The sequence below is a fragment of the Podarcis cretensis genome (genome assembly GCF_951804945.1).
Source record: "Podarcis cretensis genome assembly, chromosome: 14".
In the NCBI taxonomy this organism is placed as follows: Eukaryota; Metazoa; Chordata; class Lepidosauria; order Squamata; family Lacertidae; genus Podarcis; species Podarcis cretensis.
Window position 1 is genome coordinate 37,441,577 of NC_137183.1, and position 137,208 is coordinate 37,578,784.

The 137,208-nt window shown below is 45.0% G+C and overlaps 3 protein-coding genes across 14 annotated transcripts; 2 read left to right on the plus strand and 1 right to left on the minus strand.

The window, feature by feature from the left end:
• The first annotated feature begins 15,826 nt into the window (after positions 1–15,826).
• Positions 15,827–74,172, plus strand: CLUAP1 (clusterin associated protein 1). 3 transcript variants are annotated; one of them, XM_079952413.1, is made up of 13 exons: positions 15,827–16,010; positions 19,811–19,922; positions 21,008–21,092; positions 25,624–25,803; positions 29,483–29,578; positions 41,090–41,173; positions 44,764–44,897; positions 47,260–47,401; positions 58,583–58,655; positions 64,626–64,733; positions 68,939–68,994; positions 71,959–72,009; positions 72,914–74,172. In XM_079952413.1, exons 1-13 carry the CDS (start codon positions 15,989–15,991, stop codon positions 73,064–73,066), a joined length of 1,296 nt encoding a protein of 431 aa, XP_079808539.1. In that variant the 5' UTR covers positions 15,827–15,988; the 3' UTR covers positions 73,067–74,172. The 3 variants fall into 3 exon arrangements, with proteins under 3 accessions (XP_079808539.1, XP_079808541.1, XP_079808540.1); XM_079952414.1 differs by lacking the exon at positions 15,827–16,010 and adding an exon at positions 16,130–16,148; XM_079952415.1 differs by lacking the exon at positions 71,959–72,009 and having other exon boundaries at positions 15,833–16,010.
• On the minus strand, positions 73,838–106,108 carry NLRC3 (NLR family CARD domain containing 3). 4 transcript variants are annotated; one of them, XM_079952357.1, is made up of 21 exons: positions 105,913–106,108; positions 102,953–103,005; positions 102,348–102,565; positions 98,942–99,003; positions 98,152–98,296; positions 95,831–97,571; positions 94,488–94,574; positions 92,450–92,533; positions 91,181–91,264; positions 90,483–90,566; positions 88,228–88,311; positions 86,442–86,525; positions 85,352–85,435; positions 84,579–84,662; positions 83,303–83,386; positions 82,847–82,930; positions 81,144–81,227; positions 79,054–79,137; positions 77,310–77,393; positions 76,004–76,087; positions 73,838–74,587 (listed from the first exon to the last, which is right to left on the minus strand). In XM_079952357.1, the coding sequence occupies exons 5-21, from the start codon at positions 98,156–98,158 to the stop codon at positions 74,497–74,499; spliced, it is 3,018 nt and encodes a 1,005-aa protein (XP_079808483.1). In that variant the 5' UTR covers positions 98,159–98,296; positions 98,942–99,003; positions 102,348–102,565; positions 102,953–103,005; positions 105,913–106,108; the 3' UTR covers positions 73,838–74,496. The 4 variants fall into 4 exon arrangements, with proteins under 4 accessions (XP_079808483.1, XP_079808484.1, XP_079808485.1 ...); XM_079952358.1 differs by lacking the exons at positions 102,348–102,565; positions 102,953–103,005; positions 105,913–106,108 and adding an exon at positions 101,725–101,809; XM_079952359.1 differs by lacking the exons at positions 98,942–99,003; positions 102,348–102,565; positions 102,953–103,005; positions 105,913–106,108 and adding an exon at positions 102,632–102,900.
• A 1,107-nt stretch (positions 106,109–107,215) lies between these two features.
• Positions 107,216–120,384, plus strand: DECR2 (2,4-dienoyl-CoA reductase 2). 7 transcript variants are annotated; one of them, XR_013832883.1, is made up of 11 exons: positions 107,279–107,304; positions 110,581–110,694; positions 112,111–112,179; positions 112,868–112,919; positions 114,152–114,287; positions 115,220–115,344; positions 115,595–115,688; positions 116,991–117,095; positions 118,864–119,081; positions 119,631–119,680; positions 119,779–120,384. XR_013832883.1 is itself a non-coding variant. In XM_079952442.1 (11 exons), the coding sequence occupies exons 1-10, from the start codon at positions 107,294–107,296 to the stop codon at positions 119,663–119,665; spliced, it is 930 nt and encodes a 309-aa protein (XP_079808568.1). In that variant the 5' UTR covers positions 107,279–107,293; the 3' UTR covers positions 119,666–119,680; positions 119,779–120,384. The 7 variants fall into 7 exon arrangements, 6 of the variants coding, with proteins under 6 accessions (XP_079808570.1, XP_079808568.1, XP_079808569.1 ...); XM_079952442.1 differs by having other exon boundaries at positions 118,864–119,052; XM_079952444.1 differs by lacking the exon at positions 119,631–119,680 and having other exon boundaries at positions 107,216–107,358; positions 118,864–119,052.
• The last annotated feature ends 16,824 nt before the right edge of the window (positions 120,385–137,208 follow it).

Below are 137,208 nucleotides of genomic sequence, written 5' to 3' on the forward strand. Positions count from 1 at the left end.
GTGCTCCAGGTATACCTTTCTGATAATGTGATCAGAGAACAGTTCTGTGGGGGTGGGGGTGGGTTTAAGCGTAATGCTATTAAGAAGAGACATGGGTTGCACGAGGATGTGATGAAGGGTGATAAGAATCATGTTGTTTGGTCTACAGGACCAGAGAGAGCTTATACGGGTTTTCTGTACTGAAAAATAAAAGTTCAGAAAATGGTATCAGTTTGTGAATTTCATGTCCTGCATCCCAGTGCGTACAAAACAAGACAGCTTCCTTGCAGGGCTCGCACGTACCTTTTTTGAATGACTTGATTGTGAACATCGTCAACTCTTGGTCACTGGTGGCAGCTGAATGTCTGAACTGAGAGCCAGAGAGGTGGTGTGGTGAAGCACAATGGAGGCTGCTTCACTAGGATGAGTGAGGAAATGCCCCATCGACCTCCGTCTGCCCAGAACCAGACACCTCCCTGCCTGCCCTCATCCTTACAAGCAGTCCAGGAATGGCCCTGGCTGTCACCTTCCTCAGCCTTGGCTGCCCTTGTAGAACTCAGAAGGTACCTTTCATCATATGTGGTGGAAGTGTAAGGTGATAAAAGCTTTCTGGGATATGATATATAACGAAATGAAAAAAAAAATGTTTAAAATAACCAGAAGCCTTTTTTTAAAAAAAACCAGAAGCCTTTTTATTAGGAATTACAGGTACCGACATTCCAAAGTACCAGAAAAGACTCTTTATGTACAGAACAACAGCCACCTGGATGCTATTAGCCCAGAGATGGAAAGAAGACAAGGTTCCTACCAGAGAGGAATGGCAAACCAAGCTGATGGACTGTGCCAAAATGGCGAAGCTGACTGGAAGACTCAGGAACCAAGAGGACCAAAGCTTTACCAAAGAATGGGGGGGGGGAGAATTATAGGTTATCTAAGAGACCACTGTAAGCAGATGGAAACATTGGCAGGATTTTGATTTCACTTGTAGAGTAACAATTACCATGGACAATATGGATTGATACAAAATTGAGAGTTTGGAAGAAGATTTTAAATGCTTAAAAGTTTTAAATGCTTAAAATGGAACTCCGTGGACAGGGTGGGGGGAGTCCTGAGATTTGAAGAAATCTCTGTATATGGATATATATTAGAGTTTTTATAACTTTATACAGTGGTACCTCGGGTTAAGTACTTAATTCATTCTGGAGGTCCGTTCTTAACCTGAAACTGTTCTTAACCTGAAGCACCACTTTAGCTAATGGGGCCTCCTGCTGCTGCCATGCAGCCGGAGCACAATTTCTGTTCTCATCCTGAAGCAAAGTTCTTAACCTGAAGCGCTATTTCTGGGTTAGCGGAGTCTGTAACATGAAGCGACTGTAACCTGAAGCGTATGTAACCCGAGGTACCACTGTATTGGTAAAATCAAATAAAAATGATTTTTAAAAAGAGAACTCAGTGGGGTAGGGGGTGGGGACAGAACTAGACTGAGTTGGCTCCACCTGTCATTGGCTCTGGCTGTGCCTGTCATTGGATTAAGCTCCGCCTACCTTTGGCTTTCCTGTCTTCCGCCAGTTCCAATGGGCATCAGCCACCAGTGGTTGCATTGCATGTTCTCCTTCACCCATTGCTTGATTCCTGCGAGGTTTCACATGGTGTTGCTGCATGGGGCATCACATCGCAAATGGCCCTGTTGCCCCAAGTTAGCCATGTTTTGCCTTGTTGTGCTTACTTGGGAAAGTGTGTGCCGCACATGCAGAAGGCTTGATCCCTGGCACCTCTCTGGTTAGAAACTCTCCAACTAGGAATGAACTTTTGCCCGTCAAGTTGGAGAACTACTGTGAGCTGGAGCAGAAGGTCCTGGAGTCACTCCTCAGCATCTCCAGCTAACAAGGGTCTCCCAGAAAGAGCTGCAGAATACATGATCTGGTGTCCTTGGAAAGTTGCTTTCAGCTAGACTAGAAAGTACTCTAATGGGAAATGAGCCTTTGATCGGCTTCACACTGTTAAATTCTCCCCACTTCTCCAAACATTGAGATGTTCCAGGGGTCGATTTCCTTTGGAAGGAGGTCACTGGAGGCTTACAGGCATTTTGTAAAACTTGCATTACATATATACGGTCTGAGAAGAGGTGATAAAGAGCAAACAGCAGAAAATTCCCCACCAGACAGCTAAAGTCCACTGCTCCATCACCAAGCTACTAGGGAGACAGACAGCCGACCCTGAGACGCCCACCCCTTTTGTTTCCATTGCAGCCTCTCCTTATGACATCTGGAATACAGTGGTACCTTGGTACTTGAACGGCTTGGCTCCTGAATAAATCAACTCCCTAACGCCACAAACCCAGAAGTAAGTGTTCTGGTTTGCAAACCATTTTCGGAAGCCGAACGTCCAAAGCAGCTTCTACTTGAGTGCAGGAAGCTCTTGCAGCCAATCGGAAGCTGCACCTTGGTTTTCGAACGGTTTCAGGAGCTGAACAGACTGCTGGAACAGATTAAGTTCGAGAACCAAGGTACCACCGTACAGCATCCTTATCTGGGAGGGGTCAGGGTTTATATTTTGCCCTCTTTTGGTTATTTCTTAGCTATTCAGAAAAAATGGTCTAACAATTATTTCCCATTGCCAGGCTATTAACGTTACTTTGTCAAGTCTGGGTATTGCCTCATGATAATCCACCTTGAAATCTCATAGGAAACCCATACCAATGTTTAAGCAGACCTTGTTCTCATGATTATTTGCAACATTTATTTCCTACCTTTCTTCCAAGGAGTCCCCAGGGAACTCAGGGCATCCAACATGGCTGCCCCCCCACCCTCCATTTTATCTTCACAATAACCCTGTGAGGTTGTTTCAGTTGCGAGTATGTGACTAATAATAATAATAATAATAATAATAATAATAATAATAAAATTTATTTATATCCTGTCCTCCCCAGCCAAAGCCGGGCTCAGGGCGGCTAACAACAATAAAACAGTACAACAGTACAACACAACAAGTTCAAGGATACCTAATGAGCTTTGTGGCTGACTGAGTATTTGAACCTGGGTCTCCCTGGCCATAGTCCAGCCCTCTGACCATTACACCTCACTGCCTCACTCCTGAATCTTGGGTCGATGAAGAAGACGTCCTTTGAAAGTGTCCTTCTACATTAAAGGTAAAGGTAAAGGTACCCCTGCCCGTACGGGCCAGTCTTGACAGACTCTGGGGTTGTGCGCCCATCTCACTTAAGAGGCCAGGGGCCAGCGCTGTCCGGAGACACTTCCGGGTCACGTGGCCAGCGTGACATCGCTGCTCTGGCGAGCCAGAGCCGCACACGGAAACGCCGTTTACCTTCCCGCTGGTAAGCGGTCCCTATTTATCTACTTGCACCCGGAGGTGCTTTCGAACTGCTAGGTTGGCAGGCGCTGGGACCGAGCAGCGGGAGCGCACCCCGCCGCAGGGATTCGAACCGCCGACCTTTCGATCGGCAAGTCCTAGGCGCTGAGGCTTTAACCCACAGCGCCACCTGCGTCCCTTCCTTCTACATTAGCTGGTCCTTTAAAGGGTTTTTCTTCCCTTGTTCAAATTTCCATCTGCTTTGCATCGCCCTTCAGGGCTCAAAACTTCTCCCCAACTTCTCCCCAACATCTCCCCTTTATCTCATACCATTTTCATGTACAAGATTAGCACCCCCCCTCCGAGAATAATCAAATGTGTAACTGAACTCGGAGCTTTAAAAGTTTATCAGAACCTTGATCATGATGTGTAAGTTAATGCTCTAATGCATGTGATAATGCTGCATTCTTCAAGTGCATTGAGCAGAAAATGACATCTCCAAGGATGTGATCCCAAGCTCTTCTGGATGCTTTGAACATTTTCTTTCCGCTACTTGCAAAGTTTCCTTCAGGTGTTCTGATTGAAGCTGGGCTCCCAGCCCTCCCTGCTCTCATTTATTCAGAACACCTTTCACAAGATGCCAAAATGAATGCTGGTGGCGGGTGGCGCAGGGAAATCAGGTGGTGGAAGCAAATCAGGAGAAAATCAAAGCTGAAACATTTCAAAGATCCAAAAAGTTCACATGGAGAATTGCCAAAATAACTAACATAGAACCCTGTGAATTCTGGAGCAACACGTAAAACTATTTAGGCAAATGGACAACGGAGAACTGTGGCTGGATTGCGTTACATTTTGGTAAGTAGCAGCTGGGGGTGCTATCTAGAATGGGACGCTGCTGCTTTAGGAGGGGAGCTTAACTCTTTCCATCCTGCGCTGCTTTCCTGATCACGGTCTTCCTCCATCACTCAAAGATTGAAGTTAACCCTTGTAGAGGAGGCTGAGGCAGAGGCCAAAAACAATGGTCAGAGAAAGGATTCAGCAGCCCCTTTGTGCCCATAGCATTGCTATTTGAAGTCACCTATCCCTCGCTTTTTACACATTTGATGGCAGCCGAGAATTTGGGAGGGGGAGCAGGGATGTGGTTCAGCTCACATTTACAGGTGAACCTACCAAATTCCACTTTCTGAAACAATATGTGAACCCAAACACAACCATCCTCTGAATTCTGCATTTCTCTGAATTTTGCAATGCAGTTCTTCAGTAATGTAATGTGTACAAAAATGCATATACAGTGGTACCTCAGGTTACATATGCTTCAGGTTACAGACCCCGCTAACCCAGAAATAGTGCTTCAGGTTAAGAACTTTGCTTCAGGATGAGAACAGCAATCATGCTCTGGCGGTGCGGTGGCAGCAGGAGGCCCCATTAGCTAAAGTGGTGCTTCAGGTTAAGAACGGACCTCTGGAACGAATTAAGTACTTAACCCAAGGTACCACTGTACTAGGATAATGTGTGCATAAAATGCATATATTAGTGAAAATAACATACAAGAATGCATTAAATTTGGGGGAAGTACTTGCATATATTAGGAGAAATGTACGCTAAAATGCTGATGAATTTTCATGAGGACTGGTTTTTGGTTTTTAAATTGCACATTGCTATGGAAGTGTGGAGAACTAAACTTTAGATTGGAAAAGTAAGAAACTGAAATGGACAAATTTTTCCATCCCTCGTGGCAACCCACATTTCAAGATCCTGGCCTGGCAACTTGATGTATTGTTCATCTCAAAAGTTAGCCAGGCAGTTGGGAAACTCAATTGTTCTTGTTCCTGTGGATAGGCTGACAAGACCATTGAGTGCAGAAAAGTTGACACTGCAATCCATGTAGCCACAGGCGCTTCTGAAAGAAAAGTGGGAAAAGCCCAGAAATGTCTGAGAAGCTCAGCAGACACAGAAGGGGAAAAAATCCTATATATTGGGTTCACTTAAGCTCTCCTGCATAATGCAAAGTGTGTGTGTGCGTGCGTGCGTGCGTGTGTGTGTGTGTGTGTGTGTGTAAGTACTGAAACCCTATAAAAGTAGATACAGGGCCATTTTGGATGAAAATGCTGCATTAGGAAGTAGGGGCAAAAAAGTGAGATCTGGTCCCTAGTCCCCTCTGTGTAGGTATCATTGTACTTGCCATGTCACCTTAATAAGACTGAATAAGGTTAGGAGTCTACAGAGTAGGGAACAGAAATGTAGATTCGCATTATGAAAAAATGGGAAATAAACTGAGCCATTTCAGAATTAAGGAATTCATTTGTTAGGGACAACCTGGAAACATGCATTGGGCATAATAAAAACAGTAGCTTGGTTTACCCATGTTGAACCATGATTTAAACAAACCTTAGTTAAGAAAACACGGTATAGCTTTATGGGGGAAACCAAACTGGCACCTTAACTATGATTTGCTAGTGAAAATCAAAGCCATGGCTTATTGTTGGCTTACCGATCTTTAACTATAATACCCCTTACATGTGAACCCAGACATTTTGGAATCTTGCCTGGTCAGAGTCAGTAATGCTTCTGAACAACAGGTGCTGGAAGCTATAGAAGGGTGGAACTACGTGGGGGGAAATAAGTCTCCATTGATTCTAGAATAAAATGCTATAGCTGAGCTGAGCTGATGCATCCCGTGCTCCTGTAGTTTTCATGGCCAATTTGAGTGAGCATAACAGCTCCAATACTTTGGCCACCTCATGAGAAGAGAAGACTCCCTGGAAAATACCCTGATGTTGGGAAAGATTGAGGGCACAAGGAGAAGGGGACGACAGAGGACAAAATGGTTGGATAGTGTTCTCGAAGCTACCAGCATGAGTTTGACCAAACTGCGGGAGGCAGTGGAAGACAGGAGGGCCTGGCTTGCTCTGGTCCACAGGGTCACAAAGAGTCGGATATGACTAAACAACTGAACAACAACAACAACAATAGGCTCTTATTCAGCAACCTAAATACCATGATCTTCAGAATGCAGCTAACATGGGGATGAGTAATTGTACGCGAGCTTCCCTGTATGCAGATAATTCCAAGGCCAGGTTGTTTGGATTGTAATTTCCCTAAATGAAGACAAAAGGTTAGGGCTTCCATTATATGCAAAGCTATTCATCAATGTTTCATGTTCAGTAAGTTATCCTAAACAGAGGAGGCCCTCATTCAACAAGCTTCAATCCACAGAAAAAGCAGCCCTCCCTACGCCTCTTTTACAGCTCAAGTGGAAATTTTCAGCTGAGGATAAACTCTTCAAAAAAGATGACTCCGTGGAGATTCAAATGCTCTTGAAAATCTTATTCCATTCTAACACCAAGAAGTCTTAACAATGAGCTATAGGCTAGGAACGTATGGGGGATGTGGGACAAGAAGGTAACTTTTGCTGCTCTTGGGAGTCAGAGCAATGTGATAGACTTCCATAATGAACTGAAGTTTCTCCAGCTTCTGAACTCTGAGCAAGGAAGAGGGCAGAGCCCCTCACAACTGGCTTGAACAGGGAAGAACAACACAACTGTTGTTTCCACCGTTGCAGGGAAATTAACAAAACAGGGTTCACTGGCGTGAAAATGAATCACAGAGTTGAAAAGTCCTTATAGGTATGGATGTTAAAAAAAAAAAACCACCCCCATTTCCCATTCCACCCTGTCACATGCAGCCGTGTTTTGATTCCACTGCAGTTTGTCTTCTGTCAGTGTGGCGTAGTGGTTAGAGTGTCAGACTAGGACCTGAGAGAGACCAGAGTTCAAATCCCTACTTGGCCATGAAGCTCACTAGGTGACCTTGGGCTGGTGGTCACTTACTCTCAGCCTACCTCACAGGGTGGTTGTGCAGGTAAAATGAAGGGAACTACATATGCCACTTTGAGCTCCACAGAGGAAAAAGGTAGGATACAAATGCAATGAATGAGTGTTGTTTGCTGTAGTGAACTTACGTACCTTACATAATTTATGTAATTAATTACATAACTTACATTGCCATTATGTTATTCTGCTGCATTCATTTCACTACAAAGAAAACTGTGCAAATGGGGCTGTTGACTTAATCAGTTATGTATCATACAGGTCGGAGCGAAACAATTTAATACAGGTCGGAGCGAAACAATTTAAATTGAAAGCTTTTGCAGATGATTTGATTTTAACATTACAGGAGCCAGAATCTAGTACGAAGAGAGTGTTAGAATTAATTTATGAATTTGATCGGGTAGCGGGGTTCAAACTGAACAAGCAAAAAACCAAGGTTTTGGAGAAAAATCTGACACCTTTGGAAATAGATGGGTTTCAGAAAGAGACAGAGTTAAATGTTGTTAAAAAGGTAAAATACCTAGGGGTAAACTTGTCTGCCAAAAATTTGAATCTATTTAAAGATAATTATGAAAAATGCTGGTCAGAAATTAAGAAAGATTTAGAGATCTGGTCAAGATTGAAACTTTCCTTGTTGGGTCGAATTGCAGCTATAAAGATGAATGTATTGCCGAAGATGTTATTTATGTTTCAGACCCTACAGATCGTGGACAGAGTGGAGTGTTTTGGGAAGTGGCAGAAAGATATTTCTAGGTTTGTCTGGCAGGGCAAAAAGCCCCGAATAAAATTTAAAATATTAACGGATGCAAAAGAGAGAGGGGGGTTTGCCCTGCCAGATTTAAGGTTATATTATGAAGCTGCGGCTTTCTGCTGGATGAAAGATTGGTTACTCCTTGAGAACACTGACGTCCCAGATCTGGAAGGGTATAATAATGTTTTTGGATGGCATGCATATTTGTGGTACGATAAGGTAAAGGTTCATAAAATGTTTAAAAACCATATTGTCAGGAAAGCTATATTTATGGTCTGGACAAAATACAAAGACTTATTGGAAGGTAAGACCCCGAGGTGGTTATCACCAGCGGAGGCCAAGGTTCGAAAAAAACCCAATATGGAGGCCGGATGGCCGAAATACTGGGAAATAATAGAAAAAATTGGAGATAATTGGAGGCTGCAGAGCTTTGAAAAATTAAAGAATAGGGTGCAAGACTGGTTTCATTATGCTCAAATTCAAGAGGTTTTTAAGTCAGACAAAAAAATAGGATTCCAGGTGGAAAAATCGAAATTAGAGACAGAACTGTTAGAACCTAAGACCAAGGCGCTTTCGAGAATGTATAACTTGCTGCTTAAATGGAACACCCAGGATGAGATAGTCAAATCAGCCATGATAAAATGGGCTCAGGATATTGGGTACAACATTATGTTAGAAGACTGGGAAAGGTTATGGACCACTGGAATGAAATTCACGGCATGTAATGCCCTGAAGGAAAATATTATGAAAATGATATATAGGTGGTACATGACCCCAGTCAAACTTGCAAAAATATATCATCGGTCTGATAATAAATGTTGGAAATGTAAGGAGGCTGAAGGGACATTCTTTCATCTTTGGTGGACTTGTCCAAAAGTGAAGGCCTTCTGGGAAATGATCTATAATGAGTTAAAAAAGGTGTTTAGATACACCTTCCCTAAGAAACCAGAGGCCTTCCTCCTGGGCATTGTGGACCAAAAGGTGTTAAAGAAGGATAGAACTTTTTTTATGTATGCAACTACAGCAGCAAGAATACTCATTGCAAAATATTGGAAGATACAAGACCTTCCCATGCTGGAAGAGTGGCAGACGCAGTTGATGGACTATATGGAACTGGCTGAAATAACTGGCAGAATCCGAGATCTGGGAGAAGAGACAATGGAAGAGGACTGGAAGAAATTTAAGGACTATTTACAAAAACATTATAAGTTGTATGAATGTTAAGAATCTGCATGACTTGGAAATTTTAGCTCCTGCAATTAGATTAGGAAAATAGAAAGTTAAGTTATAAGTAAGAAAAAGTTGAAATTTAAAGTTATTTTATGTATTATCTTAAGGTATAAATATTTGACAAAAGGTACTTTAAATTTAGAAGTAAAACACTCTGAAAGATATAAATAAGATACGAAACAAGGTAATAATTTGCTGATATGTTTATTGTAAAGAACGCAGGGTGAGGGAGATGTGGGGAAGTCCAGTTAGTAACCTAAAAATGTATTTTGAAAGTTGGATTGTTTTTCTTTCTTTTTTCTGGCTTGTCCTTCTTTTTCTTTTCTGTAAACTGAAAATGTAATAAAAATTTTAATTAAAAAAAAATATGTATCATTTGTGGACTGAAAGCAACAACAACAACAGTAAATATGGATTGAATTCTCTGGATTGATTTCCACTCCAGACATAAACACTGGCAATTTCTGCTGCTGTTTCTGTTGGTGGGCTGGATCCTGGGTTCACCCAATCCTGATAGGCCACTTTGACAAGTGGGTTAAACACCCTCCCTTCCCACCGTTGCTTCCCTGCTGAAAAATGCCACCTTCCCATGTTGATATTATTTGGCAACCACAGGCTTCGGAACTTGTGTTTGCTGACGAAACATGTGCTTTTCACCCTTGGACCAGTATCCTGTTTCCAATCATGGCCAGTCAGATGCTTCTGGGAAACCCACAAGCCTTCCACTGTTGTCTGCCTAGTATTTGATATTCAGAGATGACTGTCTGTGGGCAGGGAGATTCTGTGTTCTCTAGGCTTAGCTGCTTCCACATAAAGCTCTGCAAATTCCCGGCTAGTCTATATGCTAATAGCAAACTCGTTCTATGAGCGTGGTACCTTATTTAGCAATGCACACATGCATAAGAGGGAGATATTAGCAAGGTTGAGAGGAACCACGAGGTTTATAAAGTGCAAAAGATCATTGTTGCGGGTGAATGAAGGGGAGGGGATACTCTGGAAACACTGCAATGGGAATGGAGCGTGCTGAAAGAATGTTGAAGGGGGGCAACCAAGGAGGGAGGTAGAACGGAATGGAGTAACCTGGAGGAGGTCGTGGCTGGCTGGTTGGCTAGAATCCAAAACAGGAGCACTCCACACTTCTTGTCTTTCTTCTTGTACAACAAACCCGCTTCCCCAAAATATCTGACCATTTTGTGATAAGGAAAGTGGACAGGGGAAATGCACTGGAAAGTATGACATAGCACTCGCTTTGATGCTGCATCATCTACTCTCCCTGCAAACAGATCAGGATGAATGCTCATTAAGTGGCCAACATCATCCAACATCCCCTAAAATACATTGGGATGGTGGGTCGTCTGGAAGCGTCCTATGGTAGAATTAAACATATAATGAAAGGGAACACTTGACCTATGCAACACATTCCTTGCACCACCCAGGCTGCATATACACCATATATTTAAAAGACATTCAAAGCACACTCAAAATGCTTTTAGAAATTGGGTGTTCAGGGCACATCGATGGACCAGGGCTGCATACAAGCCATACATTTGAAGAACATTTGAAGTTTATTCCACCACCACATTTCAAGAATACTGGGAACTGCAGTTTGTTAAGGCTGTTGGGAACTGTAGCTCTGAGTTCCCTGGACTACAGTTCCCTAGATTCGGGGAGGAGGGAGGGCTTTAAATGTGCACACAGCCCTAGTAGTCCCTTGGTCTGCCTGGAACTGGAACATTTATTTCTTAAAAGCACTTTGAGAGGGAACTTCAGCCACAAAAGTCTCCCAGAGAGGCTCACAACAATCAATAATAAACTCCTTGCCCTCAGGCTTCCAATCTAAAAGTCACAACACAAAAATGACTGGGAGGGGGCTGGAGGGAAGAAAAGCAAACTCAAGCACTTGCTCCTGCTATAAAGTTATTGTAATGTTGTTTCACACAGGGAAAGTAGAAGAAAGATCCCTGCTGCTGCTCGTTCTTTGGGCAAGAGCTGTAAGTCACAGTTAGTCTCCTCACACTCTTTGCCATGATGCTTTCCCTTAGAATCACAGAATTACGGTAGTAAAGTTGGAAGGGATCCCAAAGGCCATCCAATCCAACCCCCTGTAATGCAGGAATGATGATGATGATGATGACCAGATGCAGGAGTGGGAACCATTTGTCAGTCCGAGGGCCGTGTTCCATTTATAGCAGCTTTCTGGGGACCACATGCCAATGGTGGGTGGAGCTAGGGGCAAAAGTGGGTGGAGAAAAAGGTGTGTATTTTACATTTGTACAGTAAAGGTAAAAGGTAAAGGACGCCTGGATGGTTAAGTCCAGTCAAAGGCGACTATGGGGTTGTGGCTCTCATCTCGCTTTTCAGGTTGAGGGAGCCGGCATTTGTCCACAGACAGCTTTATGGGTCACGTGGCCAGCATGACTAAACCACTTTTGGCGCATGAAGGACCATGACGGAAGCCAGAGCACAGGAAAACGCCGTTTACCTTTCTGCCACAGCGGTACCTATTTATCTACTTGCACTGGTGTGCTTTCAAACTGCTAGGTTGGCAGGAGCTGGGACAGAGCAGCGGGAGCTCACCCTGTCACATGGATTTGAACCGCTGATCTTCCGATCAGCAAGCCCAAGAGGCTCAGTGGTTTAGACCACAGTGCCACCCACATCCCTATTTGTACGGTAGGCTGGCTTCTACACACCCACCCCCCCACCCCCCCCACACACAAACACACACCTGTGTTCTCCATCCAGACAAGGAAGAGGCATCACCAGAGTTTAAAGCTATACTTCAGCCTTGCAAAACCCCTCAATTAGGCTGCAAAGCAGGGTTGGTGAGGGGGTGTGGCTTGGTAGGTTGTGTGATCTGGGGAGGGTCCCAAGGGCCAGACAGGGAGCCCTGGAGGGCCACGAGACTACCCATTTGTGACCAAATATAAAGGAAGGAAGGACTCTCATGCATCTAACTGTTGTGTAGAATTTTAGCTGATTTTCTTTGCACCTTGTATGTAAAGCTGCATTTGCTGAAATTCTTTCACCTACATATTTATTAATTTTAAGAGTACACTACCTTCACATCAGATCACCCCACCTAACAAATCTCTCTGCCAAGCAAAAAAATTCAGGGAAAGAGATTCCAGGGAAGGAGATTTATTTGTTGTTTTCCAGGGGCACAAGACCCCATCCAGGCAGCTCCTAGAAGTCCTCCCCTCCTCCCTCCAAGGAACCATGCACATAAATTGCCTATACTGTTCCTCCGGCCTCAGTTCCTTTGGGGTCCATCTGGCAATCTAAATAAGGTCAAGAAATGGTGAAAGGTTGCATATTGCCCCCATTTCCCAGTTGTTCATTTGTGCCCTCCAGGCTCTTCACTTTATATAGACAGGACTTGGCACAAATTGGCAGAAAGCCAGGATGGGGAGAGGGTTCCCCTCTGGGCTCTATCCACACCACTGCCCAGAGAGGAGGAGGAGGAGAGACAAGTGAAGGCCGCAAAGCAAGTGGACAGACAGAAGGAACTGTGGGGCAGGTGCCGGATGATGCAAACCTCTGATGACCAAAATGGCCCCTCAGTTCGACTCATAACCGAAAAACCAGCCGCTGATTGTCCCTCTAATGCCAGAATTTTGCAAGGCTTCCATGATGGAATTGCAGACAGGTTTAAGGTTGACAGCCAAAGCGCTCTGGAGGGAGACTTGGCAAGCCAGTGCCTTCATTAGTATAGTTAGAGCTGCTGCTGACATGAGGAGGGAAATGTTTCATTTATGAGCAGAGGCTGTGGCGGCGCCTCACAACGAGCTCTTCTCTCCTTTAGTATCAAGACGTAAATGCTGGGCAGGTGTTGATCGTTATTTTGGTCCTGGCGGGGTGGGTGCATGGGTTTGAGGCCAGGATGAAAAAGGATCCCATCACTTCTTTCTTCTGCAAAGACGGTTTTGGGGGAAAACGGAAATTGGACAATTGCATAATGTTAGTATAATTAAATAAATTAGTATAATTATATTAATTATAATAATAGCCCTCCCGCTTTCTCTGAGTAGTGATTTGTCCCTGAAGTGCCACATTTACCCAGGTTTGTCTTCCATGGGAAGAATGGTCACCGGAGGTCTATTGGTGTTTTATAACATTTGCATTCATTTCCATTCACAGCCCCCTCACAGATTATGTCAAACTGTGTCTCCTCACAGGCCAATATTCAGTGTTAAGCACCCAGGCTAAGAGGTGGACCTAATAGCAAAAAAATAATAATAAGATAAATCTGAGGGGTTACGGAAGCTTTTGTACTCATACCTACTGTGATCCCATCCCATCCCATCTCATAAGTCATGTGGTGGTGGTGGTGGGGTTCTGTAGTATTTTTATTCTGAAATTGCATTTTCCACATTTGTGAAATTGCTTGCTGGGTGTTTTCTGCTCCTGTTGCTGTTTAACACAATATATAGCCTTAAGAAAAGTCATACAAAGCTTGCTGGCTTTTAACATCTCAATTAAGATATCACCTTATGTAATGGTTCTAGGGGGTTGCTCGTGCGTAAGTCGTCGCCACACCTGGCTGAGTCACCTGCGTGAACCCTTCTGTCCGGACAGCCACCCATCCGTGGCTGTCTCAATCGCTGGCAGAATCCGTCAGTGGGCGTTTCTTGAACTTCTTCCAGCAAAGAAGTTCTTTGACGCCCAGTCGCCTCCTACTCTCCCTGCGCGGAAGTCTTCTGCACAGGGAGGGTGTGGGCAGCGGAGGACCCGTGCTCTCCCCGCTGGTCTCCGGTGAGGAGTCCAGGAGCCTTGTCTCCGATTCCCCCATCTGCCCCCCTTCTCCACTGGTGCTACGCTGATTTCCTTCCCCACCAGATGGGCTGCTTCTCTCCCTACTGGGACCCTCTCCGGCATCCCTCTGGAGCCTTCCCTCCGCCTCTGGCTCCGATGGCAGTTCCCTGACACCTTATCAATGTTTTTATTTCTTTTTATTCTAGTATACCAACATGACCACCCAGCATTTTATAAATAATTCAGTAAGTAAAAGTTCAGTGTGGAAGCCCAAGATAATAACTAGTTAGGCAACCCTCCTTTAAAATAAGTAGGTAGACTCCCTTGCTGCCACCCCGCCGACTTCCATCCTTTAAAATATCCCGACTGAGAATATGTGGAGCAATTGTGTACATAACAGCTTTCCAAACTTTTTATGTTGGTGACACACTTCTTAGACATGCTTCATTTCATGACATGGTAATTCAGTTTTACTAGCCAACCAGAGGTTAAACTAACCCCTTTCCAGCCCCAGGAGGAGTGCGGGGAGCGTTCACACGACACACATACACACTGCAGCCAACACACTAATGTGTCGTGGCACACAGTTTGGAAAGCTCTGGTGTACATGCTTCATTAGACAGCCAAAGTTCACTGCTCTCACATCAGATCTCCAAGGGCCTTGCCAACCCACCCATGAGGCAAACTGAGGTAGCTGCCTTGGGTGGCAGAATCCCAAGAGGTGGTTCCATTGCAGGCCCCCTGCCTGCTCCTGCTTGCTGAACTGCAGCTTCCATCATCCCTGACCGTTGGCCATGCTTGCTGAGGCTGATGGGAGTTGTAGGTCAGCAACATCTGCTAGGCCAAAGGTTCCCCACACCTGAGCTAGAACAAGTAGCATATTTTCCCACAGACCCTCTTTGAGTTCAACAAGTAGACTATGTTACCAAAGTCTAAAGAAAAAAGGTAGAAGATAGAGAGAGAAACTAGGAACAGATACTAGGAGACTAGGATAGATAGATAGATAGATAGATAGATAGAGAAACTAGGAAATAAATCATTGAAGAAATTCAGAAAGTATCCTGTCATCTTTCAGATTAACAGCTTCCCTCCATCACTCCAACAAAAGAATCTCAGAAGAGGTTAGTCAAAGGCATCTGTTATGAAACTGTGATGATGTGAGCTGTCACTTTCATTAGATTACTGAAAGATAAGGAGGAACGGTGTGCAGAAAAGCAGGGGACTAGAAACATAATTTCCGGTGCTTAAGTACATAAATGCTTCTGATGCTGAAACTATACAGTAGTGCAAACACACACTTGTTCCTTTGCAAAGATGACCATTAAGGCTACTCTGGCACAAAACGAATGTGATTCATTCTATGTTGCATGTAGGTGTCAATGTGTCAGCAGCTGGGGCTCAGAATAAGGCTCCCATGCATTTAAAGTGGTATCATACCACTTTATAGCTTCATAGCCGCTGTCAAACAATGCTGGGAATTGTAGTTTGTAGCCATGTGAGGGAACCCGTAACAATTCCCAGAGTTCTGTAGGAAGAGGGATTGACTGGTAAAGTTTTTATATATTTTTTTTTGAAAGGCAGCCTAGAAATATTGCACATAAAGTAAATATTGCAAATCTGGTAGAGATTAAAAATAAATAAATAAATGCAGATAAAACGTACGCCATGGCCATAGCCAGGATTTTGTTACGGGGGCAGGCCTTTTGTTAGTGAGGGCAGAACCTCAGTTTGCTATGCATATTTATTGATTTAGGGTTGGGCAGCTTCCCCCCCCCCCCGCCTACAGCCATGACGTATGCAAATAAAAAACTCTGTATGGCTGTCTCCGACGTCCAGCTAAGCCACGCCCCTCATGTCACAGGGCCTCAGAAGCAGCTGGGATTCCAGGCTAGCCCCGCCCATTCCCGCGTCTGAGCCTCGCGTTCGATTTACATATCGCTCGTTTCTTTCAAAGGCGTTTCTTCGTCTTCCTGCGCGATTTGAGCTCGGCGGCGCGCCGTAGCCTTGTTGTCATAGCGACCAAAGCGCCGCGGCCTGGTCTCGAAAAGCTGCGCGGGGGAGCCTCGGCGAGTGTAGCGTTGGCCGAGTGAGTCAAAACAGCAGAGGATATTTCGCAGAGTTTCCTGGAGCCACCATGTCTTTTCGCGACCTCCGGAGTGAGTCGAGTGGCCTTTATTTCGTTTAGAGCCTCCCCGTCCTCTGTCTTCCCGATGTGCCTGAAGGAACGGCTGCCCACGAAGATGCAGTGTCCAACATCCGATCTGTTCCCGGGCATCGCTGATCGTACCACCAATGTGGGGGTTAATTATTAATCATTGTTATGATTCCACCTTTCCTAAGGAGCTGAGGGGCAGCGTACATGCCCCCATCCCGCGCTCTCGTTTTATCACTGCAACAACCCTGTGAGCAAGGCTTAGTTAGCTTTATAGCTAAAGGGGGGGATTTGAATCTGGGTTTCCTGACCGCAGTCCAGTACCCGCTTGCTCACGTTGGCTCCCAAAGTTGATCAGGCCTCAGGCACCGAACCTGTTGTTGACCATGTCTGTAATCCTCTTAGGTAAAGGTAAAGGTACCCCTGACCGTTAGGTCCAGTCTCGGACGACTCGGGTTGCAGCGCTCATTTCGGTTTACTGGCCGAGGGAGCCGGCTTTTGTCCGCCCTAGGCTCTGTGGTTTAGACCACAGTGCCACCCGCGTCCCTTGTAATCCTCTTAAATCTGCATAATTTTACACGTGATCCACCCCACTCCGAATTCAAAGCTTATGTTCGTGTCTATAGACTGCATGCTAAAAATCACATCTTCGCAGAAATGTGGTTCTTATGGGGTTTTATGTTACATGGGATGCTAACATACCCCAGGTATTGTGGTAGTTCAGGAGGATCTATATTAAATCCTATTGGGTCACACTTTTACCAGATCCTTCAAACCTTGCCTTTGCTATGAAGCCTATTGCTTAACCCAGTGGTTTTCAACCAGTGTGCTGTGGCACTCTGGGTGCCTTGAAGGATGGTCAGGGGTGCTGCCTCTGATGCCTTCTCACGTTTCTGCCACCCAAAGGCTTGCACAGCTGTTTGTTGCAGCAGCCCTGGCTGCAGGTTCTGCAGGTGAATGGTGCCTCTGGGGCTGGCCGGGGGGTGCTGGCTGTCAGGAACTGAGGCAGCCTCAGAGTCAGCAATCCAGTCTGGACAGAAAAGTGGGAGGCCAGGCAAGCACTGTGCTGGCTTTTCTTGTGCTTGCTGTACAATCCCTGCCTGGGAGCTGAGTGCCCGGCACCAGAAGGGAGCCTTTCTGCCATGCAGGCCTGGCGGTGTCCTCTGCTGCCACTGCTGCCTCCCAAAGTAAGTGCTGGCCTCACATTTACCGGACTCCATTGGGGGCATCATCTTCCAAGGCTCCTGTGGGGCAGTGTGAGGAGGCACCTCTCTTTGGGGGAGGGTGGTAGCTTAGAAACCAGGGGCGGTGGCAGCGGCTGCCCTGAGGACTCCCAAGATGAGGGGAAAGGAGAGGAGGCTGAGGGAACACTCCACAAGGGATGGTGTTTGAAAAAGAGTGAGAGGCTGCCAGCTCTGCAAGCAAGGGGTGACATAACTGGGCTCCTGAGCCCCACAGGGGTGCCACAGAAAGAATGTAGTTGGTCAAAGGAGCCATGGATTCAAAAAGGTTGGAATCCTCTGGTTTAATCCACCAATACTCATCCTCAGATCTGTGCAAGCCTTAAAACATGTAATTGCATTTTCTACCCTTCTTTTCAAAACCTGGCCACAACTTACATTTAGGGTAAATGTAAAAGTTTAAATTGCAAAAGCTTTGTGTACAGATCTCACATTGGCACAATAACCTCTGCAAAATGCCATGTATATTGAGGGTGATGTGTAAATAATTGTTATTAATATATTAATAATGTGCATGGAATTTCCTATGTAATAAGAAGATGGTGTCCTTTCCCCAAGGAACTTGCAAATTTAAGCGCAACAGTTGCAAAATATGGAGGGAAGGAAGATTGACTGGAGCAGGGAAGTACAGTAAACAGGAGAAGCATATGGGTTTACTTATATCTTGCCCTTCCTCCTTGAAAGGTGGCTGCTTGCAACATAAAATCCAATAAGACCATAATCAAAAACAATAGCTAAAATTATAGTTTTAAAATCTGCAGTATTTTGGTCTTGGTTTCAGGTGCAGAGATCAAAGGCAGGGAATAATAACCTGTGGCTATTCAGTTGTTCTTGGACCCCAGCCTCCATCACTCCCATCTGGCATGGCTGATGGTCAGTGATGGTGGCAGGTTTTAGTTTAGCAAGATATGGAGGACCCATAGGTCTCACACTTCTGATTTGAGGCTGCAAGGAAAGACTGCAGGTAAAAGGTAGGTTCTGAGGAGAGATTTTTAAGAAGAGAGGGAGGTGATATTTTGAAGATGGCAAGTGTGCAGGAAGGTATTGTTTGAGTTATATGGGGAAAAGTGGGGCCTGTGAAACCCACAAACCTCAACTCTGGATTACCTCCAATGTCATGTCCTTTCCCCTTAGTCTTCTAAAACAGTAGGTTACTGATAACCAGTGTGGTGCTTTGAAGATGTTTTGAACTACAACTCATCGACCAGCATTGTCAGTGGTGAGGGATTAAGGGAGCTGTAGTCCAGCACTTCTGAAATGCTCAGCATTGGCTATCCCTGCATTTGATGAACAAGCTGGCACACAAAAATTACAGGGGCTGGTCCCTTTGGTAGTTTGAGCTCTGAAGAGAGGCAGTCCCAGGCACCATCATCATAGGTACACATAATTATTTATGGCTCATGTATTAAAAAGCAGATCAGAAATTGTGCTGTAGTTCTCTTTGGTAGTTTTTTAAAAAAAATTAATATCTATGCACAACTGAAAGGGACGCGGGTGGCGCTGTGGGTTAAACCACAGAGCCTAGGACTTGCCGATCAGAAGGTCGGTGGTTTGAATCCCCGTGATGGGGTGAGCTCCTGCTGCTCGGTCCCTGCTTCTGCCAACCTTGCAGTTCGAAAGCACATCAAAGTGCAAGTAGATACCGGTAAATAGGTACTGCTCCGGCAGGAAGGTAAACGGCGTTTCTGTGTGCTGCTCTGGTTCACCAGAAGCGGCTTAGTCATGCTGGCCACATGACCCGGAAGCTGTACGCCAGCTCCCTCGGCCAATAAAGTGAGATGAGCGCCGCAACCCCAGAGTCGGCCACGACTGGACCTAATGGTCAGGGGTCCCTTTACCTTTTATGCACAACTGAATTCAGTTTGTTCTTCTCAGACTTGTGACTGACTTGTTAACATCAGTTAGTTACTAATTTCCTGTCAAATTTCCCCAGTTGCCAAACAATAAACACTGTCCTTCTAGTTAATGAACTATGGAAAGCAACAGGATGACAGCCAATTCGTTTTAATTTGCTGGCACTTCCTGCTCTGAAATGTGGTGCACAGATTCAGCAGCACCCTTGAAAACTCCTGTCCTTTGCCATTATGCATGTCCAGTGCCCATAAACTCAACTGGAATTAACCCTGTTTCTGAAATTGCTGCCCTGGCTTTGCCCACACTGGTAGTTCTCATAGGAAAGCCATGAGAGAAGGTCAAGGAAGGGCTGACCATTGCAGGGTACAACTATTTGAGAATAATAGTTCGCACTAGAAGAGCTTTAGTGCAGACTTCACAGACACTGGATCAACATTTAAATGCAGCACAGAAGCCATTTTCTTTATCACAGTCTGCTGTTTTTCTCTTCTTAGAAAGAAAGTTTTGTTGTTGCTGCTACCCACCATAGGCCTAGTATTAGGTCATTATCCATTAGTTGATGAGTAGTGAGTTAGGGAATATATGTATGATCTACAAGATACCTTTCCCATGTATAATTGGAAAAGCTGTTTTGCCCTTGAGATCGAGATGTAAGGACAGAAGATCATGATGCTGTATACATTAAAAAATTGCATATTTGTTTCTTAAGATTTTACTGAGATGATGAGGGCTCTAGGCTATCCTCGGCTCATCTCGATGGAGAACTTTCGCACTCCAAACTTCATGCTGGTTTCAGAGATACTCATTTGGCTGGTGAAAAGGTTGGTACTTTATCCTCATTTGAAAGCAAATATCAGATAAAATGTGATAATTACCAGAGGAATACTTGGATCTTTGGAAAAGAACAGGCTTATAGATGAACTTTAGATCCTGTTTTTTTCTACAAGATCTCAAGCCCACAAAAAATAGCATCGGTTCTGCTTCTAGAACATCTTTGAAGCTTTCTTTCATACTTGAGCAACTTAAACCCTTGGCTCTTCCTCAGTTCAAAGTCATACATGTTCCTGAGATTAAAATAGCCTCACACTGTTTTCCCAAATCAAACACAATGTAAGTTTATTGTTCTAGCCAAAGGCCATGACAAACGTGCAGCAACTGTACCAATAGAACAATACAGATCATACATCCACTCTAGTGACACACTGCAGGTGAGCTACAGGTATAGGGTGCTATACAAATTTAATAAATAATAATAATAATAATAGTAATACATCCATAATATGAGCCAAGATATAAGAGAGAGGTTACCAGAGACACTAGCAAACTCATATGCAGCTTGATTTCAAATTAAGCCTCCATATCACCACAACAATTTATAACAATTTCATCTAAATCCCTTTTCCTGATTTTTCCTTTTGCGGCTAGTACATAGAAGACCACTTCTATGTTATTGTGGTCACTCAAAAGAAACATGACCATTTCTGCTAGGGTGTACATGCTTGCTTTTGTGAATGAAGGTTTCAGAATGTCTTCCACCTGAGGTTGACCACAAATACAAAGTTCGTCTTCATGTGGGACCTTATTGTAGTGCTCCTCCAAGACTGCAAAAAACTGGCTCTACAAATCCCTTCTTGCTGCTGGTTTTCTAGGGTCAAGCTAGGACTGTCTTGTTTCAGAGGGCATTTGTACTTCCCAGTGAGTGGTTGCACTGTCCTGGGATCTGTTTCTTGCTTCTTGATGTATTGGGGCTCTTACTCTTGCCTTTTGTTGACTGCCTGTGTTGATTTTTATGTATTCAGTATGTGTTTTTCTTTTTAAAAGTTCTTTGTCAGTTTTAAACATTTGGGTAAAATAATATGTTCTAGCAGCATACCTTTTAAACTGTTAGAGCTGTTTCATTTTGCAGGTATGAGCCTCAGACTGATATTCCTTCAGATGTTGATACGGAGCAGGATCGGGTCTTTTTCATTAAAGCTGTTGCTCAATTTATGGTGAGTCTATTTATTTTATGCTTTACCATGAAGTGAGGGAGAGAGACCAGCAGGTCTCCTCTTGCCTTGCCGAGTCTTGCTAGCAATTTATTGATTGACACATCCTTTCCATTGTGACTTTAATTCCAAATGAAAACAATGTAAAATAAGGTTCCTATAGGTTTAAAATAACTGCCCAGGAATACACTAAGGAGAATTGCTCTTGTGTTGCAAGTGGAGGCTAAATATAGATCCTTAGACTGAAAATATTAAAGACTTTCTTGACAGCGGATGATTCGGTCTTTATAAATATCCTTCTATTGGTGTAATGTGATGACTCACTCTTAACATAGAACTATGGCTTTGGCTCTGTAAAATGGGGAAGATACTGCTGAAGAAGACGTAGCCAAACCAGCAACCGGTATGTTCCCATACAGATAAGGTTGACTTCATTTTTTTCAGTGCCAGTAAATTTGAGGACTGTTTTTGGATCGTTGTCTGGTTGATAAGGTTGGACTTGTGGTACACATCAGCGCCATTGGCATTGGGAAAATGTAGCTGTGGTCCTGGAAGAAGAAAAAATAAATTACTAGGTACAATGTTGAAAAGCAGGGCAACTATTTCTTCAGCAGCATCCAAATTGCCTGCCAAAAAAGCAGTCACACCATAGTCATGTTTTGGTCCATCATCTTGATTCAGAATGGTGGCCAATGGCACATTGTCAACAAAAACTGCTGCCACCCCCTTCTTTCAACCCCCCTTATGTCTCCTTCCCAACTTTATACTGTATACAATATTAAAGTCTCACATTGACTATAAATGATCTGAAAAAAGGACTTTATGATCTGAAAACAGAGACGATGTATGTACTTTTGTAACCTAAGAAAATCTTCAATAAATACACCCCCCAAATAAAACTACTGCCCCACTCCACAAACCCTCGTGCCAAGTTTGAAATCAGCCAAAAATGAGGTGAAGGCACACTAAAGTAATATTTCAGACTGCCATCTTAATTCACAATGGTGTTTGGCATCCCAGTGTTGACAAAAACTCCTACCCCCACCTTGGGAACCCTCATGCTGAGCTTGGTGATGATATTTCAAGAGACATCAGAATGCACAGAGAACCATATTCTAAAATATAAGGTAGTTGTGATGGTGATAACTCAAGTAGACTGTGAAGAGCTCCTAAAGGATTTCTCCAACTAGGTGAATAGGCAGCAAAATGACAAATGTGATACAGTATAATTAAGTGTAAAGTTATGCACAAACCACCATAACTTCACATATATGGTGACATATTCAGCCATCCTCTGAACTGATGATGACTAACCAGGAAAGAGATCTTGGGGCTCAACAATATTGTCAACTCTGTGAGTATCAACTGTGAAAAAGGCATATTCCATACTGGGGATTACTAGTAAAGGGACTGAAAATTTAAAAATCCCAGTATTGTACTCAACCCAGTTCCAGTCATTTCATCTCAAAAAAGGAAACTGTAGAGATACAGAGGTACAGAAAATGGCAGCAAAATGATCAGGTTAATGGAGCATTTTTCCTGCAAGGAAAGGTATGAGGCATTTGGAGCTTTTTATGTTAGAAAAAGATGACTAAGGGCCACATGATAAAAAGTTGTCAAATTTTCCACTTTCTCCATATCGTGCATAGATAGAAATTTCTCTGTCTTTTGTAACACTAGAACTGGGTCATCCAATGAAATTGGTTACCGTAGGGTCAGGACAGATCACAAAAAGTACATCCATACATCTAGCATAATTAAATTAATGGAATGATCTGCTGCAAGATGGGGTGATGGCCTCTGGCTGAGGTAACATTAAGAGAAGGATGTTCCTGTCACTGGCCATTAGCTAAATGAAACATTCCAATTAAGAGGCAGTTGATGGGCAGCAGGACCAGCAGAGCTCTGTTGCCTTAGATGTCCTGTTTGTGCACTTCTTGAACATTTCTCCCCGGCTACTTTCTTGGGCTCCATGATCACTGCAGATGGTAACAGCAGTCACGAAATTAAAAGACGTCTGCTTCCTGGGAGAAAAGCAATGAGAAACCTAGACAGCATCTTAAAAAGCAGAAACATCACCAAGCAAGGTCAAGGCACTGATTTACTACTATTGAAAATAAATTTCCTTGGAAGTGAGTCTTACACACTGCTTCTGCTGTCCATATTGGATAGTTTTATTTTCCTCTTGTTCTGTGGAGCACATCCAGTAGAAATTAAAACGAACAAGAGTGAGTACCGGAATAAGATGAAGGTTCTGAAATGATGCTGGTGTAATTGAGTCAATCTTAAAGCGATAGACTAGGAAGAACTGTTGACCTTTGCAAATGTTTTGCTGGTAGCAGATGTGAATATCGCTCAAGTGTTTGATTTCTAAACTTATAGGACTGGCACTGTTATTGTTATTTTGAGAAATACAGAAAGTACATTATTTTTCTCATTACTAACTTTGGTCTCTGTTTCCATAACAATTATTGATTTTTCCTCTTCCTTTTTTAAATGGATCTGTAGCACTTCGGTTTTTAACAATATCTTCAGAATGCTTTCTATCAGCCTCTCAGTGAAACTGACCTTGTAGGTGCTACCAATATAGAAATTACAATTTCTTTCAAAACTTTGCACTCAATGCTGTCATCAAGCAACTCTTCACAATCTTCTGGCTGAAAGAAATAGAAGGAAAAATACTTTGCTTGTTGTTGTTTTTAAACAATTGCCCATGATAGTTTTTCTTGCCAATGCGTGCTGACCACTTCTTCCTTTTCTGGGCTGCTCAAAAATTGCTTAGGTCTTTTCAGTGTCTATAAAGAATTGCCATTTTTAGTCTAGCAATTACATTTTCTCTATTCTTGCTGAGGTTGTTTCATGTAATCCTCACATCAGGCAATCACTTGATCTTTCCTCTTCTTCGGTTTCAGCATTTCTAAAGTAGCCATTCCTTGTTGTACACCTGCTGTGCACTTTCCCTGCTTTTTCTCCCTAGTGATTTGTCCAAAGCAAATTGTGTTGTCTGCAGGCACTGATGTTTGGGGTGTGAAAATATTTCCATCTTGCTTAGCAGGGGAATATGTCACCTTTCTGCCAAGAGCCTCTCAAGGCAAACCTTTCTTCCACCACCCTGGCCCACACCATCCCCATCTATGATTTTAGTTCCTTGAGTATCCACACATGTCATGGAGTGAACTATGAGTAGCTAAAAGACAAAATCACAGGAACCCAAGTAACAAAACAGAAGTGATTATTGAAACATAAACATGTCAGCATATGCAAATATATGTGTACACAATACAAAATGCAAGTCACCCAAGCTGTGACCACTGCATAAACAGCAACAAAGTTGTGGAAATAAAATAGATGAAGATAGACAAGATCTCAGGATTGTATCTCACTTCATACTTGTTCAGAAACAAATTGGAGAATTATCCATATATGGCAGCCCCAATACCCCCCCCCCCCATTTTCTTCCTTTCATTAATATGTTATTCCTGTAAACTGTGATTCTGCCACACACACACAGGCATTTGAGTAACAACCCTCTTGGTTAGAGGGTTGTTACTCCAAGAAGTGTGATCCAAAAGCGAAGAGTTTTCAGTTCTTTGGCAAGGGGTAAATATATTGAAATGCAAACCTGCTACTTTATTATTACTTGTTTTTCCAATACCTTCAGTCTTTCGCTACTTATAAATATTTTCCATTTTGAAACCCCTCTGGCTTTGTTTCCATGCTCTGAACTGCTACATACAGTTCCCTGCCAGCACCTTCCATTCTCCTGGTGATCCCCACTGTGGAACTCCCTCCCCTCCTCAACACCCTTCCTTTTAATTTCCAGATGGTAAATGTTTATGTGTGTTCACGGAGAAGTGTTGGATTGATTTCATGGCACATACCAGGGAGAGAAATCAAAACAGAGTAATTTAATAGATAAATGTTGAATTGCCTGTCCACAAGAATCATTGAAAGGGAAGAATTCATTAAGGTAAATGATCTCATTATGGCATTTCACAGTGGGGTTGGGAAGCCACTGATCTCTGTGTGGAAGGTGGGCAGCACTTAAGTGCCAATTAAGCAAAGGTCTGATCAGCTGCAGTTCCACCCCTGGCGAAGTAGATTAACAAAGTTTGCTGTGCTGAGTTTTCTCTTTGGGCTAATTAAGGAACCACTTGATGCCAAGGGCGTTTGCTGTATAAGGGTCATTTTTATCCTGACAGCATCAGGGAACGGCTTGAGCTGTCTTTTTGCAATCTGAATTACTGTGTTACAACTATTGCATGGGCAAAAGCGTCTTTTAAAAATGGAAACACTCGCTAAGATATAGAAGTTGTGTCCTTGGAGAAGGTGTTTGAGATCTGCCTCTTCAGAGTCTGGCGATCCCAGAGCATGGCCAAAAACATGATGAAGCAGCTTTATGAAAGCAGATCCAGATCTGGATGGGAGACTGCTTGGGAACGCTATGTATATCGTCTTAAGTTCAGTCATGGAAGAAAGGAGGGACAGAAAATACAGTAAAACAAATCGGCATTTATTTTTGGTTTTCTAATAGGCGACAAAAGCTCACATCAAGCTCAACACCAAGAAGCTCTACCAAGCAGATGGCTATGCAGTGAAGGAACTCTTAAAGATCACTTCTGTTCTTTACAATGCTATGAAGACCAAAGGAATGGAAGCCACTGCTGTGGGTGAAGAAGACACGAGCAAATTCAAATTTGACCTTGGCTCAAAAGTAAGGAACTTTGTGCTTCTTTCTCTTTCATTTTCTTTTCAAGATTTATTACATTTGCGCCCTGTTCTTCTTTTCAGGAACACTAGAGTATTATTTTAGCCTCACAACTTCTCTGTCAACCAGATTAAGTTGAGACAAAGGGCCACCTAGCCAATTCACACTAGCTGTAGAAGCCCTGTGTTGTTGTTTTGAAGTAATGTGTACAATCTAGAGATGTGTTAACCACACATTCAACCCTAGTTGATTAAAACAGTTGGCGTGGGGAATTCTGGGGACGGGTCCCTGATTTGATGCAAAGTTTGATTTGATCAGCAGTGGTTTGGAGCTAGTCCTTATGGAGGTGGTCTGCTTGTCTCTGGCCCGTACCACTGATGGGGGATCATATAATCGGGTGTTCCTCCGTACAGCATATAATATATTCCTATATATAATAAACTAGCCTTCTTCCTGACATGCTATTTTTCCATATGCAATGATTTCTTTATTTTTTAATAATGGTATGGAGGAGCAGTCATTCCTTTGAAGTTCCCCTTACAGTCTGAAGTGGTATAGTCCAGATAAAGCTTTAGGCCTGGGATGTGTTATTGAAGACAATTGCAGTATTTCTCACACTATTCACTATTTTTAAAAGTTTTTTCCTGTATTTGAGACTGGGAGCCAGTACTCATAAGAGAATCACAGATGAATATCCTTTGAGTATTGGCTCCAAGACCAATTCAGCAGTGGTTCTGGTGTTACGGAACTTTCTCTCCAGTGAGACCCACTGAGGTTTACAAGTGTATCTCAAACACCTACCATATTTTTCGCCCTATAGGACGCACTTTCCCCCCTCCAAAAATGAAGGGGAAATGTGTGTGCGTCCTATGGGGCGAATGAGGCTTTCGCTGAAGCCTGGAGAGCGAGAGGGTTCGGTGCGCACGGACCCCTCTTGCTTTCCAGGCTACAGAAAGCTATCCGCAAGCCTTGGGAGCCCGGTGGGAGTTCCCGCCGGGCTCCCAAGGCTTGCGGACAGCAACCTGCAGCCCGAAACCCGGGGAGCGCAGCGGGGCGCACCCAGGCTTCGGGCAGCTCTCCGCAAGCCTTGGGAGCCTGGCGCGACTTCCCGCCGGGCTCCCAAGGCTTGCGGACAGAAAGCTCCGCAAGCTCCGGGAGCGATGGCAAGGTTGCGCAACCTCGCCTTCGCTCCCGGACCCGTTCTGGGGACTGGGGTTGGGGGAAGCTTGGGCTTCTCCCGCCCCCAGCCCCGCAAGCTCCGGGAGCGATGGCGAGGTTGAACGCAATCTCGCCATCGCTCCCGGACCCGTTCTGGGGGCTGGGGTTAAGGGAAGCTCGGGCTTCCCCCACCCCCAGCCCCGCAAGCTCCGGGAGCGATGGTGAGGTTGCGCAACCTCGCCTTCACTCCCAGATCCCCAGTCCCGAGGCTAAAAATGAAGCCAGGACAGCTAGCGGGATCCATCCCACTTGCTGTCATGGCTTCTTTGCTCTTTGCGGCTCGGGGGGGGGAGATTTTTTTTCCCTTTATTTCCCCCCCCCCCCAAAAAAAGTGCACCCTATGGGCCAGTGCGCCCTATAGGGCGAAAAATACGGTACATTTCACGGTGTTGGTTGCAAATTCCTTTCTGCTAGGTTTTTTGTTGAGGTTACTGTACTATATATATATTTATTTATATTTTCCTTTTTATTAATTTTGTTACTATTGTATGTGTTAACTATGGCTTCTTTCATCACTGCCATCCTTTTCAGAAAAGATTTGGCAAAAACGCAAAGTATACATATAAATAATAAGCTGACTGCTTTGTTCCCTACATTCTTAGCATCTATCATCCATGGGCTTATCTGGAGGATGTGACCTGAGGATTACAGCCCAAATTTACTGTGAGATTGCCTCAATTTCCAGCTCATTAGTCTTCCATCTCCCAGGTTTTCAGAAAAAGTATCACTATCACCAAGAATATGTTCACATTCTGGCTTCCAGCTGTTTTTATACTTTTCTGCCCTCCCATTACTTAGTGTGTCTGGCCTTTCTTCCTAGCCTGTCAATGAGTCTGCACATTGCAGACAAAAAAATGTTTTGTAAGAGTATTAGTAATCATGAATCTGTAAATGGGTCAAGCCAACTCTGATGGAGCGGGGAGGTTGCCCACCCCCACTGTCTCTTCTCTTGCTTCGCCTTCTTCCACAGCTGTCGTTTCTCTCAGATGAATAAAAATCCAATGAAGCTGGATGCCAGAAGATTCAGGACAGATAAAAAGAAGTAACTTCTTCACACAGCACATAGTTGAACTATGGAATTTGCTCCCACAAGTGGTAGTGATAGCCACCTGTTTTGATTGCTTTAAGAGAGGACTAGACAGATTCATGTAGGATAAGGTTGTCAGTAGCTACTAGCCAGGATGACTATGTTCTACCTCCACTGAAAGAAGGAGTATGATTTTGAATACCAGTTGCTGGAAACTGCAGGAGGGGAGAATGCTGTTGTGCTCAGGACCTGCTTGCATCCTTCCCAGAAAAGGCATCTCGTCAACCACTGTGTGAACAGGATGCTGGACAAGGTGGGCCACCATCCTGATGCTTTGGCTGTGCTGATCTTCATCCAAGGTGACAGACCTTGTGTGTTTTGTTGCCCCACAGCAGGAAGGCTAATTTCCTTTGATGTGAAAGCCTTGTGGATCTCCACCACCTCAGGCTGGCTCTCTACTCCTATAAAGGGCCAGGAGCCCCAAGGCAACAAAGAGACTAGAGTAGGTTGTGTGTACACCCCATCATGGCATATCTAGTCTTTGTACGATAATTGGTAGTTGCCATTGGAGACCAGAAGAACTGCAGGTTTTAAGGCTGTGCCAATCCGCTTAACTCATTTATCTCTCTCATCCTCTCCCAACTTTTGTGCGAAAATATACTAACTATAAGCGTCTTGAGAAAATGACTCTTTTGAATGGAAGCTGCAGCTCATTAATTTAAGATGACCTCCTCCTACTCAGGAAATGTTCTTTTTTGGCAATGTAAAAAATTCATTTATGGGTATGATTTCATTTACTTGCTTAAAAGTATCTTTGGGCTGGAATACACATTTCATATTGTTCACACTTATTTAAAAGTGTGCTTAAACTAACTGTTTTTTTTAAAGGAAAATTATCCATGGGAGGTCCTAATCCAAAATGTGCTCCCGATGCAGATTTCAGTTCCACATCAGTTTGTAGCTGAACATCACCCCCACCCCAGTTGCTACTTGTTCACAGAGATGTTGTTCATGGCAAACAGCAGAGAGAAAATTGGAGGATTGTTGATGGGGAACAGTCAGATCTCCAATCTGGATTGGGGTCTCACATGGCTGCTCTTTTTTTCAGAATAAAAGTGGATGACGACGACAACAACAACAACAAAATAATAATAATAATAATAATAATAATAATAATAATAATAATAATAATAATTATTGTATACCACCCTATACCCTCAGGTCTAAATAGCATGATATGCAGCTTGTCCCTTTAAAGCATTATTTGTTTCCACCATAATTGGTGTAGATATGATCTCTTCTTTTTATGTGTTTTAAGACATACCCTTCCAGTTGCAGAACTGACCAGATATGGTGGTTTCACTAGAAATATCCTTATCTTCCCCCCACCCCTTGAATGTTCATGAAGGTAAAGCTCTTCTTTTTCTGATGTTTATCTAGATCAGCGATTTGAAGACGGCCAGGCAGCTTGCTTCAGAAATCACTTCCAAAGGAGCATCTCTCTTTGATTTACTGGGCAAAGAAGTAGAGCTGAGGGTGAGTTGGTAAAAAGAACTTGCAGGCTCTGGAAAAAAACAATAGAATTCTTCAGCTAAAATACTTGAAGTAATCCATCTTTGTGCTGTAACATTTCTAGAATCCTGAAACCTAAAATTGGGTGATTTCAAATCAGCCAGTTGTGAATTTCAGCTCTCCTTTAGTTGTCAGTTCCTGGTCATGATAAGAGTTCTCCTCTGCTTAGTTTCTCACTCAGTTTTCTATCCCCTCTCAGATTTCTTCCTGTTCTCCTCCCTGCTTTCCATCTCAGGAATTGCTTCTTCCAGTCCTTTTCATCCACCTTCACTATTTTCCTTTGGCCAATTGTCTTCTCTTTCTCTAGACCTGTCTGATCCACGCATAAAGACAGGTGCCATTGAAGGAAATTTAAGGTTCTGTGTAGTGTTAGTCCTACTTAGCATAGGCCCATTGAAATTCATGAGTAACTTAGAGCTGTTAATTTCAGTGGGTCTACTCTGAGTAAAAGTTAATTTGATGCAACTCTTAGAGAAGATGGAGCAGACGGAGGAATTTAGTCTTTGGCATCTAGAGGCTTGTCTGCCTGGCTAGACCCGCTGGAATATTAGGATAGCGTAGCCAGCAACTGCACACATAGGGAATACTCTCCTGTTTTCTGTGTCAGAGTGTTCTCTGTGAGTAGCAGTTTCCTCGTTGTGTGCACAGAATATTCTTTGACATATGGCAAGGCACAAGGCAGCCCTGGGATGTGCAAGGCTCTATGTGTAGAGCTTTGGGATTGCGGCAATTTAATTATTTTTAACACTTGAGATAGTTTAGAAGGCAGTAGGCTGGTGTCTTTGTGACAGGTGCCAGCTATAATAATAATAATAATAATAATAATAATAATAATAATAATAATAATAATAATTCATTACAGTATTTATACCCTGCCCATCTGGCTGGGTTTCCCCAGCCACTCTGGGTGGCTCCCAGCAGAATATATAAAAAAGTGACAAAACGTCAAACATTAAAAACTTCCCTAAACAGGGCTGCCGTCAGATGTCTTCTAAAAGTCAGATAGTTGTTTATTTCCTTGACATTTGATGGGAGGGCGTTCCACAGGGTGGGCGCCACTACCGAGAAGGCCCTCTGCCTGATTCCCTGTAGCTTCACTTTTCGCAGTGAGCTTAATGATGGGGGTGGAGATGCTCCTTCAGGTATACTGGGCTGAGGCCATTTAGGGCATTAAAAGCACCAACACTTTGAATTGTGCTCGTTTCCCAATCCAGCCTTGTAAAGGCTTCTGTTTTGCAGTATTCTGATCAAATAATTTTGATCTTTCAGGCAAGGGGGGGGGGGAATTTTCGGCCAAGCAGGGCAGATCTTTATCTCCACCCACCTGCCAATCATCTGGCATTATAATGACGTGCAAGCAGTTCCGTCCTGCTTGCTGCGGGGTTCAGGTACACCAGCGAGGTCATTGCTCATACACCCAAACTAAGCAGGATTGAACAGCTGTTGCATGGTTCAATCCTAGTTTCCATCCGTGGGATTCAGCTGTGTCTTTACTTGCCCTGCACCTGAAGTCATGTATGAGGTGTGAGGCAGGTGGGCATAGTTTGGTGAAAACATCGTTGTGGGCCACACAGGGAGGCCTGGTGGTCCAAATTCAGCCTGCAGGCTGGGGGTTCCCCATCCCTGTTTTTTAGAGATTTAGCAGGCTTGGTCAGCGCTGTATTGAGCAGTCCCTCAAAGGCAGTGCTCTAATGCATACATAATGTTAAGCCAAAAATAGTTATCAGATTTAACTTGCCATATCCTGTCTCAGGAGAAATGACTCTGCCTCATTAGAGTTGGCATGACATTGTTAGTGTAAGGTACAAAGTCTTTGCAAAAGACCAGTTGTGTGAAAAACCTTCAAGAAAGTAACAAGCAGCGCTTCCGGTATCTTTCCTAATGATATGTGTCTGGTTTTTTTGTTCTGAGCAATTAATTAAAACTGTGAAATGCAATTCCAGCCCAAAGCTGGATAGTTAAGCTGAACTCTCTCTGCTCTCTCTGGGATCTGGGCCCATGGCATGTTCTGAAATACATTAGCTTTAGTCTGTCATTGCAACAGTGTATTGATATCCATTCTTGCTGCTGGGAAGCTGAACTTTATGGTAATTACAGTGGTACCTCGGGTTACATACGCTTCAGGTTACATACGCTTCAGGTTACAGTGGCGCAGTGGCGGCATGGCAGCAGCAGGAGGCCCCCATTAGCTAAAGTGGTGCTTCAGGTTAAGAACAGTTTCAGGTTAAGAACGGACCTCCGGAACGAATTAAGTACGTAACCAGAGGTACCACTGTATACTGGTAAAATTCAAGCCATTAATTATGGGTGAACTTAATATTTACAAATCCTCCCTTAATATAAATATAAAGGGCTTCTGCAGTGCACCCTCCCTCCCCAGAATCTTTGTCTTTCCTTTATTTCCTTTATCTGATTTTAATCCTGCCCTTCCTCCTCTAGGGAATCAAGGTTACATGTAGTTTGCCTGTGCTTTGTTTATATGCCACTCACACCATAGTGTAAAGAAATGTTGCGGGGTCTACTTTTATATGTTTGCTAAATCTTAATAGCTAGGTTTTATGGGCAATAAATTACATTTATATATTTGAAATATTTCATCAAAACAGATGCCAGATCAGTATACAACAATAAAGATTGAGGTGGGAAAATTTGTGTTTTATCTATGGATGTTTTTGTATATATGTGCTGTTTTTAAAACTGATGCCAGGAAACCCTGTAACCAATAATTAGAAATTGCTGATAGTAAATACTTTATCACAGTTGCTTCCTTCCCTTCCTCAAAGGACTGTTTATGTGGCATTTCCTTATTTTGTTAGCATGGCAGCCCTGTGAAGCAGATGAGTATGTGTCAGGCCTGAGGTCACCCCAAAAAATTAATGGTAGAATAGGGTTTTGTATCCAGATTTCCCCATTCAGATACAAACCTCTTGCCAACAACATCTGCATAGATTACCCTTTTTTGAGCTGTCAAAGTGTGTTTCATATGTTGCCTCAGTAACTCTTACAACCAACCCTGTAAGGTAGGTCTGTACCATTAACTCCTTATTACTGATAGGAATTTTGGCAGGCAAGGGTGGGGAACATATATTGAAAGTTCTCATATAACATATTTGTATACTTTTGCTAAAGAAAGATAGGCGTAAGTATTGCTCTCTCTTAAAAACTCAACTTGGTAGCTCTCTGACCTTATTATAACAAAAGGCACTTGGGTTTGTCATTATGAGATGCTTCTTTGAGTTTTAAATCTGTCTGTCTCTTTTCCATTATTTTCCCATTGTACAGGTTGAAGGTGTTCTTTTTCTTCTTAAGGATTATAGATTGCATACTTTAGACTTGCTATATTAGTTGAGAGCTGAAATGAAATTTATTTTCCCATCATTGCAAGGCGGGTGTAAATGAGCCCTTTCAGTTAGGGGTCGAAATAGCTGTTATACAGAAAAAGCACTTCTTACCGTTTGAGCAATTTTGAAGTGGTGGAAAGATGCCAATTATAGACCACTGGAAGAGCATCTTATAATACCCAACCTAGTAGGTGGGAGACAAGCTCCAGTGCTTACCTTCATTTGTGGGTGCTGTCAATGCATTGAAGTTCCTATGGTGTGCATTGGATCTGTCAGAGGATGGTTCGAGGGAAAGGATCCAGGTCATTTAGAATAAGTACATTGCAACATTTTCCCCCATGTTAAAAGTGCTGAGATTTCATGAACACTGTTGATTTGCACGAAGTTTTAAAAACCCAGTACTTTCCTACTTCACTAAGAAGAGCCTTCTGGATCAGGCCAAAGTTCCATCTAGTCCAGCATCCTTTTCTTACAATGGCCAACCAAATACCTATGGGAAGCCAGCAGGCAGGACCAAAGTGCAACAGTGCTTTTCTCACTTGTGATTCCCAGAAACAGGCATTCAAAGGTATGTTGCCACCAGCAGAGAACAAAGTACATAGCCATTGGTAGTCTAATCATCATCTAATCCTTTTTAAAGCCATCCAAGTTGCTACCTATCTCTAAATTTTGGGGGAGCAAATTCCATAGTTTTAACAGTGCACTTTTGCCTGCCCTGAATTTTTCAACATTCAGCTTCACTGGATGGCTTCCATCTAGTATTATGAAAGAAGTAGAAAAACTTCCCACCCACTTTTTCTACAGTATGCATAATCTTATACGCCTCTATCATGTCCCTTACTCATCTTTTGTTCTAAATTAAAGAGCTCCAAATGTTGTAACATTTCCTCATAGGGAAGTTGTACAAACTCCTTGATCATTTTTGTTGCCCTGTTTTGAACGGCTTCCATCTCTGTGATATTCTTTTTGAAGTGAGGTGCTCAGACCTGTAAACCTGTAGGATTTATTCTAAACTAATTGATGGAAGTGTTGAGCAAAGACTCAGGTCCTTTGGGGGCTGGTGTCCTATAGCTCCCCCCTCCCTGCTTTGGAAGTGTGTGTTTAAATGTCTCCAGCTCAGCTGGTTGTCTTTCACAGCTCTTCTTGGCGCTCTCCCATCTGTCAAGTCATAGATGGGTAAGCAGGAGCCTGTCAAGAAATGGCCTTGCTTAGACATGGCAAGATCTTACTCTCAGCAGGCATAAAAAGAAAATTCCTAAAACATCTTCTATAGTGGAATGACCTTTTAAAAAAACATGAAAAACATGCTTGACTGCATCTTTTTTGAACATCTTAATTAATGAGACTGAATTTTACAATATATCAGAAAAGGTATTGGGAAAGCTCCTTTTGTTCCTGAAACAAATGTGTGAAATTAAGTGCATGGACCACTTCACACATTGCATTCATTGGAGTATCCTTACAAGATCTTACGTACATACATGTAAAGTGGGAATGTGGTCCCATCTTGGATGTTGTACAGTGTTAGGATGGAGCTATAGACAGCTGTTAAGAGGGGAGCCAGGAAGAGTTGCTCCAAGATAGCCTGACACCAAGCCAGGAAAATTTGGCTTATCCCCATGCCTGAGAATACCTCACTTCCATGAAGATTCTCCAAGTTGCATTTCTGTAATATGGGATAAGCACACACATTTTGGTATGTTATTTTCGCTAACATATACATTTTATAGCACATACACAGACACCCCCAGTATATGCATTTTACTTGACTAGAAAGCTGCATTGGAATATATAGAGAAGTGCAATTTTTGAATCAAAACTGTTTTGGTTCTCATATTGTTTTGGAAAGTGCAAATTAGATTTTGCCTTTAGATGCAAACTGAAATGAATTTCTTCCTCATCCCCACTCATCACTGAGTGACCATAAAATGGAAGCAAATATATCTGCATCTCTAGCAATTTATCAAGGAGCAGAGAAACTGGATGTCTTATGCAACATCCTATTGTATTCTCGATTTGAGCTTTCTCCCCACCTTTTTTTGGTTATAGAAAAGATGTGAAATGACCCCCGTGCTTCACTTACAAAGGACGTCTGTAGTTATTCATTCTCTTGCTGTATGTCCATTCTTTCTGCAAAAGCACAGATGCTCCCAAACTGAGCTGCTCATTGCTGCTGTTTCTTTATTTTTGTCCAAAATGAAATCCGCAAGAAGCTCTTGGGTGTGTTTTCCAAATCGGAAAGCCCCAAATTAGTTAAGGAGGACAACAGTGAACTACTTTGGTGTTAGTGCTTTATGCAAGATGCGGCCTTTGCTTCTGCAGGGTGTCAGGGGGTGGATGGAGTTCATGGCATGTTTCTGTCAGGGTTCTCTCAGGTCTTTTTTTTAATCATGATGTTTTTACTTTTGAAAGGGGTGGTTTTCACATTACTTTTATGGGCGGCAAAAATGAACGGGGGGGGGGGGAGCTATAGTCCCTCCAAGGAGGGGAAGATGATGGAAAACCCTCTTCCTTTCTGATTTGAAGACAAGGGTTAGGGGTGTTTTGTTTCTTTAGTATGCAGTGGACAAAAATTGTGGAGTTGAAAAACATGGTTTGCAGCTGGAAAGCTAACAACATGCATTCTAAACAGTGGGGTGAAATTAGACACGTTAAGTGTATGTGTTTATTAAGCGCATAAATGACAGGCAATGTCAGGGATAGCATGTACACCAGGGGTCAGCAATTTTTTTTAGCAGTGGGCCAGTCCACTGTCCCTCAGACCTTGTGGCAGGCCAGAGAAGGGGCACTGGGGGTGGGGGGAGCTGGAAGAAGAGGCAAGTCCTCTGCAGCCCCCAGCCCTAGCCGCTGCGCTTACCTTCCCAGGAGCTGCCACAGCACCACCACTACCACTGCTGCTGCTTCTCATGGGTACGCAGAGCGAGCTCATCTGCTCCACTCTCTGGCCCACAGGAGCACCAGGGCGGCAAGGGGAGGAAGAGGCCAAGTGGCGACGGAAGAAGAGGCCGAACGTTGGCGGCTTTGCCGGTGACGGGAAGAAGAGGCCGAGCACTCAAACGCCGCACCTGGTTTACCTCATCGCAGCACGGGGATGTCTCTGCCAATCAAACGCCGCTGAGGTAAACCACGTGCGGCGTTTGAGTGGCAGAACCGCCAACTGCTCAGCCTCTTCCTCCCGTCGCCATCGCCGGGAGTCTCTGCTTCACGGTGCGGGCCAGATTTAGGACCCAGGTGGGCCTGATCCGGCCCAGGGGACGTAGTTTGCCAACTCCTGATGTACACAAATTATACAAGGGTAGAATGATTTCAGTTTGCACACTTAAGACAGACTGCCCCAACCATACTAAAACACCATACTTCTTTTAAGACCAGGACCTCATCTTCCTAATCTCTAGGCAGGTAATGCTTCATCACATCCTTGTAAATACAGCAATCCTGCAACTTACGTGCTTTATGTTGCAGGCTTACTATACTCTTAAAGTGCTCCTTTTTCTTTCTCCTCCTCCCCCCCCTTCCTCTTCTTCTTCTTCTTGGCACCTGATAGTTTCTGAACTGAGAGAGTTCCAGAAATGAATCATTATTTATATAGTAGATAATAGCTGCTTGCTCCTATGCAGAAACCACCACTGACACAGGGTGAAAAGCAAGGAGAAAGCATGCTTGAGGCTGCCATTTCTAATCACAGGACCTAAAGCTATGTTCCCTCCACTGTTCTCCTCGGCCAAGATGTAAAAAGAGATAAATTGGCTTAATTTTTGAATCTTTTCCCTTCAACTTTTGGGGGACTTCTTCGCTGTTGTATCCTTCCTTTGCTTGCAGTGTGATCCAACACTGGCAGTATTAATAACACCTGCTAATAGCATCTCTGTGGGATTGTGTACATGTTAATTGTTTTAAAATGATTTTCCTCCTTTGCTCGTCAGAGTGTTAATTTTACACTCTGCTCCCCTGATTTCTAATTAGCAGTTGTTTCACAACATCATGGTCCTCGTAAACAGTAAGCAACAATTTTTGCAAGTGCTTCCTTTCTGTTAATCAATTTAATATTCATAAGATATATCTTTCAATTATAATATTCATAATTGTTCCCATCTCATAGCTGTTCTCCAGTTGTCATTCTCCCTTGTGTCTGATCTTGCAAGTCAGACCATATGTTCTTAAACTTCCCACACCAACTTTCTTCTTTATGATGTTAAACTACAAAAAGAAAGCTATGGTGTACTGTAAGACAAATCCAATGCACATTTTTGCACAAGTAAATTTTCATTCAGCAGAGGTTATTCCCAGGTAGGGACAACAGCTTTACAGCCCGTTCTTTTGCAGGCTTTCTCAAAAGTAAATCCTATCCCTTCGGTGCCACTTACTTTAAAGTTTGTATATATAGCATTGCAGCCTTAGATTCCGACAGCACAATTCGAAAGATGAATAATAGAATTGTAGAGTAGGAAGGGGTTCCAAGGGCCCTGCAATCCAACCCCCCGAAAGGAAGGAATCTCCACTCAAGCATCCCTGGCAGATGGCCACCCAACTTAGCTTAATTCTCACTTTGTTCATTAGAGTTTACTTCCTAGTAAGTGTGTTTTGAAACTGCAGCTTTAGGATTACATAACCTCAAACTGTGTTTAGCAGAGAAAACGGAATGTGATTAGTAGCTTGCCTTTAGCCTGGCCTTTTCTCTAGCTGACTGATGGTGCCATGATGTCTTTACTTCAGTTGTTCCTTCCAATAATTAGTAATGGTATTGCTAGTATCCACAACTGCTGCATGAAAGGAGGCTGAGTTTTAAACATGTTTTCTTAAATGTTATTCACTTATGTCTTAAACTCATCAAGTTTTGATTTACGATCATATTTCTAGGGTAACTTCATTGTACTGTCGTTTCTGTAATCTCCACAGAGGGTTCCGTCAAGACTTAATCACTACTATTTCCCTTGATCGGACTGCCTGTGTGCATTTCATGCTGAGAAAGATGTTCTCATTGTCCTGTGCTCCCTTGGTAATGCTCAAGGGATATAGAACATTCCATATTTTAAAAGGGCATTCTGTCCACTTGTGGGCTGCTTAGCCCAATCAAAATGCAGAGACTGTAATCTCAGGCTAGTTATACTGGAATAGCATGTCCTGGCTGTAGCAATGAAGTATTCCATCTCTTGCTGTCTTGGACTAAATGTGTCCATTCACATGCTATTTTATTTTTCTCTGTGAAACTGTGAACACTTGCAAGGGAAAACAGTTTTGTTTACGCTGTCACTTCCCAGTCACCTCCAAGGTGGCTTGCAACTAGGAATAAGGTTCAATTCAATTCAATTTTCATCTAAAGGTGAATGTATTTAAATGTACACTTCCCAAAACAATACAAGAACTGAAACGTAGTCATTCTTTGCACTTCTCCAAATATTGCAATGCAGTTCTCCAGCCAAGTAATGTGTACAAAAATACATATACTCGGAGTAAAGTGTGCATGTGTCTATGTATATATTTGTGAAAATAACATACAAAAGTGCACTACATTAGGGGAAATTGCTTTAGAAAAACATGTATATTGGGGGAAATGCATACAAAAAGGTGTCTATTGAGAGAAATTCACACAAAAATTCTGATGAACACAACACATACGCAGGAAGCTGCCTTATCCCAAACCAAATCACTGTTTCACTTTGTGCGGTATTGTCCACATTGACTGGCCATGATTCTTCCCAGCCTTATGCAGAGGTACCAGTTAATGGAACCTGGGACTTTTTGCATGGAAAGCCTGTGTTCTGCCGCTGAGCTGTGGACACATCCAAAAAAACACTATGGTTCCTTGATAGTCATTCAAGGAACATAGGAAATAATATTGTCAGACACATTGGCACATTTAGCTCACTACTACCCAAACAGACTTTCAGTTGGTTTCCAAAGTTTCAGACATCAGATGGAATTGCTCAGTTGGTAGAGCATGAGACTCTTAATCTCAGAGTTGTGGGTTCGAACCCCACATTTGGCAAAAGATTCCTGCATTACAGGAGGTTGGACTAGATGACCCTTCCAACTCTACAATTGATTCCTCCCATGCCCTATCTGGAAATGATAGGGATTGAACCTGGGACCTTTTGTATGCAAAACATGTGATCTTATCCCTGAGCTTAAGCCACCCTACCACAGTGGCTATCTGTTGTTTTGTGCATCTGGGAAAAACTTTTAAAATTGCACTCCATGTTGTGTATTAAAAGTGCAATATGCATTATTTAATAATAGTTTCTGTGGCTGCTTGAAATGCCAGTTTGTCTGTAACTTGCCACCTCTTCGCATTGTAATATGAACTGCACTTATAAATACTTTTGTGTTGTTTCAAGGAGTTTTGCAAGGCAACCTGATGTAGGAAAAGTCCTGCTGTTTGTAAATGCAGAGCTGGTATCTGCTTCTTCCTTCTCCCTGCTAGCCACAAAATAGATTTCTCCCCCTGCGTTCAGAACATTTCCTTCCTGTGTGCTGGTGGTGCTTTCTAAGAATCCTTGGGTATTTTACGTGAAATGATTGAGTACATTAGAGCAGAATCCTGGCGGCGGGGGTGGGGGGGAGTCCTGCATTTCCTGTCATTGCAGTCTACATTTCTTCCTTGGCCAAATCACTTGCTGAAATTGAATGAGGCACTGAGGCTTTTGGATGCCATATGTGCAACCAGGTTTGATTGCTTGCGATGAGTAGTCGTTGCTTTGACAAATAGCAAAGAAAAGTTGGCTTTGAAGTTTAGACTTGCCGGAGTTGGAGGAGAGCTGCTACTCAGGACACAAGTACATTCAAGATCTAGCAGCTAGAGGTTGCAACTTTAATAGCTTAAAGATGTGCCTGATTTAATTGGAATTTTTGAATATATTTAATTTTTAAAATACAAATACTTATAAAAGCTGCAAATTCTCCCTTCTCATACACAGAAGGAGATGAGAGACTGTGATTGGCCTGAGGTCACCTAGTGAGCTTCATAGTTGGTCTTCTATGTCCTCACCTGACACTCCAACCACTGTACCACCAGCAGCTCTCTTCTAAGATGCTGCTTGCTCAGGCCAGGGTGGCATCTTCTGAAAAAAAAGTACACATTAGGCTTCAGTAGTCTTGCTTTTACACCTATCCAAATTTAGTTGAAGGATTAGTCAGCTAGAACTTCATCAATTCAATTATTTAATCAGATTGTAGCCATATTAAAGAATATATAAGGAAAGCCCTGCTGGACCAGAATAAAGGTCCATCTAGTCTAGCATCCCCTTTTCCACAGTGACTAATCAAAAGCCTCTAGGAACTCTCAAGCAGGGAATGAAGGCAACATTCCTTCCCTTCTATTGCCTCTTATCTGTTGGTATTCAAAGGTGAATTGCCCCTGGATTGTGAAGTTCTGTTTTAGCTATCCTGGCCAAAATAGACCTCTCTCCTCCATGACGCTTCAGGTTGCGTTTTTTCGGTTTACGGACGCGCCGAAACCTGGAAGTACCGGAACGGGTTCCTTCCGGGTTTCGGTGGTCATGCATGTGCAGAAGCGCTAATTCGCACTTTGTGCATGCACAGAAGCGCCAAATTGCAACCCGTGCGTGCGCAAACATGCCGCTGCAGGTTGCAAACGTTGCAGGTTGCAAACGTGCTTCCCACACAGATCACGTTCACAACCCAAGCGTCCACTGTACCAAGAACAAACTTAGTTGGTCTCTAAGGTGCTACTGTACAATTTATTATTATTATTATTTTATATTTCGATTGTGTCAGACCAACATGGCTACCTACCTGAATCTATTAAAAAGGAATTAATAATAAGAAGACTACTGATCTAAGGGCTGTTGTCTGGGGCAGGAAGGGAGCTAAGAGGAGCTCTCAGCATCCAGTCAACATTTTGTCATAAATCCCCTTAATTTTAATGAAACTTGCTGCTTAGTTGGCAGCTTTAATGGCTGCCAAGCCAGAAAACATTTTAACACTGGACCTTTGTTAACCTTCTTAATAGGCTCCAGTTCTGTGAAGGCCTTTAAGCTGTTGGTGCATAAATATTAGACTACACTCCATTTGTTATGCAAATCACTTTGCCAAAGCAGTTCAGCTGCCTGCCATTCAATGAATATTAATGAGAGGCTCAAACTTGGAACTATTTCTTGTGGGTTTTGTCTTTCAGGAAATAAGAACAGAAGCAATTGCCAGACCTCTGGAGATAAATGAGACTGAAAAGGTGATGAGAGTTGCCATCAAAGACATTTTGGTAAGGATGGTGGTCTTTTTAAAAAAATGTTTTATTCTGTGGCTTTATTATGAATCGGTTATCTTGTTCAATACTATCTTACTCTGTTTTCAAGTTCTTTTTTTTTATTCCTGAAACTTCTTTAGATTCTGTGTTCCACAGATCAGAACCTATGGCAGATGTGTGTCTTGGAGGGTGTTTTGGAGCAGGGAAGGAGTGCATCAGCCTTTCCATACCTGCTTCTTCCAGTTCATCCTTCCTTCCCACAGTTTCCCCTTCAAAATGTTTTTAAATCTGCTAGAGTCTGTTACATGCATTTGTATGTAATGTGTGGTTAGGTAAAGGTAAAGGGACCCCTGACCATTAGGTCCAGTCATGGACGACTCTGGGATTGCAGCGCTCATCTCGCTTTATTGGCCGAGGGAGCCGGCATACAGCATCTGGATCATGTGGCCAGCATGAATAAGCCGCTTCTGGCGAACCAGAGCAGCACACGGAAACACCGTTTACCTTCCCACCGGAGTGGTACCTATTTATCTACTTGCACTTTGACTGCTAGGTTGGCAGGAGCAGGGACTGAGCAACGGGAGCTTACCCCGTTGCGGGGATTCGAACCGCCGACCTTCTGATTGGCAAGCCATAGACTCTGTGGTTTAACCCACAGCGCCACCCACATCCCACGTGTGGTTAGCCCCCAGTAATCTTTGCAACATCCCTCTGAAAATAGGCTAGCATATATTTTACAAGTGTTGACCTTTGGCTGAATGACAATAGCTTGCCTAAAGCCACCTAGTGGACTATACATGTATAACTAGGAATAGAGGCCCTGTTTCATGACTATAACTTGAAATATATTGTAATTAAAATTTGATATGTACATCAGAAGAGCTCTGCTGGATCAGGCCAGTGACCCACCTAGTGTAGCATCCAGTTCTCACAGTGGTCCACTAGGTGCCTGTGGGAAACCTGCAAACTGGACCTGAGCAGACCAGCACTGCTCTCTCTCTCTCTCTGTTCTTCCACCCCACACCCACCCCACCATAAAGCACAGTTTCAAGAAACCACTCTGGCCCCATTTTTCAGAGTTCCCTGGGAAGAGGGATGATTGGCTGTTAAACCACTCTGGTTTAATTATAGCTCTGTGCAGACAATGGGGTCTCCAAACAACTCTCAGCACTCTTCACAACTACAGTCCTCAGGATTCTTTAGGGGACGTCGTAACTGCTTGAAGTGGTATGATACTGCTTCAAATGCGTAGTGCAGATGGGGCCCTGCTTTCATAGCTGCCTGAACTAGTGAGTCCAATCAATAGTAGCCATCTGCTAGAGCAATCCCAATTGGTGCTTAAATGTCAAAATAGTCCTTCTTTGCCAATTAATAATTCTGAAAGAGCAAGGTTTTCAAGGTCATCAGTACTTTGATTCTGTGCAGCACATTTTTGTATTTCCTTTCTCCCCTTCCCTCCCTGTTTTCTTGATTTCCTTTCATCCTTTTCATTACATTTGGGTTTGTGTGGGAGAGAAATGGCTATAAGTGAGGCTTTTTAACAAGGCCCAAGCGGTCTGCATGTTCCCTTACATGCAGCACTTCTGAATGAAGAGTTATCCCAAGCAGCTATAAACATTGGCAGAGGATTAAAACCTGCAAACAGTTGTTCCTTCGCTTTTGTATTTGCAGACAGCACTCCCCTGATCTTTCCTATTTTGCTTCTGAGGTATCCACCAGGGAGCTCTTGCTTCTTTGTATGTTTGGCAGAAAGCACATTATTAATCTGATAACAGGGTTGCACTTGGACAATGATGTCAATTTAATGTAAAAGTAATTATAAAATTTCCTTAAGCATTTTTGTTGATAGTACTGGGGTACAACTATGCAGCGGTGAGATCAGGTTCCCTACAGCTCGTTGGTTAAACAAAAATAAAGCTGAATGGTTAGTACCGCTGTGTTTTAGCAGCTGCATCAGTATAAAGTAGCTGGTGCATTGTTAAAAGGGGAGTTTTTCCCATGTTGGGATCATTTAGGACCCAAGTATCTTGGATTTGTACCATCAACAATTTGCCTTGCTCACTTTAATGGGGGTCTAATTGATCCCAGCGGCCTCCACCTCAGATTAAAAATGCACGCAGAGAATCAGGAGTTTGAGACAGAACCATCAAGCCTGTTTACGGTACATAAAGCATGAATTAGATAACAGAAAGAACTTGGGTCTGGGTATTCTCTTTGATTATAAAAGTCCTGGCTGCACAGCAGGTTTCCGAATCATGGTGTTACTAGTTGTCCAGCTTTTAGGGATGGAGCAGGGGTGAGGAACCTCCCAGATGTTGCTGGCCTCCAGTTCCCACTATCCCCAGCCTGCATAGCAAGTGTGCAGGAATGATGGGGTTGTCGTCCAAAAACATCAGGAGGGCGACAAGTCCCCCATCCCTGGTGCAAAGACTCCAAACCAGGTGTCAGCCTGCACTTGGAAACAGGCATCAAGAGAATCACAAGCAGACAAGGACCCAGTACAAAACAGGTGCATGATTGGATAGCCAGATGATTCTGGGAAGCTCACAAGGAAGGGATGAAGGTTACAACCCTCCCTATTAATTGCCTCCAGCATTTGGTATTCAAAGGTATACTGCCTCTGAACATATGAAGGTTCTGTTTTGCTAATATGCTTAGAACCAAAGAGCTGTGGAATGTTTATTTGTGTGCAGTTCTAAGCAAGCAGAAGTGGACCCTGCCTTCCTTCTAAATGGGACTGGTCCTGCTGTGAAATATTCCACATCCAAGTCTGGCATGGTCCTTTGAATCATCCTGGCAATCACTTCTAGATCCTTAAGGCATTTGTGCGCTAGCCCAAACTTTTCTCAGAATTACTCATCCTTATCCTACTAAGTTCTTTTCCTGTTTGTGAGTTGTAACGTGCTCTCTCTCTCTCTCTCACACACACACACACACACACGCACACAACCCAGAAACAAAAACCCTCCAGCATGACTTGGAAAGTCAGAAGAGCAGATGCATAAAATTTCCCCTCCTCATGACAAGAAAAATGAGAACAAATGCAGAATAAACTATGCAAACTGTTCCTGTTCTCATTGTTTATATGCCCTTATATTGGTGCAGAACGTGTGCTGCTTTGGTGTATAATTTTTATTTACAATTGTTTTACATTTTAATCCCACCTATCCTTCAAGCATCTGCTTTGCATGCAGAAGATCCCAAGTACGACTGGGAAGGTCTCCTGCCTCAAAACCCAGAGAGCCACTGCCAATCAGTGTAGACATTATTGGGCCAGAATGACCAATGGTCTGACTCAGTATAAGGTAGCTTCCTAGGTGATATGCATGTTTTTCCACCCCCACCCCTACCTCACTTCTGTATTTCATGTTCACAACAATTCTGTGAGGTAGGTGAAGAGAGGGAGAGTAGCTGTGACTTACCCAGTGAGCTTATTGGCTGAGTGGAGATTTGAACATGGATCTCCCTGGTCCTAGTCCAGTGGTTCTTTAGCACAGACAGCCAGACAGCATCAGAAAATGTGACCAGAACAGAGCTAGGAACTAAAAATGTCATCTGGTGATTCTGCCAGCAACTGTCACTCATCTTTGCAGTATCTCTTTTAGGAGCAGGTCCAGAAAACCAAAGACATGCTGAGCAACGTGGCATCAGATGAAACCAGTTTGGAGGCCAAGATTGAAAAGAGGAAATTGGAGCTGGAAAGAAACCGCAAGCGGTTACAGACCCTTCAGAGTGTTCGGTAACTACTGGCGTACTGTTTGTCCCATGAGAAATGAACATGCAGAGTGCATGCTTAATGCCTAGTGCAGTGGAGAGTGAAGAGCCTCCAATGAGCCTAAGAAACTCTCTTGTCCAAGAAGTGCTATAAGTATTGAGGCCCCAAACACACAAGCAGAGGCTCTTACTTGTAAGTAAGAAACAGATATTTACTCAGGCAAGCAGTGGAACAGGGTCAGCAGCAGACACAGGGTGCAAGAGGCACGATTCAGGAGCAGCGCAGGAAGTTCAAAAGTGACAAAGATGTCTCGACAAGTTTCCATGTCCTTCCCACAAAGTTTTTAAAGAAGAGGCATGGTGCACTCACTCTCAATATTCTTTTGCCTTGTGGGAATGTTGGCACTGCAAACACACATTCCGTCAGAGTAGATGGGTTCTGCTACCATGTGGTTCTAGGTAACAAGACTGCACCCTGCTGTTCAGGCTCTTGTTCAGTCACTGCTGCCTCCTCTTTCGCTTCCTTCCTTTGGCTGAACAGATCTTTTTCCATCTTCCACTGAGGCTCTCTGTTCTAAGGGAAGGTCAGTGGGGAAAGCCAGCATCCCTGCTCTCGCATCCAAAGTGGCTGATGTTTGGGAAGAAAGAGGAGATCTACTCCAGCCCAGTTTTCCCCCATTCAGTCCTCTCCTCTGTTTCCTCCTCCTTCTCCTGTATTAGAGCCTGCCAATCCAAGGTCATTCCCGACAGCACTCTCTGCAGTAGAATTACTTGCTACCTGCTAATGTACACTCTCTAATTGCAATTATGTAATTACCCATTTTTCCAGTCATTTGACCTTTTGAAAACTGCTCAACATTTTCCTACTCTGAGCATCACTTGATAATTGTGTTTTAAAAAACGATTTGTTTTAAAAATGCACAAAAACAAAGTTGTTAAAATGAGATTGAATCTGTGACATTTGACTCTTTGTTTTTAAAAGAAACGGGTTCATATTGGAGAGGTCAGTCTGTAGTGACCATATAGCTGATTTTAGTTTTTTAAAAATTGTGATCCTGCATGGCATATCCCAGATGCATATATAAGAGTGAAAAATCATAAAGAATGGGGGAAAGGTGTTTGTTTTTGCTTGGTGCCTTTTTCTGGGACTTTGAGTATTTGTGTGCTTTTGTGTTTTTGACTGTGACTTCATCAAATGCAGCTGCAGACTCATGGGCTAGATATTTAAATCATAAAATGAAAGCTGGTTTCTAATGTGTTATAGTCAAGGATCTGTGGGACTTTATGCAGGCCAATAAGCCTTTCCTATGAGGCTTCTTTGAACTATGGATCATTAAAAGACAAGTGAGCCAGTTTCTCCTTTGAAAGTTTTATGCATGTTAGGATACCTTGAAGATTGCCTCCTCTCATACCATCCTGCCTATTCCTAAGAACAGAAGGAGAGAACCTTCTCCTTGGCCCACTTAGGATGGAATCACAGTTGGGTGAGACAAGAGAGCAGGCCTATTTAGTGGTTGTACTCAGATTCTCTCACTGTCTGCCCTCTCGTGCTTTGACCAGATTTATTAGCTTTACCATACATGCAACATCCCAGAGGTTAGCTAGCCAAGAATCTACAGAAGGAAGGATGATACTGTTCCAATTCTGCCAGATTATCATTCTGGCTGCAGTTAACAAATAAGCTGTCATTTCTAAATCATCTTCTGGTATACTGCCCTTTAGATAAGGAAATAATGTTACCTTTGGATCTCTTGGGACATCATAACCTAGAAGTTTTTATTTCTGATAATACTAGATTCCAAAATATCTGGATTTTTGTATATTACCACATAATGTGGAATATATTTGCCTCAAGTGTTTTACACATCCAACAATCACCTGTAGTCTCTGGGTTTATTTTGTTCAGTCTCACTGGAGCCAAAAATCAATGAATTTATAATATATTTTTAAAAAATTAAGTGAAGCAAGAATTTTTTTTTCCAAATCCATACTCATTTATCTTCTAGAATTATTATCAGCATGCTTTGTTGCCACTTAACTAGATATTTATGCCCAGATGGTTCAAAAGCAATCAAATCTTACTTAGGACTCCCTTGACATAGTTTTCAGATGTAATTACGATCTTAAATTTTGTTGGCTCTCTTAATGAACCATGAATCCATAATAATGGATTAACTGTATTTTTTCTTGGAAGATATTGGAAAAAGAGTAGTTTAGCATATTCTAGAATTGGTTTAACCTGATAGAATGTTTTAAATGTTCCCAGAAAATATTTGGGAGCTGGATGGGAGGTAAGGTAGTACTTGAAATCCCTCAGTTCATCACACAGCTAAAAAAACAAAACTCACAGATTCTCCCATGTTCCTTTTTTCTTGTGTCCCCATCAGCCCAGCTTTTATGGATGAATATGAGAAGATTGAGGAGGAACTGCAGAAACAATATAGCTGTTACCTGGAAAAATTCCGTAACCTTACATATCTGGAACAGCAACTGGATGACCAGCACCGAATGGAGCAGGAGAGATTTGAGGTGAGGGTTCTCAAATATTACATGAACTCCTTTAGTCTTTATTTCTACCCCACATGCTTCTGTATGCATTTCTGCAGTTTTGTCTGTATTTATCCTCAAGTGTGCACCAACCCAGGTTCCAATACAGGCTTGCTTTCTTGTTTTCTGTCACTATTTTGGGGGCTTGACCCATTTGCTTATGGTAGAATCTGACTGCTGTTACCCATCTGCCCGGGGTTGCTCTTTATGAAAGGAGGTATATAAAGACCAAGAAAAATAAAACATAATTATAAATAAATAAATTTAAAACTCTGGGTGAAGATGGATGTAATTTTAAAAAGTTAAGTGCGTTGTTCAGTCATGCGCTGAGCACAGTTTCCTCCTGCCTATGTAATTTGCATGAAAGGTATACATGACAGTGCCTTGAATACTGGTTGAGTCATCTTGCCCAGTATGGTCTGCCACATGTGTTTTGATTGACTTGTCTGTCATTTATTTATTTATTTTATTTTAATAATAACTTCAAACATTGGTTTTAAATTTTCAGAAATGCTCGGGGGACACAAATGTGTGTGTGTGGTTATAATGGGTTAATGACTTTGTATGCATGAGCCAATAGGCACTGTTCACAGGTAGCTCTTCCCCATTCAGGGTCTGCAACATTGAAAACCTGCCCATTGACAGGTGTTGTTGTTTTTAAGTACAGTGGTGCCTCGCAAGACGAAAAGAATCTGTTCCGCGAGTCTCTTCGTCTTGCATTTTTTTTTTCGTCTTGCGAAGCAAGCCCATTAGCGTCTTAGTGGATTAGCGCTATTAGCGGCTTAGGGGCTTGGCGGATCAGCTGATAAGCGGCTTAGCGGCTTAGCGGATCAGCTGTTAAGCGGCTTAGCGGATCAGCTGATAAGCGGCTTAGCGGATCAGCTGATAAGCGGCTTAGCGGCTTAGAAAAAGGGGGGGAAGGGGAAAAAAACCGCAGGAACTCGCAAGACATTTTCGTCTTGCGAAGCAAGCCCATAGGAAATTCGTTTTGCGAAGCACCTCCAAAACAGAAAACCCTTTCATCTAGCGGGTTTTCCGTCTTGCGAGGCATTCGTCTTGCGGGGCACCACTGTAGTGTGTCATAACAAAAGAAGAACCATGGACTTCAAAAATCCTCGCCTGTCTCACCCCGCTTTCTGAACCACTGCAGATTTATGATTTAGTGCTGTACACAATGGGAGATCAAGGCACAGTTCTAAAAGGGCTGTTTCTTTCTTCCTTTCCTCTTCTTCCTGACTGTCCTTTCATCACGTTTGCCAGGACAATTTGGTGTCAGATTAGCCCTGCCCCTTTGGAATATATGCCGCTTGCTGGGAGTCAAAGAAAAATAGGACTTGAAATCATAAATAATTGAATTCCAATTTTTGCAACACACACTCACCTAAACAATCAGATGGCTCATTGATCTTTGTATACTGATTTGCCTTTGTTCCAGTTAATATGTCTTTTGCAATTATTGTGCAGAGGAAATGGTATGCTTTGTGCCCCCTTTTTCAGAATTTCACTCAACAGCATGCTAAGACAATGGCAATGACTATGTGGTTAGGTTAATCTGCTTCCCTGGGTTCCTTGGGTATTGAGGAATGAGCTGGTGGACAAATGAATATTTATCAAGTGAAACTGTGTTCCAGCCTAAAGAGCATCATTGAGTAATTGGCCTGTAATCTCTGGAACACTTGGCAGATGCAGTGGCTTGTGTTCTCTGCTGTTGTTTCACAACTAATGACATTGGGTAGGTTGCGTTTTATAATTGGAAAAGTGATTTAAAGACTGAAGAAAGGTTTTCACATTTTAATTAGTGCAGCACTGTGGATGCCATGTGGCAGTCTCTTAAAACTCCCCCCTCTTCGCCACATCCCCAAAAGACGGAAGGCCTACAAGTCTATGTAATATAGCAGATCTTTGTCCTCAAGATTCCTGCTGTTATACAAGCACTAGCATAGTCCTTGGAGGGAAATATGCATGTCTAACCACGTTGTTGTTGTTAAGAAAAACAAGAATAAAAACAACCTAAAATACAACAAAGGACGCGGCTGGCGCTGTGGTCTAAACCACTGAGCCTTGTGGGTTTGCTGATCAGAAGGTTGGCAGTTCGAAACTCCGCAACAGGGTGAGCTCCCGTTGCTCAGTCCCAGCTCCTGCCAACCTATCAGTTCAAAAGCACAAAAAGTGCAAGTAGAGAAATGCATACCGCTCCTGCGGGAAGGTAAACAGTGTTTTCATGCATCTCTCTGGTTTTGGTGTTCCGTTGCACCAGAAGCAGCTTATTCATGCTGGCCACATGACCCGGAAAACTGTCTGCGGACAAACGCCGGCTCCCTCAGCCTGTAAAGCGAGATGAGTGCCACAACCCCAGAGTCGTCTGCGACTGGACTTAACTTTCAGGGATCCTTTACCTTTTTACCTTTAAAATACAACAATATGCATAAAAGTGCAAATCCAACTCAGTGCCACTCCACTAAAAATATGCAGAGAATTAAACTCCAAAGGCCTGGCTGAATAAAAGCAGATAGTGAAGGAGCCCGGCGTGCCTCCCTGGGGAGAGCATTTCACAACTGGGGAGCCACTACTCGTGACGTCCCATTCTCTTTTCGCTACCTTCCTCACACACAGAGAGAAGGGCATCAGATGAAGAACACAGGGTAGTGCTGTGCTACCGTATCCCTTGAGTGGAAGTGGCAGCCTAGCTTGCCCAGTAGTAGTAAGCCTATCTCTAATAGCTATCTTGGGCCATGGAGCCAAAACAGAGGCAATGAAAATGAGGGTAGTATCTGCATGCTTGGGTGAAGCAAGAAGTAGGTAGAAGTACAAAAAGAAAATATCTCATGAAAACTCAGAAAAGCAGTCTAAGGGAGACTGAGGATGCCCAGTAGCTTCAGGATGTTGAACATCAACTGTAAAAGAAAATCAGAATAATAATGAATGCCTTGCTTTGGACGGAGTAAGTGACTGGAAACCTGATTAGGAGCACTCCCTCTAGGAGAGGGAATACACTGCAACACCCCCCCCCCCAGATCCCACTTGGTTCTCTGAATCTCCATTTCTGGTGGTGAGGTGGGGGCAGGACACAGGGTTTGCAAGGAGGAGGCTCTGTGGGTTTCGCATAAGCATTTGGCTGGACACTTTTGGAAACAGGCTGCTGGGCCAGGAGACCTTTTGCTCTGGTCCAGCAGGACTCTTCTTATGCTCCTGGGGACAACAGAGGCCCAGAAATGCCAGTCATTTCCCGCATTTCCCTGAAGGCCCCTGACCATCTGCGATGCACGCCGAGCACTGCCATTCTCCTTCAAGGAGGCAGCAGGAGCTGTAATTTAAATTTCCATGAAGCACAATCAATCCTGAAATGATTAACTCTCCTTTGTGACGCTTCTATTGAGGAGAATTCATTACAATTAAATTCTTGTGTACAAATTGTTCCTGCAGAAGCTTGGCTTGGGAAAGCTTGCGTGTGCTGCCTATTGGTATCTGAGTTACCATTCATTATGCAATCGTGACATATCTTAACTGCTGAGAAGAGTTTAAATCCCAGTTCATCATTATGGTCTGCTAGTGAAGCATTCTGATATCAAAGCACCAGCTGGCCTGCGGTCAAGTTAACCGAGACAGAGGAGGGGAAACAAAAACTTGTTAAGCCATGCTACACTCGCAATTATTTTTATTGTGCTTGATTTTTGAGTGCTTTTATAAAGGTGGCCTCTTTCAGTCCTTGTTAAGGCTAACTGATGCTGTAGGTGTGAGCAGCCACCAGCACTGTCCCCTTAACACCATATGAAGAGCTTCATTAACTACGGACCCTGAAATTTGGGGTCCCCTCCAAACCCCTGCTTTCAGTATAAATTACAGACGTACTTCAGAAGTCAAACAGAATCCATTCGACTTCTGAAAAGTTTGTAAACCAAGGTGCAGCTTCCGATTGCGCAGGTGCGCCTTAAACAATAGCAGAATATATCAGAATATACAAGAGTAAATTGTGATATTCCTTGCTGGTAAAATATTTTTTATAAGGCTATGAGAGGCCCCAGCTGCTCTAGTAATTTCTTCATCTGACATAATTTGATAAACTATGTACACTGATCATGGCGTTCACACCATGGACTCATCCACATATTTACATAAAGACCATGCATGGAAACCAACACACCAAATAAACTAATACAACAGAACTGTAATATGCCAGGAGAGTAGCAAATGAGCTTTTATTGAATCATTACAATTTGTACTTTCCCTAGGTCCAGAGAGAGAAGTAAGCAAATAAATATGAGAGCAGTTGAGGCAATTTCTATTACAATATAGGCACAGTTGAGTTAATTGGAGATGTCCCAGATTGGTGGCTTTGTTTTTTGGTCATTGAAAACGGGGGACTCATTGTTTGAAGAGTGCTCTGTTAATACACCATGGTCTCTTGAGGGGCCTTTCTTTTCTTTTGCCCTATGCTGTCACTTTGTTTCTTCCTTCCTTAATCTCCCTCCCAGCCATAATTTTGAATTTCAGTCTCTTTGCTGTTGATTGTGCATTGTGCTCAAGTCTGAAGATTTTGAGCTCCTGTTAGTAGGAAATTGGCATTTCCCCCTGGACATTGTGCTTATCTGCAAGCTGTTAGGACAAGATACCAGGCAGGATTAATGTCTCCTGCTCTGGAACTGCTGACATAAAGAAGGGACTGTTGAAACTTGAAGTTCCTGTTGATAGCATCATAAGGATGCTGCACGGTCAAGGACTCTTCTTGCGCCATTGTGCCCAGGACCTTAGGGAATGAAAGGCTGCAAGAAACACATAGGTTTAGAGCTGAGATGGGGAACCTGTGGTCCTCCAGAAGTTGCTGTAATAAAACTCCAGCATCCCTTCTGGGATAACATGCTGGCTGGGGTTGGCAGGCATTGGAGTCCAACAATACTTGGAAGGTCACAGAGCTTCTGGCTCACCTGTCTTTCTGAATATAGCCTTGTGAAGATACCCAAGGCACACATCTTTGTTGCTGGGATTCAAGAAGCCTTTGCCCATCCCTTCTTTTCGGTTACTGTGCTCCACCTAGCTCAGGATCTCAGCATTGATAACAGTTTTCATCACAATATTTTAACTGAAGTGTGTACCCCCTCCTTAGAATGAGCAGACATTGTGACTTACGTAACATGAAAGGGTGGGAGGTCCAGTGTACAACATTATTAAGAATGAGGAATATAGACACAGTTTAGACGAAAAACGCAATGCTTTATTTAAGAGCATAAGAAGAACCCCTGCTGGATCAGACCAAAAGGACCACCTAGGTCAGCATCCTATTCTCAAAGTGGCCAGCCAGGTGCCCAAGGGAAGCTTGGAAACAGGGCAGTTGGTATCAGATGCTCACTGGGTCAGCATTTTCATAATGAAACTGAAAATTCAGTGCAAAGCTGGAGAAGTGGGATTTGCTTCCCATCTTTCCCTCTTATCTACTGCCTCACAGGAACTACAATGAGAGATACGGTGAGATTTGTCATCACTGGGGTGGCAACGTTCTGGGACCAAAGTCAGTGGCTCACATTGCAAAACTTGAAAAAGCAAATTCTAAGGAACTGGCCACTAAGCTTAGATAGATGTATCAGATTTGCCTCAAATTCTTCTTTGCTTAAAAATAAAATACTGGAGGGTGGGGGTGGAGAAAGGCTTTTAAAATGTTGCTGTCAGGTTCTGAACCAATTCTCTTAAGGTAACACCTAGTCTTCATATTTATTTAAAACATTTTTATTTTGCTCCTGAGCTGAGAAATGCTCCCAAAGAACTAACTGAGTCCTTCAGACATACAATCTAAGAAAAAATATGATGCAATAGGAGCAGACATTAGGGAGGGAAAAGGAGAAAAGGAAACATAGACACAAACATTTAATCTTGTAATGATCACTGAAATGAAACGATTTCAAGGAGATGAGGAGGCAAATGTTGCTGTTCTTTCAGCAGAGGGCAAGAAAATGCCCCACAGTCCCGTCTCTCTCCCTCTGCTATGGTCTGATGGGATGGCTGTAATGACATATTGCAATAACCAACAGCAATATTACCAGAGCACGAATAATTGCGGGAAGGTTTTTCTCTCTGGTGGATTTGGCCTGATGCCTGAGGCAGATGATGCAAATAGGTTCCAAATGTTGGAAAATATAAGAATTAAATGAGAACTTGCTGCTTTTTTTAATGTGCTCTCAAATCTGCTGCCTGAGGTGGGCTGCTTTACCTTGGCGAATGGTGAAGAGAGCTTGAAAATGGTTGCGCACCTGTGTTGGAAATTTCTCCAGTATGTTACAGAAGTTTCACTTTTTTCTGCCAGCTGCTTGTCAAAATTCATTTAGTTATATCTTTAAAAAAGTTGACAGGGTTGTTGACTACCAGATGAAGCAATCAGTCATGATGCTCATTAATTCCTTCAAGAACACATGGGGTGGGGGAGAAAAAGTTTGACTACAGGCTAGGAAATATCATTTTAAAATTAAGGACTGATTTGTAATGATTTTTTTATAGCGTATGTCATGATCAGTCAGGGGACAGGATGCTGTGCAAGTGTTGAGCCAGTTGTCTTTCTAAAAGGCCCTTTGCTGGGCAGAGATTGTAGTTTGGTGACAGAACAACTGCTTTGCACAGAGGAGGAGGACCCAGGGTCAGTTTCTGGCTTCTCCAACTAAAACAGCGTTGCCCAACCTGGTGCCCTCCATATATTTTGGACTGCAACTCCCCATAAGTCATACATTTCCCTGTATCAGGAAAATTTTAATGTCTAACGTTTTGCAATTTGTATGTGCTGTAAGTCGCACAGAGTGGTGGTGGAAACCCAGTCAGATGGCTAGGGTATAAATAATAAAATTATTATTATTATTTTATTATTATTGCTAGCAAAAAAGGTCCAGGGACGTTTTCTTGGCAACTTAAAGTCATGTGTCATGTATGATTTGAGAAAACCCAGCTCCTCAGAAGCTACCTTTTACTAAGCCAAACTGTTGGTACATATAGCCAAGTATCGGGGGGGGGGGGGATCACATAGCTTCCCTGATGCCTTCTGAAAGGGTAGCTTTCTCTGAGTTGTGAATATTGAGTTTGAAGTATTATTATTTATTTATTACATTTGTATACTGTCCTTTATTCAAAGATTCCAGAGTGGTTCACAACAGAAAAATAAAAAATAAAGCATACCAAATGCATAGTAAAAAACAACAACAAACCCTTCCACAAAGCCTGGAGGGAGGCTAGGAAAGGATATGTAGAAAACAGTCTACTGAGAAGAGATAAGATTTACATTTCTTGCTCCAAGAAATTTACATTTCTTTTTTACTGCAGATTTATTAAAGAAAGCAAAAGCGCAATTGTCATCTCACATTCACAATAAAATAAACATCAATACGTCCATCTTAAGATACACATACAGATTCATGAATGCCCTCCAAATGTCAAAACAGATATCCAAAGGAAGTTGGTGTTTCAAGAAAGTGCATTCAACTGCAGCAAGGGCATTAAGGACTTTAAACTGTTGCATAATAGATGGTGAATATTTATCCTTCCACGCTCAAGGTATATGTCTCTTAGCAACTGCAAGGGCTCATAAATTCCATTTTTGTTGTCCAGTTGTTAGTCCTTATTTTGCAGGAATATAACTTAAAGTACACAAACATCTGCAGATATTTTGCCAGTACAAAATTTATACAGACAGCAACTTCAGACCAAACAGGGCATTTCAGGGGAAGCCCACATCATATGCCTCAATGAGACATTTCTAGCATTACACCTCCAAAATGCATCTGGCTTAGACAACCCCTTCATACAGAGCTGCTGTGGAGTCCAGTATACCCAAAATAGGTTTTTTTTGCTGAATCAGTCAAAAGAAACATGCCATATAGATTCTACAGCAGTTTTTACGTCCAAGAATAGAGAAGACTCAGGGAAGGGTAGAAAACTGGCATCCAAAGTCCTGCCGACAAGATAGAATTTGGAATAAAGGCAGTAAATGGTTTACATTCTAATTGTATTTTAATTCTGCCTATAGAAGTCAGATTGCTTTGTGGTAAGCAGAATGCTTTCAATGTGGACCTGAGCAGGTTGTGGATGTCCAAGGCAGCAGAGGCTTCACTGGGAATATCATTGGTTAAACAATGCTGTGCCTTTCAGAGCTTGTTTAGCAATAGATCATCAGCCTCCTGCTAACTGATGGCATGTTTTTCACAGCAACCTTCCATAGCAGCTGCTATTAGACTCTTTGGAAATAGCTTTGCAGACGCTCAGTTCCGTTCTGCTTCTAAGATCAATACCCTCCTTTTATAGCTTTTTGCAAAATGATTGATTGCCTCTGGGTCCTGTACTCTCCCCACTCTGCCCCCAGGAGTGACATTTGGAAAACTATTAATTAGTATCTGTGACAATGGGAAATAAATGCATGCATTTACTATTGTGGCAGACAGGGCTCCCAAATGCTATGTCTAACACTTTCTCGCTGGAGACTCTCTCTGTCATGCTATCGGGCAATCTGTTGTGCCTATTGGAGCAGGAGTGAGATACAAGGAAATCATTTTAAGATTTGCAATCAGTTCAGTTCAGTTCAGAGCAACTGTAGCTAGTGGGCTAGTGTAACTAGATGGATTTCTTTTGGTGGCTTTAAAAGAGGATTAGACAAATTCACAGAGGCTGCTAACCATGATAGCTATGCTCTACCTCCACCGCCACCGCAGGTGGCGCTGTGGGTAAAAGCCTCAGTGCCTAGGGCTTGCCGATCGAAAGGTCGGCGGTTCGAATCCCTGCGGCGGGGTGCGCTCCCGTCGTTCGGTCCCAGCGCCTGCCAACCTAGCAGTTCGAAAGCACCTCCGGGTGCAAGTAGATAAATAGGGACTGCTTACAAGCGGGAAGGTAAACGGCGTTTCCGTGTGCGGCTCTGGCTCTGGCTCTGGCTTTGGCTCTGGCCAGAGCAGCGATGTCACGCTGGCCACGTGACCCGGAAGTGTCTCCGGACAGCGCTGGCCCCCGGCCTCTTGAGTGAGATGGGCGCACAACCCCAGAGTCTGTCAAGACTGACCCGTACGGGCAGGGGTACCTTTACCTTTACCTTTACCTCCACCTTCAGAGGCATTATGCATCTGGAAACCAGTTGCTGGGACTCACAAGTGGGGAGAGTGTTGTTTGGGTCCTGTTTGTGGGCTTCCTGTAGGAGGGGGGCATCTGGTTGGCTACTGTGAAAAACAGGAGGCTGGAATCGATGTGCTGCTGGCTTGATCCAGCAAGCCCTTCTTATGTTGTCATTCCAGGATTGCTTGCAGAGGCAATACCCATTAGATGCAAATTATAGAATTGCAGAGTTGGAAGGGACTTCAAGGGTCATCTAGTCCCACCCCCTGATAATGCAGAACAGTCCTCTTCCCTTTCCTCTCTCCCTCTGTGGCAGGGGTCAGCCATTGGTAGCTGTCCAAGGTGAGATGAGCCAAGGGATGCCAAGAAATGTCCCAAAGCCAAGAAGATGGTGTGGCTTAGGCAAGGTCCTGGCCCCAAAGGGTACCTTCTGTCCAAGCTGGCCCAGTGGACAGGAAGGGTAGGCATATGAAGAGGCCTGCAGGATCAGGACAAAGACCCCTTTGGTATATAGTGTTCTGTTCCCACAGTGGCCAACTAGATGCCCATAGGAAGTCTTTGTGTCCTCCTTTCCTATGTTGACTTTCCTTTTTATTTTTCGTTTGTTGCTTTAATTGTATCATACAATTCTAAAAGGAAACTTCTTTTTTTAAAAAACAAACTATTTATGAAAACAAACATAATAAATTATGAAATCCCTCCAATCTGTTTTGATGAGTGGTGGTTTATAAATCATCTAACAAATAAATTGAGCCCTGGTGGGATCCTACGCAAACTGGCAGGAGAAGGGTCTCGTCCTCTTGGGTCTCTGCCTCCTTCCTGTTTGTCACCCAGTGAGAGAGAAGAGGTGGCGGGCACAAAGGAAGCAGGAGGGTGGCAGATCTTGCACTCCTGTTCTCATTTGTTAATGGCACATCTCCCCCACCCACCACACTCCCTCTGTATGTCGATGAGCTACCCTCAAGGTCCTGAACGGTGTTTGTGGGCTAGAGCTCACATAAGTTTGCTTCTCTTAACCATAGTTGGAATCAAGGAGTAAGCAATGTAAGAAAATGTGTTATGGTAAGAAACATGAGCCTATGTGCATCGCTCTGGAGCATGTATTCTACCTTAGGCAGAGAAAGCAGGAAAGTTCATAGAACTGGCTGCTTTGCCATATTGTTGTCAGCATAATAGTGATGAAATTGCTTTAGGTTTTGGACCTTTGAAGGATATTTCCCTTCCTAGATTAATTGCATAAACCCATGTGCAGGTGTTTTGAGTGTACAAGAAGTCACAGAAGCACTTGGAATACATTTTCAAGTGTTGTGCATGGCTTTAGGATATAGCTCTTTGTTTCATTCTGCCGTACAAAGAAGCGTAAAACCAACACAACTGGCAGTGCATATCTGAATTTTTACTTGCTGGCTTAAAAAAAGCAGACTAGTAAATAAAAATGGAGGCTAGAAGCACTTTCTCCTCTGCCCTTGTCATGCTCTTCTCCCCCACTCCCTTTATGGGTGACAGCACTAAAAAGGGGTCCTTACCCTTCCCGTTAACATTTACCATTGTGCTTTGCTGTGCCACAAGGCAGCACCTCTGAGCTGGCTCCATCTGCAAATGAAGTTGGAAGACATGACTGGAACGAGCTCAGGTGGTCCTTCTTCTAAGCAGGCTAGGGATAAGGAGCAAAGTTAGCCCAGTTAGCTTTCATACTGGTTGCAGGGAAAGTGGCTTTACTTCCCTCATGGCTAGCACACACAAAAATTGTATAGATTCTCATAGACAGTTGATTAACATTTGTAGATGTTCTTTTATTGAACCAACAAGTTACCTAAAAAGCGTTTTAGTCTACTGAACCTCATGGAATAATCTTCTGGCACGAATCAAACAGGAGTGTGCCCAGATTCAAAGGTTTGCAGCACTTTTGAACAGCTAGAGTTGATCTAATTTAGAGAGAAACTTCTAGTCACTTTTTTTTAAGTCCCATTCTATGGAACTAAGCTGACTGCAAAGCCTTTGATATTAACCCAAGCGACAGCTTATGTCTTGTTACCCTCCTGAGCGGAAGCATGGTGCAGCTGCCTTTCTGATTTTGATGTTTTCCCTTCCCTGCAGGAAGCAGAGAACACTTTGCGTTTGATGCAGAACAAGCTGAAGGAGGAAGAGAAGCGCTTGCTGAAGAGTGGAAGTGAGCTCAGTTTGTTAACTTTTTCGGGTGTCTGCAGACCCAGGGTCCCATGCAGTTTGACCCTTTCCATTTGCATGTTACCATGGTCATTTGAGGTGGAAACTAAACACCAGGCAGACAGAGAGGCATATGGAGCTACAGCAGTTTTCTCTTTCTGCTTGATTGTCCTATCACTCTATTTACTATTTTCAAGGCAGAATGGGAAGTCAAGGCTGTATGTTGTCTGTTGCCCCCCACCCACCCCATTTCAATGATGGGAGCTTTGGGTAGATCATGGCTGCTTACTGTCTAAATATCTATCTCTGAGCCCCAAATCAGCTGCATTATGGATAGCATGGTGGGTAAGCTCTATTATTGTTAGGAATAGAAGTGAGTCACTTTCACTTTAACAATGTAGTATCAAACCCATTAGCTGCAGGGGGGTTGGACTAGAGGACCCTCATGGTCCCTTCCAACTCTACAACTCTATGAAGCAGTTTTGCCATGCTGTGTGCTAATAATAGAGGATTTGTTGTATTATTTATTGACCACATTTATATTCCACTCCCCCCCCCGCCCATTTGCTCAAGACACTTTACTGTGCAAAATCATGGCCACCAATCCATTAGCTACAAAAAGGAAAGGGTGATAATAGAAGGGGGTAAAGAATAAATTCAGATACCAGTTCATCTGTAATAAGGTTGCATAATGATTTGGGTGGAATGTGCCTGGCGCATATCATCTTGGAGGAACCAAACAGTAGTTGGTCCCATAGAAGGGGGCCTTACACTCTCACATTCTTTTCTCTGATGTGGCCGGTGCATTGCCTGTTAGTGGAGTGGAAGAGCCAAATGGTAACTGGTCTGATGGAAGGGGCCTCACCGCCTTACCTCTCCAGCTCATGCAACTATGGGGAATGAATAGACACCAATGGAGTGAAAGAAATTGATGGATGGCCTATCCAACAAAAAACAGGTTTTGGTTTTTTTATTATCCACCTGACTATTAATTCAAAGCTGTAAATTGCAACTCACCTGGGCACCTGTACTAGCTAAGAAAACCTACAACCAGGCAAGGAGCAACAACATATTCCTCCTTTAGGGTATAAATGGCTAATATAAGTTACAGGCATGCAAGAGGCAAGCAGAAAACTTTCTATGAGCTAGTAACTTTTGCAGATGAATATGCAAAACTGGATTAATTCACCGATTTGCAGATTACATTGAACTAAAAACGGGTGTTATAGTATTGGGTCCTGTTTAAGCCATATGAAAATAAGTAACTCTATTTAATTAGCCAAAGATGCTGCTCTTCATCTGATAAGCAATTCCAGTCAATGTTTCCTCTCTTTTTACTCTAGGTCAAATCTCTCCAGTGGGAGGGAGTATTTAGGCCTGCTTTTAACACCAAGGGAACTATAATTAATAAGGTTGCCCACATGCTAACTTTTGACAGAAAATTTGGATCAGTGACAGATTGGAAGGAGCAATTTTATCCTGATGTTATTTCAATTTTGGCTTATTCTTAACTAAGACGTCAGCAGAGACCCTTAGGTGAATCATCCCAGTTATTTTAATATTGCTTTGTATGTCTTGAACATTTATTGGGAGGCATGTGAGGGAGAAACCCAGAAGGTTTTCTCTTGTGGATCAGTTAAGGGAATTTTTGCTTTTGACTGAGACTGGCTGAGGCTTTTCAAGTCGCATTTGATAGTTCCGGCTTGTTAATACTTTTATCTCAACCTTCCTTGTCTTTGTCCTTTTGTATGTGGCAGCAGGCTTTAAGTAGCAGAGCACTGTTGGTTCTGCTGAGGACTAGTGTTCTGGCTTGCTGGGTCTTTGTAGATCAGGCATGAGGAAACTTTGGTGCTCCAGAAGTTTTGATGAACTACAACTCCCATAATCCCTTCTCATTGGCCATGCTTGTTGGGGCTGATGGGAGTTATAGTGAGCAGCATCTGGAGGCCCAAAGTTTCCCCATGCCTGTTGTAGATCCTGAATTTTTTTTCATCTTGCAGCTGTCTTCTAGAAGGAGACTTGAAAGGGCCTTTCCCCAGCTGATTTTTACCCTGGAACTTGATTCTGCATTGAGCAGGAGGTTGAACCAGATGATCTCCAAGGCCCCTTCCAACTGTACAATTAGATGGTTCTCTGAAAGATTGGCTATGAGCAAAGCTGAGCATAATCAGACTTGAACATGAAGCCAAAGGACTTTAAAAAATGAATTTAGAGGAGTCTGAAGGAGAATAAATACACTTGCTCAGATACGTAATTCTTAGAACGTTCAGAGCAGTTCATGGACATTCTCTCAGTGATCACCATGTGCAGATGGCGTACTGAGGCTTTGAGATTTGCCTAAGGCCATCTCAGTGAGTGTATAGGTAAGATGAGATTTGAACCAGGATCCTCATCCCAGAGGCTTGTCTGCTGAAGTACACAGGACTGGACTTTCAATGACAGAGCTTTCCTCTGGAGCATAATTCCTTCTCAATCATAAAACTGCCTCTGTTTTACAAACTCAGTTGTTTGTTGTTACAGTATTGGCAAAATTCTGTTTGGGGAAGCAGTGGATGAGCTCCTGGGGCTTAGCTGCTCAAATGGAGTATATCACATATTTGCTTTTGTTTACAAAGATTTGAAGCAACTGGGGCAAACAAGAGCAGCTTTGATCCGTGGGGAAATCTGAGTTCCCAAAGTGAACATGAAGCACATATTGTTCTTGGCTTGAACAAAGCTTTATTGAGAAAGTGACACATCTCTTGGTGGGTTCTGCCTGCAGCTAAGGTGGAAACAAAGTATGATCAGTGAAAGATTTATTAAAAACCTTTGGGGTTTGGTGTGGGTCTTTCTTTCCTTCTTCAATTTTGGTTTACATCTGAAATTAGTGGCATACAAAGACACAATTTGTACTACCTTCTCATCTGATTCCATCTACATGTTAGGATCTTTTAGGGAAGTCATTTGTATTTTTAGTTAATAGCTGCTTTGTGGAACCACAGCATGGGTCCCTTTAAAGTGGTGGGGAGAGGCAATTTCAAATGGTTCTTTGCTTTTTTTTAAAAAAAGTGGATGGGTGGCAGCAGTGGCGTGAGAGAGTCCTCCATCTCCCAGCCACCATCCCTGCCCCCTTATAGGAGAAGGCAGCTGGTGAGTTGAGTTAAATCCTGCTGCCTAGGCTGCACAAACCTGTTCCCTGCTGGGAATGGGGTGGTGCAGCCAATCATGGGCGTAGCCAGGATTTTTGTTGGCGGGGGCAGAACCTCAGTTAGCTATGTATTTTTATTGATTTTTATTGAGGGGAGGGCAGCTGCCCCTTCCTGCCCCCCCATTGGCTACGCCCATGCAGGATTAAGCTCTAACCTCCCAGCCATCAGCTGACATCACCTGTGACCTCAGCGGATGAGAGGGTGGGTGTGGTTTGGGGGAAAATGGCCCGGTGGCCAATTGGATCCCCTGGTGGGCCAGGATTTGCCTGTGGGTTGGACGTCCCCCACTCCCTGCCTGGAGGAAAGAAGGTGGCAGCGGCAGCAGTATATCAGGCAGGCAACCATCACCCCAGCGCCACTGAGAGGAAGCCTTCCCCCTTAGAACTGCAACCTCTCTGTTCCCACTTTGCATTATTGTAGGAAGGACAGATGAGATGCCACGGCTGATGGTGTGCAACACAGTTTCCTCCACCCCATTAACGTTCAGTTCTAAACTGATGAAATAGTCTGTCCTCTCTGCAGGGGACTTGGGTGAGGGTGCTGAGAATCTTCTGTTAGAAGTTCCTGAACTACATTCCCCAAGATTCTCTGGGGGAAAGCCATAACCATTGAACCAGGACTAATAGAAGTTTGGAATGTAGAGAAGAACATTTTGTAATTAATCCGCAGCCCGTTTTGTCCCTGTTGTTGTTGTTGTTGCTGTTGCTGTTGTTGTTACAATAATTATTACTACGTCAGTTTGTTAATTTCACTTGGGTGAGAGATCCTTAATTTTCTACAAATCTTCTTGAATTGAGAACATATTGATCTTTCTTTCCCCTAAGTGAGGCACCTCCCTACTTCCTGGTGGTTTTGGATGACGCTGATTCTCTTTAGAAAAGATCACAGTAAAAAGAAAAGAGAGAGAAACTTCCAAAACCTTGTTTGTGATGAATGTGTAGGCAACAATCAAATTTCAAAGTGTTCTCCACTCCTACATTTGTAACTTCTGAAACGCTCTGACTAGCCACTATCTTCCCCATGCAAGCCTATAGGTATTTGTGTTTCTATGTGTTCTGATAGGTGTCTGATTTCTCTGGACCTTTTAACTGTGTTTGAGAAGGGCATGGAAATCAATTGCGTCATTTATCTGCAGGAGATGAGATGGAAGGCAGCTCGGGGAGCTGTTTCTGGCATATTTCAAAGTCCGGCTAGCTCCATTGAACTGAGCTGCAGGTTCCAGTGTTATGAACAGGGGTAAATAGTTATCTGTGAGCGGGCTCACACAGCTTGACAGCAAATGCACCCTATATTTATCACCGCTCATCTTGTGTTCTGTTGGGAATAGCTGGCCGGCATGATAAGAAGGAATGAGCAATGTTATCAAATTTCCAAGCTGATTCTCTTAAGTGTGATCATTGCAGAGACCACATGAAAAATCTAATGGCTGTGACCACGTAGCTACTCCTGACCTTCACACACTGTAGAATTAGATCTCTGAGAGTAAAAGATCTGAAATCAATAAATGGAGGGTCTCCTTTAGTGGACAGTCTTCTTTTGTTCCATTCATATCAATATGTGAGTTTTCTGGACAGAAGCAGTGCCTTCTTCTTGCACTGCAATCCTGCACATTGTTCAGACTGCTTAAATGGCAGTAGGATTTAAACACCTACAGTGTGAGGGAGATGACAACCAAGAGCCTATCCCCCTATCCTCTCCACCCCTATCAAATGATGCTAGTAGTAGTCCCAGAAGGGAATAATTTTGACAGAAGCAGCAGCACTGAGGGGAAGCTTGAAGCACCTCTTTTCTGCCATCTCAATTAAAAGGTCATTCCTCACCTCGACTGGGTTTTTATTGTTATTATTATTTAAAGTTGTGTGCTCTTGACTGTGGATTCCCCAGTGCCATGCCTGAAGCAAAGTTATTTCCTGAGTCTTAACCGGAGCGTCTCCACCCCCATCGTTCTACCCGGACACTGAGGTCCAGCACCGAGGGCCTTCTGGCGGTTCCCTCACTGCGAGAAGTGAGGTTACAGGGAACCAGGCAGAGGGCCTTCTCGGTAGTGGCGCCCTCCCTGTGGAACGCCCTCCCAGCAGATGTCAAAGAGAACAACAACTACCAGACTTTTAGAAGACATCTGAAGGCAGCCCTGTTTAGGGATGCTTTTAATGTTTGATGTATCATAGACGCAGGTGGCGCTGTGGGTTAAAGCCTCAGCGCCTAGGACTTGCCGATCGAAAGGTCGGCGGTTCGAATCCCTGCGGCGGGGTGCGCTCCCGCTGCTCGGTCCCAGCGCCTGCCAACCTAGCAGTTCGAAAGCACCTCCGGGTGCAAGTAGATAAATAGGGACCGCTTACCAGCGGGAAGGTAAACGGCATTTCCGTGTGCGGCTCTGGCTCGCCAGAGCAGCGATGTCACGCTGGCCACGTGACCCGGAAGTGTCTCCGGACAGCGCTGGCCCCTGGCCTCTTAAGTGAGATGGGCGCACAACCCCAGAGTCTGTCAAGACTGGCCCGTACGGGCAGGGGTACCTTTACCTTTACCTATCATAGTATTTTAATATTCTTTTGGAAGCCGCCCAGAGTGGCTGGGGAGGCCCAGCCAGATGGGCGGGGTATAAATAATAAATTATTATTATTGTTGTTGTTGTTGTTGTTATTTGCACACAGAGCAATTGCTCTGTTGCTGAGCTGTGGTCTGCCTGTCAGCCCACAATCATTCCTTCAAGCTGAAGCAAAGAACAGAAAGAGATGGAGCTGATGTCCTAATAACTGTCTTTGGTGGGCATTCTTGTTTTTATTTAGACAATGATGACTCGGACATAGAGATCCATGAGGATGAGGGATCTGACAGTGACATGGAAGACAGGCAGCTAATGAAGCAGCATACGGCCATGGAGATGCTGATGCAAGGTAACTGTGCCTATACACCTGGTGGGCGCTCCATTGCAGATGAAAGGGACCCAAGGGGCTGAGTGGTTTGTCCTGCAGGGCGGTGGGAAACAGCAAGTGCCTAGAAACTTGATGGTGCCGCCTACAATTTTGAAATACTCGCTCAGCTCTGGGAAGGGCTGGCCAACAAAATGAGGTTGGGAGTCTAAAATATATTCTTTCTCAAGCCGCTTTCTGGAGTTGCATTTCTGGCCGAGCTGCACATTTATAGGAACAATTATGTGTTTACTGAATATGATACTGCCTCAGGCATTTAGAAGTTGGGAGCTATGAGGTGATTTCTTTTATGGCTGACGGGCAAGCTGCATACTTTCTATCTCGCAGTTCCTCTCCTGAAGAACTTCTCTCCATGTTTGTTCACTTTCAGAATTGGAAAAGCATCTCCCTATTGCAGGGGGCTAAGCTGTGGGTGGGCAGGAGAGATCCATGCATCCGGTTTGTTTTCCGAATCAAATCCTCCTCCCCCTGCCACATTTTCCACATAATTGGGGCCTTTTTATGTTTGAATACACAGAATTGTCCTGTCACTTCTAGCATGGCCCTTACAGTCAGTGGAGCTCTGGACTCATTTGAAAAATGGTTTCGCTCACAGGTGGGGAACATTGGTCCCTTCTGAAGTACGTAGCTGAACTGCTGCTGAACTACAACTCCCATCAATTCCAGCAAACATGGCCAATAGCCATAGATGATTCAGGAATGTCTGGAGGGCCAAGGATTCCCCACCTCTGCTATAACTGAACCCTGTGCATGTGGCTCCATCCCCAGAACGGCTCCTCTAGTTCAACCAAGAGCAAGAGATGCAGTTGCTCTCCCACTCCTTCCCCAGATTCTCATATTAGGATACCACAAGGATGGCAGCACTTTGTGGAGCCTCTCTGGAGCCTCGCCAACAATGTTAAGCTGGAAGCGTTAATGCACCAAATGACTTCAGGAGCTCCTTGCATCTGTCTCCGAATGTCAGCTGTCTCCTGCTTTGGTCAAGCACTCTCGGCTCCTCCTTACAAAAGAGCTGTGACCTTTAATGGAACACAGAAAGCAGTCATTAGAGCAAAGCTGACATATTAGTGCCTTTATTTAAGTTTGTGTCATCCCATCAAAGGCAGGGGTAAGTGAAAAGGTGTTCCCTATAGATGGCGTGTGGATTGTCCTACAGCTTTTGGAAGGACAGGAGCACCATCAAGAAGGGGCCCGTTCTGACAGGCAGCGAACTTTTACCTCTCTTGGCCTCTCAGGCAGAAAACAGATCCACATATTTAGGACTCTCTAGCACTTCATTTATTATTTCTCTAAATCCAACATAGCCTTTCAAAGCATCTTCTTTCTAACACAGTCAGAAAGGTGTGACCTGAGGCATTGTTGCTTGCTGGGTCCATGTTCACTTTCTCGTCTCCCTCTTGTCATTTCTGGTCAAAGAGACTACAACAAACAGGACTTCCGGGTTGGCGCCTCCAGTAATGGCGGAATTCCTCTGATTGGGAGGAATTTGCTTCATGGAAATCCGGGTCTGGCCGCCACGGCGAAGGCAGAGACCCACCAAAAATCACAGGCGGGTGAAGCCTGTGAACGTGGGATTCGGCTGGCACCTTTTGCGCCTCCCCTACTTGCGGGGAAACCCGGTTTCGGGGATCCAGAGCGACGTGGGGTGAGCGGCGCGGTGCTTCGAATTGATTTCCATGGAGCGAAGCCGCGTAGCTGTTGCCGGAGAGCGCTGACTTTTTCCTGTGGACAATTTGATCTTAAAGCAACTACCCGTGAGTAGAGTGAAGAATTGGATTTTTAAACGTCTTAATTTGGCACCGAAACGGGGAGGTTCAAAACAGGAAGTCCGCCTTCCCCTTTTGTAAATAGACTGAAGCAAAGAGGCTGCAAGCTAAAGTCTTGGAAAGCCTACTGTGAAGGACTAAATTTCCATCAGTAAAAAATATTAAATCCCCCTTGGAAGCAGGAGATGAGGGGGGAAGTTTTGGATTGTATATGCTTGCAGGAGAGAGTGAAGGAAGTTAAAATACCACCGCTCCGAACCTGGAAACAGGCTGCTAGTAAGACTGACGTCTTTCGGAATGCTCATTGACCGTGACTAGAACGTTCACTGACAGTTAGTTAAATAAGAGAAATACATTGTTTCCAATGTCTCCGTCTGCGTTTAAAAAGGAGTAAAAGTAACTGAAAATTGAAACTAACTTTATTGTTTGAACTATGTCTAAAAGGACTAATACAAATAGAAACTGTTTCCCTCTAGAGGAAGCTTTTGAAACTGTTACAAGAGCTGATCTGGGGGAATTTCCAGCTGCAAGATAAAAAGCTGTGAGACTCTGGGACTGACCTTGAATCGGTTAAGAATGTCGATAGAAGAGGCCTTAGCGGTCACATTAAGTAAGATAAGTAACTCACTGGAACAGCTTAACAAGAAGGTGGATGTGGTAACTACCAAAATTGATAATTTGGGACAAAAAGTGAACATCAATACAGAAACTATTCAGAAATTGATACAGGAATCTACTTTGACATGGCAAACTGTGGAGAAGGCTAGGGAGAAAGTTGTTGCCGTTGAACCTAAAGTAACACAGTTGGAGAGAGAGAGAGTCCCAGCCTTACAGATGCAATTTGATGACCATAAGTTGATGCCTTCTACGACTGAATTTAAAGAAAATCAGATTTTGAGGATTAGAGCCCTACTTGAACTGGAGAAGGAGAGTTTGATGGATTTCATCACACAGGAATTTGCTGATTTTTGGGACCTGGACTTGGGTCAAGAAGAGATTAACATTGTGAGGGCCTTCAGACTTGGAAGAGGAGGGAAAAAAGAGAAGAAAAAAATAAGAGACTGTTGGAACTACCAGAAGAACCTAGAAGAACAACAGTTAATAGTGGAAATTTTGAAAGACGTCCCGAAATATCTTTTGGATTTTGGGTTTAACTACGGAGATTTGGCTGCCCTGTTGAGAAGGAACAAAATCATCTCTAGGTGGGAGTTTCCCCGAGATCTACTCTTCAGCCTCAAAGGAAGGAAAATAAAAATAAGATCAGTAGAAGACAAAGTGCATGTATAAATACGAAGAAGACTTGCAGAAGGGACTTGGAAAAGAGTTAAGAGCATCAGACAGAAGATTACCAGGTTGATGAACTATATGGAATTGGCGGAAATGACTGGCAGAATCCGAGACCAGGGAGAAGAGACGGTGGAAGAAGATTGGAAAAAGTTTAAAGACTATTTATAGAAATATTGTAAAATTGACGAATGTTGGAAAAATGTTGGAATGAAGTTATATGGCTTTAGTAGAAATGTTATAAGGAATTAAGTACAGTGGTGCCCCGCAAGACGAACGCCTCGCAAGACGGAAAACCAGCTAGACGAAAGGGTTTTCCGTTTTGGAGGCGCTTCGCAAAACGAATTTCCTATGGGCTTGCTTCGCAAGACGAAAATGTCTTGCGAGTTCCTGCGGGGTTTTTTCCCTCCCCCCCCCTTTTCCTAAGCCCTAAGCCGCTTATCAGCTGATCCGCTAAAAGCCGCTAAACCGCTAATAGCGCTAATCCGCTAAGCTGTCAATGGGCTTGCTTCGCAAGACGAAAAAAACGCTATACGAAGAGCCTCACGGAACGGATTAATTTCGTCTTGCGAGGCACCACTGTATAAATAGATTATTAGAGTATTAGGGAAAATAAGGTTAGAATATGTTAAGATAAATATAGGACAGAAAACAGAGAAAGATGGAAAGGAATTGCTGAAACAATTAGCAGAAGTGGAATACAAAAAGGGAGGTGCGAGGAGGTCATTGAAACAAGTAAATGAAAGATATGACATTGAAATTGTATGATGTGTGTTAAATTGTTTTTGCTTTGTTTTGTTTAGCTTATTGTGTTAGTGTTGTGTAATGTTTTTATATTGTATTGTATTGTCTTTTTTGTCTTTTGTCTTTTTTCTTTCCTTTTTTGTAGTGTTTAAAAGTAATAAATATTATTTAAAAAAAAAGAGAGACTACAACAAACAAACACAGAAACAAACCCTACAACCACCCACCCCAAATCTGAGAACAGGGATACTGGCAGAATGAGTCTGAGAGTCAAGTGCCTCTTATACCACCTTTGGCTCCCTAGAAAGAAAGATACCCAGCATTGTTGTGTGTTCAGCCACATTCTCATTGATTCCGTCTTCTTCTCTGCTCCAGGGAGACCAAACAAACGGATTGTAGGAACGATGCAAGGTGGAGACACAGAGGACGATGTAAGTAGTCGCTAAAGATGCTATTGGCAAAAAGGTGCTTTTTCCATGGCATACCTTCTCATTCCGCAACAGGTAGCCTGTCTCTTCACTTTCCCCTGCCTTATTTCACTTTCTGCTTTTGTCTCCCTCGCTTTCCTCAAAAGCTCCTGCATCTTCCCCATCTCATCTATTCTCTTCGCTATAGGTCTCTTTCTCTCCTTCCTAGTGCAGCCACTTCTTTGCCTTTTCCTGCTGTTCTTGCGATTAAGTTAGGTAAGCAGAGCAGCAGACTGGCAAGCGATGCTTCTCAGAGGTCTGTCTGTCTCTCCCCCTCCATCCCTCCCCCCCTCCCCCCCTCCCCCCTCCCCTCTCTCTCTGGGGACAGAGACTCCTTTTGTGATCACGCCATCACTATCATTTCTTTTGCCTTCAAAATTTATCATACGGCGCCTGGTAATTTTACTGTTACTAAAAGCATTAAGCACTTTACAATAGATAAAGACAGATCTTGATTGACGGGGGTGCTAATTGGTCTTTGCGGAACCTGTGCTGCTACTACCCCAGTGGGACAGATGAAAGTGACGAGGAGCATGTGGCCGCCGGCAGCTCTGTTTTTTCTGTCTGTCCTCCTAGTAACATTTTGCTAAAGAAAATTACATCCAAGAAAAGACATGACCGCACCATGCTCAATGCTTTTCTGCTCCCCCCACCTCACATGCCATGTCATTGGTGCAACTTGCAGAGGACAAGGAAGGCCTAGCTGTCTTGCTGATAGGTTCCAGGTCATTCATGCCTAAGCATTACTGTGGTGATATCAGGGCCCACCATTAAGCCCCATCAGGATGGCAGGCACAAGAAACAGGGCCTTTTCGGTGGTGGCTCTATCCCTGCTGAATTGCTCACCCTCTTTGCACAGGATCTCCCTTTAGTTATTTTCAAATGTGCTTTAAACTGCTTTCAAAAGAATTTGGTTGTTTGTCTATATCATGTAAACTGCTGTTCCTTTTATAACTTAAAATTAATTGTTTTGTTTTTATTTTAGTTATGAACTGCCTTATGAGAGTCTTTGGCCTGGGGTGGGGGCTAAAAATTAAATAATTTGTAGCTTAGGCCTGAGTCCCATTGAAATAAGTAAATATCGATTTAACTCTCTTTTATGTCCCACTGCTTTCAGTGGGATTTGGCCACCCTAAGATCTGCAAGATTTCACTCTGTGTATTTAATATCAGGGTGTTTCTTCCCAGCAGAATGTTTTTGAGTACTTTCTGACTAAGAAAACCTTTTGTCTCTAAAGCAATTTGCCACTAAAGCTTGGGCTTCTCTTAAGTCTGTCATTTTTATTCCTGTAGGAGCCAAGCTCCTGGGCTCTTCCCCTTGGGACAGACTACCCTCCCTGGCTAGAAACTGCTGCTTGCGTTTTAAATATGCATTGTTCAGGTCAGCCTGAAGTCATTGCACGGATGCAGGAAATACTAAAGCCTTTGCACTTCCTGTGTGAAAACCAGGTTTACTGAATTGGAGCTGCCACACAACGGCCTCCTTTGAATGGCTCAGGGTGGCGGCTGCTCACTTGAAGTAGACAAAGAGGCTGTGTTTGTTTGGATAGCTGTTTTAAATTGTGGTGTTAGGTTTAAAGTGTTGTTGCAACTTGGTTTGTTCTTCTGTTGTTGTTGTTGTTGTTGTTTATAATTATGACTGCATCAGGGTGGCAGCGAAGGCAGATATGAAATTGGTCTTGCATTTGCCAAGGCCAGCAGTGGACAGTGGCATAACCCACATAGGGGAGTGATTTTTCTCAGAACTCCAGCAGTTCTCTCTTGGCACACTAATGTGCCCCTAACCCTGTTGGAACATTTCTGCCCTAGCCTCAAAATAAGCAGCTGCCCTTAAACAGTGTATGGCAGGATAACAGCCACACAGAGCTTGGGCTATAATTTGGAGCAGATTCCCTCAAAAAGTGGCAAACTCTCCTTCCTTGGAGGTTTTTAAGCAGAGATTGGATGGTCATCTACCAGAGATTTTTTTTAGCTGTGATTCCTGCATTGCTAGGGGCTCGACTAGATGACCCTTGGGGTCCCTTCCAATCCTACAGCGACTCTAAACAAGCCCCTTCTCCCAGCCTGTATTGCTGTCAAGCAGATTCCTGGCTCCTCTAAGGAAATTTGGGTCACATCAACACCACACATTTAAAGCACGCTCATACGACTTAAACAAACACGATTTTCTCCAAAAAAAATATTTGAAACTCACAACTGCCTCATTGGGGCAAGACCTACTGGAAAGAGATGCTGTGATCTCTAGACCTGAGCTGTTTGGGTTTCTTTGAATAAAGAGTTAACTTCACTGACACTGACCTGCTCCTGACACCTAACTACAGTGGTACCTCGGGTTACATACGCTTCAGGTTACATACACTTCAGGTTACAGACTCTGCTAACCCAGAAATAGTACCTCAGGTTAAGAACTTTGCTTCAGGATGAGAACAGAAATCACACTGCGGTGGCGCAGCAGCAGCGGGAGACCCCATTAGCTAAAGTGGTGCTTCAGGTTAAGAACAGTTTCAGGTTAACAACGGACCTCCGGAACGAATTAAGTTCTTAACCCGATGTGCCACTGTACTCTCTCAGCACAGACTACCGTTCCCGGGAATGCCGTGGCTGTCAAAGTGGAACAAGTGCTTTCAATGTATAGTGTGGGTGTGGTCTCTTTGGTGCCACTGAGAGGGGGCTGTACCTTGTCAACCTGCCCTGCTTGAATTCTCTGCAGGCAGGCAGGCAGCTGCCCCACCCCACCCAGTTGTGCCACTCACCTGTCTTCTCCTCCTCCCTCCTTCCCTTGGAGATTCTGCCCCCTCTCCCCAGTGCCTCTTTCACTCTCATTCATTTTTGCAGTATTCGCTGGTTTCATTTCTCTCTCTCTCCTAATTTTTCCCCTTTCTGCTTCCATCTCGCGTTGCCTCTGCGCGCTGCTGCTCCCTCTTCCAAGGTCGGGGCAGCCCAAGCCAGTAAGCGCAAAGTCTCCAGAGCCAAGGCTAAGGTGGGTGTGACTCCTGTCTGCAGTTCTTTCCCCTCCACATGCCAGGGCCCACACACACACAGCTCTGGTGGTGCACAGCCTCCTTCCCTGCAGCTTCTTTAGCCATTTTCAGCCATCGGTAGCACTCAGTGAAAAGAGTGAATAATGGTGAGATGCACATGGAGTTTACACAGTCAGGAGAAGTCTCAAAAATGTTTTGGCCTGTGTTCTTAGATGTCTATCCAGGGAGAGGCAAGGGCAGTATTTAAAAAGACAGATCTTGGTTGGAAGCCACGCCAGAATTAAGCAGAGCTATTTGTTTTGGGGAAAGCAAAACACTCTGCGCGTGCTCAGATATATACTTTATTGTACAATATTCCTATCTGTTACTTTAAAGGAGGGGCATGGTCAAAATGGAAAAGCAACTCTTGCAAGCTGCTGCCACGTGATTTTCTTCAAATCCCTTTTCCTGCCACAGCTCCCCCCAAGGTTGTGCGGTGGAACGCAATAATTGATGTCCTTCCTCACACAGCACCTCATGGCATTTGCTCCAATAAGATGCTGTGAAGGCCCTGGTAGCTGGATGTTCCACCTGCCGTGTCAGAGGCAGCATATCTCTGAATACTGGTTACTGTTGCCCTCAGTTTCTGCTTGAGGACTTCCCACTGGGGCATCTGACTGGCTACTGCAAGAGCAGGGGGACGGACTAAATGGGCCTTTGGCCTGACCCAGCAAGGCTCTTCTTGTGCTCTTAACCATATCAATTTTAGCTGATTGACAAATATTTTAAATTGAGTAACAGCCTTGTTATTAATAATGATAAGCTATTTTAGTGGTTTGAGTCTAAGAGTTTCTTACATTGAGCCTTCAAGACAGGGCAGGTTTTTTTAAAAAAAACCAAATAATAAATAAAATATTTTTACAGGAGGACACTGAAGACAGTGAAATTGATTTGGATGACGACGATGATGATGATGACGACGACCTGGAAGACGACAGCATGGATCTCTCTCCCAACAAGGCGAGTCGGAGGGTGAGGAAGCCCGAGCCCCTGGAGGAGAGTGATAATGACTTTTGAGCAGCCGGGTCATCTCCAGGGACAAACCTTGAGGAGCACAGAGAAGCTAAAACATTGACCCACATGACTCTGACAGGATGTACTCTATATAGTAAGGCAACCTTGATACCAGTGAAAAGAGTACCAAAGTAGTAATATATCTTGGAACTCAGAGTAGCTTAGCTCTTTTGCTGTTGTCAGTTCATGAACAAGGAAAGAACACTTACATTCAGGGAGCTGTCATGTCACGCTCCATGGTGCCAAAGTTTTAAGAAACCCAGCAACACAAACACACACAATCCAGCAACACAAAGCAGTTTAGACTCCTACAAGATTCCTTGTATCTTTTTGATACAAACATGAATCTGGAATTGTTTCAAAGCACAATTCAGGATAAATTAACAGCTGGGCTTCAGATTGAATTCTGAACTATCATCCCAAGTGCCTCACTAACCGTGGCAGAAGAAAATGAATTCTGTCTTTTGCCAAGAACAAAGGAATATTGGAGCCCCAGCAAATGTTTCCATCACTTTTACCAAAGCTGACAAGGCAGGAAAGCAGCCCACAATTAGTTTGGGGCTCTGCTTTGTCTTTAATTTACCCCTTTGCTATATGAGCACATATAAAGCACCCTCATACTGGGATAAAAGAAGCTCTAGGAATGATAATATCTCCAACCTCATTATTTAATACCAAGTCCTTGCCCCACATGTCCATGCTAATGTAAAACCAGGTATCAGTTTGGTTTTCCTAAGCAACTTTTCATATACATTTTTTTAAAAAAACACCTCATTTAGTAGAAATACAAGTTTTATTTTGTTTTTCTCCCCTTATCTAGGCACTGAACAGGCTTGACTGAATACTTTCCTCTTGTCACAAGCCACACAGTGCTACCAGTCTCTGAATGCCTCTGTGTATAATTTTATTTTCAGAGGATAAATGAAAAATATTTTATAGATTCAATCCCCTAACAGTGGCAGGTATCACCTGTTGAGCTAGTTCTGTGTTGAGGATTCCTCAGTTCCTTATGCCTTGCAAGTTGTATGTATTTTCCAGACTCACTCTGAACCTCTTTGACTTTTACATTCATTCCCTCGTTTCACAAAATAAACGACTTTACAGTCTTGTTTCTTCTTGTGGTGTCAGCTGCTTTCAGTTTATGAGGAAGGCACAAACCACTGCTGCAGATCCCCCACAAAATGTCTGAAGCACCGAACCACCTTCACCAGCAGGAACAAATATCCAGAATGAAAATGACAAGGTTTGTCATCCTGTTCCACAGCTGCCTTCAGCTCAGACCACGTCCCCACTTAGTACCATCCATTGCAGCATCCTGGCGATCTGCCTTTGCACCACATCCTTGTCAGTGAGCCATTTGTGAGGAAGGGGCATGTCTCCAGGGCGCAGGATGTCTGGAATCCCAGAGCACCTCCTCCAGGGAAGTTTCTCTTTCACATCTCCACAACGCAGCTGGGGGCATTTGTACGGATGGCATCAGCAATCACCTTGGCTCCTGATTCACCTATTTTGTTTCCCTGTAAGCTGTGGAGGGAAGACAAAGGGTTGACTCTTAATGCAGCATCACTGTCTGGGCACTACTCACAGTCTGAGCAGTAATTGCAATTTTCTCCCATGTCAGAATCACCAAAAAAGAAGCAGCAGCAGCTCTGAGCTGGGGGAGAGGTTGAATGGCTTTCCCTGTTGCACATGACTTTGTTAGGTTCCTTGAACCAGTTGGAGCTTTTGCTCAATGGGCAACTTAATCGAGTGATAACTGTTGTGCTTGTGGCCTAAAGGTCTGGACAGCGGAAGCTGCGGAGGGTGGGCACTCCTGATTTGTGACAGATTTGGACTGGAGTGCTTTCCAACCAATTAATATCTAAAAGCTGGATACAGGGAAGCAGTGGGGCTAGGGAAGACAGTTAATGCATTTTGGTTGCCAAGCCATGGTCAATATTTAGCCAGTCTCAACACCACAGGAAAGGTTTTTAGGTTGGGATTGTCCTCCAGGCCCACAAACAGCAGCTAAGTCTTAACTCCTTTGCTGAATATTCAGGAACTAATCACTATTACAACAAAGAAGTAAAATTAACTACTTGGGTCCATCATACAGCTGTCAGCCTAGGATGCCTGTCCCTCCTCCTGGAATCTGCCCTGGCTCCAACATCCAGCTTTATGTTTTCCTTTCAGTAGGAAAAGAGGGAAGGGGCAGGTTGGCTCCTGCGGGAGAAGGGCCAAGGAGTGGTATCTATAAAAGAAAAGTAACTAGGGCAGAGGGACGCGGGTGGTGCTGTGGTCTAAACCACAGAGCCTAGGGCTTGCCGATCATAAAGTTGGCGGTTCAAATCCCCATGACAGGGTGAGCTGCTGTTGCTTGGTCCCTGCTCCTGCCAACCTATCAGTTCGAAAGCACATCAAAGTGCAAGTAGATAAATAGGTACCGCTCCGGTGGGAAGGTAAAAGGCATTTCCGTGCACTGCTCTGGTTCACCAGAAGCGGCTTAGTCATGCTGGCCACATGACCCGGAAGCTGTCTGTGGACAAATGCCGGCTCCCTCGGCCTATAGAGCAAGATGAGCATGCAACCCCAGAATCGTTCGCAACTGGACCTAACGGACAGGGGTACCTTTACCTAACTAGGGTAGGGCACCCTCTCCTCACTGCTTCCTGCACATCTCCACTCTGGCTTCTGAGATTAAACCAGATACTGATCCATATGTTTTCAAGCTTATCTGCCATAAATGGGCTGGAAACTTTTTTTCAAAAAAGTTTAGGATCTCAGGAAGAAGAGTTCTGCTTCCATGGTACATCCATTAATGTATGGAATGCAATGTTCGTGGTTAAGTAGCAAGTTCTGCTCCACCCCAGGCCACCCATTCCTGCCAAATCTTGTGGGGTCTGGGTATGAAATGGCTTTGACACACACTTTCTAGACCAAGAGCATTGAAAAGTGAGTTACTTGATGTAGGCGAGACTGTGGCTTCCAGTCAGAGCTGTGGCAATGCAGATCGCTCCGTCCATGCCCAGGGAGTTCTCTTGGAGGCTGTGGGCAAGAGAACATGGGCATATGGAATCCATTATGCACACAGTGTCTGCTCCAGCTTTGTTTCGCTTCCCCCAGAAAAGTGTAAAGTAAGATCTGCCTGGCCATTGAGTATCTACCATACATGTAGGGTAAGTTCCATCCAACAGTCCAGATGAAGCCCACAAAGCCATTTCCTCTGCATCCCACCCCCTCCTCCCAACATGCAGCCTTTAGGCTTGATTTTTTAGGCAATAACTTCCATTGGTGCAAATTAGTTTTTAAAAAAATAAAACACTAATTGACACATGGTATTTTTGGTGGGGTTCATAGCTGGGTCAAACCTCATGAGCGCTGATTCCCCCTGTCAAAATGTAGCAGTTGGCCTTGGAAAAATATCTCCTATTGGCTTTAAGGGGAGATCATTTTCTAGCCTAATTGTTTGGGCTATTCATGGAGATCACGGCTGCCGATGGAAGGGCTCGCCGTCCCCTGCCTGTGTGCTGCGACACCTCCACCAACACATTCCTCAGCCCCCACAGTTAAACTTGACAAAAGTGCCACTCCTCCTTGCCCCAGCCAAGCCTAACTGCTTTCTGTGGGAAAGAATGAATGAATGAATTTGTTAAGTCTACATGAATGCATATGGGTAGACTGGTGCCCACCCACTTTTGCACTGACCCCCAGAAAGTCAGAAGAGATTGTAGCCCTCAAGCCGAAAAAAGGTTCCCCAATCAAAAGCAGTGCTTAAAAGATGAGTTGTCCCCCCAAATACTGTTTTGTATTGCTAGCTTCCTCAAGCATTAGAAAGGTTCAGGAGAGCTTTTCACAGGGTCAGCTGTCTTATGGGAAGAAATGCCTGGAGATCTGTGATGGTTTTAAAATGCTGTATCTATTTATAAATGCACTACACGAGCAGCCTGGCACCTAGTCAGTCACTCCAATAGCAACAACAGACCTTTGCAGCTTTTCAAGGTGATTTTTGCCATCTGGGTGCAAAACCCAGGCTTTGGGGGAAGGGGGTGGTTTGCTCTGCCAGGAATTCCACTGCAAAACTCTTATTTCTTTTAGCCCTAACCCAAGCAGGATACATGTGGCACACATTTTATTGGTTCAGAATTAGCCACCAACCACACAAGGCCATTAAACAAGTACTTTCAGCCATTATGCAAACCCAAAGGCCATCTCTTGACACTCTTGAATGACAGAATGAGCCCATCTGTATCCTGTCCATTTTACTTACTTCAGCCTGCGGAGGGCGCCGTTAACTTTCAAGGCATTAGCCATTGCCTTGGCCCCTGCCAAACCGATGGCGTTTCCTCTCAAGCTGTCAAAGAAACAAGGAAGATAAATTAAGGCCAGGTATTCAGTTTTATAGTTTTAAAGCTATGGTTTTCCCAGTAGTGATGTATGGAAGTGAGAGCTGGACCATAAAGAAGGCTGATCGCCGAAGAATTGATGCTTTTGAATTACCGTATTTTTCGTACCATAACACTCACTTTTTTCCTCCTAGAAAGTAAGGGGAAATGTCTGTGCATGTTATGGAGCGAATGCCTACGGATGGCGGGGGGATCTGCTGCAGTCGTGAGCAGAGGATCCATGGTTCCCCTTCCTTCCCTCCTCCGTGGCTTGCTTTGAAACAGCAAAGCAGGAGAAGAGCCTCTGAGTGATGAGGAGAGAGAGAGACAGAGAGCCTGCTTGCTTTAAAGGAGCAAAGCGGGAGAGGAGAGGAGCCGCTTACACGAGTGTAAGCGGCTCCTGTCCAGTTGGCTCCTTTAAAGCAAGCAGGCTCTCTGTCCCTCTCTCCTCCCCACTCGCTAAATAGCAACAAAGATTTTTCAAGCAGGCTCTCTGTCTCTCTCTCCTCCCCACTCGCTAAATAACAGCAAAGATTTTTCAAGCAGGCTCTCTGTCTCTCTCTCCTCCCCACTCGCTAAACAGCAGCAAAGTTTTTCGCAAGTAGGCTCTCTGTCTCTCTCTCTTCCCCACTCCTCTTATAAGAGCCTTCTCCTCTTATACCCCTCTTCTGCATTATTAACAGCATCCTTCTCCACCCACCTCATGCGTGTTCCTTGTCCCTTGAGTGCTTTTCCTTCCCACCCCACTTAAAACATGGTTACAAAGCACGGATCCACACGGATCCTCAGGATTTTTGCACTGGGTCACCCCAAATTCACCATCAGATCACACAGCTTGCACCAAAAAAATCACGCACCCACTGTTGCCTGGGGCCGCAGTGGTGCAAAAACATGGTTACAAAGCACGGATCCACATGGATCCTCATGATTTTTGCATTGGGCTACCCAAAACTCACCGTCAGATCACATGTCTGTGGCCACAGCATGAACCACAAAAATCATACATCCACTGTTTCGTTTAGAATATTTTTTTTCTTGTTTTCTTCCTCTAAAAACTATGTGCATGTTATGGTTGGGAGCGTGTTATAGAGCGAAAAATATGGTATGGTGCTGGAGGAGACTCTTGAGAGTCCCATGGACCGCAAGAAGATCAAATCTATCCATTCTGAAGGAAATCAGCCCTGAGTGCTCACTGGAAGGACAGATCGTGAAGCTGAGGCTCCAATACTTTGGCCACCTCATGAGAAGAGAAGACTCCCTGGAAAAGACCCTGATGTTGGGAAAGATGGAGGGCACAAGGAGAAGGGGACGACAGAGGACGAGATGGTTGGACAGTGTTCTCGAAGATACGAGCATGAGTTTGACCAAACTGCAGGAGGCAGTGGAAGACAGGAGTGCCTGGCGTGCTCTGGTCCATGGTCACGAAGAGTCGGACACGACTCAACAACTAAACAACAACATTCAGTTTGATGCTGAAATGAAGCCACAATTCCACAAAGCCAGAAGAGTCTTGCTGAATTCCAGCTTGGCCATTGGCTGCACCAACTGGCCTAGTTCTGTGATGGCACCATTAAACTTATAATTCCCCCACCCCCTCCTGGATGAACATAGGGTCTGAGGAGTACTTACTCTAGTGTCTCAAGGCTCTTGTTAAGAACCAGGGCGTCTCCTAGAGCTTTGGCCCCACTCTCGCCTATCAGCGCCACTTGGAGGCTGCAACAAAACAGGGCACATTTAGAACAAACTTAAGGTAGCACCACCAAGTTGTGCCAAGGACACTCAAGCAGTGCTGGAAGGGTCAGCCCTACCATTAGGCAAAGGGAGGCAACCACTTCAGGCAGCTCATGTCGGCTGTTCTGAAAGGACAGCAAATAGTTATTCAATTTATTAAATAAGCAGGGAGACAAAATGCAGCCTTGTCGTACTCCTTTCCCAATTTTGAACCAGTCAGTTGTTCCATATCCAGTTCTAACTGTAGCTTCTTGTCCCACATAGAGATTTCTCAAGAGACAGATGAGGTGATCAGGCACTCCCATTTCTTTAAGAACTTGCCATAGTTTGCCATGGTCAACACAGTCAAAGGCTTTTGCATAGTCAATGAAGCAGAAGTAAATGTCTTTCTGGAACTCTCTAGCTTTCTCCATAATCCAGCGCATGTTTGCAATTTGGTCTCTGGTTCCTCTGTTGCATTTTTACAGCCAGGAAAGGGGGATTGTCTGCCTCAGATGTCAAAGTAACTCTAGCTGTGGGTGTTGTGTTCTTCAGGGGCATAGCCAGTGCCGTGTCCTCTGGATGTTGTTGGCTCCCATCAATCCCAGCCAGCAATGACTGGAGTTGTAATCCAACAGTAACTGGAGGACATCATGTTGGCTCTCCCTGGTGTACCTTGACCAAGTGCTGTTGTTGCTGCTGTTGCTGCTGCTTTTTGCTTCTCTGCCTCAGGCAGAAAAATAGCTTGGGGCACCCTTGGGTGCTGAAAGGCCTCCCCCCACCTTGCCTTGTGTTCCTTTCACCTGAAATGGCTGGTATATATAACTTCCTTCTGCAGGGCTGTAAGACAGAGCTATTCCGCCTGGCTTTCAACGTGAACTTAGCCTGATCTTTTATTTCCCTTCCTTCCCTCCCCTTCCCCTTTTTATGAAGATTACCCGCTCTGGGATCCCACAGCTAATTCTCCCCTGGTCTCCACGCTGACCCAAATAGGACTAATTTAGCCAGCTAGCCCTGGTGATCATCTAATGTTTATTGGATGAGTTTCCCCCCTTAATTGATTTTTGAATTCTGAATTTATTGTTATTCACGTTTTATACTGTATTTTATGCTGTTTTTTGTTGCATTAATTAAGTGTTTTAAATTTGTTGTTAGCCGCCCTGAACCCAGTTTTTGAACAGGGAAGGGTGGGGTATAAATAAAAAATTATTTATTTATTATTATTATTATTAGTAGTAGTAGTAGTAGTAGTAGTAAGTGCAGGAGAAATGAAGGTGGGCTTGGGTTGGCTTTTAATTTTAGGAAGTTCTGGTGGGGAACAGGCCTTGGACTCAGCTCCCATCTTAAGATCATCAGAAGAGCCTTCTGGATCAGGCCAATGGCCCATCTAGTCCAGCATCCTGTTCTCACAGTAGCCAGCCAGATGCCTTCTGGGAAGTCCGAAAGGAGGCACTGAGCACAAGAGGACTTTCCTCCCCTGGAACTGGTATATTCACATTTTTGAAGGTGTCGTGCACCATTCAGCCTCTCAAGCAAAAGGCAAGCAGGAAGGCAGGGCTGAGACCCTCTGGATCTTGCTGAACTCCAGCTCCCATCAGCCCCAGCCAGCATGGCCAATGGTCACAGATTATGAAAGTTGTAGTCCAACAATATACAGAGGGCTACAGCTTCCCCATCTCTTGCATTCACAGTTTACTTTCTGGGTTTTTTAACCAATAGCTTGGTTATTTAGCCTTTCCACATCATTCTTTCCTCTCTGCATGGTCATTCTGGATTCCATGGTGGCATCAGCTACTGAATGTGCTGTTCAGGAAGTCCCTTGTGCCCTCTGCAGCCCTCCTAGTCAATTCCAACATTCATTAAGGGCATATGGCCCAAGCAGCCATGCACACAACACTGGGCCAGATACAGCTTAAGAGGCCAGCAGTTGCTGACCCCCTCCATGAGTCTTGCATCTTGATAAATCCCTTAACAGCTATTCCATCCTTGTGTATAACATGGAAACTTACTAGAGAGCAGTGAGTGTTGAGTTCACCCTCAGAGCAGAAGCCAGGGCAGCTGTTCCTTCATCCCCAATTGCATTTTCCTGTAAACTGAAACACAGAAGAGGCAAAGCTTTTGGTGTGTTTTTTAAATACTCTTCCACATTTTTAACATTAAAAAACCTCCCCTACACTTTGAGAAGAAGCAAGAGTTTAGCAAGAGCTCCATGTTGGGAATTTTTGATTATTTGCTCCGGGGTGTGTAGGCGGGATATTTAAAAAATATGACAAACACACCCTACCTGCATTCTGAAGTGGCGTAGTCCTCATTCCATATAAGGTGCAGCTCTAAGAAGCCCCGAGAGAGCTAAATTTTTGTGGGCACCCCCCTGAAAATGCTTACAGAGCTCAACTCCAATGAACCCTTTCTATGACTTCCCCGCCCCGAATCTTGGGGGTTATAGTTATGACAGGAATGGACTATTATTTATGGCAAAATCCCAGGGAACTGTTTCACAGATCTGTATTTCCCAGAGATCCAGGTTAAAAGCTATAGCAGCTAAACAGGTTTGAAACGAGTTTAGATTTGCAGAATGAATGTAACAAATGTGACACTTCTTAGAAGGAATTGATCAGAACATTGTATTATCCCTAACAATGTTACTCTCTTCAGTAGTTTAGTCTCCAGTAGCTTGAAATAAACACTTACTTACTTACTTACTTACTTACTTACTTACTTATTTTTACAAGCCGGAGGAATGTTACACTTATGTGCAAAAAGTTACACACACACACACCCCACATTCAGAAGCAGCAGGAGCCTCCCTTTTCCATCGCATGATAAAATTACCTGTGGTCCTCAGACTAAATAAAATAAATGTTTATATGGGTGAACATGCAATTCTGGTCACCCTATATGGTCTAAAGCGGTACTAACTGTCCCAACCACCTCCAGATTCTCATCCTGCTGCTTAAATAAGCCAAAGGAGCATCTCCACCCCCATCGTTCTGCCTGGACTGAGGTCCAGTGCTGAGGGCCTTCTGGTGGTTCCCTCACTGCAAGAAGCAAAGCTACAGGGAACCAGGCAGCAGGCCTTCTCAGTAGTGGCGCCTGCCCTGTGGAACGCCCTCCCACCAGATGTCAAAGAGATAAACAAGACATCTGAAGGGAAGTTTTTAATGTGTGACACTTTAATGTATTTTTAATCTTTGTTGGAAGCCGCCCAGAGTGGCTGGGGAAACTCAGCCAGATGCGCAGGGTACAAATAACAAATTATTATTGCAGTGGTGCCTCGCAAGACGAAAAGAATCCGTTCCGTGAGTCTCTTCGTCTAGCGGTTTTCTCGTCTTGCAAAGCAAGCCCATTGACGGCTTCGCGGATTAGCACTATTAGCGGTTTAGCGGCTTTTAGCGGCTTATCGGCTTATCGGATAAGCGGATAAGCGGCTTAGAAAAAGGGGGGGGAGGAAAAAAAAACGCAGGAACTCGCAAGACATTTTCGTCTTGCGAAGCAAGCCCATAGGAAATTCGTTTTGCAAAGCACCTCCAAAACGGAAAACTCTTTCGTCTAGCGAGTTTTCCGTCTTGCGAGGCATTCGTCTTGCGGGGCACCACTGTATTGTTGTTGTTGTTGTTGTTGTTGTTGTGATTTCAAAAGTGATTTGTTTCCTTTAACACAAAAACTGCTCACACTGTTGAGGCTGAGTGGGAGGCAAAAGTCAGGGACTTACTCCAAGATAGAAAGACTCTCATTGACCTGCAGGGCTTGGCTCAGGGCCTTGGCTGCTTTGGACTGGATGAAATTCCACTGCAAGCTAGAAGGAGAGAGAAGGAGAAAAGGAATGAGGACCCAACCACACATTTCCCCATGGTACAGCCCTTCCTAGACTGTACCACTTCAGCATATAAGCAGGGAGGGGCCAACTTGGAACCAGTTTACCTACAAGATCACCTTGCCTAATATACACCCATCTGACTGATTTGATTGATGGAACTGGTGCTGTTACAGGCGCAAGCCACATAATACTTGTTCTGAAAAATAATGCCAACATCTAGGCAGCAGTTTCAGATTATAGCAGCCAGTTCTGAATGTTTGAGACACCGCTTTGCAAAAGCCTGAACAATCCTGTTTCACCTCTTGAATACATTTATGCTCGAGCAATGCAGACTAATCCGCTGAAACTCACTGCAGGGAAGTGAGCGTTTGGTTCTCCTTCAGTGCCAATGCAATGGCCTGGACACCTTCGTCATGCAGCAGGTTGGCAGCCAAGCTAGAATAAAAGCCCAGGGAAAATGAGAGTTAAAGCAATGCAGAGCTGGTTGCAAGAGCTGGTTGGCTGGTTCCAATTAATACATGAAATCCAGGCCTTGCCACTTTGGCCTCAACCCCATCGGTCCCCCCAAGGCCTTCTGCCTGACCACAACATATGCCTTGTCCTGCTTCTAGGGCAGGGGTAGGGAGCCTCAGCTTTGAGGTGGCCCTCCAGACCTCTCTATCTGGCCCTTGGAATTCTGACCAGGCCATGCCCACAACTGGTCCTGCCATGCACCCTCCTTCAGTGTTTTGGCAGGCTAGAATGTGCCCTTGGACTCTCACCATGTTTCTAGGTTGCCCGGAGGTTGGAGAGAGATCAGGGGATGTGTGAGTGATGGGAGAAGCTAGCTTAGAATACAAAAAGCCACATTTACTGATTAATATTCTACAGCTTTTTAAATGTGTTTGTGGGAGGAGGGATTATTGTTTTGTTGTTTGTGTTTTAACTCTTTATTTGTGCTTTCATCTCATGTTTTTAATCTGTGAAGTGCCCTGAGATCTTTTGATGGAGGGCAGTATATCAATCTAATAAATAATCTGGAATGTGGCCCCAGGAAGGCTGGGAACACGACTCTCAGTCTGGGAAATGTTCTCTGCCCCTGCCTAGACCCTTCATGAGTTTTCTCCTTTTCTTCCCTCATTCCTCCTGCACTCACACACCTCCCTGAGAATGTTACAGCATGTGAGCCTGGAAAACAATAGCCACCATTCTGGAGGAATTTGACATCGCTCTGCCGAATGTTCCACATCAGCATAAACATTTCAAGCTGGCTAGATGGGATGATGTGTCCCCTCCTCCCCTTGCATACTTTTCTTTGGGGTCCCCCCCCCCAAGTCAATTCCAGGAGACATGGGAGGCATGTGGAGAGAGGAGAGGAGGGAAAGCCCTGTTGTGCAGGTGGAGGTCTTTGCATAGGGCTTCTGCTGATGGTAGTCATAAGATGAATTGAAGAAGAAGAAGAAGAAGAAGAAGAAGAAGAAGAAGAAGAAGAAGAAGAAGAAGAAGAATTTGCTAAAGTTCTCCACTCCAGAATTCTATGATCCTATACCACCCTGAGCCCCAAAGCACCAAATTAAGGCCATAAAGCCTTTTAGGGTGTGCAAAATATTTCTCAGAGCCCCTGTTTTCCAAAGGTCAAATGACTCACTCCAAATTCCTCAGGGTGCTGTTAGCTCGAAGGGCACTGGCAATCTCTTGAGCTCCGTCTTTGCTTATGGAGTTTTCCCGCAGGCTACAGGCATATGGAGAAAAGTCATTATTGTATCCTTATCGAAGCCTTCGTTGTTTTTCCACACACTGCTCTTCCCCAAGTGGGAGGAAAATAGTGGGAAGGGGGCAGACTTTCATAGTTCTGTTTCCTTGGCAGAGGACTTTATCCTAATCACTAATGTGAAAGAGGGAAATACCAGGAGGCACCCAAAACAAGCAAAACCTGTTTTAATGAAAACCCAGAGTCTGGGCAACCTCGTGTCAAGCAAGTGTTAGCCCACACAAACTAGGGCACCTGCCTCACCACAAAAATAAATCAATCAGATCTACTGGGGAAGTTTCACAAGAGCTCCGAATCAGGTTTAATTGCAGAGTCTGATTTTGCTGGCACTGGCAAAGGAAGGTGTGTGTGCCCCGGGTGTCATCCCTGAGGGGGGGCGTCATCACCGCCCTGCCCCCCAGGATGCTTGCCCCTGGGATACTCGTCCCACCCCCGTGGGCAGCTCACCCTGCCCCCGGGTGCACAGCATGTGGGTGCTGGTATGTGATTCAATCAATCCCATCCCAAAATATTCAGTCTAGGAGTGCCCAGGGGTTCTGCTTGTGCTCTCTATAGCAGTGCAGCCACCATGCTCTCTTTCCCCGAGTCTACTCAAAGAACTGTGGCAGGCAATGGGGTTTGGAGGTGGCAAAGCATAGGCTAGGACTTACTTGAGGCTGGTGAGGCCTTGGTTAGAGCAGAGGGCTCGAGTGAGTGCAGTCACCCCTGTGTCGCTGATTGAGTTGCTCTGGAGACTGAAGAGGCAAACACAGAAAAGTGGAAATGGGTGAGGGAGGGAGGCACACTGGATTTCATCTTAATTCTACTCTTACACGCAATCCGGGCTTGGCTTTCAGTTAACCCAAACAAACACCCTCAGGTATCTTCCCCTCAGAGGAGGGATGCCAGAGAACTCCAAATAAAACTAAAGTGGGAGCAGAATTTGCTGACATTCATTGATTTTTTTCCATTGTCTGGAACAGAAATCAATCTTGCGAATATGATTGGGATTGGGATTGCTGTTGTTTTCAGCAAACAACATGTGACTTACCATTTGCATTGTCTTCCTTTCTTTCTCTCCTTCCTATTTTTTTATTTTAGTTTTACTTACCTTAGTACATCAGTTATAGAATTGTCATTGGTTATCTTAGTCTTTGACTGTGTTTCATTTGTATCAAAAGGAATGGGGCAGCATAAAGTTAATGATGATGTAACTTGCATAACTTATGTATTTTTCTCCCAGCAGACAGTGAAACAAATGATGTAGGCTTGGGCAGAAGATGAACTGCAGCAGCACAGAAACAGCACCGCATGCAGCAAATACAGGGCAGAATGGACAACGATGCCTTCTTACATCCCTACCTTGTGTTGAGGGAGGGGAAAACCTAAAAGTGTGTGGGCTGTACCTGTTGAAAGAAAGGATGCTGGCACAGTCCTCCAAGCACAGCCTTGGAAACAAGCTTCAGGGGCTCATAAAAAAAAGTCTGCCTCGAAGGAGAGCTTTGTAAGCCCCAGGAGGACAAAGGATGTGGGACTAGGGGAAGTTGCAGTTCCCTCAAGGGCTGTGGCATCCTCCCAGGGTCCCTCAGACTTTGTGCGCCACCACAGGCTATCAGGGCAACAGAGATTGAGGAAGGGAAGGGGGGAACTCTGCTCTCCAGAATCACTTTGCTTTAGAGAACTCTCTCAATAGTCATTTTCAAGGAAAGGGGGGAGCAGCAAAATAAACACATGTGGGCAATGGAGGCGGAAGTCACTTACTCCAGGGTTAAAAGGGTGTGGTTCACCTTCAGTCCTTCTGCCAGGGCTGCAGCACCAGTGTCTCCAGCACAGTTACTGGACAATCTAGAATAGGAACAAAGGGAAACATAATGTGTACCAGCAACTGCCCATTCACTAGACATTACTTTAACAGCAGGATTAGCAACCATGCCCAGGGCTTTAAAAAACTTTAATACTATGTGTGAGTGGCGTGTTGACTAACAGTCACATTTTGACCAAGCAATTTCCCCCAGTAGAATGCATTTTTTGCATGTGGTTTTTAAGGCATGCTTTACCCTAGCTTATTCATTTTTTGACTCATTACTCGGTTGGAGAACCGCACTGCAAGTTTGGGAGACGTGTGGGTTTCAATGGAACTGTGTTCCTGTACTGTGCCAGAAAGTGTGAATTAGGTAGGTTTGCCTTTAAATGCAAACTGAATCTGAAGTCTCCCCCACTCCCTGCTGCAGAAGCAGGATGGGGAGTCAACCCTCTGCTTTACCATGGTGTAGACCAGTGTTTCCCAACCTTTTTTGGGCAAAGGCACACTTGTTTCATGAAAAAAATCTCGAGGCACACCACCATTAGAAAATGTTTAAAAAATTAACTCTGTGCCTATATTGACTATATATAAAGTAACTCTCTTTAATAGGAATCAAATAAACACAAAGAAAGTATTTTATAATTACTTTATTATGAAATAGTAAGTAAACAGAAATATGAAAAATTATAAAATACTTTATTCAGTGCGCCTTTTGTCCCTCTCCTCGAAATGCTCCAACTCAATGTTCCTCCGCGGGCTGGCCATTGGAGAGCCGTGTCGCCCACACCGCAGCCCAATACAATATGAACCCTCCCCTCGCAAGCGGCAACCCCTCCACACTCCCCACCTTAAGCCTCCACACGTGCCCTGCCCAAAGAGATGCCCGCCCGCGCGCGAGGGGATCCTTTACCTCAGCATCCCGCCAAAAAAAAAAAAAAAAAAGAGGGCGGGAGACTGTGGTCCCTCAGAGGCTGGGCGTTAGGAAGAAGCAGCCGCCTTCATCCAAGCAGGAGCAGCAGCAGCTGTAGCTGTAGTAGCGCCAAGCTGTGCCGGGGACTCCGTGCCCATGAGGGGAGGGAGGGGAGAGAGAGGAGAGGCAGCAGGTCGCCCTCTTAAGTCACGCGCGCGCAGGCACCACCACGCATCCCTCGCGCCCTCTCGCAGAGCCCCTGCTCAGCACCTCCCGCCTCGGGGACGCCTGTCATGAGCCGCTGAGAGGCCGCCAAGCCTCCAGGCTGCTCCCATTCAGCCTTAGGCGCGCGCCCGCCTCGGGAAAAGCGGTGCTGGGAGGCGGAGAGAGAGAGAGAGGATGCCGCTGGCCGCGTCCCACCCTCAGTCAGTCGGCTCGGAGCTACTGAGGAGAGGGAGGTGGGGACGACGGCGCGTCTGTTCCGCTCGGGGCCAGCGCGCCCCCGCCCCCCTCTCCAGAATCCCCAACTAAATATGATGCGCTAAGGGAGGGGGGAGAACCCACCCACAAAGAGGACGCCTTTCTGCAGGGCGCCTAAGGCCTCTCGCCACCCGACTCGCCCGACTCCCTCCCACGGCACACCAGGCAACGTCTCGCGGCACACTAGTGTGCCGCGGAACACCAGTTGGGAAAGACTGGTGTAGACGTCTGATGAGCAGCCTTTGCCTCCACGCTACTGGGCACTCTCTAAAGAGGTGCAGACTCCACAGTGAGGGCAATGCCACTGCCTCACAATCCATGCAAATCTGTGAGTCAATTCTCTCGGCTCTTACATCAGCTCCTTGAGGCCCCAGTTAGTCTTCAGTGCTTCTGCTATTTTCTTTGAACCTTGGGGTCCAACTGAGTTCTTCTGGAGGCTGCAAAGGAGACGACATCCTTAATGAGCAGTGAGCCGAGGGAGGTCGTCCCACAGCCTTTTGATCAGCAGCTGCAGCGCTGCCACTTTAAGCAAACAAATATATATAATATATAATCCCTTATTGTCATCGCAAATATCCCTGTGAATCTGGAAATGTGGAATCAATAACTCATGTTCTTATGAACTGCTCCTTTTATCATTATAGACATAGGATTTTAATTGAGTGCTTTCATGGAGATTCCCAGGAAAAAGATGCCTTTTATGGTTTGTTTTTTATTCCTTTCAGACCCGAATGGACCCATCTCTTCCAAGGAGGAGGAAGAAGAAAAGCTTATGCATGTAAAACTTGCCAAGGACTAATTTTAGCAAAATTATAATTTTGTTCTCTATGCCGGTTCTCTATTACTGATACCGTTACTATTACTTTTATTGTTTATGGCTCTCTCGTTTTGTTTTGCTTGGTATTATTTTACATATTTGTACAAAGCTCTTTCTTTGAATACTGGTCTTTGATTATTATATCCCAGCTCGATCACTGATATCATATTTAGGAACACGGTTAAGCATCAGCAGAGTTGGCAAAGCTCATCTGACAGCAACAAGAAACCAAGTCTTTAGTGTCATCAGCCCAGTCCTATGGAATGCTCTGCCAACAGAGATTAAGCAGGTGCCTTCTGTTTTAACCTTTGAATGCCTGCTGAAAACATTTCTATCCCACCAGGTTTGTGCAGGCAATAAAGCAGATATCTATCTGTTAGTTGAGCTCTGGCTCTAACTTTTGCATGGCTTTTATTGCATATATTAGGTAAAGGTAAAGGTACCCCTGCCCATACGGGCCAGTCTTGACAGACTCTGGGGTTGTGTGCCCATCTCACTCAAGAGGCCAGGGGCCAGCGCTGTCCGGAGACACTTCCGGGTCACGTGGCCAGCGTGACATCACTGCTCTGGCGAGCCAGAGCCGCACACGGAAACGCCGTTTACCTTCCCGCTGGTAAGCGGTCCCTATTTATCTACTTGCACCCGGAGGTGCTTTCGAACTGCTAGGTTGGCAGGCGCTGGGACCGAGCAGCGGGAGCGCACCCCGCCGCAGGGATTCGAACCGCCGACCTTTCGATCGGCAAGTCCTAAGCGCTGAGGCTTTAACCCACAGCGCCACCTGCGTCCCATTGCATATATTATGTTTGTTCTAAACTTCTTTGAGATATCCATATCTACAGTATACCTATATTTATATCTATTTAAATAGCAGTATATAAATACTTTTATAAATAACTAAATAAGCCAATCACACCATTGCTAATTGCTCGTTTGGTGTTACACCTGTACTTCCCAGAAACACAATCAAACAGGCTTCAGAAGGCAGTACATACTTCAGAGAAAAATCAAATGGCATAGGTTTTCTTGGATTGTACTGCAGGTCTGATGGGCTGAATGTTAGGGGAGGGAAAACCTCTACAGACAGAAACCTAGCACATCAGAGAGAAGGCTTTTAACTGAGCCATGTCATTGACACTCCCCTTTTCGACATACAGGGTTTGTTGCTTCCCAACAGCAGGGACGCCTTCAACCATGCCAAACCACCCGCCCCGATACCTTCAGCCCGCAGTGTAACAACCTGAGAAAAGTTTTTCTTGTTTAACTGCTAATTGCATAAAGGTAAAGGGACCCCTGACCATTAGGTCCAGTCGTGGCTGACTCTGGGGTTGCGGCGCTTATCTCGTTTTACTGGCCGAGGGGGCCGGCGTTTGTCCGCAGACAGCTTCCAGGTCATGTGGCCAGCATGACTAAGCCACTTCTGGTGAACCAGAGCAGCGCACGGAAACGCCGTTTACCTTCCTGCCGGAGCGGTACTTATTTATCTACTTGTACTTTGACGTGCTTTCGAACTGCTAGGTTGACAGGAGCAGGGACCGAGCAACGGGAGCTCACCCCATCACGGGGATTCGAACCGCCGACCTTCCGATCGGCAAGTCCTAGGCTCTGTGGTTTAACCCACAGCGCCACCCGCGACCCAGCTAATTGCATACACAGGCCCTTATCTAGCTCTAGTTGAGATGTCAACCCAAACACAGTTTTAGCAGCCAACTGCACAGACTGTAAGAACAGGCACCCAGGAAGGAACAGGTGTGTAAACCATGATGCTGCTTAGCAAAGACCAGAGAGACGCACTGCAGAGTCCTCAGGCTCTGGTTGCTGGTGAGAGCCTCGGCCAGGCATTTGGCACCTTCTTCCTTGATGGCGTTGTTCTGGAGGCTGAAAGAGGAAAATAAACTCCATTACTTTTTCCAGCCAGCGTTTGAGGGGCAGGAAGCGACAAATGTTCCGACCTTGCCACTGACAAGGGCTTTGGTGAATTTACGCCATTCGGCAATTTTCAGGTCTCTTGCCAACAGTTCACAATGGCCTGGCTTGAGTGTTTTGCTATAGTTTAGTGTGGCTCTCCAGATGCTGCAGGACTACAACTCCCATCCTCCTCCTCTCTGTTCATTGGCCATGCTGATGGGGGCTGATGGGTCTTGAAAACATCTGGAGGGTGCCAGGCTTAGTCTGCACGAGCTAAACATCCTCTTACTAAGGAGTCTGAAAGCTCTCACTTCTGCTTTGAGTTGGCAGTGTGCCATGTTGTCAAGTGCTGAAAATCTCAGGGTTTCCCTAATCATTCAGAGACCTTTATTTTCATGCGTGTGGATGAGGCCCATCTGGGCATGCTTCATGATTGGCACAGCCAACTCAATTTTGGTATTAGAGGGAGCCTTTGTGTAGGCTAAGAAGCAGCAAACTACCAGACAGTGGCATGGTGCTATATTGAACGCTATGCACATCTGTCTTCCCCTGTCGGTTGGAGACCAAGAAAAGCAAGCACTTACTTGAGAGAAAGCAAGTACTGGTTGATTTTCAACGAGTCAGCCAGGGCCTTCGCTCCTTTGGGTCCTATGGAATTACTCCGAAGACTGAATCCGAAAAAAGTAAAGAAAGGAGAGAGGACCAGGGTTACCTAGTGGTGGAGGAAGGGGGTGCAGGGGGTGTGACCACCCCGGGTGCCATCACTGGGGGGGGTGTGTGTGACAAAATGAGTTTTTTAAAAATAATAATAATAATTGGGCTCACAAAACTTTTTAGGAGTGACTTGGTGGTTTAGGGACCTGCAGGTTCTGCATTGCCTGAAACGGCAGTGTGGGACTTGCGTCTGCCTACTGCCCCTCACTCAGCCGCCCTACAGCTGAGGGGGAGATGGCGGAGAGGCTTGTCCCGCCCCATAGGCATGGATCGACACGCCCCCGGCTGCAGGACATGCCCCCGCACCAGGCACCTGAGCGGCTAGCTACGCTGCTGGGGTTACCTATAGATTGCTCACCAGGACCTCCTTTATACAGTGTCCCTTTCATCATGTTATTCACGATGACAGTATCAAGGCAGTCATACAGTGGTACCTTGGGATAAGTACTTAATTCGTTCTGGAGGTCTGTTCTTAACCTGAAACTGTTCTTACCCTGAAGCACCACTTTAGCTAATGGGACCTCCCGCTGCCACTGTGCCGCAGGAGCACGATTTCTGTTCTCATCCTGAAGCAAAGTTCTTAACCTGAGGTAATATTTCTGGGTTAGCGGAGTCTGCAACCTGAAGCGTCTGTAACCTGAAGCGTATGTAACCCGAGGTACCACTGTACATGATTCCCCCTTGGGCACAGGCAACAGGTCTCTCTGTGCACATCTCTTGTCCCTGGGCTGTCATCAGCTGTGCGTGGGATAAGAACATGAAAAGCCTTGCGAGATCAGGCAAATGGCCCACCTAGTCCAGCATCCTGTTCTCACAGTGGCTGCCTGGACCCAAGCCACAAGAGCACTCTCCCCTTCTGTGGCTTCCAGCAACTGGTATTCAGAAGCATTGCTGCCTCTTGACTGTGGAAACACAGTGGAGCCACTGTGGCTAGTAGCTGTTGAGAGTCTTCCCCTCCATGAATTTGCCTAATCCCCTTTTCAAGCCATCCAAGCTGGTGGCCACCAGCCTTCCCAGTGGCAGTGATTTCCACAGTTCCATCAGGGGCAGGTTCATCCCACTGGCTGCTGGTTGCTGATCCCTGTTGCAGTGCATGGCAAACGCCAAACCCTTTAAAGCAGAACTTCTGAGATACTTACTCCAGTGCCATCAGGCTCCTGTTGACCATCAAGGACCGGGCAAGAGCTTTAGCACCTTTGTCACCAATCTTGTTTTCCACCAAGCTGTCCAGGGATGTAAAACAAAGGTGGTTAAATGCATTTTCTAAGTAATATAACCCATTCCTTATTTACTGGACCTGTAACTCTATTGGAAGTTGCCTTAGCAGTAATTTAATAGTGCTCTCCTCTACGTCTGGTGTGGCCTGATAGTTATTGCAAAAACATATAGACTCTTGCTGAAATTTGAATCTGAAGAAGAAAAGGTTAAAGAAGGCATGATCAAATGGGCAAAAGGTTTTGGTTATAATGCACCTGAGACCCTCTGCAAGCAAAGCAAATATTCTGCCACTGATCTATGGCCTTCCCTACTTTCGTGGGCACCTATACATCTCTCTGTCTGGGTATCTGAGATCAGCAGGTTTGCTCCTTGTAGAAGCGCTTAAGCTGCTTTCCTCCACTGTGCTCTACTTTTATATTTGCAATTAATTCAAATGCAGCAAAATGCCACAAGATTCTGGTGATCTCTCCTACCACAGGAAGCAAAACCCTTGCAAGCACTACCCTTGGGGACCTCTCACTGCCTTGCAAAGGGGAGTGTGCACAGCATTTCCTTTGCAACTGTAGCTCCTTTTATTCCTGATCAGACTGCGAGCTCCTCCAGATGAGCTGTTTGTTTATCCTGATTTGCTAGCACAAAGCTCACACAGAGGTCAGACTTGGTCAAGTCTTTATTGAGTATTCATCCTGATTTGTTTGCAGGTGTTTTCACACATGCCCATTAATCATTCGTCCATCACACACCTTTCAGTACATTTCCCCTTCTCTTTCTCAAGCACAAAAAGTCAGTTTTGTCTTGGGTTTTTTTTAAAGTAGATTTGTGGGGCAGAGCGATTTAATACACTTTACTTTTGCAAACCTCAATTTCCCAGTAAGCACTTGGATCCCTCCCACAACAAACTGATGGGCTTGGAGGTACCGTGCTAGATCTGGTTCCCAAGCAAGTGAAAATCACATACAAAGGCACAATACTAGTACAGTGGTACCTCGGGTTAAGTACTTAATTCGTTCCGGAGGCCCGTTCTTAACCTGAAACTGTTCTTAACCTGAAGCACTACTTTAGCGAATGAGGCCTCCTGCTGCTGCCGCGCCACCAGAGCATGATTTCTGTTCTCATCCTGAAGCAAAGTTCTTAACCCAAGGTACTATTTCTGGGTTAGCGGAGTCTGTAACCTGAAGCGTATGTAACCTGAAGCGTATGTAATCCGAGGTACCACTGTATATAGCAACCACAAAAGTGCAGAAGGGCACATGACTGTAAAGACCATATACGGTACCCTCTGCAATGCAGGAATCACTACTTTAAAAAATCAATGACAGATAACCATTCAACTTCTGTTTAAGAACCTTCCATGAAGGAGAGTCCACCACCATGTATTTTGAGGTGGTGTCTTATTCACATGTGGATTGGTAATTATAATGGTAGCTTATGAATGTTTGGTAAACCCTTATGGGGAATTTTGTTTTGTTTTGTTTTGTTTTGCAATTATGACTGAAGAAGATTTTCTGAAGCAGGGCTTTATCCAAAAGCCTGCTGTCAGCTCCTTACAGCTTTCTCCAACACAATAACAATATCTTTTGCAACTGTTTTTGAAAGCTTTGCTGATATGCACACTTTGCAATTGTAATAACATTTTGTCTTTCTATTGTAACTTCTTATCAATATATGCTTGCTCATGGGCGTAGCCAGGATTTTTGTTGGAGGGGGCAGAACCTCAGATTCGTATTGATTTTTATTGATTATGGGGGGGGGGAGATCCCCCCGCACCCCTTGGCTATACCCATACGCTTGCTACAGTCATGTGCCCTTCAGCCTTTTTTGTGGTTGTTCCCAAGCAAATCAAGCATGAATGTAACTGCCAACCTAGGTAGAGGCAACCACAGTTGTCCCACAAGAAGCCATAAATCTGTACACATTGTGCAGAAAATAAGTACTGCACACTTAGCTATTCTGCCTCACCTGATTTTCTGAATCTGGCAGTCCTTTCCGCTCAGCACGCTGCCCAGCAGGTCCATAGCACTGTCTTTAAACTGGTTGTAGTCTAGCCTGGGCCAAATTATGGCCGGGGGTGGGGAGGGCCAGGAGGAGAGAGAACAAAGCATATTCTTAGTACATGCAACCAGAGGAGAGAGAAAAGGTGGGCGAGTCATGTGAGTGTGGCTGAAAAACAGGCCATTTCTAGGGATGTAAGAAGGAACACTTTTCAATTCTGCCCTGTATTCCTCACATGCAGCACTGTTTCCATTCCACTGCAATTTGTCTTCCTCCCAAAGCCAATGTTATTTGTCGCACTGTCTGCTATGGCAAATTTATGCAACTGGCTAATTAATTAACTGTGTAAATGATGTTGTCATTACGCTATTCCACCCAGTTCGTTTCATCACGATGAAACCACAATGAGAATGGGAAAGGGAGGAACCCCATAATCCATCAAGTAATCTTTGCAGCCTAAAAGCAGCAGCAGCTGTGAATACTAATCACATTCTCTGGATCTACTTCCCATTCTGGACAAATAAGCAAACATCTGCAACTTCCACTCCTGTTTCCATTTCCATTTTTCTCCCTTCCCTTTTAAATTCATTCGTTTATTTATATTTTATACATTAATTTACATTTTATATATTTTTTGACAAAGTAATAATCATAAATAAATAAGTATAAAAATGCACACCCCACCACCAAGACCATTCTATTGTAACTATCCAACCTCCCAAAATTTCAACACCTCTTGCAATGGTTTGACCCCTTTCCATTTTAACAGAACAAATTCTACAAACACCCTCCATATCTCCTCAGAATCATTTCTCTTGCATATTCCCCGTCTTACCTTAATGGCACATGTTAATTCATCATTAATAGCTATATCCCACACCTCTTTATACCATTCTTCCATTTTATATTCAGCTTGCCCCTTCCACTTCCAGCTGTCAATAAATTTGTGAGCAAGTCCTTCATAGCCTATGAACTTCCACCTCATCGTAAATTGATAATAGCGCTACCTCTGGACTTTTGGTCAGCTTTAACCCAGTGATTTCTGTTATCTTTCCATTTCCATCTGAAGTCTCTCACATTCCTAGTCAACCTGTTTTTTGAGCCGCCATCCTGATTTGTTTGCTATGGCCCTTCCCCTCCATAACCGTTATTCAGAGAGGCGTACTACCTCTGAACTTCATCCTTCAACCAGCATGGCTATCAGCTGCAGTCCAGCAAAACCTATGCAGAGGATCACAGGTAGCTCTCCTCACCCTCTTCTTCCTGTCCTGGCAAGTCCTGGCTCCCATCAAGCACTGAATGTGACCTACCTGAGATTACTACAGTAGTGGAGCTGAGAGAGAAGGCTCTGGAAAGCATGGTAGGTGAGGCAGTTGGAGAGGTTTGCCTCTTCCACACAAACCTCTGAGGTCTGCAGGAGATAAGCCAAGGCAGAGCAGTTGACCGGCGTCAACATCCCAGCCAGAGCCTCGCTCTTCATTGCCTCCTCGAGGCTCGCGACAACTTCCACGTGCTGAATCTCATGTAAACACCGCATGAGGTTGACGGACCTACAAGAGACGGCTTGGTCTGCTCCCAGGAGGTTTTGCAGGAGGCCAACCACATGACTTCGGTAACCGTGGTGCTCGTCTCTCGCCAAGAACCAATCAGACAGGACTTTGTTCACCTGTGGGGCGAGGAGGCCTGAGAGGAAGCGCACAAAGACGTCCAGGTGCCCATCCTCGGACTGCAGAGATCTTTGGAAGGCGTTTTTAAAGTGGTTGAGGAAGCCAAACTTTGGCCAGGACATGCCACTCTCCACAAAGAGGTCAAAAAGAGCCCGCTTTGCTGCAGTGTAATAATAGGTGGCTGCCAGGAATTCTTGAACTGTTAAGTGGGGGAAGTAGTAAATGGTGGAAAATGGAGTCTCTTCCTTAAGTAAGAGCCTATTGCACAAGCTAACTTGGAGAGAAGAGAGGTCTACGCCATAGGCTTTCATGTCCTGTTCGTGGAACATATATTTCCTCTTGATTAGGCTGTAAAACGCCAAGCGGCCTAGGCAGTTCATCATTTTCTTGCCATTGTTCAGCAGCTGGTCTATTTTGAGGGCTTCCTTCTGTTTCCCTGGCCAGTCGCTACACAGTGCCATTTTAAAGTAACAGGAATAGATTTCTGACAAAGTTTTAGGAGCAGCCAATGCTTCTGGAGATTGATTGGCGCTCCTTAGAAAGTACCCCATGGAGGACCCGCAGGTCTGGCAGAAAGCTGGCACTGTGCACAGTATGTACAAAGACCTGCTGGCCTTGAGATGCCGCAAGACACCATCGGATAAGCCCTGGTTCTCAGCAAACATGTGATCTAAATGGTCTTTGATCTCTGCATCTCCAAAGCCCTGCACTTCAGTCATCCGGTCCACTAGACCTCCTGGGATCTGCGTGGTTGCCGTCGGCCGCGAGGTGATCCAGACAGAAACCTCTTGCAACAGATTGCCTCGGATGATGTTGGTGATCAAGTTATCCACCTGGACTTCCTTTCGGAGGTCTGTGCAAACGACGGCATTGGAGAAATCCAGCAGAGTTTTAAACTGATCCAGACCATCCAGGATCAGGAGAGTCTTGGCCGTGTCGATGGAGAGAAAGCTGGGCTCAGCTAACTGGGGGGTTGCCAGACGGATCAGCTTCTCTGCAGAGAGTTTGTCATAAGCATTCAGTTCCCGGAAGGTGAGAGGCAAGACAAAGGTAAAATCCTTGCCAATCTCTCCCTTTGCCCAGGTGTGGACAAACAGCTTGACCAAAGTGCTCTTGCCAATGCCGGCAACTCCAATGGTCACCGAAATCCGCGGGGGGATGGTGAATTTGGACAAAGGCAGGAAGAGTTTCTCCAAGGGGATCTTCTTGGAGATGTTCCTCACTCCTTTGATCGTTTCAATCTGTACAAAATCATGTTGCTTCTGCTGGAGATCGGTCAGCCCTTCCACCAGGAGGAGATCAGTCAGTCTCTCCAAGGAGGTTCCTCCTGTGCTGGTGCCACACCAGCTCTGCAGAGTCTCCATATGTTTTTGCACCATCAGCTCTGCGGCGGAAGAAGTCGGAAGAGGAATTAGAACGGGATGCAAAGACCTTAAATCATTTATATATTTATTGTATTCACATCCTACCTTTTCCCCACCCAAGGAGCTCAAGGTTCTCCTCCTCATTTAATCTCCACAACAACCCTGTGAGGTAGGTTAGGCTGAGTGGGGACCTGAGCCCTGGCCTCCCAGGTGCAACTCACTAACCACTATACAACACTGGGCAGGCTACTACCCACCACGGGCGCCACAACTGTGCAGAAACTCATCAGAACCCCCAAAGGGCAAATCAGTGGTGCCAGTACAGGCTTTTGTGGGGAAATGCAGGTTTTTGTTACAGTTTTGTTGACATAATTAGGGGGACCAAATTTCAAAGGAGGAACTTGAATCCATGTCATTGTTCACACAGACATGGATCCCCAGGATGCCGGAGGTAGAGAAATCAAGTCTTTTTCTATCATTGAGTTGGTGGGCGAAACCCTCCTCAAAAATAATGAGCAGGAGGAGGGGAAATAAATTTCTCCAAATTTGGGGGAAAGGGGTTTCTGCCTACCTTGCTAGCAGGATCGACTGCCCACTTACCATCCATCGGGGGTTTGCTCTGACCATCACCTGGAGCACCTGAACGAGCACCTGCACGTGGGGGATGCAGGTCAGAGATTCTACTTCACCCTGCTCTGTCCATGCTGCATGTGGAGATTCCCTGGGCTAGCCTTTCTCCATGGTTCTGCTGGAGAAGGAAGGGAGGCCATAGTTTGCAAGTGATGGATAGAGAGACAGAAAGCAGAAGTGGACTGGGTACCTTCAGACAATGGTTTGATATTGCAATTGGATAACGGAAGTATCACAAGCGGATCGTTGCAACTGGGTTTCCCCCACTTATCAGATTTCCCTCAGAAAGGCTAAATCTGTATTAAATGGGGGGATTTGGCAATAGTAGTTAGGTGGATGGAGTCTGCTCTGAGCAGCATTAGCATTGGGTACAACCCAAAGACTTTTCAAGGAACAGGGAAGATGCAATGATAAATGCTGTTGGTTTTTGTTTGCTTAGTTTTCCTGGTTTGTTTGTCATTTCATTCTTTAAAAAATCTGATATATTCTTTTTTTCCTTTTTCTTTTTAAACTGTCTTCAGTTTCAGATGGAGGGAAAGGCAGGGTTAAAAAGAAAACCCTTTTAAACAAATACAGAGTAATCCAGCTTCGGCTCATAATGGCATTTTACAAGTTGCATAGCTGAGTCATTCAGATACACATAGCTTAGATAATACATATGCTCTCCTAACCTGCAGGGAGTCTGCTATGGATGCACAAGGCTGGCATCCCTCCCAGCTTATGACTCAGGAACTTATCACACTTGACTTGGCTGAATTACCTGCCATGGACGCTGCCCCACTGCTTATAAATAATTCTTTCAAGTGTTCGTGTGATTGGCCTCTGAAATGAGAATAGATTATGCCGTTCAAGGCATCACCTAACTAAATAATCAGACATCCTTAACACCTTCTTATAAATACCACTGGCTTGGAAATGCAACTGAACTTTCCTGCAAAGTAGTTTGAAGCTGTGGGTTTTCTTGGCATGTGATTAACTTATCACATCCCCTGCGCCCTATTTGCATTAAGGCTGCCCCCTTTGGAGATGATCTCATCTAAGTCCAGCAGTTCACATTATCAGCCCCACTCTGCAGCCAGCCCAGTGATGACGAAATGGGTTGAGGGGGAAAAGTGGTTGTTGGGCAATCTCTCTCACCAACAGATTTTTCCCTTTAAATGCCAAACAAAACAAAAAAATCAGTGGGGGTTGGGAATAAAAAAATTGTAGAGTCAGAAGGAACCCTGAGGATCATCCAGTCCAAACCTCTGCAATGCAGGAATCTGCAGCTGCCCCAGACGGGGATCGAACCTGCAACCTTGGTGTTATCAGCACCACGCTCTAACCAGAGCCATCTTTCCCATAGGACTTAGTGGTGCCTCGCACCAGGGCGCCGGCCTCTCAGGGGGGCCCCAGCAAGTGGGGGAGCTGCGCAGCTTTGCCGGCGACCTCGCCTTTCCCTGCACGCCCGCCAGCTGCACCCCGCCAACCATAAGGCTGGCAGATGTGCAGCTTCCCTCCCAAGCCTCTGCAGGGATAGCTCTCCTCCTGAGGAGGCTTGGGAGGGAAGCTGCGCTCTCCTGCCACGGAGGCTTGGGAGGGGCGCAACTTTCCTCCCAAGCCTCTGCAGGAATCACTCTCCCGCAGCGGCATGGGGGAGAGGTGTGTTAGTTTCTGTTTGCCACTGTGCAGCTGCTTAGAGTCACAGGACTCTGTTTACATTCCAGACACATTCCATACTGTTGGAAGTCTCATGGGAGAGGAGACGGATGTGACGTTACTGGTTTCCTGTTCCTTTGTTCCTTTATTGTTCAGTTGCTCTCTGCTCTCACAGGGAGAGGATGTATTTTTCTTTGCTGTCTGCGTAGTAAAAAATAAAGCATAGCGATGTAGCCATAAATCTCATCACTTCCGCATGCTGCTGGATTCTCTGCTGGATGGGAATGTCCCTGAGGCCTCATCAATGGCTCAGGTCGTTAATTTCGTCAGGGGCGATTCCGAAGGCTTGGCCGGAGGAAAATGAGCTTTATCAGCTTGGCCAAGCAGAGATCCCGACAAGTTGAGCCCCCCCCCCCCAATGGCTGGCAGTGCACAGCTATGGCCACCCCAACATTACCCGTGGTAATTTGGGGGCGCTGGGCAGATATTTGCACCCCGGCGCCACATCTGCTGAAGTCAGCCCTGGCTCTAACCGACTGAGCTGTCCAGGTTTTGAGCCCCATTATGCCTCATTCTGTGCTCCCGACTATCTAGCTCAAGGGAGCACCTGCCCCCTACAGAACAGCATCTGCTTTGAATGAAGAAGGCCCCAGGTTCATTCCGTGGCATCTTCAGGAAGAGTAGGAGAAGACCCCAGTTTTAGAAGCCTGGAAAGGTGCCATGTGCACATCAAGTGACTAAACAAATACCGGTATCAGCAGCATGACAGCAAAATTTTGATATACTCATCCAGACTCATTCTTAAAACACAGAAATGTGTGTGTCTTTACATAGGTTCTATATATAATTTGTTCCTACTACTCATTCAGAGAAACTACAGTTTAACTTTGTTTTTACATATCTCAGACTCAATTCATAATTGGAACTGGCTGTGTGGATGGCTCTGCAAAAACGTGGCTAAGAACAGGCGGCTCCAGTGTGGCAGGCTGCATTTGGAAAGTGGCTCCTTTGGCAACGACCCTGACGTGTTCCCTGCTTTCTTTACACAGTTTATGCAGAGGAGTTCAACAGAGCAGGAGCTTTGTGGGGAATCGCTTCTCACAAAGGGTGAAAAGCATTGCGGATGCCAGTGAACTACTAGGACAAATTCAAGGTGTTAGTCCTAGCATAGAAAGCCTGAAATGGGTTGCAATCGAAGTATCTAGAAGAGTGAACAAATTAAGTGAATTTGGATATGCAAAAGATATTTAAAATAAATTTAAGGAACCGCAGAAAGAGGGGGAAAGAAGTCAAGTTTTGAAATGCTAAAATGTCTGTAAAATTATTGAAATGTATAAATCTGAAATTCATAAATAAAATAAAAATAAGAGTGACAGGGCCTTTTTAGTGCCCTTTTGCCAGTGGTAGTAGTGGCTGCTATTATTATATTTGTTTATATACGCTGCAGACTGGGAACCAGTTTGGCTTACACAAATTAAAACACAGATTCCTGCATTACACAGGGTTGGAGTATATGACCCCTGGAATTTACTGACCCCTTGATCAGCTTATTAAGCTAACAAAGCTTGAGTCGTCCCCCAACCCAAATTCTTGGGCGTGCAATTGAAATAAAGTGAAGAAATATCAATATATAATCAACATTTGTTAATCATCCATCACTGTGATTAATGTGAATCATAAAATATAAAAAAGAAGGAAGTAAAACAAGTATTCCATCAATAATGATAATATGCATTTTGTTTTTTCTAATGAGATGGAATTCAGAGGTTCCTCATTGGCAAGGGAAATGCATCAATATTGTCTGTCTCTTTATTACCTACCTTTCACCATAAGGCCCCAGGGAGGGCTACAACATTTAAATAACATTTAAAACAATCTGAAGCTCATAAAAAAAACCCACCATACCTTATAAATTTCTTTTCCACCCAAGCCTCATTCCATCTGCCCTTTTGACCCCGTTGTCTTTATTCACCCCCTGCACAGATCCATCAACCCAGGGGCAGGCTTTGGTAATCTTTTGTAATATGGCGCCCTGCGCAAGGCCAAAATTTGGTGACCCCCAAACCGATATTCTCAATTATGGATCTCCCCGATTTTGCACCCCCTCAGCTCAGCACTCTTTGCAAGGGAAGTATCAGCACTGCCCTAAATTTGGCGCTGCATCAACCACTTTGGGAAAACCCAGGTATAAATAGACAGCTATGGGGGAAGAGGCGGAGGAGGGATGGAAGAAAAGGTCAGTGTAAAAAAACAAAAACCAAAGCAAGCATCATGTAAATGAAAAAAATGCAACAATACATAAGTGCATTCTTAGGTCTGCTGTTTATAGAACAAGTTTCAACATTTATAATACCTGCATGAGAAGCTGGAGACTGCATCTTTTAAGTGCAACTTTCAGGGAAATGTAAGAATGAACCCCACCCAAGGACCTGAGAAGGATTTTTCTTTCTTTTCCGCTTAATAAATTGGCAAGAACCCATCCCAACCCTATGAAAATCAATCACACCATTTCCCCCCCCCCCTCTTACCTTCTCCACAAATGCAGCAGGAATGGGAAACTTTAGGGAGCCATGGAAGGAAAGTCAGTGGAATAGAATTATGGATTGATGTAATGTTTTCCTTTTCCCCCTTCCTTTTCTTTCAGTTTGTTCCTTTTTATTCTTCAGTTCTGTATTTTGCTCTCTTATAAATTCATAAATACATATATTTTTAATGCCTCCGTTTCTTGCAGACTCCCCGGGGTTTTCTGTTAAGACAGGTGTCACATTTTGAGCCTTCCAGCAAAGGCCACTGCAACCTGCTTCAAAGTTACCTTGTCAGAACCAGGATGCTTCCTGGGTAACTTGAATGCACTTGTCTTGATGGCCTGAACTGAAAGAAAACGTGTCGTTTCCAGTAAGACCTTCTATCTATTAGGATTCCTTCCAAACATTTTGCAGTTTGCTTACGGCAAAGATGAATTTTAGCATCTTTTGAACGCCCTCGGTTCAAGGAAAGTAGAATTATAAAGAAGACTGAGCCACACAGATAACTACGGATTTCCTTGTCTCTGTATTGCTGCTGCTGCTGTTTCAGTTGAGTTGCTTTCTTTCCGTCTCATTCTTTTTTAAATAAATAAAAAAATGCTACTCACCTCTTCCTGTGCTGTGGGTCTCGTTTGATCTTCCTTCCTGTTCATTTCAAAAGCTGCAAGACAACCCAGCACAGAAGGGTGACCACTACAGGAAAAAAAGACGTAGCCCACACTTGCCAGGAACTAGCAAAGTTATGAGTGTCTGGCATTGTGCTACCAGGCACAGAGAAAACAATTTCCCATGCTTGCTCAACAGGGCATTTTGGTACCCAAAGGGGAAAATCCACACCACCCCCACCCTATGATTAATTCACATGGCGCAGCGCTGGTCCAAGACATTTTGCTGCCTGGTGTCCTCCCTATCCCCAACTCAAGATGCAATATATCAACAGACCAAAATAAATACATAAATATCACAAACAACTCTCTCTCTACCTGCTACAGAAATACAGGGGTGTGGTATTATCTGCATCAGGGGTAGCCAACATGGTGCCCTCTTGTTGTTGTTGAGACTACAGTTCTCATCATCTTTAACCAGAGGCCTGGCTAGCAGAGGCTGATGGGAGTTGTTGTCCAATATCATTTGAAGGGCATCAACATTGACTGGCAGCAGGTCTCCAGGTTTCAGACAGTGAGTCTTTCCCAGCCTTACCTGAGGATTCTGGGGGTGGAACCTGGGACCTCCGACATGCAAAGCAGATGCTACATAACTAACAATTTGCTGTCTTTTCCTGGCACCTAAGATCTGCTGCCCCACTCTGCCTAATGGTAGGGACTTGAGACACAGTACATTAAGGAGATCTCCTGCAGAATCCTCATCCATGTCTTTAATGGTCGGTTTCATTATATTGGGGAAATACATTCTATTAGGAGGGAATGTTTTGCAAAAAATGTGTATATTAGGCAAGATTGTATACAAAAATGTGTGTAATAGGATAAATGCACACTAAAATACAGGTGCAGTTGCATAAGGACTTTGAAAAATATACTATCACAAACAGATTTTAAGACTGGAAAAAATGAGACAGACTTGCCCATTTCTAGTAATCATTGAACTTTAAAAACAACCTACTGTTGTTTTTAACAGCTGAGTGGAATTGAATTTTGCAAACAATGCCGAATTTTGCATTTGTAAAATTCAAGCAAACATAAAATTGTGGAGCACACACTGCCTGGCCTCCCCATCACATTGTCTGGACCAAGAATTCTAGATCATCATTTTTTCTAAGGCATTGTCGCACTGCACAGGCTATGGCATGACACCAAACCAACATGCAGACAGGATGTTGAGAACCACGTATTTGTTGGGAGGTTGTTGTGGGAGGACTCTCTGTTCACCACTTGCTACAAAAGGATCAATTGACAGAAAACAAATTAACATGTGTTTTTCACGAGACCCTCCAGAAGCAGCTGTTTCCTCCCCTGAAGGTGAATGGGTTATAGATGGAGCATCAATCAATATGAAGTACTTGGGGGGGGGAGCCCCAACTGACCCAGATAGAGCTGAAACTTTTGCAAATATTTCAAAACCTGGCAGCATTCCAAACTTGTACCTGCAAATTCTGAATGCTAAATTTAAAAGCTGACTTCGCACTTTGAATGTGAAATAATTTGCCTTAATGTTTGAAATGAAAACAGTGCTGCCATTTCTTGACTGTTTCCAATCTAATTTGTTTCCAATTCCAATTTTCTAATTTGTTTCCAATTCCAATTTTCCAATAAAATGCCGTTATAGTCTAAATTATAAATAACCGGGAAAACAATGGAATCTATTTCTTGTATTGACACCCCACCTTTTTCTCAAAGGAGCTCAAGGGTGGAGTACATGGTTCCTCCCTCTTCATTTAATCCCCACAGCAGCCCTGTGAAGTAGGCTAGGTGGAGAGGCAGTGACTGGTCCAAGGCCATCCAGTGAGCATCATGGCTGAGTGAGGATTTGAGAAAACAATAATCTGTCATTCTTGATCCACAAATTGCCGAGTCAGTAACTCCTTTAAATTAAGAAGATTCTGCACTTGTTAATGGAACAGAATCAGCTTACATAAATGCAGCTATTTTTGCTTCTCTGGTTAATAGACCTTGACACACATATAAGCTCAATGCGGCAGATCATAATTAAAAATAACATGTGCAGGAAAGGGGATTCATTATTTCCTAGTATGAATGTACTGCTTAAGAGCCTCTTACCTGAAGAGGTTTTGTACCTAACTTGAATGTCTTTTACTCAAGTGAAATAATTGGAAACCATTTTCAGCCATAATAAAGACACAGGTAGAATTGAGGGTTGATCTACAGATGACAAAATATCGAGTACCACTTGAAAGTTACTTAATGGGCAAAAATTGAGGCTTCTGTAGCAGCCTGGAGAAGTCCAATTTTAATACATTTTGAGACTAGGTGATTACAGACAGATTACTTTCATTCTTGTTGTGCTCATTCTCTTTTCTCCAATCCACTGTCAACATTTAGGGTTTAAATTCATTGGGCAGTGAGTGGTCTTTCTGTGTGCGTCACTGTGTTTTCACGCCTGTATGCTTATGTTACTCTCTACTTTATAAAATTACACCTAAAAGCATCAAAACTCTTTCTACACTGTCAAGGTGGTTTTTCCCCTCTTGTATTTGTTCCTCACAATTACCAATGGCCTATCACCATTGCATTTTTTGTTGAGTCACAGACCCCATCTGCATTCTGCATTTATAGCAGTATGACACCACTTTAAACAGTGATGCCGTTCACAGAACAAAACCTCTAATTTTTCAGGCTGTGTGTACGCAGAATATATCTAAAGCTCACCCCACAAAGAATCCTAGGAACCCTAGTTTACCCCTCAAAAAGCTACAATTCCCAGCACCTTTAATGAACTACAGTTCACATGATTCTTTAAATGCATTGTGTGTTTGCAGCCTTATTTACAGCCAACCTATTCTGAATGTAGCCAGGTGGGAGTGGTTTTGCTTTTCAAATACGTTTTGCGTGTACATCTGTGCATCCTTAGGCAGACTGATCATTTTGATTACCTTTTTAAAAGCATGCATGAGAGAGGCACTCTTCACATACTCAGAGGCATTCTAGTCTAGAATCGTAGAGTTTGAAGGGATCCCAAGAGTCATCTTGTCCAAACCCCTGCAATGCAGGAATCTCAACTCAAAACATCCATGACAGATGGTCATCCAACATCTGCTTAAGAACTCCAAGGAAAGAGAGTCCACAACCTCCTGAGTCCTGAGGGAGTCCGTTCCACTGTCCAACAGCTCTTACAGTCAGAAAGTTCTCCCTGATGTTGAGTCAGAATCTCCTTTCTTGTACCTTGAAGACATTGGTTTTGGTCCTACCCTCCGGAGCAGGAGAAAACAAGCATGCTCCCTCCCTTCGGATATTTGAAGACGGCTATCATATCTCCTCTTATCCTGGCTAAACATACTCAGCTCCCTCAACCATTCCTCATAAGGAATTCCTTTATTAATTCCTTTATTATCTTGGCCGCCCTCCTCTGCACGCGTTCCAACATCCTGCTTAAATTGTAGTGCCCAGAACCGGACACAGGACTTCATTCGGGGTCTGACCAAGGCAGAAAACATACTTCTAGAATTGCTAGAATTTATAAAAGTAAAGCGGCTACCCTCTATCAGCCACAAGCACCCCACTGTTTCCTTCTAAAAGGATTCCTTAATTCCTGAGCGCCCAATACATTTCTTCACATGGCTGAGCTGTTGCCAATGTAGACAACATTAAACTAGTTGGGCTATGGTTCACACTATATGAAATATACTCGGAGTCGAGAGTGAATTTCATGCTCTTTATTCAGCTCATAGTGGTGAGGAGGAATGGAAGTTCCCCCAGAATGTCAACTTTATATACATTATTTAACACAATGGGCCCCACGTGATTGGCTAATTTCGGGATTCTCCTGTAGGCCAATCAGGTTGCGGATTCACTTCCACCTGGAGCTGGATTGGGTGGCTCCTGTGGACCAATCAGACTGCTGCATTCTGGATCCTATTGTTCTAGGACCAATCAGACTGCTGCATTTTGGATCCTATTCAACTCAGTACATAACACTATACCTTTAAAGCACCATTCCCCCCCCTCAAATAGCCCTGGGCACCGCAGTTTCTTAAGAGTTGCTCAGAATTGTACCTCTGAGAAGGATAAACTACATTGCCCAGAATTCTTTGAGGGAGCGGCGGGAAATGTGCTTCTCCATGCAGGGTTGGGGGCTTTTTAAACAAAGGGGGGGAAACGGCCAAGGCCTAGAAGTCCCCCCACGCCAAGGCAGGAAAGCTTTACCAGGAAGGGGACGACGACGAGCGGCTTTGCTACCGCTGGGTAAGGGAACTACGCATCCCACAATGCCCTTGGGTGGCCGAGTGCCTCTGGTCGGGAACTACAATTCCCAGCATGCTTTGCGGGTGAGTCGTGCGCGCAGGTATACTGTTGTTCGTACGAAGTCCGCGGCTGGCCAGGTAAGTGAGAGGCGAGCCGCCTGAGGGGATTCGGCCGCGGCGGCGTTAGGACTGCCCTGAGCCCCCGAAAATAGAGAGAGTAAGAAGAAGATAAGTAAAGGAGGGCGAAGAGGCCCCCCCCGCAGCGTTTCTATGAGGGGGGGCCGGATTCCCAAATTTGAGACAGCCATTCAGCTCCCTTCCCCCCACAACATGTGGGGCTCTAGCTTCAATGCTCTGTAATCCTGGAGCATTAATCCTAAAGCAGTAACACTTAAAGGCATTGTCACTGTTTGGTTTATAGACTTCCCCCACCACACACCCTTAGAAAGGCTTCTCAAAAGGTGATTTGCATTGTTTAATCGGTACAGAAAAACAGTAGCATGCTAAAAATATAAGACTAAAAAAGAAAAAAAGATTTCTTATAAAAGCCAAGCTGTATTAATATTTTTATTCTTATTTTATGGACCTAGATACCCCAGCCTTTTAGAAAGACTTCTCAGAAAGTGATTCACAAATTATTTACCCAGGGATCTAGATAAAATAACAATATAATGTCCACGGTATAACAGTGAAATGTGCACAGTAGAAAGGGTTTGTTGTAGAAGCCAGCAAGCATGCATGTTTTTTAAAAAATAAAAATTAAAGTACAGTGGTGCCTCTGATTACGTACTTAATTCGTTCCGGAGGTCCGTTCTTAACCTGAAACTGTTCTTAACCTGAAGCACCACTTTAGCTAATGGGGCCTCCCACTGCTGCCACGCCGCCACCATGCGATTTCTGTTCTCATCCTGAAGCAAAGTTCTTAACCTGAGGTACTATTTCTGAGTTAGCGGAGTCTGTAACCTGAAGTATATGTAACCCGAGGTACCACTGTAATCCTAAATAGCCTTGCTGAAAGGAATTGTTTTAAAAGCACTCTTAAAAGCAGAAAGGTTTTGATGGGTTTGCTTAGGCAGCGTTGCTGCACATGGGTGCCTTACGAAGTTTATAAAGCAGGCAGAGTACTTAGAGCCTCAAAGAGCTTATAGACTGACATTGAAGGGGAAAGACTAATGCGGGAGTTACCCATTCTTAAAACCTGGTTACATCTGCTGGAGTAGCATAGAAGCTGAGAGACTGAGCAATGAATCTATGAGTTTGAATTTCTTCTGTGCTACTAGGCAGCCCATTTGCAGTATGTGGGGGAAGAATACTGACTTGCCCTTACTGGATTGTTGTGTAAGGATTGCACAACTAGATGAAGCCTGCGAAGTGCTTCAGATGTGATATAAAGGTTAAGCTGGATAATTCATTAACTATCTACTATTAGTTAAGCAACACCATCCTTAAGGATGTGAGGATTGCCTGAGTCCTTCTAACCCAGCTAGATTGCTTAGATCAGTAGTCTTCAACCTTTTCAGACCCAAGATCCACTTTTAACCCAAACATTCATTTGGGAACTCCTTTCTTAATATCTTGCCATATATTTGCATGATGGTAGTGCTCCTGCTGTGACCCACCTTGCATCAGGCCGTGACCCAGTAGAAGACCAGTGGCTTGAATTGCCTGGAGTAAAACTATGGGTTGATCCTTGTGTTGCAGAGCGAACTGGCCTCTGCTAGAAGTTCGGCTGCTGGTCCCATGCTGTAGTACATTCTTCCAGTAAATATTTGGCAGGTATCCTTGCTTTTGTTATTTTTAATCTATAGTTTATTAGATATTTTCACATTATTGAGGTAAAACAGTACAGTCTCATATTCTCTCCCCAACTTCCTCCTGGTTATAGCATTTTCCTTTCTAATGTTCTGTTGTTTGGTGAATAGTACAGGGTTCAGGCTCACATGCTCTGATAATAATTAGGATAAATGAGCGTCAATGCTCTGCTTTAGTCCCAGATTAAAAATTGCTATATTGAAGAAGTTTCCACCTCTGTTGTGCCTTCAACTTCTAAATGTGATTACTGCTTGGTGGAGAGTTCCATAAATGCACTGGAAGTTAGTCTTGGAAGTTAGTCTTCTTATGTAATTTGTAGAGCAGGATTTTCTCATGGGCTGGTAGGTGTAGATTTGACTTCCAAAAATATTGGAAGAATTTTTTTTTTTACACCAAGGGGCCTATGCAACTGTTTATTTTTTTCTTGAGTAGAGGTTGGTTTGGATGTTTCTTATATTTCTGTGTTGCTGCACAGCACCCTGAATTTTATGAGAGGGTAGTATATAAATTAAATAATTTGGTGTGGAGGAAGACAAATAAACCAAAAAGGATGCCAAAGATATATCTCCACTGATTTCTGGAATGCATTATTTGCTAATATCCAACCATTTTCTGATAAGCTTGGCAGGGAAAGCTTGTTAGAGCTGAGGGAGCTGAAAATGTTTACCCAGGGGAAGAGATAATTAAGAGTTGATACATCAGCTGCCTTCAAATATTTGAATGGCTGTCACATATCTGATGAAGCAAATTCATCCTCTGTTTATTAATTTAAAGCATTTCTACCCAACTCTTCAGCCAAAATGTTTCCCAGAGCAGCTTAGACTTCAGCGAAGGAAACCAAGACAGTCACTCCCTTTCAGACCTGCAGTCTAGAAGGCATGGCACAAAAAGCACTCCTAAATTTTAAAAAATGCATGTGTGGGGTTGGTGCAAGAGTCAGTTGGTCATCAAGCACAAGGATCACATTGATATAGAAATAGTATAATTTTTTATGTAATTGTATTTGTATACATTATAAAAAATTATAAATAAAACATTTACAAACAAAACATTTCTACCAGTAGGATGCGGGGGGGGGGGGGCAGTGCACAGGAAGGAAACAAGGTTGGAAGGGGGGCACAGTTGGAAAAAGATTAAGAAACACTGGTATATAGTATTGAGTGTTTTATCCATGCACATGGTTTTTATTACAGTTTATTAACAACATTTTTCTATAAGAAACTAAGTGCATAACATTAAGTTCCAATCTTTTTATTAACGAACTCACATTTCACCCTAATTATTTGGAGGGTATGTGTGCATGTTAGACTAGAAATGATAATTTGAAGTTGCCTTCAGTTCTATCAGTCAAGAATGAAGCTGCCTGGCCATGGGTAATCTTGGATATGAAGTACGTCTCTTTGCCTCCCAGCTGTTTCTTCGTAGATCAGGTCAGCTGGCAGCATGTGCTGGGCATAGTGATCATTACGTAATTTGGGGCTTTATGGAAATATTGCTGGTTCTTTCTCCCTCTCAGGACTTGTGATGGCTGTGTCTTATTTTCTGCAGAACTGTCTTGGAAGTCATGTCCCAGCTAGGCTTTGCTTGCCAGCCTCCTCCTGATGTTGACACTGATGACTGTCTTCCGGAATACTCCTACCTCTTCAGTCCAGACATTCTCAAGTGAGTACTACGAAGTACTCAAACACTGCTTTGAAACCTTTATCTAGATTAATTTCCCCTGTGCGATTTTCATTCCTCACCTCTGCTATATCTACCTCCTCACCTGCTCCTCTTGATCTTTGGTGTTAGTCAATTTATAGTTGGTGTTGGCATATTAATAGTGGTGTGTTGCTTATTTTAACTTGTGTTCTTTAAAAAAAAAAGTGAGTAGGAGTAGGAGTCAGAGTAGCCACAAAACAGTGTGTTTTGTAATAAAATAAAATATTAGGAAGATGTGAGATGCATCTTCAGAGCTCAGGAAATCATCTTTACTGAGCCCTCCTTTCAGATTTTGTACCAACAGTTTACATGTTGTCAAAGATAGGGAAATGTCACATTTTAAAAATACTGTCAGAGACACATTTAAACTAGAATAAGGTACACGTGGCATAAGAGACGAAGGGCTCAAATATCTCTCCCAGAGGCAAAACTGATGCATCATAAGATGGATTTTGTGCAGTTTCAGTTTATCTTTTCATACTATCCTCTTCATTCCCTGCTAGTATAAGCCTCCTTCAAGCTTGGAATGGCTGTTTGCTTTGTAGAAATATGTCCATGTCTTAGGCCTGCTTGAAAGTACATTGCTCTCATCTCTAAAGATTTCTAAAGGTGCAATTTTTAGTCACAGCCTCTACCAGCAGCAGATCCAGTGTGCTTTTTATTTACTTCTGAGAGTTCATATTTTTCCACTCAAACAGAATTCCTTATTAGGTATGTGTTTATGCCACTACTTGTAGCAAAACAGGTATTCTGTAGCAGCTGAAAATGTTGGATGGTTTTGCCTTTTGAGGGCTCATGCAATTGAATTGGGCAAGTGGTTATCTTTTTGCCTAATCTACTTCACGAGACTCCTGTGAGGCCTCAATTACTTTCAGTACAAGCGTGACAAATCAAGACTGACTCTTAGCATATTAGTAAACTGTCTTCCCATTTAAGACATGCATTTCATAGTATAGTGGTACCTCAGGTTAAGTACTTAATTCGTTCCGGAGGTCCATACTTAACCTGAAACTGTTCTTAACCTGAAGCACCACTTTAGCTAATGGGGCCTCCTGCTGCTGCCGTGCCACCGGAGCCCGATTTCTGTTCTCGTCCTGAAGCAAAGTTCTTAACCTGAAGCACTATTTCTGGGTTAGCAGAGTCTGTAACCTGAAGCGTATGTAACCTGAGGTACCACTGTACAAGTGACATCTACTAAGTGGAGGATGCAGGAAACCTCTGGTCTGCCTGGGATTGATGTGGTCTGACCTGACTGAATTTCCCTCATCCATCCTTTTTGTATGTGTCACGATCTTCACTGATGCTGCTCTTTCTGAACGTGCATTATGAAAAGTCTATATGGATCCCACTGGTTTCAGGCGTCTTCTTTCTTTCTAGGGGCAAAGTTGCATTCATCACTGGCGGCAGCTCCGGCATTGGATTCCGCACAGCTGAGATTCTGATGAGGTATGGACACTCTGGTGCGCGAGCAGCTTGGCCTTACTTAGCTTGCGATGCTTTTGGTCTCTGCTGTATTCTCCTGCAGCAGCTGCCAGCCTGTTCCTAGGAAGCAAGTCCTCCCTTCCCTTTGCAGCTGCATCGTGCTTTGTGCCATTTGTGTTGTCTGCAGCTTTTCTGCAATGTGTGTCCTACAACATGTGGTGAGATGTGCCATGGAACTGCAGTCGTTTGGGGTTCTCCACTGCATATATCAGGACGTATCTCTGCACTTTGCATGATCACTGCAGGAACGCCCAGTTGCCATGTAGCAGCCTGGTTGGAAGGAAAGGTGGCAGGATGTTATCAAGGAGAGTTGTCCCCCCAAAACACACACACACACATACTTGTGAAAAATCTGAATGCACAGCTCCACATCCTGGGAGAAGAACACAAGCCCCACTAAGCATAACCAAATTAAATATACAAATGACTATATCTAAAACCTATCCAAACTGCACAGTATTGGCCAGTGTTAATACCTGAGCTTTATGGTTTCTGGGTTATCCAATCTGATGGCAGATTGCAGGTACACATGGAGATCTCACAAGCATACTGAATCCCCACGGCTGGTAGCAGAGGTGTGTCTGAGTAGACAAGCGAGTGATGAGCACAAGGTGTTCTGTGTCACCCTCACCATCTAAGGTTTTGCTTGCAGGCATGGCTGCCATACTATCATTGCCAGCAGGAACCTTCAGAGGCTAACAGAGGTGAGTGGACGGGAGACTGTCATCCCTTTCAGATGCAAAGCAAGGCCTTGGCAGAGGCAGTTCTGCTGGAGTCACCTGTCTCAAGCAACAGATTGGGGAGGTGTTGAGGATGGTATAGACCAGCGGTTCTTAAAACTTTTTTCTCTGGGCCACACTTTCAGAATAAAAATTTGCTCGCTCCACACCAAATTTCTTATTGATGAGAAATACATTGGAAAACAACACTGGCAAGTTTAAACACACCTCACTTAAATGAAGTTTAAACACACCTCACTTAAATGTTTCTTTGATTGCCTTTGAATCTTCCTGCCACACTTGCCACCCTCTCCGATGTGGCCTCACCCTTGACAAGCACTGGCATACACGGAAGGCAGATGGATCTGATCTGTGGGCACTCTTGTGCAAGATCTGTTCAAAGGAAGAAAAGTTTCACAAGACAATGGCTTCCTTCTTCTTTAAGTTAAGAAAAAGGTGGTAGATAGGAGAACTTGTGAGTGAGGCCTGAAGAAAACTTGGAAGCTGGGGACGGAGGGAAGAAAATCCTAAACTGTGTTTCTCTCTTAGGACAAACTGCCCCACTAACCTCAGTCTGCCACCAGCCAGCCCCTACTTACCTGTCTTCTTACATTCAGTCTAGGGATGGAACAGCCAATCAGCTTCCTTCTCCTTAGTCTCAGGGTTGGCCTTGCAGAACTGAGCAGGGGGGAGAAGGACAAAACTAAAACTAGTTGGCTCTGTCACTGACTGTGACGCCACCTACTGTTGGTCTCCCCATCTTCCACCCAAATCGTTGCAGAAATGCAGAGAATTGAGATTGGGGGAAATAAGAAATGTAGGGAACAAAAACTGCAAGATCCATTCTTGTCTACCTACAACTGAGATGTGATCCCTCCCATGAATATTTGTTGTCATCTTAAATGCTCCTGGGTGCACAGCCCTTAGTATACCACATCATAGATCCTCAGAGGTGAGCCTCTTTTTCCACGTAAGAGGTACCTGAAACGTTTCACAGAAGCCTTTTGAGAACCTTCCTAAACAATGCAATATGTTGCTGAAACCAGGAAGGGTTTCCCCATCCAACAGCACAGCAGGTGCGTAACATGGAAATGTTGCCCTAATTCTTGACACAAATCCCTTTTCCCAGTCTGTTATGTGTCCAGCTCGCCATGCTGCAGCAAAAAGACAGAAGAGGGTGGTCATTTATTACCGAATATTCTTTTCCTTTTTTATAGGCTGCCAAGAAACTGTCAGTGGCCACTGGCCAGCGATGCCTGCCCCTCACTCTGGATGTCAGGCAGCCACAGATGATCATGGCAGCCGTGGATGAGGCCCTCAAGGAATTTGAGAGGATTGATATCCTTGTCAACAGTAAGTTATTTGCGTCAGCAGAGGACATTCATGGGGCGTACTGCTGGCCACCTGTCTGCAAGCTGGAAAAAACTGCTCACTGTTGCATGCTCTGGGAGGGTGGTCCTTGAGGGTACTGGCAGGGCTGTTTTAGTAGGAGGCCAGGAATAGGAAACATTTTTCAGCCCAAGGGCCACATGACCTTCTGAGAAACCTTCTGAGAGCCATATTCCAGAGGTGTTTGGCGGGGGGGGGCAAGGGCAAAAGTGGGCAGAGCAATGAACGTAAACTAGTTGCTCTGCAAACACACTCTCCCCAGCTGCGCTCCCCCCCCCCCCCGGTAAATCAAGTAAATAAATAAAAAATACTTAACTAAAAGTAGAAAAAAACCAGAACATTCGAAATTGAAAGGCTCGCTGAGGTCACTTGAATGATGTTGTGGCGCATTCTAGCAATGCAACTGGAAACCTGACTGAGCAATAGGCGTGGCTTCTGCAAACTGGCCAATTGCGTCGCAGATAGCTCAGTTCTGGAACAGGACAGGTATAGGCGTGGCTTCCGCAAACTGGCCAATTGCGTCGCAGATAGCTCAGTTCTGGAACAGGACAGGTGGTTGTCCTTCCCCTTCACTGCCCCCCCCCCCCAAATCCTGGCTACACCAATGCACATACCCCTCTCTTGCTTGTCCAGGCAAGCAAGAGGCATCCTTGAAGTTAAAGAAAACATCCCATCCAGGCAAAAGCAGGGCCATTGAAGGGTGTGGCTTGGGGCTGGATAAAGGGGTCCTGAAGGGTTGCATCAGGAACCTAGGCTGGATGTTCCCCACCCCTGTAGTAAGCAGTGGAATGGAGTGGTTTCTGATGCCACAGCAGGCCCATGGCATGTCCTTGTACCAGCCACGCCTGCCTTGCCATGCTGATTCAGTCTCCAACTTCTCTCTCCCTTGTCCCCAGATGCTGCTGGAAACTTCCTGTGCCCAGCCAGTGCTCTGTCCTTCAATGCCTACAAAACTGTGATTGAGATCGACACCTTGGGAACATTCAACGTCTCCAAAGTGCTGTATGAGAAGTGTTTCCGCGTAAGTTTCTCTCCTCCGTAAGAGGCTTTTCTCCCTGCGGACAGAGACGTTCCTCAGCTCCTGCGCTCTAGGGTCAATTGCCCTGGGCAGGGGTAGGGGAGCTTTTTTTTAACACCTGATGGACACGTTCCCTTCAAGAAAAGAATATGGGGGAAGGTTTCTATTTATGCCAGCAATGTTCATTTTGGGTTGTGTCTCCTGCATTTGCTGTTAATTCTTTCCCAGAGCTGACTTTATTTTGTTGATCTAGGACCATGGCGGAGTCATTGTCAATATCTCGGCAACCCTGAGCTACAGAGGTCAGGCTCTCCAGGTGCATGCAGGGACAGCTAAGGCAGCCATAGGTATCGTAAGCAATTTGGCTCCCATTCTCATCTACACCCTTAATCGAGTTTTATTCCACTCCCTGTCCCTCCCACCCAACTGCAAGTTATGGTGTTCTGGCACCACCTACAGTCTGGAAGAGATGTTGCAGTTTCCAGATTGAGCAACAGAGAAGCCTTCTGGCCCACAGTGATAATTTGTCCTGGGAAGACCACTTCTAGGACATGAGTGCCCCTTCCCCCCCCCCCCGTCTGATTTTTTAAAAGAAGAGTTGCCATCTGCAAATGCATATAGTCTTATCATATTGACTGTGTCTGGATGTAATGCTAAGCCATGGTTTGCTGTGTTTTTATTATGTTGAAAGCCACTCAAAGTGGCTGGAGCAACCCAGTCAGATGGGCGGGGTATAAATAATGAAAGTATTGTTGTTGTTGTTGTTGTTGTTGTTGTTGTTGTTGTTGTTGTTGTTGTTGTTGTTGTTATGGGAAAGTTCTGCTCTAGATTAATTGCAGTTCAGCATGTCGTCTGAACTCCAAACAGTGGTTCACCTTAACTTCAGTTAGTGAAAACAAGCTGGCTTCATCAGTTATGGTTTGACATTAGCTCATTTCAACAGTTTGTCCAGGTTCAAGCAAAATGGTTAATCAAAAACAGAAGCAAAAGCTTCCGAAGTCAAATTTGTAACTGTGCTGGAGGAGGAAGGGAAGGTGTATGAGTGCTTGGCTCGTTCTCTTGGCACTAAACTAGGCTTCCTCAACCTCAGCCCTCCAGATGTTTTTGAGACTACAATTCCCATCATCCCTGACCACTGGTCCTGCTAGCTAGGGATCATGGGAGTTGTAGGCCAAAAACATCTGGAGGGCCGAGGTTGAGGAAGCCTGCACTTAACCATTAACATCTGAATCAGCCCAATGTCTTGTCAAGGGTTTTGAAAATTCAGCTGGCCTTCATTCATTGTTTTCTGTGTGGTGGGTTTCACTATTTCTTTTCTTCTTGTGAAGTGCTGAATGGCTTGAGAAATTCTGTTTGTTTTGCTTCTGTTTATTATCCTAATAATATATATTTTTAACTCACATACATGCAATGTAATTCTTCCCTGTGCAAAAGGAGAATTCCATTCCAGCTTGTTGTGGATAGGGCCTCTTTCAATCACCAAGAGACAGTGCTTTTGCAGGGGCAGAGTTGATGCGGGGAGGGTCGTGCCTTATGAATGGTCAAGAACCAGATTTAGATTTGATGACTTTACAGTCCCTTCTAGCGCTATAATTCTTAGCTTTTCAAGATTTGCTCTTGAACCTCTCTGTCTGTCTTCTCCCTTACAGATTCAATGACAAAACATCTGGCTGTGGAATGGGGTCCTAATGGAATCAGAGTGAATAGCTTGGCGCCAGGTCCTATTTCGGGTACAGAGGGTCACCGCCGCTTAGGTAAAGCATTAAATATAATTTGAAGTGCTGTCTGTGTCTGTGTGATTTACCTGGAAAAATAACAACTGGGGAGACCACCCAGCTATGAAGGTCACTGGGCAACCTTGGACCAGTCACCTCTCTCACAAGGTTGTTTTAGGAGTAAAGTGGGGGAGAATGCATGCCATCTTTACCTCTTTGGGGGAAGAGCACAGCGTAAATAAATTAAAGTAAATAGGCATGCCTATACTATCCATTAGGGACGTGGGTGGCGCTGTGGGTTAAACCACAGAGCCTAGGACTTGACGATCAGAAAGTCGACAGTTCGAATCCCCGTGATGGGGTGAGCTCCTGTTGCTCGGTCCCTGCTCCTGCCAACCTAGCAGTTTGAAAGCACGTCAAATTGCAAGTAGATAAATAGGTACTCTGGCGGGAAGGTAAACGGCGTTTCCATGCGCTGCTCTACTTCGCCAGAAGCGGCTTAGTCATGCTGGCCACATGACCCGGAAAATGAACGCCGGCTCCCTCGGACAATAAAGCGAGATGAGCACCGCAACCCCAGAGTCGGTCACAACTGGACCTAATGGTCAGGAATCCCTTTACTTTATACTATCCATTAGAATTTCCAGGGTGGATGGTTCATAAGATTTAATAAAATTCAGTAGATGACTTGAATCAAGACTTGTTAGATTGAGACTCGATGAACTTGCAGTGAAACACTTCCAACAATCTGTGCCAAGCAGGTAATCGGACAATGTTATTTATACTCAAACATCACAGAGCATTTGGAGTTGCTTTTACAATAGGGGTGGCTAACAGAGGTGCAGACCACATACATACATTCGGACTACCCCCTCTCTGCTTGTAAGCCAATCAGCTGAGGAGAATGGGGTTTTTCCCCCTTTGCAGCTAAGCAATGAGGTACAAAGGGGAGGGAGAGAAAAGAAAGGCCATTTTTAAAAGGGGGGGACTCTCCTCCCTTTGAGGCTCCACCATTGGAATAAGGTCTTAGTGCTTAGGAAACGTGAAGGAGTTCTTCAGGAGATGTTGGGCTTTGTTCTTTTTTGTGGGCTTCCCAGAGTAATCTGGTTGCCACTGTGAAAACAGAATCCTGGTTTAGATGGCACATCTGTGCTGAGGGACCTGCAACAACAAGGCCTTGTTGTTAATGTTTAAAGCTCTGAACAACTTGGGACCAGGTTTCAATTTGTATTCTTCTACAGTGGTACCTCGGGTTACATACGCTTCAGGTTACGGACGCTTCAGGTTGCAGACTCCGCTAACCCAGAAATAGTGCTTCAGGTTAAGAACTTTGCTTCAGGAGGAGAACAGAAATCGTGCTCTGGTGGCGCAGCGGCAGCAGGAGGCCCCATTAGCTAAAATGGTGCTTCAGGTTAAGAACAGTTTCAGGTTAAGAACGGACCTCCGGAACGAATTAAGTACTTAACCTGAGGTACCACTGTATGCTGGTTTTCATGTTGCATTTTTTGTTTTAACGATACTGTTTATGATGTACACCACTTAGAGCCAGTGTGCCGCAGTGGTTGGAGTGTTGGACTAGCAGTCCCCACTCGGCCTTGAGGCTCCCTGGGTGTTCTCGGGCTATTTGCTCACTCTAAGCCTAACCTGCCTCACAGGGCTGTTGTGGGGATAAAATGGGGAGGGGGGAGGAGAACTACATAGGCCACTTTGAGCTCTTTGAAGGAAAGGTGCACTACAAATGCAATAAATAAAAATTATGTATGCCATTTTGAAGCAAAGACATTGCTTTCCTCCTCCTTGTTTTTAGTTCAGCCTCACCCGGAAGCACAAAACCTCTTTCGGAATATCCCCCTCCAGCGGGTGGGGAACAAGACGGAGATTGCCCATAGCGTCCTGTACCTGGCCAGCCCCCTCGCCTCGTATGTGAGCGGCACAACCCTGGTGGTGGACGGCGGGGCCTGGATGACCTCTGAGAACAACTTCCCCGCACTGTTGGGTATTGCCTCACACTCTGCTAAGCTCTAGGTGACGTTTCTTTCCCCCTCTGTGGGACTGGAAGCAGGGGCGTTGCTAGGTACTCAAATAAAATAAAATAAAAATAAAGAGGCTGCAGGGCCATGGCGGGGCGGGGGTGTGCATGTGCTGCGGTGCACACATTTGCACTGAATTAGTACATGCTCATGTGTCTGTATGGATGCAAACACACTTTGCAGCATGCTCAACAGCCCATTAAGAATTGGAGAGAAAAGAAAAGAAATAGTCCTTTAATAAAAGGGGAGGGAGAAGCAGGGTTATCCAGAGAACCCAGCACAGAAGACCTGGGGCCTGGCTACCCCCTAGCAACGTCCCTGATTAGATAGTTATAAAGCAGGCTTGGGGAACCTTTGGCCCTCGAGATGTTGTCAGACCACTACTCCCATCAGCCTCAGCAAGCATGGCCAATGGCCAGGGATGATGGGAGTTGTAGTTCAGCAACATCTGGAGAACCAGAGGTCCCCCACACCTGTTGTAAAGGTCCTTGTGTCAAGAAAGCCACAGTCTTCAGGTGAGAATTTTTGTCATGTGCCCCTCCAGTGCAGGGGGAAGCAGAAGATAAATTGGAGGAATGAAAGTAGATCCACAAGGTATTCTGATTCTCAAGTTATTTAACATTTGCAACAATTTCAGCTGCTTGCTTTGGATTCCATCTCAGTTTTTCTCCAACCTCCTCTCTCTCTTACAGGTGTCTGGGCTACAGAATTAAAGAAAGAGAAATGAAACATGACCCTGGGAACCTGACAGATGGGACACTGCAACTTCGACGCTACTCTCCGCAGAGCCAAAGGAGTCAGCCACTCGCCTCCTCTAGCAGCAAGATAACTTTTAGACAACAGTGGTAATGGTACTGTTTGAGATTGATGCTGGGCGCAGAGGCTAGGAGGTTGCAGCCTATTATATTCTCACCTAAAAGCTTTCTCTTGAATGCCCATGAATGCCTTGTGTGGCACAAAACCGTTGTCTGCAGTGGCAGCCTGGAAGAACAGAGATTTGGCTTGATTTACATTTAAACCTTGGCATCCTTTGCTTTGCCTGTGCTGTTTACCATCTGAGCCTTTTTGTCAAGGAAAGGGATGAGTGTGTCTGTCCGTCTGTGTTGTGTATCTGCCCCTCCAGCCTGAATCCTCTCCACCTCTAATCTTCATGGTTCTGGACCAAACAGGGTGATTCTGCACTTTTTTGCCAATGCTCTTTATTTTTCTGTTAGGAGAAATACCTCTCTCCCCATCAAAAAAAAAACAAAAAACCAACACTCTTCTTTTTTATCTAATAAATTCCATATGCAATATTTGCTTCTTGCTAAGCTTGTGCTTTCAGTATTGTTCCAGTTCCTAAAGCAGCATGCTTTTCCTATGAGAGTCTCTGCTCCTTGAAGGAAGAATTCATTATTCCCCTCGATGATACTGTACTGCATTATGCTACGCTCCCTAAAATGGCACTTTATGAGTTGCAGTCAGCACTCAAACATGAGCTGCATTTGGGTGATCACATCTTGGCTTAATAAGCTGCAACATGCACAAGCTTCATGAACCCACATGTGAACCCTTTGCTCCCGCTCCACTGCCCTTTGCATGAGAGGGGAGAAGGCTTCAGCTAACCATGGTTTCCTGTTACATCCGAACCCGGTTAGTGACTCTCAAATAAGCTGGAATACAAAACCATGGTATAAAGTTGCCTTCTAGGTCCTGGCTTTTTTGGAAGCCACCAACCACAGTCTTCTTGTTTGGGTGTAACAGGAAGCTGTGGTTACCTTCAGCTTCCTGTCAAAGCTGCCGCTTTGCCGTGCGTTTGTGGGGAGGGCTCTTTCCCCTGCTAGCCCATTCTCCATCCTGGGCTTGGGGACGGGCCCCATACTCCACCTCAGCATAAAAGACTCCAAGGAGGCCCGGGACACTGCTGCTGCCGCTTTGCCGGTGAGTCTTGGGGAGGACCGCTCCCCCTGCAAGCCCATTATCCATCTTGGGCTTGGGGACGGGCCCCAGACTCCACCTCAGCATAAAAGACTCCAAGGAGGCCCGGGACACTGCTGCTGCCGCTTTGCCGGTGAGTCTTGGGGAGGACCGCTCCCCCTGCAAGCCCATTCTCCACCTTGGGAGGTATGGCGGTGGGGGCAGATGTCATAGGCGAAGGGGATCGAGATACGGATATGCTCGTACCCCTTCCAATCTGCGCCCCATGCCGAGAGACAAGGGTAGGGTGAGCAAGGATTACTCACCTCCGTCACTGGTGTTGTGCAATGCCAGGTCTATAGGCAACAAAACCGCCACCCTGCGAGATTTCTTCACCTTGCAGGGGGTTGACCTGGCATGTGTGACTGAGACCTGGGTGCGCGAAGGGGATACTGTTACCTTACGAGAGATGGCGCCCCCGGGTTTCTCCGTCCTCCACCAGTCGCAGACTGTGGGCCGGGGGGGAGGGGTGGCGTTATTAATCCGGGAAGATTGTTCTTTCAGGGCTCTACCATCGCCATCGATCCCCGGCATTGAATGTGTTGGCCTAGTGTGGGGCTCCGAGGTGAGCTTGGCTGGTGTACCGGCCACCTAGCGCACCAGCAGCCACCCTGTCAGGCCTGCTGGAGGCGGTGGCCGGCTGGGCCTTGGAGTTCCCTAACCTATTGGTATTGGGGGACTTCAACATCCATGCTGATGCCACTCCCTCCTCACAGGCTCTGGACCTGGTGTCTTCCATGGCGACACTAGGGCTCTCCCAGTTTGTTTCGGGCCCCACACATCAAGCAGGCCATACGCTGGATTTGATCTTTGGCGTCGGTATAGATGTGATCATGTTTCCTTCGATGAAGGTGCCATGGTCTGATCACTATGCTCTGAAAGCCAGGATTGACGTTCCACCCCCACCCTGCTTGGGTGGCGAGCCAATTTGGGCTCGCCCGCAGAGGCTGATGGACCCTGATAGATTCCGTCAAGTCTTGCGGGACCTTTCTCCCCCTGGCAACTCATTGACTGAGCTTGTTGAGGCCTGGAATACCCAGCTCCTGGCAGCCATCAATGAGATCGCACCTAAGTGCCCTCTGCGACCCCGCAGAAACCGGGCTCCCTGGTTTACCGAGGAGCTCCGGAAAATGAAGCGGGACCTCAGACGGCTAGAGCGAGTATGGCGGGGTGCCCGTGATGGAGCTTCAAGAACATCTTATAGGGTTTTTATGAAAACCTACGAGATGGCAGTGAAGGCCGCTAAGAAGTCCTACTTCTCGGCCTCCATTGCATCCGCTAGCTCTCGCCCGGCGCAATTATTTAGTATAATTCGGTCTTTAACGTCCTTCGAAGGACAGCCAAATTTAAATAACAATTTGACACACAGCTGTGAGGCATTTGCGAGCTTTTTTGCGGAGAAGGTCTTGTTGCTCCGCCATGACCTCCCTGCCAATTTGGATACAATAAAGGAACTGGAGGCCCCTCGACTGTCCTCGGGTTCAGTATTGGACCACTTTGACTGGATATCCCCAGCCGATGTGGACAGACTCCTCCGAGCTGGAAAGCCCACCACTTGTCCTCTCGACCCGTGCCCGTCCTGGCTGATTAGAGCGTGTCCAGATGAGGTGCGGGCCCCCCTGGGGGATATCATCAATCTGTCCCTTGGCACCGGGACATTCCCAGGGGAACTGAAGGAGGCAGTGGTGCGCCCGCTCTTAAAGAAAACATCATTAGATCCCTTAGATCTATCCAATTACCACCCGGTTTCGAATCTTCCATTCCTGGGTAAGGTGATTGAGAGAGCGGTTGCTGAACAGCTTGGTAGGTTTCTGGATGAAACATCGGCTCTGGATCCATTCCAGTCCGGCTTCCGCGCTGGTCATGGGACCGAGACGGCTCTGGTCGCCCTAACAGATGATCTCCGCAGGCAGCTGGATCGAGGCGGGTCGGGGCTGCTGATTCTTCTAGACCTGTCAGCAGCCTTCGACATGGTCGATCACGAACTCCTAGACCACCGCCTTGCCGACGTGGGGATCCAGGGCACAGTCCTTCAATGGCTGCGCTCGTTTCTCTCTGGTCGGGGACAGAGGGTGGCGCTTGGGGGGGAATTGTCATCCCGCCACTCCTTGGTGTGTGGTGTGCCCCAGGGTGCAATACTCTCCCCGATGCTTTTTAACATCTTTATGCGCCCCCTCGCCCAGCTTGTCCGGAGTTTTGGGCTGGGCTGCCATCAGTATGCTGATGACACCCAACTCTATCTGTTGATGGACGGCCACCTGGACTTGGCCCCAGACACACTGATCAGATGCTTGGAGGCTGTGGCTGGATGGTTACGTGGGAGCCGGTTGAAGTTAAATCCTTCGAAGAGAGAGGTCCTCTGGCTAGGACGGGACGACATGGGACTGAGGGGGCAACTCCCATCTCTTGCGGGGGTGCAATTAGTGCCAGCACCGTTCGTTAAGAGTTTGGGTGTAATCTTCGATACCTCCCTCTCCATGGAGGCGCAGATTGAAGCTATAACAAAGGCGGCATTTTTTCATCTCCACCAAGCTAAGCAGTTGGCTCCTTACCTCTCTCGCCCTGACCTAGCCACTGTGATCCACGCGACGGTCACCTCCAGACTGGATTATTGTAACTCACTCTACGTGGGGCTGCCCTTGAGACTGACCCAGAAACTCCAGCGGGTGCAGAATGCCGCAGCGAGACTCCTTACGGGGTCTTCGCTTAGAGATCACATTCATCCGGTGCTATACCAGCTGCACTGGCTCCCGGTGGAGTACAGGATCAGGTTTAAGGTGCTGGTTTTAACCTTCAAAGCCCTATACGGCCTAGGGCCCTCGTACCTACGGGACCGCCTCTCCTGGTATGCCCCACAGAGGAACTTACGGTCTTCAAATAAAAACACCTTGAAGGTCCCAGGCCACAGAGAGGTTAGGCTGGCCTCAACTAGAGCCAGGGCTTTTTCGGCTGCGGCTCCAACCTGGTGGAACGCTCTGTCACAAGAGACAAGGGCCCTGCAGGACTTGACATCTTTCCGCAGGGCCTGCAAGACAGAGCTGTTCCACCTGGCCTTTGGTCAGGGCGCAGCCTGACTCCCTCCGTTGGCAATCTTTACAAAACTTTAGTTTATGGTTGCCATCAATTTTGATTTTAATTAATTTTTATAATGTTTTATAATGTTGTACTGTTTTAGTGTTGTTAGCCGCCCTGAGCCCGGCTTCGGCTGGGGAGGGCGGGATATAAATAAAATTTATTATTATTATTATTGTTCACTCATAAAAAGGAGGAGTAAAATGGGATCAAAGGGGCTGTATATGGGTGCATGAAGTTCATTTTTATCTCATTGTATCAAGCTGAGATTTGATCATTGGAATATGGCCTGTGTTGGATAAATGCGCTACAGGAACTTTATTAGCATTTATTAATCACCTTCCGCACATGTCTCAAGACATATGAACAGCGAATTAAGTCCATTTTACATACTTAAAAGTAATACTACAGGTATTTGTGTTTTAAACTTAGTGCATTTCTTATAAAAACAATCCATACACACACACAAAGGAACTGCAGATCATAAAAAATAAGCGGAGCAGGCTCTGTTCCTGGTATATAGCCCGTATATTGCCTCCAAAAATTCCATGAAAGCAGCTTTGCTTCCTTTGGAGTCAGCCGTAAGTCCCCCATCCCTGGAGTAAAAGCTATCTGAGCTCAGGGGCCACTATCTCATGCACAGCCTTCCAAGGAGCTGTCACACGTGAATGGTGGGTAGGAGCAGAAAGTTGCTCATCACACGGGGGTTTCCCTTGCTTGCCACTGAATGAACTCAAAAAACCCCGATCCCTTTTCTCCCCTACATGCCCTCCTACAATGGAGAGGGACAGGATGCTTGCACTGTTTGTTTCTTTGCTGTGATGCTGATTCTCACCAGCATTTCTGCTCCTGCCCACCACTCGCAGGCAAGTGAGGAAATTATGCAATTGCTATTGATTTCGGAGACTGCTGAGCAAAGTGGCAGAGAGAGGGAAGTGCACACGGATCTTAAGCTCCCTTAAGTGTGTCCTTTAACTGCAGTTTCCTCAGTGAGCCCTGTGGGGCTGGGGAAAGGGAAACCTGCTGGTTAAAAACTGATTCCTACTAACGTTACACCACACACACACACACACCAAGAAAACACTACTTAATAACTTAAAAGGCCCCCAGCTACCTTGTCAGGCAATCATATTTTTATTGCTTGTAGCCAGTAGTCATTCCAATATGGGCTGTCGCGTGGAAGATGGAGCAAGCACATAGTTGAACGACGGAAACCACAGGAAGCAGCAACAGCCACTGACTTAGATGGCTTCAAAAGAGGATTGGGCAAATCCATGGAGAGGGCAATTGATGGCTACTAACCATGATGGCTATTCTCTGCCTCCACGGTTGGAGGCAGCAGCACTACTGAATGCCAGATGCAAGAAACCACAGGAAGGGGAAAGGCTCTGGCTTGCTGGTTTGAGAACAGGATGCTGGACTAGATGAGCCATTGGCCTGATCCTGCAGGCTCTTCCTTTGTTCTTAAGCTTGTTTTCTGCTGCTCCAGAAGGTAGGACCCAAACCAGAAGGGTTCAAATTACAAGAAAGGGGCCAACTAGACATTTGAAAGAACTTTCTGATGGTAAGAGGTGTTTTGACAGTGGAACGGATCACGTGGGCTGGAGGTTTTTATGCAGAGGTTGGGTGGCCATCTGTCAGGGGTTCTTCCGCTGTGATTCCTGCATTGCTGGAGGTGGATGGCACAACCCCTGGGTGTACCTTTCAACTCGACAGTTCTAGGATTCTATTAATATTAATAACAAAAAAACCAATCCAAAAGTAAGTTAAAACATATCAATTTTTGGAACTGCAAAATATCGTGGGTGGCACTGTGGACCTGCTGATCAGAAGGTCGCGGTTCGAATCCCCATGATGGGGTGAGCTCCCGTTGCTCGGTCCCTGCTCCTGCCAACCTAGCAGTTTGAAAGCACGTCAAAGTGCAAGTAGATAAATAGGTACCGCTCCAGCGGGAAGGTAAACGGCGTTTCCGTGTGCTGCTCTGGTTCGCCAGAAGTGGCTTAGTCATGCTGGCCACATGACCCGGAAGCTGCCAATAAAGCGAGATGAGCGCTGCAACCCCAGAGTCGGTCACGACTGGACCTAATGGTCAGGGGTCCCTTTACCTTTAATTATTGTCATGGGGCAATGGAACTGCAATGGCTCAGCTGGTAGACCATTAATCTCAGGGTCATAGATTCAAGCCCCATGTTGGGCAAAGCATTCCTGCTCTACAGTGCTATGATTCACAAACATACCATGAAAATAGTTCTAAAAACAGTACCAAAAGAGCAACTAATAAAAGGATTAAAAACAATACAGAATGAACCCGAATCGTTTAGATTAAAAAGAGATTTCCTTGACGCTTAACTTGATTTGAATCAAAACAGCAGCAATAGCTTTTGTCACTGCTACTGTGTTCAAACCTATTGTATAGGTCAGAGGTTTTCAACCTTCTTGAGCCCACAGCTCCCTTGACCAACTACACTCTTTCTATGGCACCCCTGTGAGGCTCAGGAGCCCAGTTATGTCACCCCTTGCCGGCAGATTCTCACCCTTTTTTGAACATCCTCCCTTGTGGAGTGTTCCCTCAGCCTCCTCTCCCCTCTCCTTGGAGTCCTCTGGGCAGCCATGGAGCTGCCTTGTCCCACCCCAAAGAGAGGGGACTATAGCCAGGGCTGCTGCAACAAACAGCTGTACAAGCCATTGGGAGGCAGAGACACAAGAGGGCATCAGAGGAGTGAGGGAAGGAAAGAAGGACAGAGACCAGTGTTGCCAGTGTGCCCCTGACCAACATTCAAGGCACCCCAGGGTACCACGGCACTCGGGTTGAAAAACACTGGTATAGGTCATAAACTATGATTGTTCAGCAACCATCTAATTTTGAAATCATCAGATTGACCTGGAAAATTATGAAATGAGTTAAGAAATTCTATCCCTGGGTGAGTTGTATAAAAGGCCAAACAAGATATAGTGCACAATGTATTTGATCCGGCCTGATCTGTGCACACAAAGGCCTATTAAATAATTTACTCCTCAGGTATTGTATGGACATAGTTTGGAATCTAAGCAAAGTAAATGCATCTCTAATGGGGGGAAACAAGTTGATCCCCACAGATAAGCAGCCCTTTTATAGCTTTGTTAATACACCTGTTTACTAGGCACTCGCTTCATTTCCAGGGCTGGATTTTTAATCTCTGTTCACATTACATTTATTCCAAATGCACATTTATCCTTGACTTCTTTTTAAAAATACTGGTGTTCGCTGCATTGTTTCTCACACTTGGATAGCTCAGTCAGTAGAGCATGAGGCTCTTAATCTCAGGGTCATGGTTTGGAAGCCCACATTGGGCAAAAGATTCCCACATTGCAGGGGGTTGGACCCTCTTGGTCCCTTCCAACCCTACAATTCTCTGATTCTATTCTAAATCTGTTTCACACCGACTGGAGTCCTTAAGCTATCCCTAATCCATATCTAGGCAAGGTACATAGGGTAAAGACACCCCCATCCCCTCTGGTATGTACACAAACAGAAACAAATCTGACACTGATGAATGTTTTGCTAGAGGGCACAATGCCCAGAAGCTATGTGTGGTACTGTGGTCCTGCCCACAACCAGTGGGAATGTTGGTTAACCTTCAGCAGTTGTTGCCCACACCCTTTCACACATACCTTTACCTCCATGAGGACCAGGAACTTAATGTGTTCTTTTCCTCTTAAATTATAGTTTGTTTTTTGTTTTTAAGATTCTGAATTCTCTCACCAGCACTGCTCCTGAAGAATTAGGGCATGCAGATAGTCGTGTTCATGAGGCAAGAGCTCATTTACATGAAGAGCCGTACTTGAGCCTGCCCCTCCCCCCCAGCTCTCTTCGTCATCCTCATGTAACTCCCGAGGGAAGGAGAATGAGGCTTAAAAATAGTTTTTGTCCTGTAACCTCCTGTATATTATATCTTTGTTGAATTCCTGCCTCCTCTTTTCTTGCAGCTTTCACACATCCATCAGTGAATGTTTAATCTTCTTGCTCTCAGTAAAGAGACCTGCTTTCTTCCTTGTTCTCTGTGTTGTCTTCTATTTACCATACTTTTGGTTTTTAATATTCACATTTATTCTTAGGACTAAATGACGTCAACAAACAGGACTTGCCTGGCGCCAATGTCATTGGCCTTTAATCATGCCTGTTCATCCAGGCATTTGGGTCTTCATTTAACCCTAATGTAGAATGATTCTGGCCTGACTTGGGGCTCACCTTTTTAGGAAATTTCCCTTTTTATGCTTGCTGATGGATGGAAACTTGATGATGATGGAGGGGTTTTATTCTCCCCTCTGGAAGGATGGGGAGATATGAGTCCATCAGTTATGCCAAATGTGTCCCTCCAGGTCTCTCTCTCTCTGGGGTCATGGACTGGCAGGATGCAGAGGGATGGTGGAAGGAACCAGCTGGGGATCCCCCAAGGGAATAAGGCTCAGAGCCAGGGGATTGGTGGTGAGGAGACGACAAGGCGTCAGGGTTTAGTGAGCAGGAAGAGGCTGGGGCAGAGGGCAGTCCAGACTCAGAGGCAGGAGAGGAGTGGGGCCAGGAGACAGAGATAAGATAAGCTGCTGAAGAACCCAGGGAGTCTCCCCCTCCTGCTTCAACCAGCTCTCGTCCCCCTGGAGTCCCAGAATATGCAAAGAAATGAAGAGGGCGGAGCAACGAAAGACAAGGTGACATAGCTTAGACTACTGGGGAAGGAACCAGGGGTAGAGCCTTAGGGAGCAGTGGGAAAGTGGAGACCTCAGTCCTTACAACTGCCTCATTAGGGCAAGACGTGCTGGAAAGAGTTGCTGGGGTCATGAGGCCTGAGCTGCTTTGTTTTCTTTGAATAAAGAGTTAACTTCATTGATGCCAGGTACTTTTTATGCTGACCTATGCCTAACTCCGGGGACGTGGGTGGCGCTGTGGGTTAAACCACAGAGCCTAGGACTTGCTGATCAGAAGCTTGGTGGTTCAAATCCCCGTGACAGGGTGTGCTCCCATTGCTCGGTCCCTGCTCCTGCCAACCTAGCAGTTTGAAAGCACGTCAAAGTACAAGTAGATAAATCGGTATCACTCCGGCGGGAAGGTAAACAGCGTTTCCGTGTGCTGCTCTGGTTCGCCAGATGCGGCTTAGTCATCCTGGCCACATGACCCAGAAGCTGTACGCCGGTTCCCTCGGCCAATAAAGCGAGATGAGCACCGCAACCCCAGAGTCAGTCACGACGGGACCTAATGGTTAGGGTCCCTTTACCTTTATGCCTGACTCCAGCTCCTGACAGCTGGACCTTGGAACACCCCTTCTGCAGCCCCCCGCCCCGCCCCTCACCTGCTCTGCTTTGCACCCTCTTTGAGTGTTTTTACCTGGCCAGAAAGTGCCCTTGAACTGAGATAATCCCTCTCGCTTGCCCTGATGGACAAGCGAGTGGGCAAGTGGGTACAGAAAACAGCCTACTGTACAAAGGTAAAATTCACATTTGTTGCTCCACCCACTTTTGCCTCTAGGCCCACCCACCACTGGCCTGCGCCCCCCCCCCCCCGGAAATGTGGTCTTCAGACTGAAAAATGCTTCCTCCCTCCCCACATCGTACCCCTGACTTAAGCCATGCTTCTTGTAGGCAAGCAATGCAGTTGCTGCTTAGGACTGCATAGTGAGTGGGCAGGTTTCTGCCTGTCATTCTTCCTTCCTTCGCATGGAAGGTTGTCAAGTGAACCGTTGCTAGGCAATTAATCCATCCTCCCCTCTGTGGCCAATGGGATTTCTCAAGCTGGCACCCTGCAGCACTTCCTACTACTGTACAGAAGCCCTTGTAGCTATAGCAACCAGCAGGTGATATGATAGCATCACCCCCATCAGTGCTTTCAGGATGACTAGACTTGGGTGGCAGATTTTTAAAGCATGTTTTTGGGTGGCACCTGAAGTCTCTGACAATGCAGGTGCAGGAGCCCACACGGCCACAATCAATCCTCAGAACATGCAATATGAGTTCAGGTGGTTTCTGCACAATCCTGCAAACCTTTGCTTGTCAGTGGTTTTCATTAAAAGTAATAATTTAAGCCAAGGCAAATGTAGTAGGGCAAATGTTTTACACACAGATTTGGACTTCAGCATCTCCAATGAGTACGATCAGGCAGCATGGCAAGAAAGCTCTGCTGGAAAGATGCTCCCAGGAGAGTGTTTAAAAACAAGCTAATGAGGACTTAGCAAGGCAGATAGATCTATCAAATTTGATTCTCTCATTTTATCATTTTTCCAGTCACAAATTCAGTTCTGCAGCAATTCGCAATCCTCATGAAGATTCACCAGCATTTTAGTGTGACTTTCTCCTAATAAACACATTGTCATACAAAATATTCCCTAATAAACACATTTTGGCCAGACAATTTCCTCTACTATAGCATATTTTATGTCATTTTCACTAATACGTGAATTTTTATATGCACATATTAGTGAAAATGCATTTTAGCATATGCATATATATATATATTTTGCATAAAGGTAAAGGTAAAGGTACCCCTGCCCGTAGGGGCCAGTCTTGACAGACTCTGGGGTTGTGCGCCCATCTCACTTAAGAGGCCAGGGGCCAACGCTGTCCAGAGACACTTCCGGGTCACGTGGCCAGCGTGACATCGCTGCTCTGGCGAGCCAGAGCCGCACACGGAAACGCCGTTTACCTTCCCGCTGGTAAGCGGTCCCTATTTATCTACTTGCACCCGGAGGTGCTTTCGAACTGCTAGGTTGGCAGGCGCTGGGACCGAGCAGCGGGAGCGCACCCCGCCGCAGGGATTCGAACCGCCGACCTTTCGATCGGCAAGCCCTAGGCGATGAGGCTTTAACCCACAGCGCCACCTTGCAAAATCCAAAGAAGTGTGAACTTTCAAGGGGGGGGGGCTTTGCTTCTGTTTGCATATTGTTTCAGCCAGCAGGTTCTCCTTTAAATGAAAACTGAACCAAATTTGTCCTTCATCTCTAGTCACAGAATACTGAGTGTCTGTTTGGTGGAGGGGTGCTGGAATGGAGAGTTCAGGAAAAGAGCATGGCTGGCTGGCTGGCTGGGAGACTGGCTGGGACCTTGAAGAGGCGCATTACATGTGACCTTTGGGTATAGGGCGGTATATAAATTCAAACAATAATAATAATACTGCAACAACCTGCTCCAGGTCCCACTTGTGCAAATTGAAGGCAAACTTTGCCTGGAGTACTCTCTGGAGCGTGGGTAGGCAAATTAAGGCCTGGGGGCCAGATCCGGCCCAATCACCTTCTAAATTTGGCCCGCGGACGGTCTAGGAATCAGCATGTTTTTACATGAGTAGAATGTGTCCTTTATTTAAAATGCATCTCTGGGTTATTTGTGGGGCATAGGAATTCATTCCCTCCCCCCAAAAAACATAGTCCAGCCCCCCCCCCCAAGGTCTGAGGGATGGTGGACCGGCCTCCTGCTGAAAAAGTTTGCTGACCCCTGCTCTGGAAGTTCCATGTGCTGGAGCTGACTCAGTGCAGCTGCTGCCCCTCAACAAAAAAACTCATCTGCTCTCCCCCCCCACCCCTTATCCCACCCCCAAGGGGAAGGTGGGCTTTCAAGACAAAGCCAAGTCTGCTTCCATTCCTCTGCAGTTTGAGTGCTTCTTCAGGGGAGGAGAGAGGAATGACCCACGTATTTGACTTAGAAGAACTTCTTATAAATGACAATGATTTTGTTCATCACTGTTTGCTGTGCAAATACAGTACCACTTTGCTGGTTAAAGAGGGACCCTAGTTGAACTTTAAGCAGGATGGATGCCTAAAGAACAGCTATATTGCTATGCTCATCCCATTTCTCTGTTCAGTGAGGAGCTCACAAGGTGAGAAACTTACCTGGGTTTCACTTCCCTTGGAAGGGGTGGTGGTGTCACTGGGAGTTTGTATTATTTTTCAATGTTTTCATTTCTTTTCATGTGTGCTGCTTAAACACAGGTGGGAGCACAGCTAAAACCCAATGACAGATAGCCAAATCCACTGTTGGATTTTCAGAGAGGGCATCTCTGCATCTCCAGTGCCGTTAGCTTCCCAAAATTGAGCTTGCTGTGTAGTCTATGATTCTTTGTAATCTCAGATACCTAGGTTATAACATCCCCAGTCATGGGAGTGGCAAAAGAGAGAGAGAGGCACACCCTCTTTCAGGTACTCCCTAGCTATGCAGATACTTCAGAAACATGTTTCAGCAACCAAATTTATTTACTAACCAACTTGATAAATTGTCTATTGCATTAGTAATCTCAGGGTGGCTTCCAACTAATGTAGAAAGCATAGCATAAAAGATTGTTGTAACAATTAGTGCCCATGGAAACACAATGCCTATAGTTTTCCTAACAAAATAGGCACTTGATCATTTTGCCAGGGTCATTGAGGAAGTCTCCAGAAATAATACTGGGTCCATTAACTCCCTCCTGTCACAGACTCCCAGTCCTTAAAAATGGGAGGTGAGGGGAGGGAAGATGGGAACGGAACTGTATATTCTGAAACAGGGTGTGTCTGACTAGTTGCAACCCTGAACCAGAATGCTCTACAATGCAACGTTTTGTTCCCAGGTTTGTTTCTGGCAGGCAGAAAGACAGGATTTGGATCAGAGATGGGGAACTGGATCTGGTCCACACTTCTTCACGGGTCACTTTTGGCAGGTTGACAGGGCTGTCCACCTGTCAATCACCAGACACCATATGAGGTCCAGTGTCAAACTTCAAGGGAAGAATCAGCAGTATTTGCTAGTGCACACCCAGCCCTCCCAACCTTGTTTCTACACACTCTCATGCACCCCTCTCTGCCCTCCATCCAGGCCAGCAACAGAGATTATCAAAGTTCAAGGGGGTATTCAGACCAGGCAAAAGCACTCAGAGTGGGTGGGAATTGGAGCTCGTAAGAGGTGCAGTCCAGAAGGCTGAGCGGAGCCTGGGAAGAACTCCAACCACCAGCCAGTGAGCTCTGGAGGCTGGTGTTTGGCTCCCAGGCCTGAGGCTCGCCTGCCCTATGTTGGGCACTCGGGGCCATTATGGGAGATTTGTGCTCTACTGGAGAGCTGACACCAGGCCTGCTCTGAGACGGCAAATTTCACAAAGCAGCAACAGGAGCTGGGGAGAGGTGGCTCAACCCTCTCTCTTCCATCTCTGTTTCCATTCAAAACAACCCACCTAGCTGCTTTTTGCCTCATGGGGCAAATCCAGGGACCTGGATCATTTCCTCTCCACGGATTGCAAAGTGTCTGGGAATTACTTTAAAGGGAATATGGTAACAAAAGTGTAGAGGAGCCCTTTCCACCAGCATTCCTCCACCCAAAATCAGATCAAAGCATCAGAAACTGCTGGGGTTTTGTTTTGTTTTGTTTTTTAAAGCACCTTTGGAGAAAACCATGCCTGCCCATAATGCATAGTTTGAACCTCTTCTTGCTGGCTGTAAGATCTCATCAGCAACCGACACAAGCTTGCATATGCTCTCCTCCCGATCCTTGGTGTTATGTAATTAAATTCATCCCTTTCTATTTACTTCAAGTGACAGATTTCGCTTCCCATATTTGGACCTGAGTGAGTTTCTGCTGCAGGCTAAATAAAGGCATGATAAATAGCCCCAGTGTGCAATAATGACACCTTCTGTGGTGGTGTATTACAGCCCAGAAATGCTGTGTGATTCAGTGATAGGAACAGCTTTCTTCTTTTCGTCTTAATTTGGCACAGAGAGCTTATTTTAACAACAATGAATTCCTAAAATTGGGGGGGGGGAGCTGGCAGCCTTCTTGGGAGAAAGCAGTAGTATGCCCTCAGCAATTGGGAAGCCTGTCTTATTTTGGAAAACACAGAAGCATTTTTCTCTGAAATAGTGGTGCAGATAGGTAATTTAAGAGCACAGGGCTTTATTAATGCAGATTTTCCAGCAGTACAAACTATCTGTCAGATAGTAAAGGTAAAGGTAAAGGTACCCCTGCCCGTACGGGCCAGTCTTGACAGACTCTGGGGTTGTGCGCCCATCTCACTTAAGAGGCCAGGGGCCAGCGCTGTCCGGAGACACTTCCGGGTCACGTGGCCAGCGTGACATCGCTGCTCTGGCCAGAGCCAGAGCCAGAGCCAGAGCCGCACACGGAAACGCCGTTTACTTTCCCGCTGGTAAGCGGTCCCTATTTATCTACTTGCACCCGGAGGTGCTTTCGAACTGCTAGGTTGGCAGGCGCTGGGACCGAGCAGCGGGAGCGCACCCCGCCGCAGGGATTCGAACCGCCAACCTTTCGATCGGCAAGTCCTAGGCGCTGAGGCTTTAACCCACAGCGCCACCTGCGTCCATCTGTCAGATACCCCACACTAAAAAAGAAAAAAGTTGAATACATGCCAAGTGTATGGACAATGATTCTCCAGACGTCTAGACAGGGTCTTCCCTCAACCCTACCTAGAAATGCCAGGGATTGAACCTGGAACCTTCTGCATGCCAGTCAGGTCAGCCACTGAGCTTTGGTTGTTCTGAAGTTTTGGTCTGAGCCCATAGGGCTCTTAGGCTCTGTTGCGGACAAGAGCCTGCACTCAACATTAAGGACTAGGGAGCTGGCATGGCTGCACAAAGTGGAGGAAGGCAGTGCAGGCTGAAAAGAGAAGGGGCAAAGTCATGAGATTCTTGCTTTCTTTGCTGTTTGTTCTTTGATTTCTTTCCTTTGAAGTTGGTGTTGTGGAGGGTGGGGGACGTGTTGAGCTGTGCAATGAATAGTTGTGGCGGTGGGAAAATAAACAAAGCAGTGACATTTACAGGCTGCGGAGCATAACATCCAATGGAGCGAAGCCTCCGCTATTAATGCACGAGGCAGAACAGTTCACTGGGCAAATCTCCCATGCAGACGCCTTTGCCCCAAGGCCTGAGGTTCTCCACGCCTGCCATAAAGCATGTGAAGGAATCTTGGGGTGGTGATGATGCGGATTCATCTTGCAACCATTGACAAGGCCGGTTCAGCACCTGCAATTTCCACAGAAAAAAGGTCGCCCTTCGCATCGTCTTCAGACTCGGGTCGAAAAGGCTGAGCACAGGGTGTCTAGGATTGCAGGAGTTAACTTTTACCCTGAGCTGCGTGCAAAACCAGTTTTCCACGATGGTGACACCGGAATGCAAACTTCATAGGTTTAAAATGAGCTGTTGGCCCTTTAAATCAACCCTCTCCGTGCGCGTGCGCGACAAGCGGCATTGGCGGGGGCTGGGAAAGTGACTTAAGCCGCCTCCCCGCTTGCGGGTGTGACATCATCGCCGAAACTGCTGCAGCGGCGGCGGTCGGAGCCAGAAAGACAATAAATATTGTGGTTCATAGATAGCATTTCCAGAAAAAAAGCGGCGCGGGCACTTGTTTTAGGCAACCCACCTCGCTTTAGGAGAGTTTTTCATTTATGCAGGCCTGCCTAATGAATGGAATGGCATGTGAATATAGCGAAACCCGGTGCCTAATCTGAGCTTGCCGTTGACAGCGGAGGTCAGCCAACATCTACAATTTAAAATCTCAGCCTAAATAAATGGTAGAAAATATTCTCAGGTCTACTTCAGGACCTGATGGAACCAATTTCCCCAGGTTGTGAAATAAAGACAGAAGAGCATAGCTAAGCATGCACAGAGTGCTGCCCCTCAACACTGGCTAACCACTAGGTGGCAGTGGCAGTTGGGACTTAATATTGCAAATGGGCTGTTGGCATTGTTTTTAAATCAGATTTTCGTGAAAAATGGGGCAGAAATAGGGGCTGGTATTGATGCTGATGTTTTGTGGACTGCAAAAAAAGCCTGCATGGGTGTGAACAGGCCCCATTCGATGATAAACACCCATCTGGAAGCAGTCTTAGTTACGCTAACCATCTGATATATTTCAGAAGGCTGCTATTTTTGTAAAGCATGTGGTCCAGCCACCAGCCTCAGTCCAACTCATTGGTAACCCTCAATAGTACCCCTTGCACTACAATTCCCATTAGTCCAAGCCAGCATAGCCAATGGTCAGAGATAACAGGAGATGGAGCTCAATACATCTCAAGGGCACCAAATTGGCCATCCCTGATCTAACCTACCTCTTGGGCTGTTGTGAAGATAAAATGGGAACATTCCCCATATAAGTCGTTCTGAGCTCTTTGGAGAAATGGGAAGGACTCTCATTTGAGGAGTGTGCTTCAGACTGTGGTGCAGATAGGAGTCGTTTTAGACTCTACATTAGCTCATGGGGAACCCAGTGGGCCATGTCTTTATATCACCCTACCCTGTGGGACAACTTTGACAATAATTGCATCAGGTGATTGACAAGTGCCCACTGGCAAAAGTTGGCCCATGGGGGTGGGGAGAATGACCAAGGAGGATCAAGCTTGCTTTCTGTAGGAATCAGCTGCACAATTTTACCTGCTCAATGCCTGATGACCCTTATGACATCAGATGTGCGCAAGTGGGTGGGGGTTTTTGTTTTTTTTTTTTTTTTTTTTGGAAAAAAGGTCTTGCAGGCCAAATCTGGCCTGTGAGTCGAAGGTTTCCTATCCCAGTTCTGGACAGGGGAAGAGCAATGTGTATTGACACCACTTCCTTCAACATATGTTAAGCCAGCCTGGCTGCTGCATTAGAGGTCACCTCCTGAACCGTGTTGCATATTAAAGAGTGGCGATGCAGGGAAGACTAGAGAAGCACCAGTGTCTGGCATCCTTGGACAGTCCAGATCCCCAGCTGGTTGCTGAAGCCCACTGCTGACATCTGCTTTTGAACCACCCTTTAAAAAAATTCTGGCCTGGTGCTCCGAAGAGCCACTATTTTTGAGTGGGATTCAATTATGTGCCAGCAAATTCAGCTTGCACATTTAGTTGATTGAGAGGTTTTCTGCAACAAAGGTTTCCCAAAGGTTGGACTTTTTGTGATAAAGTTAAGTGGTGAGGAAAGGCACTGGAAAATGTGGGATAAACACCTGCTTGAAGAAGCAACGTCATCTAACTGCCCCACAAACAAGTCCAAATGAACCTTCAATGAACAGGTTGTCTGAACAAAATAAAAAAATTCCTTCCAGTAGCACCTTAGAAACCAACTAAGTTAATTATTGGTATGAACTTTTGTGTGCATGCACACTTCTTCAGATAGGTTGTCTGA

Bases quoted from the DNA above. Each gene is read 5' to 3' on its own strand.
- NLRC3 (XM_079952357.1), bottom strand. The intron at 77,394-79,053 runs GTAAGTACTCCT...TTTCTTTGACAG, and splicing joins AAGAGCCTTGAGACACTAGA to CTTGAGAGGAAACGCCATCG. The intron at 74,588-76,003 runs GTAACTCACTTT...TTCCCTCCACAG, and splicing joins CACAGTCTCGCCTACATCAA to CTTACAGGGAAACAAAATAG.
- CLUAP1 (XM_079952413.1), top strand. From the start codon at position 15,989: ATGTCTTTTCGCGACCTCCGGA. The intron at 21,093-25,623 runs GTGAGTCTATTT...GTTTTCTAATAG, and splicing joins AAGCTGTTGCTCAATTTATG to GCGACAAAAGCTCACATCAA. The intron at 68,995-71,958 runs GTAAGTAGTCGC...CCCTCTTCCAAG, and splicing joins GTGGAGACACAGAGGACGAT to GTCGGGGCAGCCCAAGCCAG.
- DECR2 (XM_079952442.1), top strand. The intron at 114,288-115,219 runs GTAAGTTATTTG...CCTTGTCCCCAG, and splicing joins GATTGATATCCTTGTCAACA to ATGCTGCTGGAAACTTCCTG. The intron at 115,689-116,990 runs GTATCGTAAGCA...TCTCCCTTACAG, and splicing joins GACAGCTAAGGCAGCCATAG to ATTCAATGACAAAACATCTG.